General features: G+C 50.1%; 2 protein-coding genes, 1 long non-coding RNA gene and 1 other non-coding gene across 9 annotated transcripts; all 4 read right to left on the bottom strand.

Moving 5' to 3' along the window:
* Nucleotides 1-424: 424 nt before the first annotated feature.
* LOC129214658 (GTP-binding protein Rhes-like) lies at nt 425-1,903 on the bottom strand. Its single transcript, XM_054846661.1, has one exon. The coding sequence runs from the start codon at nt 1,629-1,631 to the stop codon at nt 1,005-1,007; it is 627 nt and encodes a 208-aa protein (XP_054702636.1). The 5' UTR covers nt 1,632-1,903; the 3' UTR covers nt 425-1,004.
* A 21,063-nt stretch (nt 1,904-22,966) lies between these two features.
* SEC14L1 (SEC14 like lipid binding 1) lies at nt 22,967-66,497 on the bottom strand. 5 transcript variants are annotated; one of them, XM_054846427.1, is made up of 17 exons: nt 66,377-66,497; nt 64,612-64,709; nt 40,751-40,900; nt 40,532-40,663; nt 38,366-38,494; nt 37,884-38,118; nt 37,068-37,177; nt 36,114-36,303; nt 33,141-33,229; nt 32,128-32,198; nt 30,363-30,534; nt 29,914-30,048; nt 28,035-28,169; nt 27,324-27,575; nt 26,352-26,530; nt 25,681-25,782; nt 22,967-23,539 (listed from the first exon to the last, which is right to left on the bottom strand). In XM_054846427.1, the coding sequence occupies exons 2-17, from the start codon at nt 64,672-64,674 to the stop codon at nt 23,524-23,526; spliced, it is 2,160 nt and encodes a 719-aa protein (XP_054702402.1). In that variant the 5' UTR covers nt 64,675-64,709; nt 66,377-66,497; the 3' UTR covers nt 22,967-23,523. The 5 variants fall into 5 exon arrangements, with proteins under 5 accessions (XP_054702402.1, XP_054702403.1, XP_054702404.1 ...); XM_054846428.1 differs by lacking the exon at nt 66,377-66,497 and adding an exon at nt 65,855-66,003; XM_054846429.1 differs by lacking the exon at nt 66,377-66,497 and adding an exon at nt 41,012-41,054 and having other exon boundaries at nt 64,612-64,710.
* Nucleotides 66,498-68,758: 2,261 nt separating this feature from the next.
* LOC129214811 (uncharacterized) lies at nt 68,759-86,839 on the bottom strand. 2 transcript variants are annotated; one of them, XR_008579818.1, is made up of 3 exons: nt 86,378-86,594; nt 83,591-83,737; nt 68,759-68,985 (listed from the first exon to the last, which is right to left on the bottom strand). It is a non-coding gene; the product is annotated as an uncharacterized LOC129214811 (long non-coding RNA). The 2 variants fall into 2 exon arrangements; XR_008579817.1 differs by lacking the exon at nt 68,759-68,985 and adding an exon at nt 86,788-86,839 and having other exon boundaries at nt 83,489-83,737; nt 86,378-86,468.
* Nucleotides 86,132-86,311, bottom strand: LOC129214855 (small Cajal body-specific RNA 16). The gene has a single exon (XR_008579834.1). It is a non-coding gene; the product is annotated as a small Cajal body-specific RNA 16 (non-coding RNA).
* Nucleotides 86,840-139,302: the final 52,463 nt, after the last annotated feature.

Genomic DNA, 139,302 nt, shown 5'->3' with positions numbered 1-139,302 from the left:
GTGTTTATGCTTTTTATTTCGGTGGATCAGCTGTCCTTTAATGGCTGCTGTTCTCTTCTGTACTTGGAAGCGAGAAGAGCTGGTTTATTTTTAGTTACTCATGCTTGGTAAAAACTTTAGTGGCTAAATTGTCGGGAAAATCATAACACCAAATGTCCTGCCACTGCCAGGGGAGGCTGGAGAGGCTCCACCGGTGCCAGGATGCTCCAGATAAGGGTGGAGCATGGAGGAGGGAAAGTAAACGCAGTGATAAGGGGTCTGAACATAAAACACTGATCTCAGGCACTGCAGCATTTGAAGTACAGGAGAAAGCAAGCCAGCCGTTTTCCAGCTCCACTTTGCAACAACATGTTTATTGGGTATGCCTTAAAGAAACAAACCGAACCACAAAAAGAAAAGCGAAAACCGAAGAGATGCATAGACCTCCCTATCGCATGCTCTACGCCAAGGTACAAAATCAAAACTGCTTTGGACGCTGGGTCTGTCGCTGTAACCGCAGCCGCGCCAGGAGGGTGTACGTGCACGTGCTTGGGGTGAGGTGATACAGGACCCGAACGAGACCTGGGAGAGCGGCACCAGCGAGCGCGATGCGGCTGCACAGGTGCCCACATCTGCCTTCTGATGCATGCGGCCAGACACCCGTTGTTTGTCCCCCTTGCCTAGCACGCGAGGAGCTGCCTGCCTGCCTGCCTGCCAGCTCACGATGGCACAGACGCACCGTGCCAGCTGACCGGCGGCGGTTTCCCAGGTACACCTCCTGCCTTTTTAGGAACTTGCCCTCTCCTCGCACCCTTCCAGCATCCAGCATCCCTTCCAAGTCCCTCCTCCTCGTCATCTCCCAACTCTCACCGCTCCCGGCAGGCTGGGTGGGGAAGGGGAGGGAAGGGGTGGGAGGCAGCGGGGTTGGTTTTGGCCGAGGCAGCACCTCTCCCCACCCAGCCCACCTGAGTTTCCAGCCGGTGCCGCTGCTGCCGGCACCTTCCTCCCGGCCCCGGGCGGCCGGCTCAGCACACCGAGCAGCTGTTGGTCTTGTTCATGGGAGGCCTCAGCGCCTGCTCCTTGGGCAACGTCTCCCTCCTCTTGCAGAGCGCCGGGCTGAGCCGGCTGGGCAGGTTGGCTTGCTGCAGCAGCTCCCTGAAGACCTCCAGGACGTTCTCGTTGTCCTTGGCCGACGTCTCCACGAAACGGCTGTTCCAGTCCAGCTCCACCAGCGACAGGGCGTCCTCCGCCGGCACCTGCCGCTCGCTGCCGCTCTCCGCCTTGTTGCCAACCACCACGATGGGAGGGAACTTGTCTTCCTTCACCTCCAGGATCTCCTCCCGCAGGCTCTTCACGCTCTCGAAGGACTCGGCGTTGTCTACAGCATAGACCAGGGCGAAAGCATCGCTGTTCTGGATCGAGAGCTTCCTCATGGCCGGGAAGGAGTAGCTGCCGCTGGTGTCCAGGATTTCCACCTTGACCGTGGCCCCGCTCACCTCGTACTCCTTGCTGTGCAGCTCCTCCACCGTGCGCCGGTGCTTGGGCTCGAAGGTGTCCATCAGGAAGCGGCGGATGAGGGCTGTCTTGCCCACGCCGGCGGCGCCCAAGAAGACCAACCGCACGTGGTTCTTCTCCTTCACCACCAGGGACATGGCTGGGCACAGAGGGGACAGGATGCTCCGCAGCTGGTGCTCACCCCACGTGTGTCCCTGGGTGGCCGCAGCCCCGGCGTCTGTCCGTCCTCCCCTGCACGGGCTCGGCGCTGCCAGCAAAGTTTGGTGCCACCTCTCTGCAGACTTCTCCCGGCTGTTCTGCTGCGGACGTTACAGTCCCCAAGTCCAGCTCATCTTTTATCCTGGTTCCTCTCTGCCATGTGGCACCGGGCTGTCCAATCTCCGTGGGTTGAGGGTGCTGAAGGAGGGAGGAGAGCGGGGTGCTCCGGGCCAATCCGCAGAGCTCAGTCCTGGAAAGCCACTCCAGCCCTGGAGAGCACCGCGCTACGTTGCACATTGCACTTGCATTGCCTGCCACTGCCGGTAGCGCCGGGGAGCCGGCAGCATCGCAGCCGTCACGCTGCGTGAGCCATCCTGCCCTTTTGTCCTCCCTGGAAATTAACTTGGCATGGGCTTGCGGGCAGCAGGGGAGCTCGGTGGGGGCCCCCTGCCCGTTGGGTGGCTCATGGCCGGACATGGCAGGGGCTGGCCGGTGTCACCCGCAGCGTTTCTTGCACTTATCTGGGGCTGGGAGCTTGTTTGCAGAGAGGGTTGCTGCGAATGTGCCCAACTCTTCTGTGAGCGTATGAAATATTTGACCTGAGGGGAAAAACTAGATCTCTCTCTGAAACCCATGTGTCATAACCTCCACATTCGGCTGTCAGTTATTCTGTGATTTTATGAAATAACCTGAGGGGAAACAAAACCTCCCTGAAAACAATCCATCGTGATCTCCACGAGCAGATGCCGAGCAGTCGTGGGTAGGAACGCTGGCCGTGACCCAGAACGGTTGGTTGATTTATCGGGCGGAGATGTGTGTTGGTCTCCGTCTCCGCGTGGATGGGCATCGCCTCTGGAAGCGGGTTTGCTCGTAGAGGCGCAGGTTGCCCCGTCTGGGTGTGTTGCCTCAGCAATCACCTCCCCTGTTTCATGCTAGAGTTGTTTCAGAAGCTGATTTATGCAAATACAAGGGGAACTTGCTCAAAAGTTTAAATAAGGTTTTTATCCTAAATTTGTACATGTGTGGTTTTTTTTCCTAGCTTTGGAGTGTTTTTTTGTAGTTTTAATGCAGTTGATTTTCTTTTCATAGCAAAGGACTAGTTTCAGCGTTTCCTTCTGGCTGAATTTATTCTGTTGATTTCAAAAGCCCTTTTCATAAGAATTATTCCTGCCTCTTAATTCCCCAATTATCATTATATTTTAGCCACGTTAAGAGCTTTCCCTACCTGATCTTATTGTCAGGAGAGCCAAGAGATTGCCTCGGGGTGAGCAGAGTCCTGTCCTTGGCTCAGCCTGCGCTGGGGAAGGGGAAGGCTGGGTCCCTGACCGGACTGGTGTCCAAAAATACCCGGTACCCCATGGCCCCCTGAGGGGTTTTGGTGATGCACCTTCACTCGCCAACACGAAGCTCTTCCTGGAGAGACGTACTGCGCCATGAGGAGAGCCCAGAGGCGATGCCAAGGACTGAGCCGCAGGAGTTAGAAGGAGCTGAGGATGCAGAAGATGTGATGGTATGGCCGAAGGACCTCGGTGGGCCAAAAACCAGGAGAAGGGGTGGATGAGCAGAGGGTGCCGGGTTTAGGTGAATGAAGCAGTGATCATGTTTTGGTGCCTGGTGTGCCATCACCATCAGTGGAAATGAAGAACCGAAGATGGCGAGGAGGCAGGGCATGATGAGTAATCTCACCCCAGTTTTGGAAGCTGTTTAAAGCCAAACCCCATTTTTTTTTTAATTAGAAAATAATTTGGTTAATGCTTCTTTGTGCTTAGACATAGTGACAGGGTTTTCAAGAGAGGAGATGAAAGGGGTTTCCTGTGGTTCCTCCCAGCTCGCTATGGTGAAGCTCCGCAGGGCTCAGCCAGCTCTCGGGAGGTGCTGGGGTCCTGTGCGATGCCCTCACCACTGCTCACTTTCCCAGGATTTCATTCCAAAGGGCCTCAAAACATGGATCTGTTCAACCTCACAACACCCAGCGTCTCTCTTACAGGTGCAGAGGTGAAGGAGGAACCCGTGGCAGGAGGGAACAGGGACCCCGGTCTCCAAACACCCCATCCTGGCTCTAAACCATCCCCGCTACTGCCGGCACCGGCAGGGAAGGAGCCGCGAGTCAATGGACACGCTGGCGAACACCGAGCAGCACCGCCAGCCATGGAGGGTTTCCCAAATCGTGGCCGGGGAGGTGACCCCGGTGCCGTGGGAGCCAGCACCAGGTCGCATCGCGACCGCTGCCTGCAGTTTATTTCTGCAGAGGGCAGATGTGTCCTGCGTGGGCTGGCCAGGGTGAAGAGCCAGCCCCGGCTGTGTCAGACAAAAGAAATGTGTTGCAGATAAGAAGCTCCTCTGCCTTGGCGCTCAGTCAGACACAGCCCGTCTGTACATCCCCCACGATTTTTCACATCAGTTGCCTCCCCTTAGTTTTCACATCTGTGCTGCTATGGTTACCGAGAGCCTGAAAGGTTTTAAATCTCCCTCAGAGCAATGGAGGATTTCAGGGATAATCTTGTTAAGAGATGAGCAATGAATATTTCCAAAGGCCTTTTGCACGAGTATCTCGCTCTGTATTAGCTTATGTCCACTGACAGCGGGGAAAGCAAAGCGTGGGGGGCCTGCGTGCGAGACAGGGAAGAAACCAGAGAAGGATGAATGCAGTGACTTGTTTTCCACTACAGCCTTTTCTGACCAGAATGATGTGCCTCAATACTGTATTTTTCCAGGAGGAAACACTTGGCCAGCCAGCTCGGGTCACATGTTATACAGTGTTTCCCCCAGGGAGAGACTCACGGGACCTTTATGGGCACTTGGAGATGGGGATGCTCATGGACGAGTCCTACAGAAAAGCCCTGCATCCTGCACGCCGTGCGTCGGGCTGTGGGGACCCACTGAGATGGCGAGCGGAGCCGAGATAGCTCTTGGCTTCAGCAGGGCTGTGGGAGCGGCCAGGATCCGGCCCCTGCGGATTTAGTAACTCAGGTGGAGTGTTGGATCCTGCACCGAGGGCACGTGCTGCACCCATGGGGACTGGAGCGTGGCGGGGGCAAAGCCTCTGCCGGTGCTGAGCCAGAGCGTGCACCCATGGGAGAGGGGACCGTGATGCCCTGAGGAGGGAGGGAGGGTGGCAGCAACCTGCCTGCGACGGAGCGGGGAGGGAGAACGGCCCTGGGCTGCTGGCAGGGAGGAGGGCAGGCAGCGGGAGGAAGGATGAAGGGACACAGCGGTGATGGGCAGGAGCTGGGATGGGCCACGAGCCACCGCGGGGGGGGGGGGGGGGGGGGGGGGGTTGGGGCAGGGGGAGCCCCACACCCGGCGTTCACAGGCATGTCTGGAGCAAGGGGCGTTTGGAGACGTGCGACAAGAGGGTTCTCGGTCATCCTTACCCCGGAGCCAACCCTCTTGCAGGGCCAACAGCCACGGAGCGGTGGGGTACCCCGGGGAGAGGTGAGGGACGGTCCCCAAGGTCCCAGCGGTGCTGGGGCTCGGGCAGAGTGCTGAGCTGAGCTTGAAACACCAGCCAGCCCCCGCCTGAGCGCAGCCCCCATGGGCTGGGCAGCTTTCAGTAGTCAGGGGAGGGCAGTTTGGGGCAGAACGCTGGAAAATGGGGTGTAGGCTGCTGCTTCCCACCACGTGCTGACGGGAGAGCCGGGGAGCAGCAGCAGATGCAGGGACCAGGGGAGGTGCAGGGGCGAGGGCAGAGGAGGGAGCTGGACCCCCCCCGCTCCTGGAAAAAGCCAGCAGCACTTAGTATGGGAGAAACTCCGGGCTCTGCACAAGAAACACGCTCCCCCCCACTGCCGTTTGCAGCCCGGGACGTGGGACACCGTGTGTGGCTCCTGAACCAGCCCACGCAGCTGCCCGGGGGCGGGGGGGGGACAGAGCTTCTGTGCTGGAGGGGCGTGAGCTGAGCTCCCCCAAAAAAGGTCCTAACTTCAGCCAAGTTTTGCAGCATCTTTTACAGACATTCATTGTTATTTCACTAGCAAGCCTTATGTTTGGTGCCTTAAAGTGATTGCGCGAGGGGGAACCCAAAAAAGCACGCGAACCTTTCCCACCGGGCGCGTGCTCCCCAGCTCCGCTGCCGGACACGGCTGCGCTGCAGTGCTGAGGCGCTCCTCAGTAAGACAATTTGCAGACTTCAGGAACAGCCCATGCCGCATCGGGATGCGTTTTCAGGGAGCTCCTATCTCAGTGCTCAGCTGTCACGGTTCAGAGGGGACGGTGGACGCTGAGGAAGCCGAGAGCAATGTTCTCCAGCACCACGGTGGCGCAGGCAGTGCTGGGCACCGCTCCAGTCCCAGACGCAGCGCCCCAGTAACCTGCGCTGCCCGGCGAGCAGATCAGCCCAGCGCGGTCACACGCGGGGTGAAGTGCTTTCCTAGCTGACGAGAGCGGCGTGCCTTGCCCATTGCTCGCAGGCAGCGAAGCATCGTTATAAATGTGGTGGCGAATACTTTGCAGTGCCGTGAGGCATTTCCGAGTCTGGGCCAACTGCTGGGAGCTGATACATCGCCGACTCCTGCAACGGGGTGCCCGGTGCCCCAGCACCCCATGCCTTTGCACCCCGTAACAGGACACGGAGGCAGCGAAGGCAGCCTGTGCCCACAGGATGCTTCCACCCCCCGGCCACCCGCTTGTGCCTCTGCCTCCTGTTTCCGGCCATGGTTAAATTCATGGTGTACGTGAGGGCGGCTGTGTTTTCAGCAGGGCTTTCTGCTGTTTCAGCTGAGAGGGTGAGAAGGAAGCAGTCAGTAATGAGAAACACCGGCAAGAGCATCCCCATGGAGCAACGTGTCCCCAGCTGCCGCCCATCACCGCAGGCAACGGCCGGGCAACTGCCTGGCAGGGTGAAGCATCACTTCTCCCACCCGGAATGGGCCCTGGGTGGGAGACCAGGCAAAAACCTGGGCGAAGGGAGAGAGCTGGCGGAGAGCTGCCTGTCTGCCCCGCTGCCTGCATCAGGGGTCGGCCAGGCAGGTCCTCACCCCGGCGTGGGGACACCCAGCCGCGCAGGAGAAGGTTAAACCTGCCTCTCCCGGAGATTAAATCCAAATGGCCTTTGGTTTAGCGACAGGTGAGAGGGGAAATCTGACCCGCTACAGCTTCCGCCCCCACTTTAAAGGGGAGCCGCAGCCCTCCCTGATGCATAGATGGATCAGCCGTACGTGGTGCTCCGTGCCGCCTGTCTGGAACAGCGTGTCGCCGGACGGATCCTGTTCCCGGCGCTGGTGGGGCCGCCGTGGGCTACGTGCCACCCCAAGCAGGGAAAGCCTGCGGCTCGGCCCCGTTTTGGGGGGTACACGGAGAGGGTCACGCCAACCCCAGGTCCTGCCCCGCTGCCTCCCTGCTGCCTGGTGACCCCCCAGTGCCAGACAGCATTGATGGCTTAATTAAAGGCTGTAATTGCAAGGCAGCACGAGGCAGGAGTCGGTTGCAAGAGGCCAGGGCTGAGGTTCGCCCATAGCCCCAACCAGGGAGAGGGCAGGAGAGCGGAGCTGGACTGGGGGTCCCCCGGCACGGGTGGAGGAGGGCCTGGAGGAGATCCCTGCCGGCGTCACCAGCCGCCTCGGGGGAACCCAGGGCATCCTCGCAGCATGTCCTCATCCAGGGGGGCTGATCCAGCCCGCCGCCAGGCTCCTGGAAACCAATGTCACACGTGCAGCCGTGGGCGAGGGTGCTCAGCCCTGGCGTCACGGCCGCGGCAGCTGGTTTTGGGCACGGGGGGCAAAGGGAACCTGACCCTGGCACTGGCGCTCCCCAGCTCATCCCTCCTCCAGATGACCGACCTCATCCAAAAGAGGTCATCTTGGGTTTGAAACCCCACCTTGACCCAAGCCCCATTTCCTGCCGCAGCCCCTGTACCCGCCCCCGCCAAGGAACCCGTGGCAGCGCCGGCGCTGCGGGGGGGGCAGGCAGGGAGCCCACGAACAGCCTGTACTAGACAACCCCGGGTAATAAAATCTAGTCTCCCTGTAAACAAATGTCTTGCTGAGGACTAAAGGGATTTAGTGCAGCTGTTCTCTGGCTTGGAGGAGTTTCTATAGCTTCTCTTATCTTGCCCTGGCCGGGATTATTAGCTGGAGCGAAAAGCTCTCCTCTCTTTGGGCCACCGACACGGCTTTTCCTCGGGTGACATGGGGTGACGCGCTCTGCGGCAGCGCTCTCAGGTCATCAGGAGATGAAATGTGTGATGCCGGGGTCTCAGCCGCGTGTCCCTGCAGCCCCAGGGTGCTGTGCGGGAGCAGGGGTCCAGCCCGCGCCCTTCCCCGGCAGGCTGTGGTGGTCCCGGTGGTCCTGGCTCTGCCCGGCTTCACCCACTGCAGTGGCACCGAGGAGGGGAGCCCAGCCCCGGCACGTGCCTGAACCGCTCTAGACAACGAGCACGTGGCTTCGTATTAGCGCTGACCCCCTTTGAGGGCCAATAAAGGCGGCAGCTGGTCAGCGGACGGGGTGTTAGAAGGTACGCTGAGCCGCTGGTTCCCCCCATGCTGCTCCGAGCGGGGCTGAGCCTCCTGCACGTGGGGCTGAGCCTTGGCCCTCCTGCACGTGGGGCTGAGCCTTCTGCACACACGGCTGCGGCCGCGGAGGCAATGGGCAGGCTGGGGACGGGCAGGATGCCGTGGCCATCCCCGTGCACGCTCCCTCCATTCACCCTGGCCACCACCAAAAATCAGTCCGGGCAGCGGTGGGAGGCTCTCGGCTGCCTGGGTGATGCTATTGTGAGCGTGAAAGCCCCAGATCAAGACTGGTCTTGCTGTCCTGGGTTTGGGGCGCAGGTGGGAAGGGCAAGGAGGGGGCCAGGAGCAGACGGGGGGGGACAGGGATGCTGACAGAGCAGTGGGGCTGAATGGGCAAGAGGGGTCAAAACAAATGGTACAAAGTGTCCTGGCGTTCACCGGGGCAGGACTTGCGGGGGCGTATCTGGCAGGGCATCTCTGGATGACTGATGCATGTCCTAGCATGCACAGATAAGGTATTTCCAGGAGAAAAAACGGCAGAATCAGGTAAGGATTCCCCTGAAATACAGCACAGGGTCCTGCCATCATCCAAGAAAGTTAAATGTGAAGAGAGGAGCTACTCTGAAGCTGAGAGAAAGCCTGTCGCCTCCGAGGAACGACTGAAGGGCTGTGGGGAGCTGGGGCTGGATGTATGGCTTCCCGTGGCAGTGTCAGAGGGGAGATGGGATCTTCAGCGGATCCACAGCATTAGCACAAGGTCGGGTGCAGCAGGGTCTGACGCTGGCAGGGGATGCTCGAGACCCCAGACTCGGGAGACAGGAGCACAGAGGGGGGGTTCACAGGCACCCTGCCAGCTTGCCGTGCGGCCGGACCGACCCCCCCGACCCCCACGCCTGTCTTGAGCCATCCAGCTCGGGCTGGGGCCGCGGCCCCACTCTGCCAGGCTGTCACCGAGGCTGCCGGGGACGCTGCAGACATCGTCACGTCTCGCCTCAGATCCCAAGCAGCCAGGCTGCTGCTCCTGTCCCCGAGCGGCGTTTGCAGCCGTGCCTCCCCTGACCCGTGTCTTAATGCGAGCAAGCGCCCTGCATCATGCCCCGGTGCAAAGGCAGGCAGACGTGACGCTCTCGTCCTGAAAAACCAACCACTTTTTTTTTTTCTTTTTTCTTTGCAGAGTGCATGAAAATGTCACGTTGTAAACATCCCCCAGTGATGCCGCCTGCCCGCGGGAACCTGCCTGTCACTGCCCGTGAACGCCGGCTCCCCGCTGACCGCATGGCCTTGACTCCTTGGGCTTTCATGCCACAGTCCTCTACCCTTTCCCCAGTGACCCCTTGTCCTTAAATAACAAAATAAACCTTTACATCATGGAGCAGAAGTGACCTCAGTGTTGTCCCAGCTCTGAGCTGATTTTTTTGCTGCAGCCATGTTTATGGTTAAACTGCGGCTTCCTTTTCAAGGCATGTGCAAAGGATGGATCCATCAGAAAGCAAGGCTGAAAAAAAAAATAAATATGAGGTTTTCATTCATTTTACAAGAGAGCTTGATGTTCCCCCGGACGTGCCAGGGTCCCACGGTGTGGGCTGCGTGTCCTCTGCCCTGGTGTCCTGCCAGCTGGGGGACTGGCGACCCGTGGTGGCAGCTGCAACCTTCAGCTGTTGGGTCTCGGCATTTTGGACTGGCTGCCCCCAAAACCTCTCCTCCTGCCCCTTTTGGGTTCGGAGGAGGAAATCTCCACCCAGTCCCCATGCCGTCCCCACTCCCCGGCCACCCTCTCGCCAAAGCCGGCGTCACCCTAAGAGCTCCTGACAGCGCTGCTTGAGCAACCGCTGCCTCCGCTCTGCAGACTGTGCCGGGGGCTCCAGCGCAACCGCAGCCTGTCAGGACATTTCATTTTTAAAACATATTTTCTGTCGATGAGTATCAGCCCCAACCGTCCCCGTTCGGCCTGGGGACACCGTCCCGCTGAGCTCGGCATGCCCAGCTCCGTGTTTCTCCCCGAACTTCTGGCGTCCACCCAGCCCTTGAGCTCTCTTGCTTTCCTCCAGTTGGTCTTGTTTCGAAGGAAGCAAAGCGGTGTCGGTGAGCCATGGAATGGCACCTCCCCCTCGCTGCCCGCGGTTGGAATCTGCTGTCGTGGGGCTCTGCCCGGCCCCAAAGGACGAGTCTCGCCGTGCCTCTGGCTTGCAGAACGCCCTGGCCGCCTGTAAACCAGCTGCGAAGAAGAAAAGACCCCTCTCGGGGTGGGTAACGGGGTGGTCCCTGGCGTGGGCAGAGGCGCTGGGGACAGTCCCCGGCGGGACAGGCTGAGCCAGGGGGAGGGATGCTCTGGGAGTAAAAGAGGAAGAACACAAAAGCACGTTTGCAAGAGGGGAGCGGAGGGCAGGGGACGTTGCATGAGCTGACCTGGGGGTTTGGTGGGCAAAGGGGGGGCTCGGGGCTCCCCTCCTCCGCAGGGCCAGAGGGCATGGCTACGAGCCGTGGCGTCTCCTGGCATCAGAGCCGCTCCCGAGTGCCGGAGCAGAGCTCGGTGTCTCTTCGGTGGCTTTGAAGATGGGGGACGACGTGCACTTCAGTTCCATCAGCCTCCTCTGGCGTCGGCGCGAAGCAGAGATGAGCTGGCAGCGGTAAGATACCCCGTGCAGCTGCTTTATGCTCAAAATCAGGTCTCGTTTTTATCAAGGCCAGCGTAACTCCAGTGGCACCGGGAGGCGAGGGGATGCTGACATACCTCCAGGATCTGAAGACCTCTTCACAACTCCCAGACGGGGCCACGCTCGCCCTGTGGGTCAGCCAGGACCTCCCGCAGCAACCGACTGGCTTCATTTTCCTTGTGCGATGACCTGTGCATGAGCTCATGTGTTTCTCTCCTCTCCCTTCCAACAACGTTCGAAACAATTGTCCGTATTTAACCAGAGCTGATGGATGTGGCTTGTTGTGCTGATGCTGGCCAAGTTCCTTCTCGTTTCCCAGCAGGAACGTGGGAAGGAGAAAAAGTCCCAGCCTTCAATCCACAGCTCCAGTTCCTCGGCTCCATCCCTCTGGCCAAGTGCTGCAGGCCACAGTGTTGCTAAAAAAAAAAAAAAAAAAAAAAAAAAAAACCCCAAAAGTCCAAAACCTCTGCAGGAGCAGCTGCAAGGGGAAGAGAAGTGAGGTTTGTTGTTTTTTTTTTTACCAGGTAAACTGAGTCAAGGAAAGCAAAGCACTGCTGTGTTCCCTGCTCACAGAGCAGTTTCTTTAAAGCTGAAAATAAAAGTGCAAAGCTGCAAATTGCCAACTGTCCACCTGGGGCTGCAGCAGAGACACGTCCACGGGGGCCGGAGGCCAGGCAGGGCTGCAGCCTGCTCCCTTGCACAGCGCTGCTCACCCTGCATGGGGTCTTCTCCAGCCAAGAAAGCACCCAAACGCCTCTGAGGTGCCCCCAAATGCCATGCATTGCTGTGTGAGAGTGCGCAGAGGTGTCCTGCAAAGGCGCTTTGTCCTCCCGCAGAGCTGCTCACTGACACCTTGGTGCTCAGACCCATCTTACTTGAGCTGTGACCGCTGACAGGTCCAAGTTAATCTGTGCAATTAATTATCCACCAAACCCACATCCCTTCCCTGCCTTCTAGCAAGCTCCAGAGGGGGCACAGGGGGTCCCGAGCTGACCCGCTGCAGCAAAGCAGGGACAGTGGCACTTTGCAGGCAGTAGCATTGCTGGGCTCTGCAGCACCCCTCCTTTGGTGCTTGACAAAAGCACGAGCCTTTGCCATCACCAGAGGACCAAATAGCCAGAAGAGAGCGATCCTCTTAACCCACACTTTAAAACTTTCTTTAAAAGTGGTGAGACTGGGACCAGTCCTGCCTGAGCTCAGGGAGGGGGGCTGTTGGGCTGCTGCAGGCTCAGGGGTAAGAGACAAGCGGGTTTATTTAACCAGCTCTTGCTCTGCATCCCGCCCCAGGGCACGGCAGGACAGGGCACGTGTGGCATCGCCTCGCCCTGCGGGGCAGCGGAGGGTGACGGCTGGAGCAGCGCTGCGCTGGTGCCCCCGGCCTCATCCGCACCCGGCACCGGGGGGGAAACCTGCCCCGGCTCTGAGAGGCGAACGCTGGGCAACGTGGGCTGCGGCGCGGGGTGCCGGTCCTGCAGGCTGGCTCACGCTGGTGAAGCCCTTTCCTGCGACGGACGGGGAGAAGGAGCCCCATGAGCACAGGAACCTGCAGCCGCCGCAGGCAGAAACACCCCACAGCTTCATTTCCAGAAGCCCTGCCGACTCTGCCCTTCCTGCCTGCCCGGTGCAAGGAGAGCAGCAGCTCCCGTACCCTGCCGTTGCCCCGGGCCGTGCCTCCCTAGAAGCCGGGAGGTGGGCAGGCAGCGTCCCACCGCACTGCTGGGTCTAACGGCCCGAGTCTTGCCTTTGGACTCGGGAGCACCTCCCAGGGACTGAGGCTGTTTCCAGACAAGGTCACGGCATGTCCCCGCCACCACGGCCACCTCCACGGAGATCCCTGGCCCCTTTGGAGTCACCCGAGCGACCAGCCCAGCCCAGCCCACACTCGTTTGTTTGAGAAGAACCATCCAGATCGAGCCCTTCCTTCAAGGATGCTGTTTCTTGTCACTCTGTCATTCCACGAAACGCTAAGGCAGAGCCGTGAAGCATAAATGACACGTTCTGGCAGCTGACATCTCCAGGAAGAGTTTAGCATGAAGACAAAATAACCCTACGGTGAGTTAATGTTCCCGAGCTGCCGTCCTAGGAAGCCCAGGACGCTCGTGATGCCCAAACAGGAGAAAACAAAGGCGAGGGTTTGTCCTAGATCCGTATGACAAGCGCCAGCGGTGCAGGGCGACCTGACACGGCCAGATGTGTTTGGCATTTCTCTGGCCATGCTGCCTCATAAATTGGACTTGCTGCCGCTGCGTCACGCTCCAGGTGGCACGGTACATGTGCCCCGGTACGTGTGCCCCCGTGTCAGGGGGGCGTGGTTGCACGGTGAGCCTCGGACAAGTGCTGGCATCTGCTCCTGCCCTCAGGTGGACTCAGATAGAAGGGTCTTTCACGTGCCATGTTCACCTGTGAATGAGGGGAGTGGCGTTTGCACACGCACGGCTCTGTTTGTGCATAGCGTTTGCAAAACAAAAATAGTGTTTGCAAAGCGCCAGCGCTGAGCAACGGCAGGGTAAAGCACGCTGCTGAGAAGGGGCTGCAGGGATGTCCTCCTGCAAGCTCCTCGCCACTTCTAGCTGCTGCCAGCTCCACCGTGGCTTGTTTAAAGCCCACTCCCTCCCTCCCCCCCACCCCATATTTATTTTTATACATGGGGCACGATACAGGCACTTCGCAAAGCTCGTGTTTGAAGACATGGCTTCTGTCCTCTCCTGTCCAGCACAGCTGAGGCAGCTTGGGATGAAGCACTGGCCAGGGCTGCTCTGCCCCGGGCAGGATGCGGCTCCGCGGCCGACGCGCTTTGCTGCGTGAGCCCCTGGAGCCCGCGCTTTAGAGGGCAATGGGAAACCTCCTTGCAAAGCGCCTGGCAAAGAGGGGCTGCAGGAGGTTAGGCAAAGCTCTTGCATTGTCAGGGGGCTTGAATGTGCCACCGAGCACCCCGCTACAGCCTGGCACTTGTTCAGCTTCAGTGTCCCCCTGCCCTCAGCCAGGCGCTTGCTCCAGAGCTGAAAATGCTTTTTTTTTTTTTTTTTTGGCAGCACTTTCCATGGAGCTGCAAAGTGCAGACAGCTGAAATTTATGACTTTGCCCTCCCTGAACCAGGAGACCGAAACTGGTGGGATGAAGGCAGCAGCTCTGCTCTTTGCTCTGCCTTCGCCTGCCAGGCTTGAGCTCTCCAGGTCCCTGCTTGCAAGCATCTCCCCCCCAACCTCTTCCAGTGAGTGCTGACCCCAGCAGCATCTCCCGCCCGCTGCGGGGGCTCGCGGGGGCTGCCAGCATCGCAGGAGCTGGCAGCTTGTGACGTTGGTGGCCTGACTCAGAGCCCCGAGGCCCTGCCTGCTCCGTCCCCATCCGTCCCTGCCTGCCCGGGATCTCCACGCTCTCCTGGCTCTCTGGGGGGAGGTTGGCACGTACGTGCCAGACGTCACTCCAGGTCCCCAGAGTCTCGCTCCATCCCCGACGGGCTCCCTGAACTGGTTTCTTAACCCGGCGGCTCCCCCCCGGGGTGGGTAGGGCTGCTGTTTGGGCTGGGCTGGAGGAGCGGGTGCTGCATCTCCCGGCCGGTCCCCAAGAGCCCTGGGGCGGCTGCGGGCACCGCCAGGTCCCCGACGTGCCACGAAGCTGTAGCAGCCTTCCAAGAACCCGGTGCTGTGTGTTATCCACTGACCTACTTCTCGCCCATTCTCCCAGACCCTTGCTAATTAACCCTCCTCCTCCTCCTCCTCCTCCTGCAGCTCCACATCGGGTCCTGTGCCAGGCTCCCTGCACGTCCCAGCAGCCGGTCCCCATCCCACGTCGGCCCCCGCAGCAGAGCCCTGCTCCTCCAGCGCCCCAGGAGGGGTCCAGCACCGGCCCCAGGGATGCTATTTCGGATCCACCCCGCAGGCCTGACGCGTGCCCACCAGCACTACTCTGTCCCCAGCCCACAGCGAGGGGGATCTCGGAGGGCGAAGGAATGCAAACACAGAATGGCATTGCAGCCTTCCAGCCTGAACACGTTTGTTCTTCTATTTTAGGAGGCAAAGATCCAGCAGTGCCGGTGGCACGCTCTCTGGGTTCCCTCCCCGACGCGTCCCCAGCAGGAGCATGTCCCCGGGGGGTTGGCCCATGTTTCAGTGGGGTTTGGGATATCTGCTTGCACAGGGTGGTGACACTTCTCCAGGTCCCTCAGGGGAAGGGTCTGGAGACGTGACTGCTGGGGGGGGGTGGGTCCTGCAGGACAACTGCCACAGTGCCGGTCTGGTGCATCTGCCTTCACACCAGTGCTCCCCATGGCCACACTGGTCCCAGCGTGGGCCAGGTCCGCATGGCACCCGCTGCTCTCCCTGGCTGCCGGTGGCGGGGTCGCCATCCAGGCTGTGCCCGTGGGCTGGGATGCGCCGGCTCCAACCTGCCGCTGCTCTGCAGGAGTCCTGGGCAGCAGCACAGCTGCCACTTGGTGAGATCCTGCCTCGTCCCACGCGGGGAGGAAGGCTGCTGCTCAGCTCTGGAGAGGTCCCCTTGTCCCAGGGGATGGGATTTGCCATTCCTCTTCCTTCTCAGTTCTTTGCAGTTCCTTTCAGCAGCATCTAGGGCTCAGGACAGAGCCGGAGGGGCAAGCAGAGAATGGGCGTACTGCTCTCTGCCACACAGCAGAGCATTAAATATCTGCAAAGAGAATTGCTCACTGCAGCTGCTGCAGGCCAGCGGGCACTGGGGAGCTCTGCACAGCCCAAACCCTGAGCTGTGGGGAGGAGGAGGATGGTGCAAACCCAAGCTGGAGCTCCTGGCCTGCCCGAGGAGCAATGCTGGCTCCTGTGCTCCTCGGACGCTGAGGGTCCCGCGGGGCCCCGGGTGGCTGCAGCAGGGCGGTGGGACAGGGCTGGCAGCTCTGCCTGCTGCCTGCAGGGTTGTCCTGCCCAGGGCAGCTCTGCCCGCTGCCTGCGGCACACTGGGTTGCTGTAGGGTTATCATGGAGCGTTACTGGCTGGGCTGGAGGGGCTCGGTGTCCCTGCCCAGGGATGCTGGCAGTGGGGTGACATCTTCCCGCCAGTGCCAGGCAGCTGTCCCCACTCCGACCCTCCCCAGGGAGAGCTCACACAATCCTTTCCTGCTTCTTTTCTTGTTAAATTCTTGTGAAGGACAAATAAACAACCATGTCTGTGGCTGCCCAGAGCTGGCTCAGGGCATCAATGTTGTCATGCGAGTGTGTCCTACTTCATCTTCAGGAACGAAGGGGAGGGCAGGCAGGCAGCTCCTTGGCGAGACTGCTGCGGGGGGGCTGATGAAATGGGCTGATGGAGAGATGGGCCCTTCCCTTGCTCAGGAAAACAGGGGTTTGTTAGGGAAAACGCTGTGGAGGTGGCTGCCCTGCGGGGACCCCACCTGCAGCTGGCCCCTAGGAGCTTTCATCCCCCCGCTGCCCCGTGTCTTGTAAGAAAAAAAAAATATCTTCTGGCTGCTTTGCTTGGGTCTGGTGTGGGGTGGCGATGGGTGCTGTGGTCCCGCAGGGCCACCCACCCCAGCTGTGTCGGCTCCACGTGGGGTGCTGAGCCCAGGGTGGGCAGCGTGGGGTCAGGCTGATGCTGGTGGCCAAGCAGCATCACCACAGCCCGGTCTAGAAACCTCATCCTCACGTGTCCCTGGCCCTCCTGGGCAGCCCTCGTCCCCCCATGCCAGCGAGCTGCTGGCTTTCACGTGCAAACTGCAGCAAGGCGGGGGCTACACCGCACAGCCGGGACGGAAGGCAGCCCAGCGATGCTCTGCTGGCACAAGTCGTGATGGGAGAAGGTTTCTGGGAGCTGTTATGAAACAGATCCATCACCCACCGATGAGGGAGTTCAGGGAAATGCACTGGAGCAAGAGCAATCAATTAACCGTCTGTATTTACAGCAGCGCGTGTCCTCTGCCGCCGCGGCAGATGGGCTCTGAAGTTTGAGCGGGGCCACGGTCAGAGAAGCCGGCGCTGTTTGGCCGCTGCAGCCGGACAGAGGGGATGGCAGAAGCTTCAAGGGGGGGGCTGCACTGAGCTGCCCATCGCTCCCCAGGACTGGTAAAGCCCCCGGCCAGGACCTGGCAGTGCTGGTGCCAGCCATGGGGAGAGGAGCAAGTCCTGCCTCCCTGCTCTGGCAAACTCATTTTGGACCTGAGAGTCCTCCAGCCCCTTTGCTGTTATTTTAACAGCTCCAACAAAAGGCAGTATATTATAAGAATACAAACAATTATGCAAAGGCAAAAATACTTGAGAAAAATTTGGTTTTGCTGTTCCTTTAAGGCTTTTTTTTTGGGGACAACTTGCACGCACAAGCTAATGAAGTGGAGCACGGCTGCAGCAGCATGGCTGCGCAGGTCTGTCGCATCCTTGCCTTAGGAAGGGCAGGACTAAACCAAGACTGCAACCCAGTGTGGTACCGTACTGTGTGGGCACACCCCCACGGCCCCCACGGATGTGTGTGGGGAGCCAGAGGAGCCCGAAAGGGAGAGGGGCCAGTGCCTCCCTGCTCCCACCCATGAGCACATCTGTGCGTGGCTGCTGCTGGGCACATTGGCGTTGGGAGCCCCCAGTCCTGCCAGGGTGGGGGGGTGAGTGTCCATCCCCAAAGTACTTGGTGCATTTTGGAGAGGAGAGTCGGTGCCTCCCCCACCCCCGCGATGGGTTGCAAAGGGTGCAGCCCTTTCCCACAGGGTCCTTCCAAGCCGAGCTCCCCCCCCACCAGATGCAGAAGCGATGGGGAAGGAGTCCCAGCAGGTCAATGCTACGGGGTGGAGCGATGCCGAGAGGAAGGTGCACAGCCCAGGCAGCACCCAGGAGCCCAGGAGGCAGCTCCCCCCTGGGATGGGGTGGTTGAGGCTCTTTTCAGCCAAGTCTGGGCTGAATCCATCCATTTCAAACCAGGACACTGTTTGCTGCCTGCCCCAGTCTTGCACCGGAGCGGACAGGAGCACATCCAAACTGCCCGTCCTCATGCCAGCGATGTCTGCTCCTGCCACGGGGCTGAGAATAACCAGACACCCAGCCCCGATCGGAGGCTGCTTTATTGCCGATAACGATGTGTCACCAGGCAGCACCAGCCGAGGGGCACGCGGTTCAGCAGCCACACTCAACCAGAATGACTTGGCACGGGCCGGTCATCCTCTGCTAAACAGCTTTGCTTGCTATAAAGCATAGAAATTAATTTATTGGAAAGAGTGCTAATTAACGTCTTCAGGGCTGATCCTGACGTGTGTACAGTTATTTATTTTAATGCTTAAAAAGGGGGTGTCCTGGGACCCAGCTGTCCCCTGCCTGACCCTCCTCTTTCTTCCCTCCTGCTTTCTGCCCCTTTTCTGATCAGCCCAAGGAGGACAAGGAGGGATAAGGACCACGCGGTCGTGTTATTATTGGGACTACCAAAATGCACGTGCCAAAGAGAGCCCCGCTGGCAGCATCTCCCAGTCCTCGGCTGCCTGGTCTTTATTCATTCACAACCCCCTTCATGCATTTATCTCTGTGCTTTCTTTACCATGGGAATGGGCAAAAGCCTGGATTTCCCTATTTATGTCACATTCCAGTTTGCAGAATCCAGCCCGCTGGAGGTGCTGGCTCCCATGGAGGATGGCAGGGGGGTAAGTGACTGAAGGAGGCATCGAGGGGTGCCCCGGGAGGGGCCCAGCACCTTGCTGGGGGGACGTGTTGCGGGTGTGAATGCACACGAGCACAGAGAGGCTCAGAGGAGGGATTTTTTTTTTTATGCTTTTACCTTGTTCTTGCCCTTTTCAACTTGTGGCTGCTGCTGGAGCCAGAGCGGGTGGCCCTGGAGAGCTGCGAAGGGTCTATGATGGCTCCTGCTGGGGACCCCATTCCCTGCCCAGCACTCACCTGTGTCCCCGAAGCCCCAGGTGAAGCGATGCTCAGGGACATGAAGTTTTGCTACAAACACGGTGTGGTGGCCCTGGCCGATACCCACCCTGGGTTGGTTTATGATGCTCCTGTGAGGAGCAATGTTGTGTTTTCAGTTCCCATCTTTTTCACTCTGCTGTTCCTCCTCTTTCCATCCCCCTTTCCCTGGTGTGCGTAATTAAACTTCAACGGTTGGTTCCAGCCCATTGCAGTTCATGGACCAATTCTTACTGTGGCTACAGCAATAAGCAGAATATTTTTCCACTTCTACAAGCCTTCTCCCACTAGTTCCTTGAGGGTTTTCTCCAGTGCTGACTGACTTTCTCAGTGCTCTTGTGAAATGATGACCGTTTTGGAAGATCCCTAGGAGCAGAAGAGCAAAACAAAAGACACGCTGATGCTTGCAGGCCACTCGAGCATCCCTTCATCGCAGGCCAGGTGGTTCGGGGCTTGTGCAGGGCACAGCACGCTGGGTGAGGATGGGGCTGTGATGTCCCAGCCCTGCGCGTCCGGGGACCAGCGAGGCGGCTGCTCCCCGCGAAACGTTCTCCCTGTGCCTGAGGGGGTTACACGGGGGACGCCTGCCCTGTTTTCAGCCCTCCCAGTATGGACCAGTGCCTTAGGGTTGCTGGTGGGGCAGCAGAGCGCGGAGCGGACCGCGGTGCAGGACAGACCCAGCCCCACGCCGAGCCCCGGGCAGCCGGGACACGAGTCACCGTGGGCCGTGCGTGGGCCGCTGGCACCATCTAGTGGGGTTTGTGCCAGGGACCGGCTGTGCTGCAGCACCCCGAGTTCTGTGCCCCCCACCCCCCGGGACAGCAGCACAGCCCCCCCAGCCCGCCCTGCCCCACTCGTGGGTTTCTCCCCCGGCCCTTTGCCCCCCGGCACGTGGGTTTGCTGTGCCGGGGCTCGGGCTGGTCGGGTTTGTGCCCCCATCAGTGCTGGACGGGGTTTTTCGGGGTACGGAGGCTCCGTGCAAACCTGGGCTCCCCCAGGCACCAGCTCAGCATCACGCTCGGGCTCAGCTCATCACCCTGCTCCTCCCCTGCAGCCCTGGGGACCGGTAACCCCAACGGCGGGGTCCGAGGGTCAGGGTGGGACAGCAGGCCGGGGGGTGATATCCTGCTGGGCCACGGACACCATACGGTGCTGGGTCTCGGATCCGGCACGCGAGAGCCGCCTGCCCCGGGCTGGGCCACGGCTCTTCCCGCACACAGCTCGGTTGTGGGGCTGCGCTGGGTCCCATCCTGCACTTGGCCTTCAACAACCAGTTGGATGTTTCCTGCGCAAAAATGCAATTAGGAGAAGCGAGTAGGTGTATACCTGGGCTATAGGTGAAACAGCAGGTGGCTGCCCCGTGCATTTTTGGTGCTCAGTAGTGGCAGGATGAACTGTATACGACACATTAACTCCTTTTCCTTTCTCCCTCTTCTTCCCTTTTCCTTTTCTTAACAATTTAAAACACAACCCCGAGGTGTGGGGCAGTGCTGGGTCACAGCAGCATCCCAAGCCTGACCTTCCTTGGGGTTCTTTGGAGCCAGGACTGCCCTCAGGCTGCACAGCCCAGGGAAGGAGCAGCATGGTTCGATTGCCCCATTCAGGTCACCCCCCCAGCAAGGGAAGGATCCATGAAAAGCGTGAGATTTATTTATTTGTTTATAGGGCCAGGAGGAGGGTTGGGGGAAGCTCTGCCTCTCCCCAGTGTCCTCGGGGACTTTTCTGGTCTGTGCAGCAGGTCAGCGTTAGCCCCTGTTTCCGCAGCCCCCACATGTGCAGGGAAAGGGCTGAATCAGACCCGACACCAGCCGCAGAACGGGGGTCCCTTCCTGCTCCCCTCATGCCTGCTGAGTGCCACGGCTTAGCATTGCGGGATGAATTCAGCAGCGGTCATAGGGGAGGGAATAAAAGCAAAACAACAACAAACTAGAAAATCCTGACCTTTTTTTTCCCAGCATCCAAACTCCTTACAACAGCATGAGTTAGCAAAATAAAAGAAGTTCTCTCCTCCCCCTTCCCAAAAAAAAAAAAAAAAGATATGGCAATTTTATTTTTTTTTTTAGAGCCTGAGTTATGCTGGATATTCATGACCTTTGAAGGACAGCCAAAACCTAACACTTCAGGGTTTTTCTCTCTCCCAGAGGCATTAAGCAGTTTTCCCAGTTGCTACGCACTGCACCGGCCTTACACCTTCCTCCAAAGCTGCCGGCACCGTGCGGCCCCCAGGAGCTCGGAGCAAAGCAGCCGGGGTGCAGGAGGGTGCCCGGCTGGCCCTGGCACGCACCGGGTACATGCAGCTCAGCTCCGACAGGGAAGCGATGGCTCTGCATGCATCCTGCACCATCTGGGCACTAGCAGGGATCAAAGTCTTTCTTCCATCTTCATTGTAACTCGTCTGTACACCAAGCAGCAGAATTAGCCCACCCGCAAAGCAACAGGAAGAGCACACGGTCCTGGCTGCTCCCGTGGGCAACAGTGCCGGACAGAGTCAGCGCCAGTCCCTGCTCCAGCACGAGGGATGCACGGGGAGACTTTGAGATGGCAGTTCAGGATAATTTGCCTTGGGTCACTGAGAATTTACAGGCTCGTTTGCAAGCTAGATTTACAAATGAGAAAGGAGAAGGGGGTCTCGCACCTGGAGAACAGGGAGCCCTCGGCTTTGGGGGGAGCAGGGAGGGCTGGCAGGGGAGGCAGGTGGAAAAGGGCAGGTGAAATTTCTTCCAGGAATTTTGCTTTGTCTCAAAAAAATCCACCCCAAAGCCCCAAAACTAAAATACACTGTTCAACTGGATGAATGCTTCTCTACGGGGAGCTGCATGGCAGAGCAGCCTCTGCCCACACCGTTATCACCTGCTCAGCTCAAACAAGGGCTGAGGCTCTCAGTTTTAACTGCCATCGCAAGAGGAGCGGTAGCTGGGAAAGGCAGCTTTCCACTGCCTGCCCGGGCACAGCCCAGCTCAACAGCCAAAGCTGCCTTCTCCTACCATCTCTTTTCAAGGGCTTTTGTATTTAGTAACATCCAGAGCAGCAGTAAGTCGGTCCATTATAATTACGCACTGGCATAAAAACATTGGCCACATGTTAAAACTTGAAGTAGGTCAGGCAGCCATCTGGTCTCGCACAGACCTCCACGACCATAGTTAAAGATTCTCATTTTAGAAACTTTACAGCTTGGATAAAATCTGAAAGACCAACCATAAATGGATGTTTCAGCCACTGCTCCAGTTCCACAGGGTTAGAAAAACCACAGCCTGACATTTATCAGCTCCTGTTTTAAAAATAGCTAAAGCTTTGTCTACTTCTACTAAAAAAAAAAATAATTCCAATTCCCCAAATGTGATTGTCTCCACCTCCCACCCAAGAAGGCATCAGCCCATCTCCTCCACACCGTACTGCTGGCTCACCCCTGGAAGCAGGAGGCAGCAATCCCACTGTATGGGCAGCTCTACAGATCAGTGTGTTTATTCTTAAACAAGAAAAAAAATTATTGTGCCTTTATATTATTAAATTTCAGTCAAAAAACCCCAACCCTCACAACAGCTGCATCCACCATAGCCATCATGCCAGGGAGCAGAGCAGCTCTCACCATGCTCACCCAGGCAAGGCCTGCAGAGCTCGGGGACTGGGAAGACTGGGAGGACTGGGATTTAGGGGCAGTTCATTGCTCAGGTAAGCTGTGCCTGCACTCAGACCAGGGTTTTCCCAGGATACTACGTGCTCAGCCAAGGGATACAGTGCAACATTTATTCTGCCAGATAAGCAGGTGGAAAAGAAAACAGTTCAGGTGGCCAGCCACACACCAGCGAGAGAGACATTTATCTGTCCCCATGCTGTGCGAAGCTTGCCCGAGCAAGCCTGTTGGACAATACACACACTTCCCTCCACCAGGGAGGCTGCTGCGATCAGCTGAACTGCTGAGGTCAGAACTCCCTTTCAAACTGTGATAAAGGAGTATAAAGTCATCGTATAATCCATAAAAGCAACCGTTTTCTTTTTAGGGCTACCTGAAGACTTTTTCAGCCCAGTATTTTGTTCCTTTTGTGTATTTGCAGACTAGTAAAGAAACCTGTGTGTGTGTACCGGGGGGAAAAAAAATAGGATTTCGTTATGTGACAGAGGCCGTTTTCCCTAAACCCACGTTTCCTTACACCTTGTACCTGCTGGGGTTTGTACTCACCCAGACCGCTTTGCTGGAACTTCTCCACATGGCAGAGCTGAAACACCTCCTGCACCCCACATAACAGCTCTGGCAGACTTGGAATTCCTCAGATAAAATAACCTGGAAGCCTTGAATCAGGTAAATGAAATAAAGATGCTGATCCTTTTTTCCAAACAGTTCACATTTATTGATAACGATAAAAAAATCTTTTAAAGACTATCTGTATTTTATTACCAAGAATGAGGTATTATGTATACAAAACATTTACAGAATTTGATATGCAGTTCATAAGTACAGACAGGAAAGTGCAGGAGGACACTGAGAATAGGAAAAAAAAGCCAACAGAAGAGTCATTGGCTGAGAGGAGGAAGAGCAGCAATAATATCACACAAAGGAAGACCAGGGTATGGGAAATTAATTAGTCAGACTGCAGTGATCAGGTCATATTGCCACAGCACTTTGCTTAGAGGAGGATTAACTATTGTTTTTCTGGAATTTTATCTCCCCAGCTGTTTGTGCTGTCATGTGCTTTGAGCTCTAGAAGATGTGTAAGGTTAACAGCAGGAAAACCCCTAAGTGCCACTTTTGAGCCAGCTCAAGTGAAAAAAACAAAATATGGATCTTCAGACTTGAAAAGTGACTGCAACTCAAAAAGGTCTACAAAGCCAGACACCTCTGGACAGATGTGGAGTGTTGAATGAAGCAGTTTCTTTACAGTTGTCAGCAAAATCGCCATCTGAGAGAGAGAGAGAGAAAGAAAAAAGGGGACCATCTTCAACCCTTACAGCCTGGTAAATGGAAAGCGGTGTTTGCAGAGAGCCCCGAGTGTCATTAAGCTAAGCTCACTGTGCTCCTGCTGCACCAGCTCCCTGCGCCCGGGATTACCGGTCGTGTCAAGAATCAAACCACCTCTTCAGCAAGCTGTGTCCCTCCTCGGCAGACAGCTCATATGAGCAGCCCGAGAGCCACAGCGCGTGGCTGTCTGCTGGGCAGATGCTGCGTGGGGAGCTGCTCGACACCAAAGCGGTGGCCTGTCTCACACAACAGCACATTTTTGCAGCCTAAATGCCAGTCTAACCTCCATCTTCAATTCCTAAGTCCAAAAAAGACAAAATTGGCTAGCTTGGTTCAGTTTAAGGAGAGTGGCCCCTCAACTCCTCTAAATCTGTTACTAAAATACTTGTCAGCTGTCTGCCATGTTCCACAGCCAGAACTGGCCCGCAGGAGGAGGTGCTCCTAGTTGGAGGTTATACTAACCTACCTCGCACAAGCTTTGCGTCATAAAAAAGATTTATACTGAGTTCAGAACCAGCTTTCCTCAGGCAGGGCATCCAGTATCTTAAGTGAGTCCTGCTTTGAAAGTGTGAGACCTCCACCAGCTCCTCTGCCACTTACCCACAGCAGGAAGAACCCTTCCCAAGACTGAAGAGAGCCTGTCCAGCTTTCCAGCAGGGACTGCAGCCAGCGCAGTAGCTCCTTCTGCCTGGATGGCTAGTTTAGCTCTAAGAGGGCAAGGAAAAACCAAGCAGGGTCTAACTATGCAAATCCCGCTGCACTTCAGGCTGAAATCTTCTCTGCTCCACTGCCAGCCTGGTCTGTGGTTGTCTGCTGACAGCCCTTTGCTCGGCACTTGAGTCTGTTGTGCCTTTTGCTGTGTGTGGGAGAGGGCTCGAAGATGAAGACTGCCTGAACGGACTTTAAGAAAAAGAGTTCAAGTAGGATTGCTTGGGCCTGGGTAGAATAGGGACGAAATCCAAACTGGCAGTTCACCACTGGCAGTAGCAATAGTGAAAATGGTCAAGCAGGCACTGCTAGAGCATCTTCTGCTGCATCACTTCCAGTGGAGGTCCCTGTGCTCCCTGTCTACACTAAAGCTTCCGCTGCTCAGAACTAAAGCACGCTATTTTTGACACGCACAGGGAAGGATAGGAGGCAAGAGGGATTGAAAAGTGCACAGGAAGGATAAGCCATACCTCCTTCAGACTGATTTAAGAAGCAAGCTTAAGCTCTGCATAAATTCCTGATAAGAACAGAGTCTCAGTAAAATCAATTCACATGGAGTGTACTAAGGAAGTGGAATGAAGCTTCAGCACAGAGCTGGGAACAAATCCTCAGGCCAATTCTGGATCAGTCCAGCATGACACAGTGAGGGAGAGCCTGCTCTCTGCCTCTCTCTCCGCAGTGCTTCAAGCACAAATCCAAGGAAAGAATGAATTGCTTTAACCCATCAAGACCCAGAGCTCAAATTCCCCAAAAAATGTGCTCATACAAAAGTTATTAGTGTTTACAGCCTGGCCACAGCTCTGTGGGCATGCTTTGAAAAAAAATGGACTCACAAAGTCAAGTATCCAGCAACTGCTTTTCTTTGTCTCGGACATCACTTAGAGGCAATGGGAGAACAGTTTGCAGCACTGGAAGATCACAGGGGATTTCTTAAGATGGCAAGGAATGTCCTGACAGGAGACTTGCAGTTGATCTCTAATGAACTACAGAGAATTTTTGGTAGGGTTTTCTGGTTTTTGCTATTGAACATTTACACAGTTAAAAAAAATTATTCTTAACTGATGCACTGGTTATTTTCCCTTTCAATGAGAGCCCTTGTGTTTAGAGTTAGGATTTGTGCAAGCATGCTTGCAAAAATATTTATGGCTGAGTTAGGAAAAAGGGTTAAAGTTAAGAGACAAGCTGTTGGATCTAACAAGGACCAAAACCACTAAGTTTAAAATTCAAACAGCTACTTTACTATCTATAAAAGGCTTTTGTGGGGTGGGGTTTTTTTTGCTCAATTGCCAGTTGAATATGCTGTATTGCAGTCAGCTGCCACAGGCGAGGGTCCAGCCATCTCATCCATTTGCTTTTCGTCTGTTGTGGCACTACCTGGAAATCATGGAGCTGGAATGGGACTGGCTAGAAGAGGTGGTGGCAGCACTGAGCTGGGAGAATCCACTGTGGCTTGATTCAAGACTGGTCATAGATCCCCTGCAACAGAAAATAAAGTGGCCTTAAGCTTCAGAACGCACAAAGATTTTGATTTCTGCTATGTACCTATATTGTATTTGTACGCTGAATAAAAAGCAATTAACAGTTTTGTGCAGATACGCAAAAGCTTTTCTGCCTCACCACATAAGGTAATGAGGACAGCGAACACCTTGCAAAAACAAATGCCGTTCCAAGAGACTGAGAACTAGTTTCAGTCAGGTGTATCACCTGGCAGGCAACTGAACTGACTCAATTCCATGTTGAGTTGCACCCGTTTCTACATGACAACCTGCCAAGCCCAACAGCTCACACAACACTTTCAAAGCAGAGCAAAGTGACCAGTGATGATGACAATGAGATAACTAATTAACCCCTTTTATATCATAGTTGCCCCCAGTGCCAGTACTGGTTGAATTTTTTTTTGTTTGGGTGTTTTTTGAGGCCTAAGAAAACACAAGTCCTCACAATTTACTTGTATTTAAGTGAACTGGACACTGGCTTGATCATCTAAACTGACTATCAGAAAGGCTTGACATTGGCTGACCTTCATGAACCTTGGCCAGACGTACCTGAAATCTTCAGATCCTATTACTTCTGTATAGTACATCACTTTACATTTGTGAGAGGAGACCTGTAGAGATGCTAATACATCATCCACACGAGGCAGGTTGGTTGCAGCACAGGCAGGCATGCTATGAAATTTCCACTGGAGAATATAGAAGCCAGGCCACCTGGTCACATGTGATCCCTGGAAGCAGCCGCAGCAAAAATGGAAAATTAACTTTAACACAAAAAGATTTGTAGGCTTAAAATTTCTTTTCCAAGCTTAGAAGAACTGCCTACGTGCCCAGATTTTTTTCCCCAATGCCAATAGTTCAGCTCCTCTGCCAACTGGCAGTGCTAGTGAACTCTCCCCACACAGCATGCTTATAAAAGACAGAACGCCAGCTGATCCTCCTGCTTTTTGACAGTGTGAAGGGGTTAGGATTTAAATATAATGAAAAGACAAAGTTCTTGTTTAAAACAATATCCATTTTTTTTTCCATTTATTTTCATTAACAGCTGTCCTTTGAGACTGAAAAGAGCAGTCAAGACTCCTGCCTCACAGAAAGTGCAGTTCAAGAGGTCACTGCCCATATTTCCAGTTTAACACTTTAAGTAGCTGACTTAAGGAGCTCCTTTTTCAAAAGCTGTTTGACTAATTTCAAATCAAAAGGAATAGCAGTGGCAGAGTGTGATTGTAAACATGCTGCATGTAATATCAAACTTGGTAATTAAAGGATAGGTTGCAAATGCCATTGAAAAAACACTCCAGGAACCCTGGCCATAGGGACCTCCTCCCCTCACAGCGGATCCCGTGTAAATACTATCCCCATTCCCTGCAGCATGCAGCTAGGAACATAAGCTGAAATGTCGGCCAAAAGCAAGCAGACAGTCCGGAGCTGAATCACCACTCAGTCATCAATAACAGTTGCGAATTAGAACATCTAGTTTTGGAGCTAACCTCCATCTGCTCCCACACAAGGATTCAGCAGCCTTACCTGCACGCTCTCTCCTTCTTTGCAGATAAGAGGAGACTCCACCATACTGTAATCACGCCCCAACTGCCAGACTTTGTCTATCAACTGGACGTTGTTCCCACCAGGAGATGTAATACTGTGAGCTCCCAGAGAGTCCTTTTTAGGAGGCTGCGGGGCTCTTTTGGAATGAAAGATGTTAAAAACGATGTCACCCTTGCACACGTCAAAATCCCATGTGATCACAGAGGAGGCATCCACAATCTGAATGAGAACCTGAGACAGAAAAGTCCTATTAGACAACAGCAATTTTCTCACTAAAGAAACTCCTACCAGAAAAGAAGATAAAGAACAGACCTTTTTGTGCTGGGCTTAGTTTTGACTATTAAAAAGGCATTGTAGATACAAATTCTCTCCTGATGGAGCATCTTTATTTTAACATGTGACTTTCAGAAGCTCTCGAGTAGCTTTGAGAATATTGTTTGTCTTTGCTCAGAAGGACATGGCTTTGAATAGAATGAAAAACAGTGATATTCTCTAAAGGTCAACAAGATGATACCAGGAATGATCACAAGCTTCAACTACTAAAGCATCATTATGCACCAGAACTACAGAAGAACAAGGTGGAAGCATGGCAACTAAATAATCGAGTTCTAAACTATTTTCAGTCCAAGAAATCAGAGTCCAGAGCAGAGGGTTGAGAAGAAAGAAGAGAAGGGTAGGCTGCAACCGTACCTCATGCGGAGCTCCTTTGAAGACACTTGCAGACTGGTAGATTGTTTCAGTCCATAGCTTTATGTCTTCATTTTCCAACTCTTCTGCTGTCCGGTAGAGGGACTTAGGAACCAGCCCACCCTCTGGTACTTCACACTAAAAGCACAAACAGCCATTAAAAAGTATCCCCTCTGGACATCCACACCCTGTCACACGCTCTGCCTGCTAGCTTCAGAAACAAAAACTCACATTCAGCAAGTACCCTTGAGATACGAACAGAGTTTGAAAGTAATTTTATACCTTGTACATCATACATATATAAATTTATTTTACAATGATCTGGTTTGGGTGAGTTTGCAGAACTAGACACCAGAGGAACAGATCTTGTATATACACAGCCAACACAGAAAATGACTGTGCAGGTGCTACAGTTATCACTCATACTGCCCTATACTGAAGAAAGATGTGAGCCACTTAAGAAGCCTGAGGAAAGTGGCTATAGCGACTCAGTCTAAAAAATACAGCTTACAGAGACCTGAAAGAACTGGGATAGCTAAATTTAAGGATGAAGGATGGTGGGGAGATACAATAAGTTTCCAAACAGGTAAAAGGATATCATAGTCAGGAAGGTAACAGTTTTCAAGTTACAACTGTCTTGACAGCTCAGTACTGGAACCCATTACACAACTTCCCTAAATAAGCTCCTTTTTTATGAAATCTCTAATAATGAAGTTACACAACTACCTGATCATGAATATGTTCCATAGGAGTGTCTGGGGCAGTAGAAGTGTTTGATAACTGAATTACAACAGAGAATTGAAAGAACTTCTTTGAGAAGTCGTTTTTGTTCAAATATCCAGAAGTAAAGAGGAACAGAAAGAGACTTTATTATTGTCTGTGACCTGCAGGAAGTATTGTAGCAATTTGCTTTCTGGTAACACTGGCTTTTGATTACTCAAGCAGTGGATTCTGCCAGCTTCTCAAGCTCCAAATTAGATAGCACAAACTCTCTCCCCACTGAAAGCTACTGCTGCAGCAAAAAGCAGCCCACTGGAGATAAACACATGCTCTACTCTGCCATGTCTAACAGTACTTTATTATAATTTGAGACTGTATTTGAACAGACATAGATGAATTTTCAAGAATGGTACAGAAATTAATCTAGAAAGTGTATATTGACTTAAAAAGGAAGCCTGAAATTATATTTTAACACAGCTGAGTTCAGAAAAAAAATATCATGTTTCACTGTGATGGAGGCTCCAGAAAATGCCTGAGTCACACTCCTACACCTCAGTCACACCAGCGAGCCTGTGTTGTCGAAACCATTACAGAGAAAACAAACCTTACAGCATGACTGAGATGTTAAAATTACAGATTCAATGGACACTCATAGTCTAGGCAGAAAACAGCTATTAAGGCATACGACAAGGGACTAAGAAATTGCAGTAAAACAATTTTGTTTGTTGCGGTCAATGTGCATATCACGCTAGGAGACCTGTCTGTCTGTTAAGCCCTGCTGGCAGATGTGCCGTGTATTTCCTTGGGCTCCACATGGTATCAGTTCTTTCAGGTGACTCAGACTCTTCCGATTAGCTGATGGTGACAGCTCTTGCTCAGTGCTCTGCTACCACATCTGCTTGAACTTGACAGCTAACACAGACTATGGCTTTTAACCACGCCTGGCTACTTTGAGAAGTTATTTGATATTCATGGTAAAGAAGTATTGTATTTCTCTTTTTAGAGTGGATCCAGAAGAAAACACTAAGCCTGGAATCCTACATCATAGGATTCCAAACTACACTAGCAATCATTCTGTACTTCTAGGCTTCTTTGTTTAGAGGAGTAGGGGAATAAAAAAACCCACAAATAAGTTGCTATATGCACTAGTTTATATTCATACCATGCACTCTCCACCAAGAAAATCAGGGATAATTTCTTTATCAATGTAATCCAGCAGTCCCCCAGGACCCTGGTAGTCATTTCCAGCATAAATGAGGAATTTCTTTCTAGTGTTGTCATCAATGAATGGACTAACCTACAAAGAAAAACAGAATACATCAGGCTCACACATTTTCCTCGAGTCTATTTTGAAGAAATCAGTTTGATCGCATTAAGCATTACCATCCTTGTTACACAAAGTTCACGCTACAAAGAAGCTAAATTAACCGACTATGTAAGCAAGTTCTTAGGTAGTGGGTTTTTTAATCCATTCCAGGAATCCTGTAAAAGAGATGTTTCCAAATGGTAACATTTCCTGCTTATAAAGCCTGATCTCTAAAGTGCTTTTACAGACTACAAGTATTTAGCAGCACACAGAGAGCTGAGGAATACCTTGAATTACAAACATACCAGCGTCCAAAGAACCGGGAATACTCGAGGTGCTCGTAGGATAAGAAGACGACCCAAAGTCTCGGGATAATTAGCTTCGACCACCTCAATAATTCTTAGCAATGCTTTGACACCAGGTCTCCATAAATGCCGCATGTTCAAGCCTTCTAGGTCTACTAGACAGGTCCAAGAGCTGGATTTGAGAAAGACAAAAAAAGAAAAAGAAAAATCTCAATGGCATCAAAGTTCTCCTTGTGCAAGTGTGCAATGTCCTAAAATGGGTGGACCCCACGGCATGTTTTGATTTCTTCTATTTTACCTCCTTGCTTTGGGCTACCTGTAGACACTGGAATTTAAGATCCTTAGAATGGAAATGTCTTAGAGTGGGCCAAGCACAGTTACAGAGTATGTGCAATGACTGCTTTGCACATCGTGTGCATCCTCCCACAGACGTTTCAGACTCTGGGTGAAGGTTAATATGAAGCCAAAAAAGATCCTGTCAACAGCCAGCTCTAACATTAAACCACTGCTTTTACTGGGAAATCAATTAAGTGGCCACACTGCTGCTATGAAGCAATGTAACATTCATGGTGTGGACTTTCTACTAATCCAGTCCAGTAACAGTGCCATTACACATCCAAGCTCATTCTGTTGTCAGCTCTCAGGGAGGGAAGCTTTTTCTGTAGGAAGAGATATGTTCTTAATAATAAATACTGAGCTTCAGCACATGCTGTAGTTACTTTCCAAGTTCAGGTCTCGCCCTGGGCATGAATTCAAGATTTACAGCTGTGCTGCACCAGCTAGCATCCATGAAATTATGCATAAGGCTTCTATGAAACAGCAAACACTTCTTTGTTTCACTTTAAATGTTTAACATGTAGTCCTTTAGGATTACTTCTACAAATGAAGATCCAGTAGGTAGCACAATTTTATAGTTACACACAGGAAACCTATCTCTTGGATTTGACCTCCCACTGAAAGCTAGGACAGCAAGTTCCCTAACAGGGAAAAGATAAGCAGAGATACCATGCATCCCTGAACCCTTACAGCTTAAGGGAAGAAGTCAGAAATTGAAAAGAGTCCAAGAAACACTATTTCTTTTCAGGGCCAGTTCTGCATTCATTCCACACCCTGAAATCCATTTTGCAGTTAACACTTTCATAAGTGATCCCTATAAAGACAGGATAGCAAACCATTGTTGGCTAAACTTTACATGAAGTCACTAGACCCCAGGTTTCACAGCAGCCTCGTGACCTTACCTCAGGAGTTGCATAACCACATATAATAAATGGAGAATGCAAACAAGAACTGAGTGTAACGAGCCTTGGTATGGACTATGGATGAACAAGCGGCATGAAAACAATACCTGAAGCAACTGGACAGGTTATCCATGATATTATCGTGGCCTGATTTTTTTGGCAGCCTGTACCAACATCTGTCTATAAAATCTCCCAGAAACAGAGATGGGAGTTGAGTTGCATTGCTTTGCAGACATCAACAGTGAGTCGAAGCAGAACATCCCCCATGTAGAAACATTATGAGCATGACACCAAGAGCACCGGAGCATGTGCTGTGCTTTCCTCAGGCTTGACCATGCAGACTGACTCTAGCAGTAATTGCAGCAGGTCTCAGTTAACCGTAACCGTGCTCGAGACACACGTAGCCTACCCTTCACTTGTTCCCATTAATAAACTGAGCTCAGCAGCATCACATTGCCTCGTGCTCCCCCACGCTCACTGTGAAAACAGGTAATTCCCAAAAAGCAGATCCACTTGTTGTATTTTACCTTATTGGCCTGCCAAATACTTTCGTGTTCTCCTCACATCGCCTCAGTCCTTCTTCGTTTATAGAAAGAACCTGTACGAGACATGTCATTTAGAGAAGACAGTCTAAAACTCAGTATATGGAATAAAGAAAAAAAGTTTGTATCTGAAGGCTAATTAAAACTACAAGTCAAACTAGCATAAGCTTTCTTCCAAAGAATGAACTAGAAATCACTACATTTACCTCATTGGCTGTTCTCGTAAAAAAATAAATATGCCTTTCCATAAAAAGCAGTAAAATGTAAACAAGATCCTCTGGAAAACTGAGACCCAGGAGCGATACAGACAAGAAGTCTTCCCGCGCTTCTGCCTCTTTAAGCACTAATTTCCTATTTACTCAAAAATTAAAGCCCCTTTTTAAGTCATCGAAAGTAACCTTGAAACAGAGCTAGGACAAACAAAATTCAGTATGTGCCTGGAAATGGCACTGAAAGAGGAAAAAGTAAAATCCAGCCCCTGCTTCTCGTGGTTACTATGACCATAATTGTCATTACTAGGAATAAAAAAAAAATGGAATTCCGCCAGCTTTCTGCTTGGAAACTGAGCAGCTCCATAATAACACAGTCTGAGTGATGCCTTTAGAGAAGGCAAAATTACAGGCAAGTACTTTTTCTTTAAAAATAATTTTTCCTTGTTCTTGGAATACAGGCTTGACAACATCTGAGCATGGCATTTTCTCTTCTGTACAAATGCAGAGACTTAAGTTTGAAGCACTGCACAAACTGCAGCAGAATCTGTGAAAATGCTAACCAATAACTATAGGAGCTGCCAAGAACTACGCCTTTCCGCCATCAGTTTGCAGTTGGAAAGAATGCAGAAGATCAACTACCAGGAGCTTTCAGATGTATTCAAACCAAAAACAGACGGCCAGAGAGTACATCAAAATATCCAATGTGATGAATGTTCTGGCAGAGGAGGAAATTTCTAAATGAAAATATCACATTGTTAGCAACTTGCTGGCTCCAAAAATACTTACGTATCGAAGCAAGGCCTCTTCCCCAAGAGCGCGCACTAAGCCTTTAGTATCCATCTGTCCCAACCTCAGCACATACAGCGGGCGACCATCTGAAAAACGAGAACAAATATATCCCTTATTTTTACAGCGCTAGACAATTTGAGTGAGCTAGTTTTATGCTAGAAATTCAAATGGAAACAAGCCACAGTCAGTTCAAACTGTGGTACAGCTAGAAGAGGGAAAACTTGGAGCAGGTGGCAATATAAACTTTACCATGTCCAACACCACCAAAAGATTGTCTGTAATGAACCGCATAGTTCCCCTATCTGCAAGGAAAGTTCAAAGGACTTCAACGAGTACATTGGTATGTACAAGATCTTTGCGTACACAATTAAAGACACAGGACTATAATTAACTTCCAGGACAGCTAAGATAAACTAATGGACTAGTTTTTCCTGTAACTGAAGAGTTGTGATGAAGGCTGTAAGCTTTCTATCATAGATGATGCAATACTGCTCTGGATTGGTGACAGCAACCTTTTTGGAAAAGTGGCTACGCTGAGTTCTGCAATTAATGAAACAAAGCGTTAACCCAGAGACTGGCTTTCTGCAGCATTTGCTGGAGTCACACCTTTCAGCTATGTCATTACATATTATGCGGAACTGGCACACAGCCTCCCTTATGCAGGTTAAGCCTGGGGAGAACAGACTCTGTTCCAGAGATCAGCTTCGGATGGACCCTCTGCATGCAAAGCCTTGCCATTTCACAGTCATCTTCCTGCATACTGAGGCATCCTGATACTGTCCAGGATACAAAGGCGTTAAGTAAGCTTAACAACTGCATTGGCTGAATTTGAGAATCAAAGCTTGCATTTTTGGCTCTTCATAACAGGACCTAGTTGTCTGAAACAGCTTCCATCTTCCTCCCAACGCTGTGATGCGTTTTTTAAGCTTTGCTCCATCTATTCTGGTACACAAGCTAAATAATCACCAACTTATAAAGCTGAATACACTAGGACACAAAATAGAGGAGAGAAGCTTTCTACATAAAAATATCCCTGAAGTCCTGTTGTCTGTTTACACTTTCCAACAACTGCAAGAAGAGGTATCAAATTATCATTAAGTCCTTAGGGACACAAAGGAAGAAACTGCCAAGATATGCTATTAAAAAAACCCCAAAACCCCACACCACAACTGCAGAGTCAAGGCAAGTTCTTTACTTAGTGAAGACACTACCCCCATGAAATTTCACACTATTTTGTATTTTATCAGGTGCTCTAAAAGAAAATGTTATTTTAACATCAGCACACAGTTATCTCGGAATGTACTGTTTAACTTTTGAAACACTAAACAAAAAGTGCTATTAAAGTCATAGCAGGTCTCCCTCCCTCACAGATGCACACGCATCCAAAACCAGACTAATAGTTTACACATGAAGGAAAGTCTCTACTGTGCTGTATTATCACTATTAGAGCTTTCTGATTTAAAAACATTTGACTGAAGCATTCCTGTCAAAATAAAAACCACTCAGATGTATAGAAAACTGTGCTAATTACAAGCAAAGTAACTCTTATTCTTTTGTGCTAATAGCTCATTTAGACAACGCACTTCATAATCACTGCTGCCTTTAGTGCTAAAAGCTATGCAGAATTCAGCTAGCTTAAGTTTGGCACATTTAGCACATGTAGGAGGAAAGGAGCAATACTAGAAGAGAGGGTTTAAAAAAAGAACCTAGCACTAAAATTTTAAATTATAGAGAATTGCTCAGTTTTGAAATTCTGTTTCCATTATTGACAAACCCATGCTTTACTTGTGGGCGTGCTGCAAAAGAGACCAAAGGAACTGGAGGGGAAGGGAGTGGGGCATGACGTTCACCACAGAACTGAAGAATTTCTCAGAAAAACATTAAACCACACTTTGATGCATTCTGTACCTTTCTACTCACTGGCAGGACCCAGGTACATGCTATGAGAGAGGAAGTCTTTGCAAAGTAAGGACAAGGAACTGACAGAAAGGGAGAACTTATTCACAGGTTTTTTTCCCCTATGATCTTTACAAGCATATTCTTATTTTCCATTTTCTCAGTTTGAGATCTGCCAAACCCAAAGCAGCGGGGGAGAGCCACTCAAGCTCTTCAGCTCTACAGCGATTAAACTTCTGCTGTGTCCTCCCTGTCTCCTGGCCACTACTGCTGACAGCTTCCTGTCCTGCTTCACATGCTTCTTCTAACAGGAAGAGCTAGCAGAAACAATGGTGCCTAGTGAGGAAAAATTCTAAATCAGAACACAGATCGCTCACAGTAAGAGATCATTTCCTTATCTAAAGAATCCAGCTTGCCTCAAGCAACAAATTCCAAAACATTTAATTTCTGGGTATGTATTAGCAACAAGATCAGTGTGCGATAAAGCAAGCAGAGGGGTAGGGGAGCGTGTCAGATGCAGTCGTCCATGTTTTAAAGATCTGACCGTGGCTCGCCATACAAAGGGAATTCAGCCAAAGCTTCTTCCCTTCTTAAATAAACCTACTCTATTTGATGTTTTTGCAACATCCCACTTCTCATTAAGCTGATTGTAATGCCAAATAAGTATTCATTTATGCCATCAGCAGACTTATACAACATCAGAAATAAGTTGATTAGAAATATACACTTATTTACAAACATCTTTTAATCACTGAAAGAGAATACACAGCATTTGCATAACACCCTTCTAAGCGTCTCAGAGCACTACAGAAGTGCAATTAATAACTTTAAGCTACTGGCAAAGCAGAGCTCTTTAGAGACTTAAATATGTCACTATTAGTCAAAAAGATTAGGACCTAGGAGTCTGCCTCCACCAACTAAGTTGCTGGCAACATCAATTTAAATGCATTTAGTACATAGCTGAGAAGTTCTAACCATCTTTCCAGTCACCTCTAGTTAACAGAAGGACAGCTATCACCTTTAATTCAGAACATAAAAAAAAAGGCTGTTCAATATCCACCCTATAGAGCATACCTTTGTCATGGTGATGCCAGCCTCCTGCATAGTAATCTTGGAGTACTTGAGGAGGGTTCCAGGTGTCTAGAATATAGTCTACCTGGTGCTGCTTACGCCACGTCAGAGACTGGCAAAGGATCTCTCTTGCTTTATCAATGTTGAAGTCCCGGGCACGCAGGAATCTTAAGATGTGCTCATCCTTTGGGATCTATTAAAAAAAAAAACCAGACTCAATTTTGTATGCAAGGTTTGAAACAAGAACAAAAGAACAGAACAGAAACAACAGAAGCTGAAAAACGTGCAGCCCTGCACCAACGCAAGAGAATGGTATGTAACACTGGAACTTAACTCAAGCAAATCAGTCTTTGCAACAAAAACCATGAGCCCTGTCAGGTACCACCGCTACCTTCATATGTGGGATATAAAAGTTTTATGAACTCTCATGTAATCGTTTACATCTGTATGACCACACTAAGTCAGTCCAATTGAAATAAATCTAGAGACAAAACACAGACTGTATTTCCTTGCTAACTAGAAGGAAGCTGAGACATACATGCAAATCACAAGCCGCTGGAAAACCCCGAGCCTTGCTATCAAGATTTAACTGGCCACATTGCTTCCCTTTCGGTACTGCCCTTCAGTAGATTTGAGAATACGATGTTTGGCCAAAACAAACAAATATGAAAATAAGGTTATTCTAGAACAGGGCAGACTTCTAAAACTGATGTTATTCCCCTGTGCTGGTTTATTGACATTCTGAGAGGCAGTCACGCTAATCATTTAAGCACGTCAGTTGGACAGTCACAGTGAACTTCTATTGCCACTGTACAGACTTAATTTATGTACTCTGATCACACAGGGCCATTTAACAGGAACAGTTAGCCATAGGAGGTGTGACCTGATGTTTCATCAGGTTCACTTTGCATATCACACATTCTGAGATAGAGCCACAAGAGACCAACAGTAACTTACTTTGCCCTTGTGTGTTTCCTGGAGCCACTGTCTCAGTCGAATGAGGCAGCTCTCCTGCATTGGCGTCAAGTCACCCAGGTACCGCTTGATGTAGTCTGCGTCTAGCTTGTCTAAAAGAAGATGTACATGTGATTAGTCTTGAACTGACCTAGTCAAAGAAGCAAATGATCCTATATGTTGATATCTGAGGCAGAGAAGCAGCTGCTCTGTGTTCTGGGCAGTCAGAATTGAATAAAGTTTCTCTGAATCAATGAAAAGATGAGCAAGGCAACATACACAGTCATTGTAATGGTAAACCAAGATGATTAATTCTCCTTCTGCAACTAAGAAAGGAGTAAAAACAGACATTTGTAAAAGCATTTTGCCAGTATATTCAGATTTGTCAATCCACAGCACCATAGGGCTTGCTGCTTCTGGAAATATTTTTGAAGCTTTGATTTTCCCAAATCCCCTTATTAACAGGGGAAGGAAAATACAACAGAAGACTCTGTCCAGGGAAGCTTCAGCCCTTTCCTCCTCTATAATTATACCCATCCCTGAATTTCAGGGCAAGAAGTAGGCTATCCATTTTCAACCTCATGAACAGCAAAGTGAAGAGTTTTTCTACTCGTATCTGATCATTTACTAAAAAGATCAGCTTGTAACAGCTATCCAAGCTATCCCACATGTTACTGCTTAGCAAGCCTGCACTTTAACACTGTATGTTATCAAACAAAGAGCCAATGTGAAGATTTTCAGCTGCCCAGGAGAAGCAGCACAGTGCTGAGAGCCTCTACAGCACAAAGAATCCCACTAAAACAAGTCAGACCACCATACCATCAGGCGTTCCTGCTGTGGGCTCCGAGGGGCTGCTTGAGGTGTTGAGGATCTCCTTATTGTTCAAGCCCTCCTTTGTGGCAGAGTCTGGTATATTAATAGCAGGTGAAACTGGTCGTCTTGTGTGGGATGTGCTGCTCTCCAATTTGCATGCAACAGGAGGAGTCCAACGAGGAACAAAAGTTATTCCTTCTTCCTCCAGCTGCTTCAGGTAGTATTCTATTATTTCTTTTCCCTTCAAAAAGGAAGATTTACTTCAGCTACTAAAACCACATTTAGACACAGAAAGGATTGGGCTGAAAACCCATTAAGCAGCCAGACCTCTCTAAAGATTCCACTTAAAAATACAGACCTACACATTAGCCCCAGGCTAATGAGTAAACAGTCCAGCTTTTGGAGCAGAGCAGCCTGTTACTTAGCAGCAGCTGCATTGTCTTTTGGTAACTTAGAGCCAGGCACCTCCTTCACGACTGCAAGCTCACCTTTTTAATATTGCTGGTGTACTGCTTCATGGCAATTTTTTCCACTGTGCTTTCAAAACCAAAAAAAGATTTTATATCCAGACTTGCTGACTGTTCAAAACAGGTCCAGTCTTCATTCTCAGGATGAACCTATTAGTTAAAAGGAGGTCAAACAGTTTAGCTACCCATTCAGTATTTTTTTCCTCACAATACTTGGAATGGCTGTTTCTTGTTTTACAGGTTCACATAGTCAAAAACATTCAAGTGGAATTTGTAGTCTTTTGCTTCATTTGCAAAACATGGTTTGGAAAAGGTAACGCTAAAGGACAAAAAGCTGAGAAGCCCTCCTATAGTCTCATGGCTAGCACAGCTTTCTTAACAAGAAAGGAGAGCTTAGAGAAATACCAGTGCACCAGCCAAGAACCAAAGGACTAGCACATTAATACAATTAACACTATCTCATTCTAGATATGGGCAGTGACCATAGTGTATCTGTGGAACAGGGTCAAATACTTCAGTGAACTTGCTGCTGCAACTTAGACAGAAACCAAGGCTAGCCAGCTTGAAGACTGCAGCAAGTACTGTGTGAGCGTTTCCAAGCACTGCAGTCTAGACATATTTGCAACACACATACTGCAATAGATTGCTCCCTTGTTGACCTACAAAGTACCTTAGAATTTTGTAGACTGGAAGCTATTTGACTTTGTTCACCTAGGATAATGCGACCGAAAGAAGTGTAAGCTTCTCAGTCGGTTGACAGCTGAATAAGCTGTCTTAGAGCACTCTCAACTTCTTAGCTTATATCTTAGTTTGCTGAGAGATGATCCTGAAACAGAGACTAGTCTGAAGGAAAGCTGTTTTCTAAACTTTCTTCAACTAAAAAGACTTTTCTAAATGAATTTCCAGGCTGGGCTCTGAATTCATAGTTATACAAACACCACAGAAGGCTGGACTTCTGAGCATTCAATTGTCCTGATGCCTTAAGGCTCCCTTCCCTCTCACAACTTGCTAAAATTGACTGGGAACAGCATCAACACTTTATAACGGGACAACTACAAAAAAAATAACGTTTCTTTTCATTTGCTGCTTCTGCATTAGGGAACGGGGGTACAAGAATAGCTTGTACAGCCTAAATAAGTACAAATCATAACACCACCACCACCACATAAAAACTTTCTGTCCTTTCTTAAATTCAATTATAAAGTAACTTTAATAGGAAAGAACTTTTAGAAACAATTTATTCTTGAATTAATATTCTGGTTTTGTATTTACCTACAAATGTCTTGATTGAATAGAGAAAGGGCAAGGAGAAGTGTTTGTTTTGTACATATTTACCACATGCACTTCTCTGTATAGCATTTCCCCTGTTTAAACAGAGCTTTCACAGAAGAATTGCAAGTAGAAAAGTATTTCTAAATGTGCCTTGGAAATAATTGCAGAAATAACAACTTTAAAAGACCCTCAGATAAGAGTGTCAAGTGGGTTTGACATCCAGTGACCTTTTCATCATGGTTCTGTATACAACAGAAAGTGTTATGAACTGCCCATAAAGAATGCTACAGTAAAAATAAGTCTGTTACATTTGCTAGCTTTGATTTGACCCTTAATATCTATTTGAAGTTTTACTGCTATACATGTCTGCTGGATGAGCCTATGAGCATTGGCTAACCCATTCAGAAAAAAGTGACCAGAGCATAGCAGTAGGCATGCCACCAGATTCCTTTGTATCAGAAAACGTCTGCACTGAAGACCGAGAACAGCCATGACAGAAAGAATTAGGCTAAAACATAACTGACTTGATGAACATTTGTCTGAGCTGAGCAGAAGGCAAATAAGCTATGTTGAACTTTCCTTTAACAGTTCTGTCAGGGTATCATCAGCCTCCCCAAGCCCCACACTGCTATTACAGACCACAGATTTGCCTAAACAGAGCTGTCAAACACAGCAAATTATGCTGTGTTCTATTCTCTGAGAAGACGCTCAAGCAAGAGGGTGCCAAACTCATTTCAGTGCTTCAAGCAAGTGTGTTACATTTAACACCAACAACAATTATCACTCATGGTGGTGTGCTGGTTATTTTTTCTTGCAAGACAAAAGCGAAGAACAACCCAACTTCTGTTTATGAGTCCTGAAATCCAAACACTGACTTAAGTCCATCTGTAGCACCACCAAGAGCCTGTTACTCACTGTGTAACAGCAGTGTTCGTTAATAATGACTCTATTAGAGAAGGTTTCATTGTAGGCTTCTATATGCAAAGTTCTTTCTCGTCTGTTCAAAGAATTCTTCTGGACAAAGTAGACATAATCCACTCCTGCAATCTGAGGGAGATGACAGATTCTGTTAAGATACAATATTCATGTGAAAGGATATCCAGAAGTATAAACAGGCACTTCAAACCTGATCACCTTTTTCAACAGCCGTGGTGCATCTATATCCAGCTTACAGCGCCGTTCAATCACATGGATAGCTTCATCCTCACTCTTGTATTCGTTTACAGTGTCACTGGCTACAAACATAGGGATCAGAGGACACGTAGGAAACCTTCTTTCATATGCCTGTAAAGATCGAAAGAGAAGAAAAACTACCATCACAATTAATTCCTGAGGGTGTGCACAGGGTTCCTTCGTTGACATCACCAGCATTTGGAGGCACAATGCCCTTCATACCTTTTGTAAAAGGGATTGAGTCTTCCTGGAGGCCACATTATACCTGAAAAAAGTCACAGTGCATTCCAAACAATCCATTTATTAATACATTCCTAATATAGCCCTTTCCAGGTAAAACAATTTTTAAAACAACACACAAAACCAATCCATTGCTCCCCTCCCTCCAAAAAGGAAATTGTTCATTATGTACAATGACAATCCCCTTGTCAGCAGTAACAGGAAAACAAGACCCTCTAGTTCTAAAATACCACAAGACAAAACAATTATGTGTTGGATTAAAAAACCCACATGCTAATTATCGGTGTTTCACCAAGCTGTCTAGAGGGTTTTCCATACAGCTCCCAAAGGTCTAATAAAAACATTTTAAAGTCTGTTTCTTAAGCTAATAGAGCTCTCAAGCTCCTTATGCACGCGATATTCACAATGATTTCACTGCACAATTTATCAGCTTACAATTTTGTCCAACAACATGCAGTAAGTCTTTCCAATGCAACGAGGCCATTTCATACTTCTGAAAATTTAAACTTTGCAATAATGCAGAGCTAGCAATAGCTTTGATTCTGGTTAAAGAGTACTGTCATCTAAATAAGTTCATCTCAAATATTTGACGCACAGAGAAGATGGTATGCAGACACACTCGGAAAGGGTAGTTAAGAATCTGGGATCAGTAAAACAGGTAAGAGAAAAATGGGAGTTTTAGTAAACTCCCATTTAGTTTTTCCCCCATTAGTAAACTTGTTGACTTTTGGTTTTAGAATCACTGGGGCTGGAGAATATAACCCAACTGTTTTATTTTTTTCCTTTTCTTTCATAGTCACTAGTGTATCTCCACTTCTCTTTGGCTTTTTCCCCTCATGTGGTAGCAGTAAAGTAACTAATTCTTTAGCTTTCTTTCCACATTCTGAATTCTTTAATTTTTGCTATTATCAGAACCTAGCTGGCTTTGATGAACACGTAGAATTTCCAAGGTGCCCTAGTGCAGAAGAAAACTTCAGTAACATAAACAAAGTAAATCTGAGAGCAGAACATGAAACAATTCTTTAAAAGAGCTAAAATATCCACTCGGTCCTTTTAAATAATTTTAACTGCTCTGAATATAGCTGGGTCACAGCACAGGAACAGCACCAACAGGGAGAGGGTGTGGAAGAAAATAAGCAGCAGCTGCAGAAAGTATGCAATGGTGGCACTGGAAAAGTGCACATCTCTTAATTCCCCCTTTTTAAGAATAAAAATACTTAGTTTGAACGCAGCGTTACTATGGTGACAGTGGTGCAATGCACTAAAACAGTGTCAGCTTTTTTCCCCCCTCGTGAATGTTTTTAAACCATTTTTGCAGCATGATTGTCCTCAGTTCATAAAGCTCCTCTGTAACATACCAGAAGTACCACCAGTGAGTGGGTACACATGCTCCTTTTTTCAAACTTTTCATCTGTGCACAGCTGGCTTTGTTTAAATTAAGAATAGAAATAATTTCTGGGTTCAGAGATGTGTGCACAATAGAAGTGACAGAGCATTACTGTTGTAACACAATAGCAAGCAGTGGGGAAAAAACCTTTCACAGCTTCAAGAGAAAGGGAGGATGGGTCCTATTAGTATGGTACAAGTAGCTTCTTATTTCTTTTATCAGGCTCTTGTTCTGGACAGAAGGCTGGACATTTTACAGTCATTCAAGAATATCTCAGCCCTTTCACTGAATAAGTCTCAGCATTCTTTCTAAATTAATCCCTATTTTAACTATAGGGACTGTACTTAAATGTTTTCCTAAGTCAAAAGGAGAAAAGATTTCCAGAAGCAGCAGAATTGAGCAGTACTTCTGGGTTTAAGATTGCTTCATTTAATACTTTTATTTTGAGGACCTTATGTTAAAACAAATATTTTAGAGAGACTGGAGAGAAGGGGAAGTAGATATCTAACATTTTTCTCACTACCTTAAAAGTATTTTTTACTTTTGGATCACAATGAATTTTCCCCATCTGAGTAGCCTCCTCTATGCCAAGCCTTTGCAAGTCTCCTTCATTGCACATACTGATGCATTTCTCATATTAGTTCTCAAAATGCTTCCCATTTGCCCTGTGAACACTTGCAAATTACAGCATTACCTGTTCAGAAGTGCTTATTGAACTGCGAGCAAAAACACACCCAAGAAGAATTTGTTGTTCTGAATGGGAAGACTGAATTGAATGCATTCAATTTGGACGAGAACAAAATAATTATCTGCCAAAAGTTGGCAAGCTCAATGCTTACAGCAACAAAGCACTTGAAGGTTTCAAAGAGATTAACAGCAACACAGGATTCTTTCTCCCTAAAGAACATGCACACAGAGCACTGAAAACTGTTCACAGCCAATTTTATTGGGCTTTTAAATTAGGCTGGTTTTTTTTCTTTATGTACCATTGCCAATATGGTCTTGTAATGCATCATTTCTCAGCACAGCCTTGTTTGAAGAAAGAAGTGATTATAGTAAACCATAGCCACATCAAAATATTCAGTCTGATTTAAGCATAACTCTCTCTTCCACATGTGCAAACGGTTCTCTCTCACCCTGCAGAGCCTATTAAAGACTACAGGACACAAAGATCTTGCTTCACCATGGACCAACACAGCCCCAGAAGAAAACCTGTAATTTGTGGTACAACACAGTAAGAGACATGAGCCAAAGCAGCATATGCATCACCAAGACTGGAGCTATTAAAAGAGCATAAGATTAAAGAAAGATCAAACACTGCTTTTTCTTTTCTAATAATCAAATTGAATGGATTTTGCTGTGTTATTGAGGTGTTTTGAACCAGAAATTGTCTCAAGTCCAGCTTTGCAGACAGGAAAGAACTGAACTGTATTATCCAATATTCCTTTAGCAGTCCGATAAAGCAGAGTATATAACAAAATGCTACACATTTTCCCTGTAAGATAGGTCTCTTTACAAATAAAATCATTAGATATTACACACTCTTCTGTCAGGATTTCAGTTTTACTGTATAGATACAATCACAAAAGACAATTAGTTCCTCAAAAGCAGAGCAGCTGCAGTAATCCTGATGGACTCAATCCAAGATTGAAATGCTGTTGCTGTAGGGCTAAATGCATCTAAGAAGGATGCTGCAAGGATGTTACTTAATTTTACCATTTTCTTCTGTCACAGTTAAAAAATACGGTGTGTGGAGATTCTGGTACATAATGCAGGTAAAAGATGCAGGCGTGCTCATCCTCAAAGCCTCTACAATTGGCACTGGGCTTGACATGAAAGGTTGCATCGCCTCTTTGGCTGAGAGACATCTGTGTACACACCTTTCAAAAAAAATTATTTTAAGCCTGCAATTCTTTTGTTCCCTAATAATGTACTTTTACAATTTCCCACCAGCCTCTGGAACATTTGTGTACTCCAATATATTAGAAGCTGGCATTGTGCATCAAGAAAAACACAGTATGGTGAAGCAGCTTGAACTTCAAATTTAATGGGCTCATTATATAAACCCTTAACTTCCTTAATGCATGTTAACAGTAAGAACACTGACAAGAGTAATTTCAAACAAAATAGCACCGTATCAAAGCGTCTTTTCTAACTGCTTCCCTTAGCAACTCATGTTCAGAATAGTCAAAATAAAAGGATGTATTTTACTTTTATCTTTGCTAGTATTTCAGCTGTCTTTAAAGACGTGAAAGCAATTCAAAAGTGAGAGTATTTTAAACTCACTGCAGTCATTTTTCATACCCCAGGGAATTATACTTGCTGCTGCCCTTAGATTTTGGAATTTAATATCAGCAATAATGGGATCCTTTCAAAATACCACCTTTAGAACAGCATTTAGGTATGACCCCAACCCAGTTCTCAGGAGGACCAAAGACTCTGTTCTGGCTTTTTGCTTCTCAAACCATACCTAGGCTAATAAAATACCTTGATAATAGGTATGTGCTCAGTCCTCAGTAGAGAAAGTCAGTCATTTATGCAAATAAGTTACTCAGCTTCTCTGGCCAGATTAATATATTCCCAGTCTCCTGCCTTAAAGGATAGGGATTGTTCAATATTTCCATTAGATGATTCAAAATTAATTTCTATGCTTACAAGAAGAAAAAAGATCTGATAAAACTTGCAAGCAATCTTACACTGTGGTGTTACTCTTATTTTAGCTAAATCCTCCAAATAGAACTTCTGACCTGCCAAAATAAGTAGGAATTTTAGTCCCCATTCAGAAAATTAAGCATAGAGTGCTTTCTTAATAGCTTATTTGCATGAAACAAGCTGTGAAGATGGGGGGGGGGGGTATGTTTTCCGTTCAAAAAAATCACTAGAACAGCAGCGTTCTAAGAGTGGCACAACATTCTCCAAGGACACCTCAGGAGATTCATCCTGCAATCGAACCTAGTCTGCTGCATTTTGTGTGTACCACAGAAACTTTAATTTCTGTTTGCAATACCTGACCATGTTTGGGTACTAATCTGCAGGTGCATACAACATTCACTATGCTTTCCTATCCATCTGAGTATGTGGAATTTCAGAATTATTCCTGAACGAACAAGAAACAAGAAGGGTCACTCAAGCAGGATGCTGCCCTAATTTGACAGGCTGCATCATTCCCACAGCATGATCATTCCTGCATATCACTATCCCCTTCACTATCCCCTTCCTCCCGCTGCATTAGAGCGCTGTAGATCAATAGGAAAAACATTGACTCATGGGAGGCCAACCAAGAGGTTTCAAATTCTTGGCAGCTGCATTTGGAAAGAAATAATACTGGATTAACTCGCAAGTCAGCAAATACCTTCTCACCCCCCCATATATTGCTGTTCATAGGCTCTTTACAATACCTACATATGTTTAAAAATCATTATACTTCTACAAAGAAGGGTGTATCTCAGTGCCAGTGTATCTTATGGATGTTAGTTCACGTGTTAGTAACCAGATCAAGGGCATGTATGTGGAAGAAAGCAGATGAGTAAAGAGGATATACCTCAAAAAGCTCTGGAAATAGTTTTTTGGTAAGGTAGCATTCCCAGGCACCAGGAAAGGGGAAGTGAACTGGACTGCAGCTTGGGAAACAAAAAAACATCTTTAATATACAGGTAGTCAGCTTTTTGGAAAGGAACATTTCTGTGAAGCCAGTTCTGGAAGGATGAACGGTCCTCTAAAAGAATACCTTCACTGCTACAAACCAAACCCTGCCACCATGCAAGCAGCACAGCTAAACTTTGCTTTTTTTGCAGTGAACTTCCCCCATCAGTATGGCTCTCCACAGCAGCCCTTGTTCAAAGTAGGCTTAAGTGGGTTTTTTTCTTCCACTGTGTTTTCACTTCATTAAGTGTTCTCCTTTACAAAGAGAGGTTATTTTCTTATTGCTGGGAAACAAAAGCTGCTTGGCAGTAACTCAGTAGTAAGAACTCTCTGTCTCTGGAAAAGACAAAGAAGGGTTTAGTTACACAAGACTACAAATGAGGCTTATGGACACTACACATAGCCCACCCAGCATGAGACGCAGATTCAGACCTATGAACAAATGGCTGTATATCATCTGAAACACAAACATTTTCTATATACACATTTCTGGTCCTTGACAACTATGAAGTAGTTTAACCAACCTTATTTTTCACTTCTCCGTAAAGCTTGGCCCAGTCTATGCCATCAAGATATGACTAGTCAGATTTTCAAAGTACTGGAATGATGACCCACTGCACAACTGGTATTTGTAAAAGTGGGTATTAGATGCAAGACGACCTTCCCTACTACTTTTCTTAACAGAGTAGAAAACACTATGACTTTATTTTAAAAGGGAAAAAATGAGAGCTTAAGCTTTCCATTGCAATTTCTACTTTAAAAAGTGTTTAAAAAATAAAATTAGAACTAGAACACAATATGCTCCTTCAAAGCTTTTCCAGCAAGATTCACCAATGGTTAACCTGCTGGCTATCACAGCAAGATCAACAAAAGAAATGTTTGCGTAACGACCTATCACTCAACTGGATTTAAGTGATGAGAAAATACATCAGAAAATACCTTGTGTGGAAGCCCTTTGTCGAATTAAAAATTATAATTCTTCACCTGAATGAAAGCTACTTCAAAGATTTTAAAAATCAAGACAAATTAAGCAGGCAGCGAGTGTCCATTAAAAGGAAGGCTCTGTGTTCCATCTTGTTTTGTTAAAAAAGAAACCAAATCCCAATGCCCCACATTTGAATATACCTTCATTTTAATATATTAACTTTGTAAGGGGAAAAACTCTTCCACTCCATATATGAAGAGCAGAATTTCACTGAAGACAGGAAAACCCAGCCTTTACAAACTGAGCTATACTTGAGAAGGGCGTGAATAGCAGAGAAGAACTGGCAGAACATTCAATCTGACAGCCCTGCAGATGGCTCTGAGGGGACAGCTGCATCGTGCGGTGGGATGGATTCGAGTGAATCTCTTAAAACAAAAACTGAGTGACATTCACCTGGCAAACGTGAGCAGCCCCTTACCCTAAACTACAGGCAAAAAACCCGTACAACTCTCCTTTCTCCCCATCACTTTACCACATTGGCAACTGCATCCTGGTCTTGTTTTACTTTATCTCTCTTCTATCTTCCCTCCATTACAGTCCAGAAACATTTTACCCTGTTGGGACACGAGTCACTCAGGAACAGGATACACTGTCTTCACCCTTCCTTTCCTGGTACAAGATGCAGTTTGGCCTCTTAAGTATTAATGATGACTATTAAGTATATCCAAGATAAAATAAATAACCATTCTATAAGTTACACAGAAAAATCAATAGGACAAGTCAATATAAGACAAGCATTCTCCTTCATTTTAGAGGCTAAAAAGTTCTTGTTTGGTACACAAGTGTACAAAATGTTATTGACCTAGGACCTTCTGATTAGTGTATTTAGAATGTAAGCTTATAACATTGGGAACAAGCAGCGCCTGTACAGTTCACATACAGTCTACCAAAGCAAAGCATTGTCAAGTAATTGCCCAAAATGGCCCAACTGCTTCTACTTTGCAGAAATACATCCCAGCTTTAAAGTTTCAAAGTGATGGAGTTAGTCTAAAATTTTCATAAAGGGGGCTGTTAAAGTTTCATATAATTGTGCATGAAATCTTTGAACTACAATGGCTTTTTAGGTTTTGAAGTTTTAATTTTTTTGTGTTTTTTTTTTTTTTAGTATAGACCACACAAATACACATTATACAATTTATTTGACAAGTACTAACAAGAATCTACTCTGCACAGATTCTGTTAATGAATTCTAAATGAAGGCTAATTAATTTCTCAGCAAGAGAAGCAAGCTTGAAAAACACCTCTCAGATATTCTCCAATGTGGTGAACAGAGCTTTCAGGTAGATTATCTGGGAAGTAAAATTGTCAGTGGTTCAAGAACTTATTGCAGCATGATATTCAGATTCTTATAATGCCATATTTATGATATTGCACTGAAGTGGCGCTCAAATTTATAGCCCAGGTCTACATCTCCTATATTCAGATGATCAAGGGCCCAACTGATTCAAGAGATACTTAACACACTGAATCAGCCCTGACCATATAGACATCACTGGAACCTGCACAGGTCTCAAAGTATTCCCTGTGCTTCCAACACCCACAGGTGTTAACCTCAGCTCTAAGGAGCCCGTACAATCCTACAAACACTGAAGATCAATACAGAAACTAGTTCATTAACAAGATCAAGTGAAGCCCTGTTGATGTTAAGAGTAAGAAATGCTAAGGTGCATTGCTGTTTACAGTATCCTTGTCCCTAGAAAAGCATTTGAAGCCAGTCAAGCCAGTAAATTGAACTTTCTCACCTCCTCTCTCATTTTGTTGAATGGAAATGAAATTCCTGAAAAAATCTCCAGGAAACCAGGAGCTGAGGGAAATGAAATCAACTATAAGCAGAGGTGGACAAGAAAGCATTTATTTCCCTGGCATTCACCAAAGCCATTAAATTCTTGCCACTGACAGCTCCTCTGTCACTCAAGAGTTCTCTGCATGGAAAAGTTTGTATTAGGTGTACAGAAGAACATAATCCCTACTCCTCCTCATCGTCTTTTGATGCTCATACTTGTTTAAAGACGTTCTCTTGATTTAATCAGGTTTCATTGAAAAGGATTTCAGACCCTACGCTGCAGTGAATAACCCACTTATACCTAGCAAATGTCCACACAGAAGGAGGAAGGGAGGATAAGAGAGATTTATTCCAATACATTTAAATTCACCCCTTAGCTTAACTATATAAAGCCTTAGATTTCAACACTCTGTATGAAGAGGATCCATTTCTGTTCATTTTCACATTTAGCTGTATTAGAAGCCCGTAGTACTTCAAAGTTAAGTAAATATCCAGTTATGTTTCTTGTATATTTCAAATATACCCTGCTCCTAGATGGTATGAACAGAGCTAATGAAAATCTGTTAGCAATCTTGTGGGTGTCACCACAGAATAAACAATACCTATTTCTTCTACCAAATAGGTTAGCAGGCCTGCCACATGCAAAGCAGGCACGCAATTTGCTGCTGAAATCCTAGAAACACACCGAGAAAGCTTCTGACCTTCACATCCCTTCTGCAAATTCCTGAAACAGAAAGCATCTGAAAGCAGGGAGGACATTGCCCACAACCATTACAAAATAACCCAGTATACAGACTAAACTCAAATTCAATAGCTACTTTGTAATGTTGTATGAAGAGCTTTGATTCAATACGTTAAAAAATCTCTCTGGAGTCAGGAAACAGTACAGAAGCTATTTCTGTGCTTTAGCTCAAGTGAGTTACTCTAGCTGAACCCATAAAAATGTAGAGACAATTTTTTGTTTGCTTCTGGATCAGCATCACTGCAACCAGCACTTACCACCCAAAACATATACAGGAGGTACACAGGGGAAGCAAAACCACCTTTCAGAACAGAGACCCTGTGGCTTTTGACAAGGAACAAAGCTCCATTACACGTAACAGGAAGTATCACGCAGCTCTGTAGACACGGCCCAAGCTACTTCACGTTTAATCTCTCTCAAGTCTTCTGCAGTGTAAAAGGAACAGCATCATGTTAAGTTTCAGGCCTAACAATAAACACCCCCAGCCACAAAAATCATGAAACAGCACTGAAATTGTATTATAAATGAAACTATTCTCAATAGCTTGCAGTTAGAGTGCTGCTTAGACAACAAATCACACACACATTGGGTTTCTGACAACAGGACCTTTTTCATGTGTTAACACTGCTACAAAGCACTTTCAAGTGAATGTAATAGCACTAACACACAAATACCGGCATTTCTGTTCATCTCTCTAGTTCAGGCAGCATTTCCATGGTTACAGCGTTGATCACTATTGGCTTTAAGTACATTCCAAATATAGACCAAATGCATAGCTTGGCATTTTAAACAGCCCCAATAGCTACCCTGCAGGCTAGTTCTTGTAAACTAGCTCTGAGTCCCTAGGAGGTGTAACGCACAACTATGCTATAGTGCTGCCTGAAAACTTAGCGTACTGTGCATTGCATCATCCAGGTCGTTTGTAAATGCAGTTGCTGCAACCGGACGGATCTTCAAGCGATCTCATCACAGCATCCGCACCATATTCCAAAACTTTGGCACCCATCTTAAAAATAGGTTTGTCTTGCTTGTGCTTAAACTTCTTTCCTTTGAGGCCACCATGCAGGGATAGCATCAAGAGTCCTACTGAAATCAAAGTAGCCTTACTGCACAAACATCACCCCAAGTCACATGCACTTTGGGATATTATTGTAGCTGTCGATCACTGTTTGCAACAAGTACACCTCTAGGTAGCTGCTGCAGAGAATGCTTTGGAGAAATTCATGTTAAGTATGCATTGACTAGATAGGATTATGCACATTAGTATCACTTTCATTAACAGGATTTAGAACTAATGATCTTCTATAGCTATTAAAAGTTATAGAAGACATCAAACCCAAACTCCAGAAGATAGTAACAATTTCAGAAAAAAATCCCTTTTCCTTGTAGTAATTTAAAAAGTTTACACATGTTTCGGAGTTTTAGTTCACATTCTCTGTGAACTGTATGTGAACCAAGGAAGCGCTCATTTTTCTACTAGCATACAAACCAGACATCAAAAGGATTCCACAGGCAGGTTATCAAAAGGATGCTCCATTTAGATAGCACCTACAACTCAGTATCACTAAAACTCTAAGCTTAGCCAAGGAAATACTTGATAATACATATTCATAAAGCATTCTTGACAAATTTGCGTTATACTAAAAAACCCATAACATATTTGCTTAAAACTGCCTCAAACCAATATAGGGGATAGAAGAAAAGGTAAAAAGCAGGAGCAAGGAGTTATTGGGGGACAGGAAGGACTGAAGAAAAATTCCTCTGTGTTAGAGCATAAATGTGTAGGCCACAGAGCTGGTGCAGCTCAGCTTCCAGGGTTTTCAAGCATGAATAAAGTTATATTTTAATTTTTCGTTAAAATAATTTAGACCTTATAAATAAAGCAGGAGATTCAAAACAGGCTATGAAGCAATCTTCCAGATAAGTGGAATTTTACCAGTAATTCACTAGTGAGTTATGCAATTGTGGTAACCAACTTACCAGACTGAGCAAAGAGCCTCTGCCTTCCTGCGCCGGAAGAAACAGCCAGACACAGAAACCCCTATTCTCATGAGGGATGTGACTGGTCAAGCCACCCACGTAGGCTCTTTCTATACAGATCACTACTGTATCCCCCCTCAGTGTACCCTTCCTGCATGGATACTACTCAATAGCCGGGTGCTTTCAGAGAAGTGGTCACATATAGAAGCTTTACTAGCAAAATTATAGCGCCCTGTGTTGCATATAGCCGCACGTAATGAAACTGGAAGGGGACTGACTCTTTACCACCTAAGAACCATCAGAACCATTCTGCTGCATGCAGAGACACAATCTTCTTCCAGATAAAAAGTAAACTCTTCAGTGATTTAATGCAACTTTAATCAAGCTTTTAGGGGTGAAGGTATAGTGATACAGCAGGCAAAAGAGTTTGGGGATAAAGAATCTGACCTGAAGACAAGGGCTAACATTCCATGTTTTATCTGTAAAAGATGATCTTTAATAACCACAGGCATGCCTCAACAGTACTTTAATTGGAAGAGTGGTTTCTTTAAAAGAGATACAAGTCATCTGTGGTTTGCTTAAATAAATTTGCACAGCCGGAACTGTGTAATACTTGATTCTCTGTGTGCGAGCCTGAACATCCATCTTCAGAGAACAAAATGAATCAGTAGGGTGGGATTTGAGGAGAAAGCGGATAGCCAGTGTAAGAGTTTAAGAGTTACACCTGCTTGCCCCCCAGACACTCACAAGAGGATCACTAATTCTTTTTTCTCCCTTCAAGAAGTCCAGAGAGCCCAAAAGAGCCCAGGGCATAGTGCCACTCCACTAAAGAGTGAGCAAGGCAGGCAGCCTCTGCACAATCTTGAGACATGAATCTCTAAAACGAGAAGCTAAAGTAGAGAAGTTGGGCAAGTACCGCTCCTTCCTCAAGGAAAAAACATTAAGGACTGAAAACCCAAACCCAAACATGCTGAAGGCAAATAAAATAATTTAAATCTTCCATTCCTCTGGAGTAAGCTGGGAAAGCCGGATCACTCAGGTTAGGCTAGCTTGGGACTGGAAGACCAGTATCAGCTTGCTGCTTAGAAAAAACCCAACTGGCATTGCCCTGGTCTAGGTTGAACATCAAGGACAGACTTCATAGCCATGCTGCTGTAAGTTGCTCTTCAGTATACACAGACCTTTGCTGACTTAGTGTGGGCAATAGCAATATCGGACTTACTTGCAATTTCACTTTAACTTGTTTATATTAAATGCATGTGCAAAACTATTCTACAGAGAAAACAAGCATTTGCTCTGCCCATGTTCCAAGCAAGACAGATGGAAATCAGTTCTGGCCCTGAAGCCACATAGCTCTGAGCACACCACTTTCTTTGACAGAACGTGCCCTGCAATCAGAGTCAACTTTAGTAGTTTCTAGGATGGGAAACTTGGCTTCTGACCCTAATTGCACAGGACATGACTGTTTCAGCTCAAGGTTAAAGTACTATGGAGAAGGGGCTGACCTCCAAAAGAGCATCACAGTAAATGCTGGCAACAGGCCAGTGAAAGCTTAAATGCTTGGAGACAGACATGTGATTACTGGGGAATGTGAGCTATTCTCAACAAGCACTTCCTATTTCTCTAAAAACTGCAATGTATCAACCCTTACACAACACAGGAACATATCTTTCTTTGAATTTTTTAAGATACACATATCAAAATGACTGTAAACCATTAAGCTTGTCTTACTGTTGCTTTTAAATAACCATTACTTGTCTTACAGCAGCTGAACAATGACAACTATGTTCTGCATTGCTAACGGGCATCTCACAAACACATAGGATACTGTCGCACTGAAAGCGGAATTTGGTACTTAGCTTCCCCATTCCTCTCCAGTTAATAAAATGGCATGTCTGGTTCCTCTGCAGTCAGTTTTACTTTAAAATTCAGCTTTAATCCTACTGTGTCCACTGAGGATCTATTTTTGGAACAGTCAAATATTCCTTACCACTCTATTGTTCCATGCTTAAGTCTCACTTTTATGAGTCCTACAACTGGTATTCGTCACTTTTTTGGTCTTAGAATCACAGACAGACATTTTCAATAAGCAGGTCTGTTAAAACATGTTTAACATCTGGAATATGTTAGGGTATTTTAAATAAAATTATTACAGCGTAGACAAAATCTAATTTATGAGTGGAGGAGGAAAAGACGACTACAGCATTGCTACAGTATAGGTTCAGAATTCCTCATTAAACCATTGTCTGAAAGGTTAAAGACTTGTACTACCACAAAGAACAGTCTCCTGATCTCCCACCGCATGAAGGTTCAGTGAAACAGGTTTGACTTCATTGTCTCAGACTGCACCCACCAGGTTTTAATTTGGCCCAGAGGCAATTAGCCTCTAAGCACTGCACGAGTGATTTCACTCTACCAAGAGTATAATCAGTACAGTAAAGACAGCTTTGCCAAAAGAGCATAATTCAAGATAAGTAGTATGGCTCAACTGTAAAGGTCTCGGTTTGGCTTTCGGACCAGCAAAATATCAGCTTCCAGGTAGAGAGTAGTTACACTCTATTTAGCAAACCATTTACAATTTATTAAGTACATCAATTAAATCTTGACCATTCACTAATGTCAATGGACTGTCATCAAAATGTGGCACATAAGGGTCTGGAGGCTGCAGACAATTTACCTCTTAAGCTAGAAAGTTGAATGTAACATTTTTTAAAAAAGTCTTAACCTTACATACATGTCTGCTGTATCAGGAGATGCCTCAAAAAGGTTAGAAATTGATGGTGGAAGATCAACAGTACAAGACAACAGTGGTTCCTCATATGGAATCATGAACTATTAAACAGTCCAAGACTCATCACTATGAAAAAGAATAATTTAAAGTCTGAGGGAAATGCCTTAGAGATCCAACAGGGCAAGCAGCACGAGGAATGTGAACAGGGTTTTATTGCCTCTTTCAACAGAAGGAGCAGGTGGTGTGAAGCTGAGTGAGCAGGAGCCAGGTTTAGATAAAGGACACAACTCTTGACACAGCATGTCATGAAGCACAAACTCCTGCTGGAGGGCGTCATGATAGAGTTCACTTGGCTCCAGAAAGGAATTGGGCAGAAAACACAACACGTGCGGTGCTATTATAGACAACCGGCACATTCTGGACCAGAAGGGCTGTCAAGACACATTGCTGTAGGATGAAAGAGTATCCCGAGAGAGTGTTACCATATGTTTATCTCATTCTTCTCCTATTCCCTAGAGGCAGTTACTGCCCTTGGCCACTGCCAGATACACAGCACACTAGCTAGACAGGCCTTATAGTACAATTCAGTACTGTGGTTCTCATCAAGAGACAGAATACAATCCTTTTCCCCACATCCAAACACATCATTAAGATAACAATAACCAGGTAATATCACTGCTAGATGCATCACTGACATGTTAAGGTGACTTCTGGCCCCCAAATCTGCTCCCCAATAAAATACGAATAGAAAGACACCACCTAGCTTCAAAAGATAAGCCAATTAAAAAAGAACAGTCAAGACTCCTTTGATTCTTTTCTAAAAAGCAATTAAAATCATAGATTATAGACCATCGGTTCTTTGTTCTTTACCCTCCTTTACAGCAAAGGACAGCAAACAAAAGCAAGAATCAGTTTAGTCAACACAGAACAAACAAGTTCAAGTGAAATTGCTTTAAATCCTGTCATTACAACATCAGTGGCTGCACCATGCAGACCATGAAACACTTCAATAGAAATAAGTAATTTCATAGAGCCATGAATTCAGTAATGAAGAATTTATCCACAGGCCAATGAATTGTGCAGCAAAGAGTTTTGCAAATTAAGTAGTATAATTTACACACTGAATAAAAAAAGTCAGAAAAATGTCCTCTGGAAAGGATTCTGCTGACTGATGTTCCTGAACTGGACTTAATGTCTATGACATTCACATTTTACACTAAATGGAGACACAATGCACCCAAGAAAGGAAGTGCTCTCATCAGGAAACTAACTGTTCCCCTTCTGTTGTGGCATAAACAAATATAAATGATACATTGCCATCCTGACCATCACCAGAGAAATATTCATTTTAGCAAAATGAGATCTATTATTATCAAAGCAATATGATATAATATTACAGCAGCAGTAGGCAAGGCAGAAAGTTATCACTCTCAAAGAGGCTGAGACATTAAAAGGTCTGCAATGTAGTTTTCAAACTGTTACGCAGATTGATCTGCATATATTCCAAAAAAGACCTATCCTCAAGTTTTGATAATATAAATAACAAATAATCCAAAATGTACATAACCCTACAGATTTAGATATTTAACTTCATGAAACTATGACAGTGTCTGCAAAGGCTAATTTAGGAGAATCCAAACATATATAATGAAGAATTAAAACCATTTAAATAAAAATTCATTTTTAATACAAAAGGGTAGCTTATCTTTGCTCCCTCCCACGATCCCTCCGCTGTCACCAGAGTTAGAGCTGTTAGGTTCCGCCAGTCCTGTGATATTTTTATTTTCAAATTTACCGATATACAGTCCCCAAACCTTATTATCATAAAGTAAAACCCAAGAGGAATCCAAGATAGAAAATGTTCAAATCTGAAATTTCATACATGAATACAAAGCAAGAAAGCCAACCAGTCAGCTCACATGCTGCCCCATTAGATCACACAAAATATCTTTTTTTTTTTTTAATTTTCATTTTTCTAAGGTAAGGACAGATTTGCCTTTATGCCAAAGCAACTCACAGAATCTACAACTCCAAGCCGTTAAGCACATTTTGCAAATACTTTGCACTGCTAAAGAATACCAAAGCCTGAAGACTGATGAATCAAGTTTCTAATGGCCCCTTCATTTACTGTTACAGCAACAAGCTTGGGCATTTTTCGAACTGCAGATCCCTAATTATTTTCCTACAGAATCAAAGGCTCCCGCAGTGCAACATGTATTGACAAATGCCCTGCTGATTTGCTCACTCTTCCTTGTGGCCAGCTGCCATCAGCTCACTGACAGTGCAGGGGGACGAGGACATGTCTCCATGGGGGTTGCCTGTGACCCTGCTGAGGATATCAGGCTGACAAGGTATTTATTCTCCTCTTTTTTTTGCCAAGACAGCTTTTGACCAGCCTGTTTCCCTAAACTGGCTTGCTGATGAACGTGTCTTTGCAGGAAGCCAACAGGAGCAAGCTGGGACACCAACTTAGTTATAATGGGAAACCATATATTCGGTTATTTTCTCTGACACTTAAAGAGCGAGCCCATGAACCACAAGCTGAAAACCTCTGAACTGGGCGGAAATCAGTATTACTTGGGCAAAAGCAATGCAGAGAATAGCCAGGACCTCAGGACCTGATCTCAAATTTTGATGGCTCATTGCTTGCTTATACTCTTGGCAACACTGCCCCACACCGCTGCAGAGCCCAGATGATGCCAGCCACAGGTTCTCCAACCATATTGCCACCGGTACCTTCCACCAGCGGAAGTTCTTGGCACAACTCTCACCTCAAACATCACTGGCCGATGGCAAGTGAAACAAGCTGTGTGCGAACTGACTGTGAGAAAGCCGAATTACTAGATTACCTGCAACAGGCCCTACTTAACATTTTTCCTGAGCTGCTAACCTGACCCGTCTTAACTGTATCACAACAACGAGATAAAGAGTTAATAATTCAGCTTAACAGCCTAGTGCTTCATTTAAAATACATACACAGTAATTTTAAACTACATGAAAAATGGGAAGACAAATTCACTTGGGAGAAAAGAAAATAGACTATTTAAGACTAACCTGTAATTAATTTTAACTTGAGCTAATTAACAGATTTCCTTGCAAATTCTCAGAAGATTCATTCTATATTCAGAATGCAACAGTTTTAAGATCACATCGCCGCCCTCCTTCCAGAAACATATTGAATTCAAACTAAGTGCAAAGCAAAACCAATCTTGGTTAGGAAAATCACAATGAATACCCCTCAATTCTGTGTTCCAAAATCTGGACTCTAATTGAATGTGCTTTACGGAAAGTCTTCAGGGGTTGCTTCCAATCCCTCAGGCTCTCCTTTGACTCCCTCTTTCACAGTGTGCTTGTTTCCTAAAAGCACAGCAGCTCCAGTATTCTGCTGTAAGAGCTCCACGGGAACAGGAGGTGCAGATTGCTCATGCTGGAGGTGCACGTAACTGGCCATACCACACGGAAACACCTCATTCTACGTCTGCAGCTGACGCCTCTGATCTCTAAGCAACCTCTGGTTCCTCATTGGACATGTTTTTAGAATTTAAAAAAAATACACCATATCTTTCCCACAGGGTTTTGAAGGCTTTTACACATGCTTCTTAATGGCTAACCACACTAAATTACAAGCATTAAGTTATACCTTTTCCAAATCATAACTGTAGTATCACAGGTGTCTGGGTCTCTGCAGAATGTGTTAACCACTTCCTTTCTGCCAGGATCCCACGTGTTTAATTTTGAGATTTTTAATTCAAAGGCAACATCACTTGGCTGATCAACAGAACCTAGAGCAGCACTTCGCACCAGTCTCAGAGCTAAAACACCTGCAAAGGGTGAAAAGCTTGGAGTGCTTTCAGAACAAAGCAACAAGAACTGTTTTGATACATACTTTTCTTCTATTGACACCTTTCAGAGTTTGACAGTAGTGGTGGCTTAGCTTTTAAAGTGTAAAAGACTTGTTAAAACACTGACTAAAAGCATTTGGTGAATCAGAGAACTGCAGCTGTCAGCTACAGTCAGGTCATGTGTTTGCCCATAAAAAACAGGAAACAGCTAGCCATGGAAATATCTAAGCACATCATGAAGTAACACGCAAATTGCACAGTAAGCAGGCAGCTAAGTCAATATTTTTCCCTAGTGCTCAACGTAACTCTTACGTTTGTTAACTATGGCTCATTCCAAACAACTGTAAGAACAAATGAGTTTTTGGCCAAGGTGTGCTAACACAAGAGACCATCAACAACAACATAAAACAGCAGTTAAACTGCAGACACTTATTTGAAAATAAGAAAATCCACCAAGGCACTGTTTTACCGATCCATTTCCAACTGTAAATAAGCCTGAATTTTCAACAAAGACAGGAAGCAAAGCAGATGAGAGTCTGGGAGTCACAAAAGGGAAGGGAAAACCACGGAGCAGTTTCAGGAATGCACACTCAGTTTGCTCCCTTCCCCGGGCTTTAACTATCCAAGACAAATCCTCAAGAAAGCGCACCGCACTGCGGGAATAAATTACTCCTGTATACTTTTAAAGCCTACTTTGTGCTTCCTTTTTTCTCATCCGCCTGTCAGCCCCTCTTCACATGAAGTGTGGAATGCATTTTTTCCAAGAAAAAGAAAATGAGAGTAGAAGGAATAAAAATTGTAGAGATTTATGAGCAGGTGTGGCACTTAACTTGATACATAGTTATTTTTTTTAAATGACATTTTAAAGTAATAACCTTTAAAATGAAAAGATGATATACTGCCTGATCAGGAAACTCATTACAATCTAGATCAAGGGATTATACTTTGATTTGTCAATCTGAAAAAAACAGATAAATTTTTTCTAATCTACTCCATCATTGAAGCGTATTTATGCCATCTACAATGTTATTACTTTCCTGTAATTTAGGGATACTTTAATTCATGGAGTTTTACCTTAAAAACTGAGGTTCTTTCAGATCTATAAAACCAAAGAAAGCCAGTCAGCCTGTCATCCAAAAGCAGCAAATTTGAAACATTACAGTATAATCAAAAGGGCACTAGATGTTATTGAGAAAGATTCATGCTTTAGATACTTTAGATATTCTATCAGAACAAAGGGAAAACATGAGACCAATTTTTTTTTTTTTTTAAAAAAGGATTTTGATGAGCATACAGTTTAGAAGGAAGTGGTTTTCGGCCTCAAGGCAGTGCAAGATTAATTGCTATTTTTATTTTAAAATAGAAATTAAATGCATTATTTCCACAACTGCAAGCTCCTGACATTGATGACTAGTTTACCTACAGAGTTCTCTTCACTGTTTGGCACCAGTGGAAGCTGACAAATGCCAGGAACTTCAGAGTCGAAACATTATTTTAGGTATTCAAAAGACTGCAAAATACCTTTGAAAGTCAGTCTTTTGTCACAGGCAGATTCAAAAATCTTAGTTTTCACAAAGCCACAAGTTCTTAAAATCTACATTAATTTGACTACACGTGCAGGACTGGTTTAGAGCACACTTGCTGTGTTCAGCCACGTTACTATTCATATTTATTTCTGAAACCAAGCAATTTGTGGCCGTAAATAAGACATTTTCTAAATGGCCTGAAGAGCAATACATTTCCCACAGAGCTTCCAGAAACTAAAAAATCCCTCTAATCAATGGTTCAATTCAATGTGGTTTTTTCAAAAATCTTACTTATATTCCATTTGCATAAATTCCATCCTTGGAATGCCATAGTAGTTGATTATTCATTATTTAAATTTACTTTGGAAATTAAACTCAAGGGGAATTATCTAATGCATGTCAGACTGAAAATGAATGTGAATCTCCAAAGTCAATTTTAGCCTCGTGTGTTAAGAAAGCTTCAAGTTCTTAACTGCCTTTTAACATTAAGAACTACTTATTCAGCACAGACCCTATATTACTTTAAATGCAAACCTCTTTAAAGCAAATATCAAAAATTGAATCTATAATCTTTAAAAGTTTTATAAAAGCAGCTTCTCAGTTTTTCTCCAATATATTTAACCTTGGTAACTTGACAAGTGAGTCTAAGTAAACAGCCATTTTTCCACATTTCGACTGCTTCCAGCATTACACAAGCTTCAACACGAACAGAAGGAAAAATGAGGCGAGATTCTATTCAGTCTGATGAACAGCTGTGCAAGTTTTTTTTAAATATGTATATGCATACATACACTATAAGTTTTCAAGAAGTTGATTATGACAGATACACCACAGAGCAGCCAAAAGTCATCACATCAGCACTGGTAACTATTTGGTGAAATCTTATTACCTGTGTTAGGCACATCAGGCTAAAACATGATAATTTCTAGCCTGTGATTCTAGAATCTTTTCAAGTTCAGGAGACAGTTTCATTAAAAGATTTGCATCCTGTTCTTACTGTTTTCAAAGCAACTTAGATATTATCTGGAACCACACAATTCACCAGGAAAAAGGAAATCTTCAGGGGAACTAGCTTATATTAGATTTGACATAGCTTGCCTTTAATGATAGAGGCAGGCAAGAGGCACGCAGCAATGGATCTCCCAACTCCCCACCAACCACGGTACTTCACCAGTTCTCTCGCAACCTGGAGAGATAAGGGGTTGTGCCTTGAAGTATATTGTCACAGAAGGACATCAGGGTTCAACAGAAAATTTTTGGATTTCAGTGGAGGAGCATAAGAGAAACTTATTTTCAACATCAATTCAACTTAGAAAAATAATTTTCACTGCGTCTGTTTTAAAAGTCTTTATATCATAATTGTCTGCAAAACACTTGTCAATCTTGGTTTAGATCAAAGTGGAATTAAATCCAGGTTTTTGTCTTAATATAGCTGCACTCACCCTTCATAGAATCATGTAATGGTTTGGGTTGGAAGGGACCTTAAAGATCATCTAGTTCCAACCCCCCTGCCATGGGCAGGGACACCCTCCACTAGACCACGTTGCCCAAAGCCTCATCCAACCTGGCCTTAAACACTTCCAGGGATGGGGCATCCACAACCTCTCTGGGCAACCTGTGCCAGTGCCTTGCCACTCTAACAGTAAAGAATTTCTTTCTAACATCTAATCTAAATCGACCCTCCTTCAGCTTAAACCCATTACCCCTTGTCCTGTCACTGCACTCCCTCATAAACAGTCCCTCACCAGCTTTCCTGTAGGCCCCTGCAGGTACTGGAGGGCTGCAATTAGATCTCCCCAGAGCCTTCTTTTCTCCAGGCTGAACAATCCCAACTCTCTCTGCCTGTCCTCATAGGAGAGGTGCTCCAGCCCTCTGATCAGCTTCGTGGCCTCCTCTGGACTCTCTCCAACAGCTCCATGTCTCTCCTGTACTGGGGCCCCCAGAGCTGGATGCAGTACTCCAGGTGGGGTCTCACCAGAGCCGAGTAGAGGGGCAGGATCACCTCCCTCGACCTTCTCGTCACACATCTTTTGATGCGGCCCAGGACACGGTTGGCTTTCTGGGCTGCAAGCGCACACTGCCGGCTCATGTTGAGCTTCTCATCAATCAATACCCCTAAGTCCTTCTCCTCGGGGCTGCTTTCAATCCATTCCTCGCCCAGTCTATAGCTGTGCTTGGGATTGCACCGACCCACGTGCAGAACCTTCATAGAGACACCAAAGTTCTTTCAAGACACCCTAGAGCAGCATGAATGGAATGCTGATTGTACTTTATTCTCCCTCAAGTACCTCTTTGAACAAGTGGGCAAATAGGAAGTTTGTAGTGTAAGTGACCCATTCTGCAACTGGCATTCACTTGGGTGCTTGCAGAGAAATCAGCATAAAATTCTTCTTTTCTATCTGAAAGCTAAATATTAGTTTGACTTAATGAGTTCCAATTTGTAGTTGGAACACCTATCATCCAGGAAATCTTTAGAGTCCACACAGGCTTCGCTGACACTGGTGATCTTCATTACTACTCTCTAGAATGAATTAGCTCTTCAGTTCCATGAAACTCTCAGGGAAGGGAGGACAATTTTCCAAATAAAATTTTTAAAAGTACTCAGCACCTTAAGACAAAGATGAGATCCCTTGCAACAAGATTCAAGCTAGAAACAGTGATTTTTGTTAGACGACTCAGCATAAAGAACACTGCTGCCACATTGACCAAAGGTTTCTTCCAGAGGCTTTTTACTGACAGCTGATTGTCTGTGACATGTGGGTTTAAATCTCTGTTTGAGGACACATTCTCTCAAAGGTTGGGTGCAAATAGAAGAGAGGGACAGAGAAAAATCAAACAAAAAATCATATTGTTAAAGTTATTTGTTGGGTGCTTTAAATTCAAGCTTGGTATATACCAGGATGTGTTCCTCATTTTAGAAGAGCTGCTGGCACTGTGCAAACAACATTATAGCACTTTTTTTTGGTGAGAAAATGCAACGTAGTATTTCCACTTTAGTAAGCACAGAATTTGACATGAATATTCCTTCCAGAAATACTTCATCAACATATGCAATCACTATTCATCCAAGGGAAAACAGTAACAAAAAGCATCAAACTATCATATACTGTTTATATTCTTTAAAAAATTTGGCTCACAGAGGCACTCCTCTACATACTTCAGAAAACGCACGACAGTTTTGATATATCACCACCAGGAATTTTACAAGTTTTAAAAACCAGTAACAGAAGCAACATGGCAGGAGAAGGATGTTCATCCAGTGATCACATTCTGAACAAGTTCAAATGATAACTTGCTGCCCTGACAGACAAAATAAATCATACATATTATCACTAACCTAAACTTTAGTCTCAGAAAGCATCCTGTTCAGCTGATTCTTTTTATAAACATTCTCCTCCTCTTAGTTCACTGTTTTAATTTTTCAGCTATTGTTTTCTCCCAGTTGCATATGTAGCATAGCCTCTTTCTTTCCAAATGAGGAAAAAACCTTTCACGTAAGAGAAGACTTGATATTTGTTAAAGATTATTCTTCAAATGTTATACCCAAGTTACAGAACAGTTTGAGAACAAAGTTAATATTAATAGTCAGAAGTGTTTCTAACTACGCCCAGTAAAGCACTGTGGAAAATCCTGATGTCAGCATTTTAACTCAAAATATCCTCAAAGAAGTAACTTCAAAGAATTTTTGCCTTCAGTTCAACAGCACGATAAAGACTCCTCAGTTCAGCAAACAGCTAGAGATTTTTGTCCAAGAAACTCATTTCTGTTGACTGACCTAAGAACAAGAACCTGTATACTTCACTGAAGGCCAAAGTTATACACACAATCAAATTTAAATTAGAAACCATCAGAAGCCTAGCTGTCAGAGTGTAGTAGGTCCTAAAAGACCTTCAACATATCAGTCAGACTCTTCACCACTCATGAAAATAACCATGCTCTGCCTTGAAGTGTTTGCAAGAGCAAGACCTGCATGTGTAATACTGGAGGCAGCTTTAGGAATAAGATAAAAAGAAATTGAAGTATTCCCCTCAGAGTGATCTAATACTTTTTTGCCCTGTGACTGCAAAGGATCACTTCTGTAAGGAACTCTGCACTCCAAACCATGTGATCTATCTAAATATTTACACTATGAACACTATTAAAACTCTCCTCTGGAGCCATTGAACATAGTATTTTCAGCAAGCGAAACAAAACAATTAATATTTAGATTATTTAGTTTTAACTGTTTTTATCAGGTAGAAGCTGCCCTGACTGCTCTCCTCAACTGCTCTTTGTAACTCATGAGAGCCACACAGCTGCAGTTTTGGCTGAATATATTTAAAAATATCAAATGCCTACTTCCTTTCTGTTTTCTAAAGGAAAAAAGGGAGGGAAAGGGGGAGAGAGAGAAAGAAGGAACCTAATTAGGGTTTTCTTTTTTTTTTAATTACTATTTGCAACACTGGCACACAAATTAGCAGCCATGGACCCAAGAAGCTTTTTGTTCATCTCTCTGGCCTCCACAGCAATTTTTTTTTTCCTCCCCCCAAAGTACTACCCATGTTTAGAATGCTTTCTCCTCTTTTGTTCAGACTTATCCTTGCTTTCATGGTTTTCTCTGTGCTCTCTAGCCCTGTAAACTCAATACCAACGAAGACACAACCACAACAATCTATTAATCAACGTACTTAACACTTTCTCCCATGCTAGAATAGATTGCTCCCAGTAACCAACTGGGAAGTATGCTTCAAGCCAATTTTTGCTCTAACTTTAAAATAAATCTATGAACTATATCTAAACTTTGGGAGAAAAAGAACACATTATGTAAAAAAAATACACTGGGTAAAAAAGAAACCATCAAAACACATATATCTCAAATTTTGTGTATCGTTTCAGATTTGTGTGTCCTACAGCACCTATCAAACAGAACCCAGTAACTACTCAGCAATACAAGGAAGTAAATTACAGCAAAGATTAATACTTACAGCCATAATTAACTCAAAAGGGTGTTTATACACCCGTACGGGGGATTGATACTTCTGCACCATAGCTGCAGTTGATCTGCAGTCAGATCAACTCAAACCTGAAAAAGAAATTTTTAAAACCATCTGTCAAACGTAGGAAGCCATTTTCAACCTGCTCTTACAATTATTCTGTGCATGATAGCATGCCAGCAATTCTACAGGAAATTCTTCACGATTCCTTGATGACTTTTTTTTTTAAGAAGACGCAATGGGGCCTTGAAAAACTACGTGTATTTTAGTCAGAAATGACTTATTTCTTCCAAAGATGAGACAAAATTAGCACATTTTCAGACCAGTTTTAGTAACAAATCTTCAACACACTTTATGACTCTTCATCAGGATGGTGAGACTTCCTGTGCTGCTGCTGAGAACCAAACATTGACACATACCAGCTAAAGGCAGAAAAGCACTGCCCGGTTCCCCAGCACAGTAAGTGGGCTGCCTTGCTTATAGGTCAGGCAGAATTAGGAGTATTTAAAACAAAAAAAAAAACCCCACACACAAAAAGGGAGGTTAAAAATATATCAAGTGTTAAAACCTCTTGTTTTCAGAAAGAAAAAAATGGATCACTACAGTACACTGATATAAGGCATTCCTTCGTCATTTCCAAGTCAAATTAATTAAGACTTTTGAGAGAGAAACTTAAGAGATAGCTGGGGAGAAAAACTTAGAGAAACTACAAGCATTCCAATATACGGCCAGAAAAAAAAAAATCACTAGCAAAACAGACAGGAGCTATTCCAACGGCTTTTGTGTCTGCTTTCCTCAGCAAAGTGTTCGACCCGAACTCTCTTGAATGCAATTACATTTATTGAAAAAAATACTGGCACTAACACTTGCAGATGAAACCACGGGCTGCTAGCCAAACTCATTTCAGCAAGAAATGGTTTTATTACAATAAGTTAGCTTTACTTTTTTTTAATGTGTTCTCACGTTATCTACAGTGCTTCTGGAAAGCCTTAACTCCAGCTCCGGAGCCCGGCAGATGGGCAGCGCGGCTTCTCAGATACGAGAAGCAGCCAACAATAAATTCAAGAGTCACAAGAAAGTTCACCCGGCATTCTATTCAAGAGAGGAATTTACCCATGACTACTCCGCATTTTAAAAAAAAACACCTGAATCAGCAAAAAACCCGTAAACCCTCTATAATCCTCACACAACAACAACAACAAAAAAAAAAAGAGTTACACAACAAAAACTCAACGTTTCTTTCCACCGCTGGCCAGGGCAGCGTTGCCTTCGCTCCGCCGTGCCCCTTCCAGGCCGGGACGCTCCGGGGAGGGGGACGGGACCCGGCGGACACCTGTGACAGCCTCGCCGCGGGCTGCTCCGCGCTGGGAGAGCCCCACGCTGCCCCTGAGGGGCTCCGGACGGGGCCGCCCGCTCCGGGGAGGGGGGGACGAGAGCCCAGCGGCCGCGGCGGCACCGTGACCCGCCCCAGGGCCATTAACCCGCCCCACCGGCACCACATAGGGAGCGCCGTCTGCTCCTCAGGGCTCACCGCGGGGGCCCGGCCCGCCGCCGCTAGCGCTGAGGGGAGCCGGCGGAGAGCGGGCAGGGGGCGGACGGCGGGAAACTTGCCGCGGGGGACGGCAGCGGCGGCGGCGGCGGTGGGGCTGAGGGGAAGGGACGCCGGGGGGAAGGGAAGGGGGGGGGGAAAGGAACACGAGCGGCGGAGTACGGGTAGGAGAACGCAAGGGGCAGGCACCCGCGCGGCGACCCTTACCGCCTCCCGTCACGACGGCCGGCCGGACTCTGGCCTCATGCCGGCGCGGGGCAGCGCTGCCGCCGGTTCCGGCGGGGGAGGAGGGAGCGGCGGCGAGGGAGAGTGGGCGGGCGCCGCCGCCTGTTGTTACTAGTGACAGGGCGGGGGCGGGGCTTGGCCCCCGGCCAGGGGCTGCGCATGCGCGGTCGCCCCTCGGGGAAGCGGGGGAGAGCTGCGGGAGTCTTCTCCCCGCGCCTGCGCACTGTCACCGGCTGGGGGGAGGTGCATGCGCAGTGCGTGAGGCGGAGTGCTGGCGGCAGCGAGGGGGCAGAGCTGCTCTCACACCCGCAGGCACACGGACAGAGGCGGTACCCAGGGCTGGGGCATCCTCTGTGGGCACCTCCCTTTGCCTCAGTCTCCCTGAGTACCGCTTTTGTCCTAAACCCTTCATTGCTGCCCTCAGCGTGAGGGTTTGGCATACACGTCCCTCCTGGAGGCGAGGCCGTGGCCCAGCCTGGGCCCGTTGGCTCCTCAGGGGCTCTGCGTGGGTGCCATGTACGACCAGAAGCAGGAGGCGAGGTTAGGTAGCGATGCTGGGTCTGAGGCATCCCAGCTGGACACCAAGCGTGATGGAGGGGTGTGAGGGCCCAGAGTAACGGCCACAGCTGTCGTGGCATCACTGGGTGCTTCAGGGAGACGGTGCCAGGCCAGGGAGAGCAAGCACGGGGCAGAAACTGCCCACAGGCCTGGCTGGGACATGGCTTATCTTTCCTGAACGGGCAAAGAACTGCAGCCTAGGATCACAGATGGTATCTCCTGAGACAAAGTACTGTATTGTTTCATTAGTAGTAAGCAGTCACCCTGTTTAGGCTAATCACCTGAGGAGGTGCAGAAGGAGGTGTGCAGGCTGGGGCACTGGCACCTGCCGGGAGCTCTGCCCCACAGCAGGAACTCTGCACCCGCTGTGGGAGCGCAGGGCCCAGCCCAGACCTGCCTCCGTCACCGCTGGAGCATCTCTCCGCCTCTCTTCTGCCTCTATCTTTAGCCAGCAGTCACCCAGTCTGGGGTGCTTTGCAGTTTGGGATGTCTGAAAGAGTTCTTTTCTGTCTTAGACTGGGTCTAGCATGGCTTAACTATGATGTACTAAACGCAAGAAATACAATTGTTTTGTACAGTACCAATGTAGCATAAACTGTCTTAAAATAAGGACTTGAAAATTAAGGGCCCGTGCCTCTGTTCCCTTCAATGACTCTATTAAGGCAATTCTTTTACCCAGAACATGTTTTATTACTGGGCTACTCAGAAAATAAATCTTTCTACTAAAATTTAGGGTTATTATCCTGTTCCTTTTGGTGCAATTCTTTCTCTAAGAAGACTGAATTTGTGGTTACTATTAACGAGTGATTCAGCTACAGTTCTTTCCCTCACAAACCATGTGTCTTTTAAAGTTAAGTCAAGAATAGTCTGTTGTCTAATCTGAAACTTGTAACAAGAAGTTGTTTAATGTGTTGAGAAATTGTTTCTTTAAATCTGGTTTCTGTTGTGGCACTTCGCCAGTTGCCTTCATGTAGCTGAAGTCAACTAGATAATCTAGTAACTCTGTAATTAGATTTAGTTATCTGATTTATATTCTCTGCCATTATGCCTGTAACATCCTCCTTCTGCTCTGAAAGCCTGAGATATAATCCTACCAGCATAGCAGGGCGAGGAATTTACGCCCACTCAGATTCCTCTTTGTTCGTAACATTTCTCTCTTTAGATTCTGGGAAGTGTTTTAATTCTTCTTGACTGCCACTATTCTACTTAAAGAAATGGCCATATAACCAAAAAAGCTTTATTTGGACTTTCAAAGGTATTCAGAGTTTATTGATAAAGTGAAAGCATTAAAGTCCATAATTTAATGTCTATATCAATTGTGGTAGGTGTCTCACCTGTTTTCAGCAGAAACAATAATCTTAAGAAGATGGATACAGAAGAAGAAAGTAGTATGTTTTTAAATTTTTCTATTACTGTTTATATTCCTGTTACATCTTCTCCTACGGAAGCTCCAGCAGTGCATCGTTAGAAGGAATATAAATGAATAAATGGGTGGGTGAAATGTTTAAGGAATGCTGTGAGGCATGCTGGAGACTGAAGGCCAGAGGACACAGCCTGAAAGCGCAAACCGTACAATATTTCCAGAAAATTAGGAATGCAGCCTGCTAGATATGAAGGGAAATTGGGCCTTTGGGAGGTTACGCAAGGTCAGTCACTCCCCACCGCCTGAACACTTTTCCTGGATTGCATTCCTTCACGTTAGGAACTTTGGTTACACAACTCAAAGCCCCCGTCACTTACCTTGTTTCAGGCAATATTGCCATGGAAATGAATGGGAACTATTGGTAGTCAATCCTTTATTATTAATATTAACTAACTTAAAGTGCAATTGCCCGGGAGCAGCGTGGAGCTGATGTATACAAGAAAAGATTCAAAATGCCTCCAGGCCTTGCTGTAATTCAGTGTGAGCCCCTGGAATTTCAGCAGGCAGGGACTTGCTCTGGTTTCTTTTGCTTGTATCCCAGAGAGTGAATAAAAGTGAAGCGGTTCTGGCTTCTTACTGTCCAGCAGGTCTCGTCTTCACAGCTTTTGTACTAAAAAGGGGAGATGATTGTTAGAATGTCTCAAGAGAGAACATGCATTCAACCAAGGTCTCGCTGCTCAGCCATATGTTTATTAAAAGTATGTGAAAGAGGGATGAGATTTTGAGTTCAGATATACTGAAGTTCTGTAAGAGCCGTCCCTAATAAATCAGTCCCATCTGAATCAGTGGAATTTTTTACATACCACTGGCTATGTTGAAATAAATGCCTGCTTCCTACACCTTTAAAACCAAGAAGAAGTTCCCAAATGACAACATTTCCAGCTAAAATAAGCATGATGACTGACAAACAGCTAACGGGAGGGTTGTGCCCTGGGGCTATACGATTCTGGTTTACACACAGTTCTTATTAAACGCATTATAGGTACTTAACTAGGTGTCACAATTTTTCCTTTCCCTTGTCAGCCTAGGGAGCCAGTATCCGGTGGTGCTGGATATGAGGTGGTCTGAATTCCTTCTTAAAACCAAAGCGACTCTGACGCCCAAGTTGAGTCCTCCAGACCCATACCTGAACGTGCTCATCTGTAACAGCTTACACATTTTTTATATGTGGCCCGTAATGGGGAAGTGGTACACAGGAGGAGAAGTCTCTCTGTGTATCTCTGGAGATCTTAAAGCCCTTTGTAATGGCAGGGAACATACTAACAACCTCAATGCGCAGAGATAAATGTCGAGTCTCGCTGACCGCGATATGAAAAGGCATGCCATAAGTCAGTATGAGAGAGCAGACCAGAGCTCTTCACTCCCAGGGGGATCCCCAGATCCCCACACACTGCTGCCTTTTAGCTCAGCAGTAGTTTTCCATCATTGACGAGATTGGGAACAGGGTCAAGTAACTCCAGACCAGCCTATGTTCGGTGATGTTAATGTCCAAAACATAGAAGGCATTGAACTCTTGTGCTGAGATTTTTATTCAGGATTAAACCGGCCTTAGGTTGCTGCAGCCCAGTGCAGTAGAAGTGAAGTTGTATTAACTTGATACCATTATTTGATTTATCTGAACTTTCCCATGTCTCACAGTGTAAAAAAGCCTTAAATGACCTTGTAGACTGGAGGCCTTTATGTTTTGATGCCACAAATAGTCAGAAACATGTTTTTTCCTTTCTTCTGAAGTGACTGACAGGAAAATTGAATTGTAGGCTGGGAGCTGGCCAGAGACACCAGCTGCCAGCGCTTGGACTCCGGCAGCTGACATCAGAGCACAGGCACCACTGACATAGCAAAGGTTACACAGGCGAACGTTAGCAAATAGGACCAAGTCCTGATTCATAAAATACGTGAATTGGGATGAGTATGTGGAAAGGATCCCAGCCCTTATTCACATCCTCTCATTGTAAAGCCCGTAACCATACGAGGCTTCCTGCAGCGAATTCGGCGTCACCGCTTGCAAGCAGCGCAGTGCTAAAGCAAAAGCGAGCAGGTGGTGCAGGGGGGGCTGCTGGTACAGAAATAATTAAAGCGTGAGGAGCTAGCGGAGTGTATATGCTGGGTGAAGCATCAAATCCAACACTCGTTCCAATACCATTGGATATATGTAACACCCAAGAGGTCGATAGCATGGCCTTCTTGGGAAGTGTGAGGAAGGGGAGATACCATTTTGGGTCCCCACAAGACGATTTTAGCCCTCAGACATCAGAAGGTGGCAAATTCCCAAAGGGAACTTCCCATACACACCTTTTTTCTGGTATAAAGGGAAAAAGTTATCATCCAAGTGATAACTTATTTGCTGGGGTATTTTATTGTTGCTGAAGATGTCACGCTCATAATACCAGGAGCTGGGGTTGCAAGTGAGGAAGGGTTTACTGGGCTGTTGGGAACGCCCAGCTTTTCCAATTCCCTTTGGAAGCACTCGCTGTGCCTCTGTGCTGCTGCCTGGGAGCCGCCCGGACCTGCTCACTGCAAACAGCCCATTACCAGTCGTCTCTTTAAGTGACTTAAAGGTCTGCCTGGATCTGATCCCTTCGTTAATAATGCTTTTCAATCCTCAGAAAAATATCAGGCTCAGCCAAGAGGCATAGCAAATGCAAGGATGAATACATTTCCTGTAAAAATAAAAACAAAGGCTGTTTGCTATCCCTCTTTTTAATGAGTCTGACAGTACAAATACTCTCATCTACTTCAAGCATTGAATCAAGCTGTTGGGTCGCTCAGCAGGTATAGACTTTGTCCCAATTTGCCTGTAATTTGTTGATAATTTTTTTTTCCTGAATACCAGAATAGCAATAAAAAACAATTACTTATTATTGAAAGTATTTCACAAATCCAGCTCCTCTTAAAAGTGCGCACTGACCCCACCGGTGCTGGGTTTGCAAACTCTGCACCCTTTCACCGGAGCTCCCTCAGGACAAGCCTCTGCCAGCATCACGCTGCCTGTACCTCTATAGCTCATTCCCGTGCCTGAAGGAAAATGAGGTATATCATTACGAGGCACTTGCACACCAAAATAATTACCAGTATAGCTATTGCAGGGTTTATTTCTTAAATCACACTGTCTGTGGATCAGGCCTGTGCTGGCAGCCTTCATCCAAGGTTCTCCTAGAAAACACTTGAGAAACATAAGTCTCACGGCGCTGTTTGCAGGCCCTAGAAATGCTGCTTATCTTCTCTGATCAGCAGAATTCTTTTCCATGAATTCCGGTCCTGTTCCAAGGCAATCTCATTATTTGCTATACACGCTCGATCCGTTTGCTAATTTCTTTTTCCTCATCACAGGGGAGGAACCTTCCTGTGCTCCACAGGTGTGTTTGTGTTTGGGAGATTAAAGAAAGCGAGCAAGACGCATAAAAAAAATGTCACCGACTTGCAGCGGCGGCAGCCTGAATGGAGAGCGCAATTTAGAGACAGATGTTCCTTCCAATTGAATTGTCTGTGTCAGTGATTCCAGCGAGTTCAACGCTCCTGAAAAGTGTGAGACGGAGGGCATTGCTGAGCGGAAGGCTGGCTCCATCCAGGGAGCTGCCACGCTGCAGGCAGCAGCTCTGCTGATTCTGACATGGCTGCAGCATTAATCTGTCTCGGCCTCGAAAACCACTGGCTGACTCTCCGTCCTGGAATTAATTTGGCTAATGTACCGCATGATGGAAAGCCAGGTTTGCAATCTCTTTGCTAGGCAAGACTGAACGGAGATTGATAGCCTAAGTGAACTGGTAGCAGAGCTCCACTGAAGGGATACCCACTGAGAGTTTGGCTCCATCTCTCTAGGGACAAGAGATGATATATTTAACACCTCCAGGCTCTTGTAGCTGTCAGCACGGGGCAGGGGGAGCCTGAGCTGAGAAGGAAGACGTGGAGTTGCCTTTCAAGCCAAGCACTGGCTCTGCAACCCCTGTGCAAGCGGGATGTGTAGGAGTTTTTTCTGAGGGCAGCTTCCAAAGAGCAATCTCAAAATAACTTGGTCTAACGAAGGGGATGATCTCCAGCACAGGAAGCCTATTTGCAGTTGTGATTTCAAGCTGATAGGTACATACTAACGTGGGACCACTGAGTGTTTCAAATTAGCTAATGACCAGCTGTTCTGTTCAATTTGCTTTTGGTCATAACCAGCCCGAGTCTCAATTAAACAAGAGCCTGATGATGAAAAGAACCGAGATGCCCCAGTACGACTCCCTGGACAGAGACTGGAAACAAGCCCAATGGTTCCTCAGTGCCCCTTCCCCGACACCCTGCGTGCACCTGGGCCTTTGCTGCACAAGAAAGGAGGGGGGTCCTGAGCCCCCAGAGGAAGCAAGAGGTCAGACGGACGGGAGGCGGCAGTGGTGGGAGTCGAGGCAGCTCCAGCCGAGCAGAGCAGGACCCCCAGCCTCCAGAGCAGCAGAGGACAAATCTGCCCAGCAGGTTCACCCCGAGATGACATCCTGCTCGGGAAGCAGAAGAGGGTGCAAGACAGACAGGATGACACGAGAGGGAGATCACTGCTCCACCAGAGCTCCAGCTAAAGTCATTTTGCATCTCAATCAGTAGGAAAGGACTTTTTGAGGGGGGCTGAGCACCCCTTTACCACCACTCTGTGAGATGCAAGCTCTGTACTGGGTGAGCAACTGTGCGCCTTCCCTGCCCGTCGCTGCCGTGCCCACATCCAGCAGCACACAGAGAACTGCAGGTGATTGCAAAAAAACCCATTAGTACATGGAGGTAAGCCACATCAACACAGCCCTGCTCAAACTAACCCAGAAGGAGGTTTTAAATGTAGGCAAGCTAACTGCCAAAAATAAACCCCAGCCCAGCCTGGCTGCTGCGCTGTGCCATGGGAACAATATTGTGCATATGATCAGATTCAGCAGGACACAAGCAGCCTAAGGGGCTTTTTACATTTGGCTTGAAAAGGCTAAAAATAGCACCCCAAACCACATTCCGTTTTTGCATTGCCATCTCCTCCGCCTGTTCCTATTCACTGGCACTTTTTACATGCAAAGCAGGATTTGGGATCCAAGGCCCGGTAATTAGACTCCAGCCCGGCAGCTGCAAGTGGAACAGCTGGAGGTGTTATTTTTACGGGTTATTAATTGACTCCATGAAAAAAAACCTGAGCCCAGCAAACAGAGAGAGCCAGCGAGCTGCAGTCCACAGCCACATGACAAGGTCTTAATGACAGAAAAAGATAAAAGAGAGAGACCAGTATCCTAAAGCCGATTAGTTATAGCAATTTCTCCAAAGCTAAATATAGAAAAAAAATCCTCCCCCATCTTCAGCTCCGTTGGCGGAGATGAGAAAGCACAAGGAAGGAGATAGAGAGAAATTTCATTTTTCACTTAACCCCCTCGTGGGCTGCAGAAACTGCTGCTTTGGTAACAGTCCCGACACTTCAAACCAGATTCCTGCGGCAGCTACACCCTGACCACCCCTTTCCTCAGCACTAACGACTGCAGCTGCATCTGCTCCAGCCACGAAGCCCAGGCTCGGGGGTGCTGAGCAGCATCACTGCGGCAGGCAGGGGAGCGAAGCGGGGAAGGTGCCGGTGCCAGCACGGCCAGGCCAGCACGGTCCCCAGCGCCTCTCAGCCGGGCACCGGTGGGTGAATCTGCAGAGCCTCTGCTTCCCGGCACTGCCTGCCTCCTTCAAAGGGGCTGAACCACCCACGCTGCCCAAAACCAAAGCAGGAGAGAGCCAGGAGACCTCCTGCCTCCAATTTTCCTTCTTCCCTGCCTTTCCTACAGCTGGGGACAGGAGAGGCTTGGGGACAGATGAAGCCAGGAGAGAAGCCCTGCATCAGTGGCCAGGGTAAGGAAAAGCTCAGGGTGCTGGCAGCAGGAGGGAACAGGACCCGGGCCATTGCCTCAGCACAACCTACGGCACATCTCCTTAGACCTCAGGCGAATAAATAACAGGCGACTCCAGCAGAGATGCTGAGAGGCCGGGAAACCGGCAGAGCATTTCAGATTTATGGGAAATTAATTTAGCCCTTGTCTGGATGCTGACAACCCTGTCCCCAAGATAGCCCATATTGCTGGCCCAGGCTGTGGCCTCTTTGTTCAAGCCCTAGGTTTAACTTCCGAAAATAAATCACCGTCACACAGTGGAGGTGAAGCAGCACCTCTCCCAGCGGAGAGGACAGCCAGGTTCACCACACCTGGGCATCGTCTGTGCTGGCAGCCAAAGCGGAGGGAGAGGCAGCGGAAAGGCTGCTCCTGCTTTGCGTCAGCCTTGCCAATATCTCGCCAAAACTCAGCGGAGTCCTTGGCAGGAGGCAGAGCAGCCCTGTGTTCCACGGCTCTGGCACAGGGATTTCTTCCCACTTTCATCACCCATGCAGCAAGAGGAGCACCGGACCCCTCCCAGATGTCTTTTCCCAATGTTCAGCCATAAGCAAGCCACACAGACAACAGTTAGAAGAGGGGGACATTTCTCTCCGCCCTCCACCCTTGACACTAGCCACCCTTCCTGGGGGGTTTAGGGTATCTTCAGTCCCTCCCATGCCCCCAGCTGCACAGGCTCCATCTCTGGAGGTGGCTGAGGAAAACCCACGTTTTCTAATCTCACCCTTTGGAGACCACTCCTCTGAGGTGCAACCAGTTCCCTTAGACATACCTCCAACGTGAGCGTGCACTCCTGAATCCAAGCCCACCCCCGTCTGCCTTCCGTGCCAGCCTGGCAGTGCTGGGATTGTCCTTTTGTAGAAAAGCTCCTCTTGGAAAGCCAGCTCTGCCATGTGCTGGGAACTGGGAAGAGCCGCCAGAGATCCTGCTGGGTGCCAGCACATCATTCTGGAGGACAGGGTTGTTGGTTAGTCCCTTATTTTCTGCTGCTTTGCCTCAGCCACAGTCTGCCTGTTCCACATGCAGCGCCCAGGGTGCACAACCCTCCTCAAGCCACCTCAAAGCCACGGGGTTTCCAAAACACGTCAGGTTTTGTGCTGTTATGGGGCCTATCCCTGGGCTGGAGGTCCCCATGAGACCATCAGCTTTGTGCAGAGACAAAGGTAGAAGTGGCAGTGGGACAGGGATGTCATGTCCCCCCAGCCCCAGAACAGGGTTCCCTTGGAGGGCAGGGCTGGGTACCCAACTGCAGGGCTCCACGGTCACATCGCCCTTCCCCTCGCCCATTCATTCAGCGCAAGCAGGCGATGCTCCATGTCTGACAACGCGGGAGCAGCCGTAGTTTTGCACAGGCCCTATGTCCCCGTGGTGGCTGCGTGGAGCCCCCCTACACTACCTTCAGCCTGGGCAGGTGGGCTACAACCATGCTGCCACGGGAAGGGAATTCAGCATCAGCTGCGCGACCCGACTCGGGCTTGGGGAGATGCTTGTTGCTCGTGCATCCACAGGTCTGGCAGCACCACATCTCCCCAGGCTTTTTTCCCTAGTAAGATTCAGTACGTGCCATCTGTGCTACCATCACACCTCTCCACAAGATCCAAAGTCGTGGTTGCACGGGGATAGACATCGCTTTGGGGACAGCGGAAGGGAAGGAAGCTTCTTCGAGGGGTGTCAGAACCGCAGGTGAGCTCGCTGGAGAGCAGAGAGCTGCAGGCAGCCCCCGGGGCTGCAAAGGTCTTTGGCCTCCACAGCACGGGATGGGGATTTGAGAGCAAAGCACATCAAGCGAGCTGAAGGAGAGCGGTATTTTTCTTCCCAGCTGCTATATCCTTGCCCACACAGCCAGTGGGATGACTCCGTGCAGCTAACGATGAGACGTGATTAGTAAACAAATGATGCATTTGCACCAGGAAGAAAAAAAAAAAAAAAAAAGAGAGGAAGAGAGGAGAAAAGCAAGGAAACAAACCCTATTTCGGGATAGTAGCACGCAGCAGTGAGCGCTTTAAAAATCTGCTGAGGAAGGCATTTGCACAGCACATGGTTTGAGCAGATCAATGAAGCTGCAAAGCGGCCTGCTCCTGGCAGGCACACAAATCCACTTTCTAATGAAATTTACAGCAAGTGGAATTTAGGTCACTACTCGGAAGCATTCAGTTTATTCCAGGCAACTTCTTAAATATTTAAGAAATAGCTGTCAAATTAAGCCTGCTCACCTCTGGCTGGAAGGTCCAACTTAGAGCCATGGCAGATTTCTTAGCTACAGATTAAAGAAAAAATATAATTTTAAGCTTTCTTTGATTGCTCCCTCCTTCCATCATCTCAGCACAGTTCCCCCCCCGTGCGGTCTTGGCATTGGGAAGAACTAAGGGCCCAAGTGATGCTCAGGCTGTACCCAGCCCACCCTCCCAAACCTGGGCTCTCCCTCCAGCAGGAAACACAGGACTTTATCTGCTGCTAAAGGAAGACCAATCCTACAGCCAGACCTAAAAATGGCTCTCAAGGGAGCAGCTGAAAGCAGCCTCTTAGCAGAGGTGAGCCTTTGCTAAAGGCTGAGCGATGCCGAGTGGAAGGATCTGGGCTGGACCGGTGGTGGTTAGCACTATTCCCAGATGTCACGCTCTAAGAGAGCTGCCGGAGAGCCTTAATGGGTGGTGGAGAGGGAGGAAAGGTGGAAACCAGGCAGTTCTCCAGCTGTTTGCCCAGCAGAAGTGGCCACAGCCCCAAATCTCCATGCTCTCAATTCCTGTACAAATCAGAGCTAAAGTTTTCCATTTCCTCTTCCGACAATGCAAAGTTCAACGCTTTGCATAACACGCTGACAGCATTAACCGATTCCTGTCCCAGCTTAAGGTCCCGCCTGCCAGGCAGAGACCTCAGAGCTCTTCCAGCCTAAGCACAAACCAGGAGCAGGGGCAGGGAGAGCAGAATGCGGCCTCAGGGCATGGCCAGGCTCCTGGCTGGTTCTCGAGTACCAACATGATGGAGGAGCGAGGTGGCCTCATGGCTACGGGGACTGACGGCTTAGTGCAAGGGGAGAAGCCATCTTCGCAGCAAGGCACATGCTGGGACGTGCTCTGGAGGTCAAAGCAGTTTTCCCCATTGCTCACCGACCTGCCCTACCTTGGCAGCCGCCTGCCCACCCCTGGCCTCCATTCGCTGCAGCCAGAACACCTCCCCTTCCATGTGGGACCTGCTCCCCCTTGGTGGGGTCCGGCTTTCCGCGCAGCCCAGCCCCAGAGCTGAGGGTTTGGCCTGTCTGCAGTTTAGGTAAAACATGGGCACATATACAAACACCTCTGCCTCCTTCCTCATTTTTTTTTTTTTTGACTAATTTGGTGCTTGCACACATAAATATCCATTTCATGCTCAGCCGATGGAGGATTTTCTTGGCTGGGTTATGACCCTGGCTGCTGCTCTGCAGCTGGCTTTGCACCAGGATCCGGCACTGGAGGACACGGCTGGTCCCCGTCCTACCTTCCTCTGTCTCTCCTGGGACCGGCATGCCCAGGCTGGGACCAGCACACCGGGATGCTGCACGCAGCACAGCACCATCCGCCGTGGCCCTGGCAGTCCTTTCCCCCTGCCCTGCCAGACAGTACCAGGGCACAGCAAAGGCTGCGCACGGAGAGGGACGAGGAGAGACCAGAGGTGCAGAGAAAATACCATCCCTGCACAGCTCACGCCTCACTTTCCTCTCCCCCCAGCCTCCTCCAGATGGCTCAGCTGCAGCCCCGGCTCCGCTCAGCCCTCGTGCTGCAAGCGCCTCTGCGTTTGCCCCGGAGTTAATTCCCCCCGGTGCCCGTTCAGCCGGTCGCAGTGTTGGCACCACCACCCTTGGATGGAGAATCTCACAGGAGGGCTCGGGGTGCTGGCGGTCCCGCTGGCCTCCCTGCCCCGGAGCTGGGACCCGTCCCTTGCATCTCCCTGCGGAGATGAGAGGGGTCGGACATTATTCCGCCCCACGGGCACGGGAAAGGCGCTTTCATCCATCCGCTACTCCCGGGCGCCCGCAGGGTTTCACGCTCCGCACCCCTCTCTGCTGCAGCCGGCTGCAGGAAGCAGCAGGTCCTTTTTCCCCTCCATCCCAAGGGGCTGCCCTCGCTCAGGGAACAGGGCACATTTTAAATCCAGAACATCGTGCATGGACCAGTTAAAAATTAAACAACCCAGGTGAAAGCACAAAACAGATTCCACCAAAATCAAGGGAGCCCAGCAGAGCGGGGTGCCTCGCTGCAGGTTTTACTTTCACACATTTTTTATGATCCCTTGGCCAGGTCCAGGTTTTCTATTCCACAGGAAATTCCAACACTGAAAAACCCAAATCAGGCCAAATTCAGAGGGTTTGGGGTTTTCCTTTTGAATATATTCTAAAGAAAAAGGAAGAAGCTGTAATTTTAGAGCACTGGATTTGGGATGAAGGGCTGTAAGAAGAAACACTCACAGCATCAGGATGTCCCAAGCTTGCTGTACCCAGGCAGCATCCCTCAGCCTGGGGACACACGGGAAGTGGCCAGACCGGGGCTCTGTGACCTGGATCCATTATTTAAGAGCAGCCCCCTCATCATGTCAATAAAAACAACCCCCTTAAACCTTGTCTGGAAGAGAGAATAATTACTCAGCCTAGAAGACTAACTTGATGTGGAAAATCAGAGGCGGCGGCTGGCTCTGGCTTGTCCTCCAGGCCTTGTGCTGGCTGGCGAGGAGAGAACGGCTCACCCCCTCATTCCAGCTGGGCCTCCAGTTCTGAAGACATTTCCAAGTGCGGCATTTGGAAAGCACAGAGGACCCGCAGCGTCCACTCCAGCCACGCAAAAGCCATCAGCCTCACGCTTAGCTTTGCCGAGAGGAGCCTGACAGCCCATGCCACCTTCCCTAAGACTGATTTTCCTCTTTTTCCATTTAGCAGATCCTGATTAGCTCCCACCAGTCCGAAAAGACAAGGGATGTGGCTGCTCTGGCCCAGCAGGTTATACAGACTTTATCAAGCACGAACCTCCTTATCAGGCCACGCTGGAGAGCTGCGTGTGGCACAATCTGTTATCACCCTTGTCTGCAAGCACAGCAGAGAGGGCACTGACTGCTTTGACTGCACCTGCAACCAGAGCTCTCCAACTGAGAGAGGTTTTGGTTTTGTTTTTTTTTTTTTTTCTTTTCTGTTAGGGAAAAAAAGAGTTATTGTAGAGAATTTGCATCCTGGTCTAAGAGTCCTGATCTGGAGTTTTACCTCTTTCAATAGAAGTTTGACATCCAAATGGGTTGAAAAAACCAAGTAATTCCCTGTGGATGACCCTCACGGACAGCAATGGTATCGCATCCCTGCATGGGCTGGGACACTTTCCTGCCAGGGAAAAGGAATCAGCTGCATGTCAGAAAGGGCAGTATTTCCTGAAACTCAAGTGCCCTGACTCTGCCATCCTGCGTTCAGTGCACACATACCCATTTTTGCGATGAAGATCTGGCTGCCGTCACTGCAGAGCTGCCCGCTGTCCTGGGCAGTGCTGCTGGGCAGCTTCAGTGGGCACCAGATGCTGGCAGAGCTCGGGGCTGATCTTCAGCAGTGAGATCTCCAGGGCCTTGAGTCCAGCAGGATTTTCTCTTGCAGTAAGAACTACTGAGAAGTCATTAGAAAACCCAGTTCTGTGGTTAGAAGCACGAGAGATGATTGCAAGAGCATCTGTGCTCGGTGCCCTGGGTTTACGTTGCAGGAGAGCTGAGGACGGATCTCAATCTCCCCCACAAAACCACAATTGGTAGAACTCTTCCCAAAAAGCCACGGGACGCGCAGAGCATGACCTCACCAGTCAGAAATGGAGGAACGGAGGAAGCTGTGCACAGGCAGCAGGCTAGGACAAGCAGAGCCACTGAGCCTGTAGCTCCCCGACCCGCAGAGCTGACAGAAGGGCTTGATGCTGCCAAAAGGCAGAGGGCCGCCTCACCCAGCGCCCACCGGGACCTTCTCTGAGCCAGCCTAGCTTTAATCCAGCAACAATAAAATGCTTTTCTGCCAGGTGAGGGAGTTGCACCAGTACAAAGAGCCAGCCCGAGCTGAGCACAGCGAGCACTGCAGCTCCCTGTGGCGCTGGGCTGCTGGAGCAACTCCCGTCCCACGTCCTCAGAGCGGCCGGAGGAACCGCGTTAGGGCACAGGGTGAAACCAGCAGAGAAGTCACATGCGCTGGGAAACGGGGACCCAAGAGGGTAAGGGAAGAGCAGTGGGGAGCTGAGCTGCCTGGGGCTGGAAGAACAGGTCAGATGCTGCAGCAGGGCAGCCCACCCACCCGTGCAAAGGATTAGAGCTGCTCCCGTCCACGGAACCGTTTCCAAGCAGGCTGACAGAGCCAGAGATGGATCAGAAGCTGCAGAGACCCAGGGGCCACGCGGGGAGCAAAGGCACCACGCTGCCCCAGGGCAGGGTAAAGCAGTGCTTGGAGGGCCACCAGGTCTGTGACCTGCCAAAGAGCAATGTTCCCTCCAGCAAGTAACGGCCTTGCTCCAACAAAGCACGCTTCCTCTCGGCTCGCTGTCAGCATGGGGAGCATGTCCAAGCAGATAACTCATTGCTCTGGAGACTCCTGCCCTCATGAGATGAGCTATTCTTACCCACTCAGGAAGGAACGGCTTGCAAACGGCACAAACAAGTGCGTGGCTCCACCTTATCGCAGCTTGCAGGGTGCAAACGGCGGACAAGGCTCCTCCAAAAAATTACTCACGCTTTGACGGTGGGGTTGTGTTTGTAAAAACACAGAGCCACAGTGGTGGCCAAAGCGCTTTGCACACAACCTCCTTCACAGCTCGGGAAGAAAAATAAATGACGTGTGTTTGGAGAGCTGGGGCAAAGCACTGCTCCAGGGGCCAGACTGCAGCTCACACACAGACACCCACCATCCCCTCTCCTGGGTCCCTCTGCAACTCACGCAGGGCTGGCAGCCACCCTCACATCGCCCAGCGCCCTGCCCAGCACCGACCTGCTGGGGACACGTGAAATCCTCGGAGAAGACAAGCTGTTTGACATTGCCCACCTGCCCACGGGCAAGAGAGAGCAGCGAGGGAGAGGGGGACAAGCACCTTGTTGACCACAGGGTTAAAACCAATTTCCCTTCTGGGAGAGCCTGGACCTAACCACAGTAGGGATTAATTCTGCCCAATTAGTGGGCAAAATTAGTAAACCAGTACAAGCTTCAAAACATATGCATGTGACACCAACACTGACTGGCTAGGGTGTTTGCCTACTCTGTCTTGGCAATAAATTCTCAGTTCCTATTTAAGAGGCTCACAGCAGCTTCAAGTTGTAGGAAAACCAAATGGGCCGCTGATAAGCAAACCTGGGTGCACCCGTCTTCCCGGGGCCACACGAGGCTTGGGAGCAGGCAAGCAGGGACAGGGGATGCATCACCCTTCTCCAGACAGGCACAAGCTGCTTTTACAATGCAATCTGAGTCATTTCAGCTGATAAACAAGTAAGATTCTTAAGCATAATGTGCAAGTTACACTGCCCCAAATATCCGACTGACCCACTTCCCCCAGGTCGGTTGTGCTTTCCTCAAACGAAGGCTGTTTGCAGTCTCTAACCCACTTTGCACGTGGGTTAAGCAGAGACCGCGGCACACCGAGCTGGCAGAGGCTGCGTCCTGCCTGGACCTGTCAGCCCAAAGAGGCTTTTACGGTAACGGTGCTTCTACTGCAACTAATGACCTCAGCCGCTGGACTGTTTTCACAGCAAGACCCTGGGAGAGGTGCTGGGACAGGCCGGGGACCACACTTGGCAGTAGCACGACACAGCATCCCCCAGCTGGGGAAAAGCACGTTTTTGTTAAATGCAATCAGTGACCAGCTCCTTGCTGACCCATTCTGAATTAAAACCTTCAAAGAGAACATCGACATTATTTTTGCGGAAGCGACAAGGTCAAAAAGATGTAAAATTTCCTTGAAAGCAAAGCAAAGGCAGAAAAGTTGTTGCAGGAATGCCCTTCCTCCAGGCACTGCCTCAACCTCCTCTCCCCACTCACGCTCCTCTCAGCCCACGAGCACCACGCCATTGCTCTCCAGCCGGCCTCTGCCCCGGCACCCAACCAGCTGCGGCAGGAGCAGTGACCAGCAGACACCATCCTGCAGCCAAGAACTGCTTGGATATAAAGATCGAGCTCCAAAATGTCTACAGACCCGCTCCGGTCCCAGCAGCCGGAGAGGAGCGTACGCTCCTCCGCATCTCAAGCCACAGCAATCACGTACTCACGGAGATGCCCATCTCTCCTTCGGGCACTCCTCAGGCACTGAGAGTGCTGGAGCAGAGCCAGCACTACAGGGTTTGGTTCTGCGCAGGAATTTATTCTTAACGGGACACTTCGAGGCAAAATTCAGCGACGAAGAAATCCTGTACTCAGCCAAGGAGCCAGCATGGGCACCACGAGCCGAGCAGCTTCTGCAGCACATCCTGAGCAGCAAGCACAGGGAACACGCACAACCCAGCGAGGAGCACGGGGTTCATGGCATTTCACAGCACACTGGCCTCAGGCTTGGCTTGGGAGTTGCAGATCGAGTGGAAATTCCCTTTGTCTACGAAAGGAAATCTAGGAGCCAGGCTCTTTGCAGCACAAGTGAAAAGTTACTACTTGCTGTTAGCAAGGGTACATTTTACTACCCAGGTGGAAGGAACAAGTCACCTCTTCCAGGTACCAGCCACCACTAACTGTATCAACCCCCCTGGGCACACACGCACATTGCTTATGAATAATTCCACTGGCCAGGGCTGAGCACCATCACATGGAGTGCCCAGCGCCCCGGCTAACGGTTGTGTAATGTGCAAACAGTCTGGGCTGCTGCCAACGCGCAGACTGGGGATCTTCAACGGGAACGTATCCCGTAACGGCCTCGCTGCCCGCACATCCGGTTAAAGCAAGAAAACCTCGTTTTTCCAGTTTCGGGGAAATTCAACCATTCCGCAGAGCTTCACACCCTCTAGTGGAGATGGGAGCTTGGCACACCGAGGAGATGCTCTTGAATCCTTCAGCACTGCTGAACCCAAGGTTGAATTACCCCTACAGATCCCCAGAGCACCATGTCTAGAGAGCGCTGCACAGCTCTGGCGTGACTGCCCCGGGCACAACCCACAAATGCCAGTGTAGAAGTAGTTTTATGCACCTACTTGCCTGTATGCAAACTTCCAGCACATTAAAAATCTTTCTATCTTGCTCATGCACAATAGCAAGTATTAAATATGAAGACAGGAAGAAAGTCAACTTTGAGAACCAGATTTTATTCATGTTTACCATCTAGTCAGGCAAAACTACTTTCTATAACCTACCAAAACCACACAGGTATAACCAAACTGCAAGGGCAGTGCTCTCACCATCCCGTAGAACGATCTCCTGGTCCCACCACCCGAAAAGGAACGTTCAGTTGCAGCAAGCATGCTGCAGGAAAGCTGGGCACAGGCGTCAGAGCTGCTCAGTGTGTGCCCAAGGCCGTCACAAAGAGGTCTTGATCCAGGGCCCTCCTGCAAACGGTTACATTACATGTTAACTGAAATAAGAAAATGCTTTGTTGTTTAAAGGTTAGTTGACAAGAAAATCCTCCATGTGGCAAATAACCTTGTTTCTAAAATTAAGATTCTTCAAGCTTAGAGGATACTTTATAAATTTGGGATTTAAAGGATCAATAGAGCTCATTTTCCAGGTGCAACTAAGATTAGGATACTTGCAATGACCCTGTCTAGGGCTCCATATGCTTTATTCTGACAGCCCATGTGGCCAAAAATATCAATTTGTAACCCAAGGAAGAGCGACATTAGCAAAAGGAAAGAGAAATGCTTGCTCAATTAATAAAAAAGGATGTCAGCCTGCAGCAGCACACAAGTGAAACATCTTCTAAGTGCAGCCTGAGACTGTCAGACAGCTCTGCCCAGGCCAGTTCAGCGTTACAAATTCAAAGCATGTGACTTTTGACTTTTCAGCTGGTGATGGGAGCACAGCTTTGCTCGGCGCAGGAGACAACACCCAGTCAGGGCGTTAGCCAGAAACCCAGCTAAAGCGAGACACTGCTGGCCTACACAGACCCATCCTCTCTGGATCAGCATCAACCAAAGCATCGAAGATAAGCTGCGCCACACCCCCAGCTCTCCTTAAAATCCTTCCCTGTAGTATTTCTACCACAAAAACTTCCCACAGCGCATTAGCACCCTTTTGGCACCATCTCCTGCCCAGCTGGGGAGAGCTACTCTCACGCCTGTGGTGTTATGGTACAATAAGGCTGCCAGATCAAGCCAGGCACGCTCCTGATCACACCACGCATGGGAACGTGACCGCATTTCTGCCAAAACAGCCGTAACGCACAGCCTAGAGCTTTTGTTGGCTGCCACTGGCAGCAGCAGGTCAGATGCGTGGCCAGCAGAAAGCCTGCCAGCACGGCGTTAACCTCCCAGAGCGGTCCGAGCATATCGGAGCTGGCAAAGTGAGCTTGTACTGGAGCAGTGTCGTGTCACAGGGACGCAGCGCTCAGGTCTGGCACCAGAAGGCCCCATGCCAGAGAAATGCCTTCATTTCTGCTGAGGAGGCACAGTATGAACAGAGTTTCTTCAAAAATATAATTCATACTGTTGTGGTTACCCTGGCAGCATCAGCTAGGTGAGAGGTACAGTGGAAATATTAACCACCTGATGAACAAATAGGTGCGACATGAAGAATTAAACAGCGAGCTTATGAAACCATCAGGCTCCCAAATTAACACCCCACTAAAATTATCAGAGACAGTTCACACATCTGGTTAAAACAGGATGAAACCGGACAGAGCAACAGCATATTAGAGCTCCCGAGACGGACACATCAATCATGTCCTTCTAGCTCGGGTGCTGCTGGTGTGCAGCGCCCCTGGTTTTAAGATGGAAATACGGCATCTGACAGCTCCTGCACAGCCAGCGCGAGCGCTGCAGTCTGTACAGCACAGCGCAGCTCCCCTGCAAAACAAGGCTGCTGCGGTGGGGAGGAAAGGGGGCCAGAAAAGTCGGTTCTCCCTCCCCTGAACTACACAGTCTTTCCTCTCCCTCCCAACCTGTGATGCTGTTAGCTCTTCCCACAACCTCATTAGCATGCTAGAAAGTTACCTATTTTTCTCCCCTTTGTTTTTGCTGCTTTAATGGGTTAAACCAGCTCACAGAGGGGCCTGACAAATCCCAGTGCCAGGTCAAGGTGAGCAAAGGAAGCATTTCGGGGGCAGGGAGGGTATCCCATTTCAGTAGCAATGAAATATTAATTAATTTTATCCCAAACTGCACTGAGAGAGCTTGCCGATCACCAGCAGATCAGCTGCAGCCACGAGCAAAACAGTCTGATGGCAAAGCTGGTTTAAGCTTCCTCCCACCATCTGACAGCTCCTCAGCTGCATAAGAGGAACCATCTGGGGTGACCTCGCTGTGAGCCTGATCCCCCAACCGACACCAAAGAGGAAAAGCACTCTGGTGCCAGGTTCACAGCGCAGGCCTTCCCCATCCCTTCCCCATGCTTGCGAGAGCAAGGGCTCGCCTGAGCTGTGACCCCAGCTGAACTCCCCAGCTGTAAGAGAAAAACCAAACAGTAAAGGAAATCACAGATGTAACAAGAAAGCGAAGTACACAGGTTCCCGCAAAGCCTTACAATTCGGTCAAGTAAAGAAACCGCCCCATCAGTATTCCCTACTATGCAGGGAACTGAGTTTTGGAATTCAAATAATACCAGTGATAAATCAGGTGAAAAAAATATATGAGCAATGTATCTAAGTTCTGCTTTCCATGCCTGTAAAACTTGCCTGCAAAGGAAGGGTAGTATCAGGTTAATTTTGCCAGATGATTTTCAAAAGAAGATTCAGTATGCATTAAAGAAACTAATCTAAAAGCTGTTTTTCCTTGGCTTGGGGAGCCTGTTGTATGCAGTATCATACATGACCATCAAAAGGCTGCATGAATGCTCACACCTGTTACTGCACAGGATGAACCCCAGCACGGAGCCCGCCTGGGAGTTGATCTGGGGCACGGGTGAGGCTGGCTGGTACGAGGCTGGGCCTGTTGGCCCCACCACCCAGCAGCCCTTCCCCAGCCCCGCGCTCGCGGACCCCCGGAGCCCCCTGCCCGGCAGAGATGCCCGGGGCTCGCCCGGTTCTCACGCACCTCGCAAAGGGAAGCGCCGAGGGCCCCCGTAACCGCCCGCCGTCACCATTCAGGGCTGGGGCCTCTCTGGGGCTGAGCCAGGCAGGAAATCCTGTGACACACAAAATTCGGGGAAATTTCATAAGAAACCCGACTAGTCCCGCTCCAGCCGCCCCCGCCGCTGCTCGCACACCCTGCCCAGGCCACGCAGCACCCGCTGCACGGCTCGCCCCTGCGCCCCTTGGGCCCAACTCAGCGCTCCCCCTGCCCCCCCAGCACCCCCCGCCCTGTGCGGGCTCCAACAGCCCCCCAGCTCTCCTGCCGCCCCCCTACAATACCCCCAGCCCCCCACGCCCCCCTGCACCCCACGCCCTGTCTCCCCCACACCCCACTGCCCCTCAGCCCCCAGCGCCCCCGGCCCAGCCGCCCACCACGAGGCCCCGCGCGGCCGGAAGCGGAAAGGCCGGAAGTACTCTGCGAGGCGCTCTGGCCTTCGGTTCGTCTCGGTGGGCTTCCGGCCTCCCGCGGGCCTCCAAGCACCGCCTTAAAGGGCCAGCGACCTCCCGAGGAGGCCTGGCCGGCGTCGCTATGGCAACCGGCGGGGCCCGAGCCAGGCCTTGCTGGCCCCGGGGGCTGGTAGCCGGGTGGCGAGTGCCCCGGCGGTAGGGCAGCGTCAGCCCGGGGCGCTGGGCCTTGGCCGCTGCCGTTCGCGGTGACGCTCCGCGCTCCCGGTGTCGCCCCGGGTGTCGGGGGACGGGGCTCGGGCTCCTCCATAAAAGTGCCGGGACCAGAGCCGAGAACCGGGCCCCGTCCGGCTCGGGGAGCAGGCCCTGCTGTGGGGCCGTGCGGGGTTTGGCGTTAGGTTCCCCCAAAAGGCAAAAATCTCTGCGGCGGGGGGCCCGGCCTGCACCGGCCTCAACACGGGTAAATGGGAATTTAGATCCGGTTTTTCTGTTGGTGGTTTTGGTTGAATTGTGCTTCACTTTCAGCGGCGCTGGCAGCTCCATCCTGGCTAAGTGAGGGAGGCTTCTGAGCGTGAATAAAGGTATCTCACTCGTGTAATTTAGTCACAGATTTCCCTCCAAGACATTTCAGTATAGATAGCCCAACAGAAGAAAAACGCTACAATGCGCATGCAATAGCTTTCTGCCTGATGGCTCATTAAAAAGTGAATAAGCACTTAGTTTTATTTCTGCAATAACACATTTTAGCAGACCTTTTATAAAATATATATACAGATCTAAATCATACGTGCAAAACCTGGACAAAAAAGAGCAGGTGGTGAAGCCAAGCACCGCACCACTAGCCAACACTCGCTTTCAGGTTGCCCATAAAACCTTAGCGTGGCTTCTCGGCACAGGACGTTCAGGGATGCCACGGGGACAACTCAGTTGTGCCACCAGCCTGTCCCCACGCCGCGTGAGGGCAGATCGCCCTGCGGCTGAGCAGGTAATTCAATACGATTCAATTCAATATGGGTAATACCCGTTAGTCGGTGCGCAGCCCGTGCCGTGCCACCTGCGCGCTGCTCGGAGCCTGAACTGAATATTAAACTGTTCATTTCCTTGTGATTTTTCTTCTAGTGCTTGTAAATATACAGGCGGAGTGTTTTATAAATGCCGAGGAACGTCTGTTCAGTCCCTGTGAAATCAGAGGTCGTCATCCCCATTTTGCACATGCAGAATTCTGATAGAAAGAGATGAATGAAAACATAAATATCCACAGATTGGAGGAGCTCACTTTGCAAAACCTGTTTCTGTGTTTCTCAGGGTACAAAGCCCTTTCCTTCTCCCCCCCGACCAGTGGTCACAAGCTGGGGGATGTTCACCTCTCTCCCAGCATACCCCAGGTTTTCATGGGTTGCTGGTTTAATGCCGGATATGGTAACACTCAGTAGGGTTTTTTTCTTATTATCAGAGTGAAATCCTTTAATGGTGCCAGAAGGCACCCAGAGCGTGGTGGAAGAGCCCTGCCGTGTCCCCCTCCCCTCACACATCCTCTTTTGTCTCTCCTCTTCCTCGTGGCGCAGCTGAAAGGAGCCACGGGACCCCGCAGCTGCCCAGCACTGACCGATCGGCTTCCACACACCCCCACGCTTTCGTTTTTCCTCTGTGTAATACTGCCAGGGCTGCAGCCAGCTTTAAATGTTACGTATCTCATTTGTACAGCTGAACCTGAGCCGTCTGGCTGATGGCAGGGACAGCCCTGAAAACAAACTCATCCTTTTTTTTTTTATTCCTTTTGATAAAAGAAAACATGACCTCTCTGAGATTTACACACTAGATCAAGCATAAACCCGAATGATCTCCCTCTCCTTTTTTTTTCCGGGGAGCAGATAATAGGTAGATCTATCCATCCGTCTGCTTTGTTACATGTTTCCCAGCTTGGCAGCATTTCTGTTGCTATTAAACCATGCTCATCCCCCTTGACATTTAAAGGGCCGTTACATGATTACTGTCACAGTCTCGTACGTGGATCCTTAAACCAATTCTCTCTTCCTCTTCCCTCTGATGATGGATTTGCTCGTTTATGCCATAGTAATTTGTTTTTCTGTTGCTGCGCTCCAGCAAAATGCTTTCGCTGTCAAATGTGGTTTTCTGTAGAGCCCTTCTCCGTGGTGCCACGTTACAACCGAGCAGCTCCCGGCAAATTGGAGCTGCTCTGTCTTTCAACCACGTTAGCAAAACAGCATACACCTTCGGGAGCCTGATCGCCCCGGGGTTGGATCCTCCTCTGTTCGTAGTCACTGCCACAGCGGTGTGAAATGAGAGCAGGGAGTTGAGGCTTTCTGCCTCTTTGGAGCTGCTTTTCCACCTCTTTTTGGGTGGGAAGTGCCGTCAGCTCGAGGGGTTGCAGCTCATCCATCAGGGCAGCACACACGTGGGGAGAAAGTGCAAACCAAAGGGTTTGCTGCCACCAGAGCTCTTCCAGATGATCTGCAAAGGGGAGGAACATTTCAGGGCACCAAGTCCTGAGAGTACTTTAAAGTCCCTTTTGGCCTCTCCCGTGTTCTTCTGTTGGCGAGATGGGAAGCGCTGAGGGTGGTAGCCAGCTCCGCAGTTTTGCCAGGACAATGGTCTCTCAGAGATCCAGGCCTTGAGTTAAATGGGTAAAAGCACTTACCAGAGTGTGAAACAAAGCTGAGCCCCTGTCCCATGCTTCAGTTTGTACTTGGGGTATCTCTGATGTGAAAACCTGGCTCTGTCCGTGCTCCCACCACACACAAACTCCTGCCTTTCCTAGGGCTGCTCACCCTGAGGGACTTCATTGACCCGTGCGAGCAGGACCATCGATGCACTCCGGTTCCTGCCAACCCAGGAAGGGGCTGGGAGCGGGGCTGCCCTCGCCCATCTCGCACTTGGGAAACGTGGCCAGCAGAGATGAAAATGCAAGTGTGCCCCTTGGATGGAGAGCGTCAGGGCCGGTTGCGTGGCCGGTCATGTCCCCTGGACACCTGAGCCCAAGGCACTTGAGGAGTGCCCGTCCGTCCCACCCCGGGGCTGCAGCACTACTGAGCTGAAAGGCTGGGGACCTATGGCTTAACCTGAAAAACAAAGTGAAAATTTCCTACTCCACAGAACTCCGTTGTTTCAAGAAACATTCTCGACCAAATCCAGCTGTGCTGGGGAAAGAGGTTTTCCCTCTCAGGCACTTGTCACTGTCCCCAGCTGGAGGTTTCTCTGCCAGCGGGGCAGCCTGTGTGCACAATTCAGGCGGAGCCAGCTGGGCTGGTGTCCGTCTGCTCCTGAGATGACAAAACTGGGAGCTGGTGACCCGACGAGGAGCGCCGTGGTGGCCAGGCATGCTGCTGATGGCGGCACGTCCACGCTGCTGCCTCCTACCTATCGAGGGCTTTTTGGAAGAATAACTCATTGTGGCAAAATTTCTTCCAGATGCAGTATCGTATGGCTGTGCTTCCCTCATATTAGCTGTACCAGGTATTAGTTATCCTCCAGCAGACAGCGTCAAGCCACCAAGCAGTATATCATGGAGCTTGGCTAACTTCTCAAACAGCGACTAACTGCCCAGCCCCGAGCCCTCTCTGTTGCCTGGTGGCTCAGGATTGCATACATGAAGTAACGTCTGCAGAACAGCCGTCTCAGACCTCTTCGTGTTGCCAAAACAAACCCAAAGTGGGACGGTGAGTCCTCCCCAAACTGCCCGACCGGCACATCTGCAAGGGTAGCAGCATCCAGCTGTGACCAGCTGTGGGATGCTAACTCCTTCCACCAGCACAGCTGGATCTCGGAGATGATGTTCCTTGGCTGTATGCCTGCAGTGCAGGACTCCACACCAGCAGTTGTTCATAGGAGGGCTGCAAAGGTGATGAGGGGACTGGAGCATCTCTCTTACGAGGAAAGGCTGAGAGAGCTGGGGCTGTTTAGTCTGGAGAAGACTGAGAGGGGATCTGATCAATGCTTATAAATAACGAAAGGATGGGTGTCAAGAGGAAGGGGCCAGACTCTTTTCAGTGGTGGCCAGCGACAGGACAAGGGACAACGGGCACAAACTGGAACATGGGAAGTTCCACCTGAATATGAGGAAAAACTTCTTCACTCTGAGGGTGACCGAGCCCTGGGACAGGCTGCCCAGAGAGGCTGTGGAGTCTCCTTCTCTGGAGAGATTCCAAACCTGCCTGGACACAACCAGCTCTAGGTGATCCTGCTCTAGCAGGGGGGTTGGACTAGATGATCTCCAGAGGTCCCTTCCAACCCCTACCAGTCTGGGATCCTGTGATTCTGTGTTTCCTGTGGTCCTCCCATGAAAACTGTGTGACAAGGACAGCTCTATGGGCTGGCAGCGAGGTGCTGCAAACACTGGGGGTAATTACCATCTTTAACCACATCGGACCCCTGTCTGAGCAGGAGGACACCTGGGCAGTGCGGAGCCGGGGGTCAGCTGGGGCCGGCCCTAAAGGGACCGCAGCAATCCCTTTTATTCCGTGCTCAGGTAGCCGTGCTCTAAAATGCCTCTGAAATACTTCAGAGCACTTGGTCCTTTCCCACCCAGGAGCTCCCCGTACCCTTGCGAGCGAGGTCAAGTCATGACAGCAAACGCAGGCGGAGGCACACCCGGAGCTCCAGCTGCTGAAATTATCCCAAGGAAATTCCTCTGTATTGCGTTCTAGGGACCAGCGCTGACACTTCTTGCTCTGCAAAACCCACAGCCCTAAAAGTCCCCCATCCCCAGCCAGGCACTGGCACCGCTCACAGAGCCCCCCGTGCCCCCGGCCGCCTCCCCACCGCCCCACCGAGCTGTTCTGCACGGCTGCAGCCACACGGGAGACACGCTCCCAACGCAGGCGCCTCGGATGAGCTGGTGCCCTTTGCAATCTCCTTCTGTCGCATTCCTACAGAGTTTGGCCAATTTACATAACAAACACGCAATATAAATGTCAAAATTGGCCACATCCATATCTTATTTTCACTTCAGGCTCTAATTGCATCATCCTGACTCTAACTTGACTTTGCAAATAGCTGGAGCCTGGCGTGCCGGGGACGTCGCCTTCCCGGATCCCCAGGGCTGCGCTGCGAGAGCCCAACATCCATCTTACTTACGGCCACCTGAGAGCTCCTGCCTCGCCTGCAGATGGAATTAGTGGCTCTGCCACAGCTGCCCGGCACAAACGGACCCAGGGAGGAGAGAAAAATAGGTCTTGAGCCAGGAGCCGGACCTGCATGGCAGCCCGGGGAGGCAGATGGCCTCTTCTGCATCCAAGGGGGAAACCGAGGCAGAAACAGCCGGGGTCTGGCTCTCTGTTGCAGAGTCACTCTGCAGATCTGGGTTCCCGGCGCCACCCTTCTCACTTTGGTTTGCACAATTTGTGATGAAGTGCTGTGAGAAGGGATGCTCTCGGGGTGTTTTTGCAGATGCAGGGTGAGGGGTGAGGAGAAACGGCTCCAAATCCTGGTCTCTTCCAGACTTATCCCTGCACTCCATTCCTGCCCCTGCTGAGCTGTGGATAAACCCTATACAAACCCTATACAAACCCTATACAAACCCTATATAAACCCTATATAAACCCTATACAAACCCTATACAAACCCTATATAAACCCTATACAAACCCTATACAAACCCTATACAAACCCTATACGAACCCTATATAAACCCTATATAAACCCTATACAAACCCTATACAAACCCTATACAAACCCTATATAAACCCTATACAAACCCTATACAAACCCTATATAAACCCTATACAAACCCTATACAAACCCTATATAAACCCTATACAAACCCTATACAAACCCTATACAAACCCTATACAAACCCTATACAAACCCTATACAAACCCTATACAAACCCTATATAAACCCTATACAAACCCTATACAAACCCTATACAAACCCACCTGCTGCTCTCCGTGACAGCCCCACTGACTGCATCTGTTGCCTCCTGCGGGGCGCATTTTGGGCTTGTATCTAAACATTTCAGAATCCCTAAAGCACCACTCTTCATTTAATTCTGCAAATGCAAATGCAGATTTGCAGGGAACCATTTGATTCACGGGTTCACCCTTTATTTTGGCAGATAGCATCAGTTAAACGCCTGCTTATTTCTGCTTTGTGAGAACAATATAAACCACTTAAGTACACATACAAGATAGACTGATCCATAAGTGCTTATGAGCTGTTTGATTTACCGGGGCGTCTTTATCTTTGCTGAGTATCTTACAAAGTCATTTATTATTTAGCAGTAAATTAAAGCAGAGGGTCTGTGATTTTCAACAACAGAAATTAATATCCCAGCACTCTTTTGTACCATATATATCTATAATTTACAGCACTGGAATCGGCCGCATAGAGCTGCGAGACGATCCGTTTCCCCTTCTCCCTTGTTACCTCCTGATTACTGCTGCACAGGGGGAAATAAAAAATGGCCTCGCAGGAGAGATGCTCAAGTCGGTGAAGGATAGTTTTAAATTAAAAGTCCAGTTTTTGTGGCTCTCGTGAGATCCCCTTCGCTTCCCACTGCCCTCCCATGTACGTTACTTATGGATAATATATTGAACGCACTGTAATCTCGCCTTGAGACCGTTGATTTTTAACCTCACTGGTTCTATGCTCAGGGTTAAATAATAATAATAATAATAATGTTTCCACCTGCAGTCCTCTCAAACACATGCTGCGGGGTGCTTTACCCCCCCGTTGGCAGTGGAGGGGTGGCCCTGGTGCCCGCAGAGCTGGAGCAAGCAATGGCTATCCGGAGCCACGAGTGACATCGAGGACAGAGCTCTTCCCTCTGCAGCTCCATGGACTCATAAAGTCTGTGGGTGATTTTAGGAACGAGGGTGTCGCATTGGAGGAAAATACATCCTTTGAGCTGGCAACCCCTTCCTTTGGGTCTGGGCCAGCTCGCCGCCAGCAGCCTGGTGCCACGTTCAAGAGCGATAACATGGCCAGAAAGTTTTATGGGCTGTGTTGGGCTCCGGCTGACACAAAGAAGCTAATAATTTATAGCAATCTCGTGTACTACAAAGGCAAAACATGTCCCTCTTGGATGTAGCTCGGCAAGCCGCAGGGATAAATCAGCTCCAGCAGGGAGCAAATATGAGAAAAACAGAAAAATGACCCCAAACTTTCCGCTTGGCTTCTCTGGAAGGACGAGAGCAAAGGGGCCCTCAGACGCCCTCCCGGCACGGGTCGTGCCCCAGCCGGGCTGTACAGGTGCCCGGGCTGTGCCGGGGTTTCTGAGCTCTGCCTGCAGGCACCGCGGCGTGAGCTGCTGCTTGGGGGGCTGCCTGGACACCCATCACCTGCCCCGTCTCCTTCCATCGCCCTTTGCTCGTGCCCACGTGAGCCCCCATCCTTCTGGAGCCCCCCCAAGCTGCAGAGTAACGAGGTTTGGCACCCCAGAGGTTGGGGGGACGGGGGCTGCACCCCGGGAGCCGTGCCGTGGTGGCAGGGAGCATTTACCAGCCGCTCCTTATCCTCATCTGTGAAGGCATCTATACAGCAAGGACCTCGTGTCTGGAGCCTCCATGGGGGCAGGATTTGTGCTTTTGGCCAACAAATCCACCTTCTGGAATAACCCCGGGAAACTCAGCGCTCCCCTAGATGCTGCTGGCCGGGAACGGCACCCGTGGGCGCTCCAGACGCTTTCCCCCTCTGTAACCACCACCCCACATAGCCATCTCCATGGTGGAGCACCACAAACCAACCTCCCGGCACCTACCAGAGCAGTTTCACCACACCAGCGACTGGGGTGTCACCACGCCAGGACCGCGGCCGCTCTTGCCGCGATGCTGCACAGCGTTCTGCCGCAAGAGCCGGACTCCCCGGCAGCATCGGATGGGATGTGACACCCCATCACCTTATTTTCACCGTACTCGCTTGCCGCGGTTCCCCAGGCAGCCGGCCGGCTGGACCGCTGCCGAATTATACGGGCACCTTTCAATTACTTAGCTAAATTAAGAGAGTCATTTGTCTTGCAGCAAACCAGATAAAAAGGAGGAAAGACATCAGGAAATTCAGGCTTTAACAAGTCACGCTTTCCCTCCTCTCTTCTTCTCAATATGGAGAGATTTCCAAGGAGAAACCGTTGCGGTATTATTTGTCTTTGTTTTTGGGAAGAAAAGCAACCTGATTAAAAGCAAACATAAAGCAAGAGCTGTGGGGTCCCAGAGGCTCCCTTGAAGGAGTTCAAAGGGAAAAAAGGAATAAAAATCTAGAAGCGTTAGAGCAAGACATTTAAGCTTTGAAGATCGCATCGGTTAAGGATGAATTAAAACACACAATAATTAGCACTGAAAGCTGCAGTACCTGAAGAGATGGGGAAAACTGGTTTCTTCGTGCTCAAGTCCTTCCAGGGATGCTCGTGCCAGGCTGGGTTTGTGGTCCAGGCGCTCGCATCATCGCCCGGCATCACCTGCGCGTCGCGGCTGAGCCAGGCCGGGCTGCGATAAGGGTTATCGGAGGGAAACGCGCTGCCGCCTGCATTGCTCGGGAAGGCAGCCTGCCCTCGGACCCCCTGCCCCGAGCGGGGATGGGCACAGCAGCTCTGCGCTCCCCCCGGGGCCCGCACTCAGCCCCGAGATGATGTGACCTGGAGGTGGAGATAAGGTGGGAGAACAAAACTCCTCCATGAGCGTTGGGAGGCACCTGCAGCTTATCTCCTGTGCGCCTGCCAGTGGAAGATTACAGGCTTTTATTTTCTGCTTCCCAGTGACAAGGGGAAAAAAAAAAAAAAAGAGAAATAGGGAAAATAAACCCATGCTGCATGCAAAACATGAGCCTCAAATAAATATCACGGCTATGTTATCCCATTAAAAAAGCATTTAGCTTCAAGCTTTGAACACCTTGGGCCTTACGATGCTGGGCTCTGACTGCCATGAGCAATGGGAATATCCGTCTGCCAGCTGCTGCTGGCTCCCGCCTCCCTGGCAAACCATTTCCCCTTCTCTTAGCGCAGAATTTTTTTTTAGCAGAGCCACTTGGCTTCAGACCTGCCCGGGAGTAAGTGTGCTTGAAAATCAGCAAATTAGGTAAGGTCAGGGGGCACGGAGGGGCGTCCCAGCTCTTTCACCTTCCCCTTTGGCGTCGGGTCCTCGCTCTGCTCCTCCTGCCGTGGAGGTGGGAACGGGGCTTCCGAGCTGCTGATTTCTATCCTAGTTCTGCAGAAAAGGGATGGCTGGACCATTGTGCTCTGGTAGTCCTCCGAGGGCGGTGAATCGACCGAATCTCCAGCAGATGAATGGGAAGGAACCGCTTTCCTGCGTGTACACACACAACAGGGGAAGTGATAAAGATGTTCAGTGGGAAGAAAAAAATACTCCAGGCAGATTCCTATCTAATAATGTGTTCCCATACAAGCGATTCTCAGCAGCGTGGAGGCCAAGTTGGGCTCTGTGGCACTTTGAGAGGGAAGTTCAGAACTGTGGAGATTAAACAAGCCATAAACCTGTGTTTGCACTGCAACAAAATGAACCAGGTTTGAGTTTTTTTGGTGGAGGAGGGAAAATTAGTCCAGGCACCAAGGGTCAGCTCCAGCCCCAAGAGCCCCTCCGCCGGCGAGCAGTGCTGAGGGCGGGCTGTGCTGGGTGGCTGCACCGGTCGGGTTTTGCAGACTGGATTTGCGGGTGCGGAGCAGCATCATCCATTGTCCTCAGTGGAGCAACAAGACCGGGCAGCATCTCACCCATCTCCATCATCAAGAGAAATTCATCACTGTGGAGCTGGGCACATCCAAGCCCCTCCAGCCTCAAAATCCTCCGCTCTTCACAGCTGCCTCTCCCGCTTCCTCTTTTTTCCCCCTTTTGCAGCACAGAGCTCAACTCGAGCAGACCGAGGCTGACCCAGGCTAGCCCCTCCTGCCCAAACTTTTCATTCCTTTAGATGAAAAAGGGAAAGAGCTGAGAAACCCTCACGCCTAATGCCTCCAGCAGCATGGTTCAAACCCCATCCTTGCTCAGGACGGCAGCCGCGCTCCTGGCTGCTGGAGGAGCGGGGAGAAAGGTGACAGAGCAGGTAACCTGCAGCCAGCAAAGCTTTGCTGTTATATTCCAAAAGCGCTGGAGCAAACATTTTCACCCGGGACTATTTCATGACTGCTGCGTGCCTCAGATTAGCAAACGCGTTGCTCCTTTTTCCCTTAGCACGAGGGAGGACGAGGCTTCTTTTTTTTTTTTTATTCCTCCCCTATAGTCTTAGGATAAAAGGATCAAATCAGAGGGGAATGGAGGTCAAGGCCATGCACTCCCTCCATGTCCCCCATCTGCAGAGCCAAGGTGGTGGCAGGGACACTATTTGCAAGGTCCCTGCCTTGTGTGTGCAGCACTGGGGTGGCTTTTCCCGAGTGGGTGACATCCCACCAGGGATGGGGACCTGCAGGAAAGGCTGCACCCCGCTTTTTGGCTCCTGAGCGGCCACTCCACCGCCAGCTCCAAGTGTCCCCATTGCCACTAGATGTCAGTGAAGACTGGAGCTGGGGCTTTGTTTGGGAAGGGCTGATCCTGACAGCAGTGCTGGGGAAGTAAAAGCGGGGTCCTTGGGTATGGGCATCCCCCTCTAACCCTCCCTGCAAGGCTTGGGGGCACCTAATGTGACCTGCCACCTCTAGGTATAGGTTTGGAGGATTCCCCCGCATCTCCCGAGGGGCCTTCGGCCCCTCGGGAGATGCGGGGGAAACCTCCAAACCCTGTGGCCAAGGGTATCAGGAGTCCCAATTCTTCATCCTCAGCGCTAAGCAGACAGCATCCTTCAGCTAAAAGAGGCGACTGCTCCTCGTTAGGCGATAAGCGGCGTGTGAAAACAGCAAGGGAAAGAAACCAGGCAATTTCTTTGAAGGATGTGCTACAAGCAGTTTGGTAGCGTGCAAGGAAGGGTGGGATGCAGGGAGCTGGGGGGACTGTCCTGCAAGTTGGCGTGGGGCGAGCTGTGGGGTCAGCTGTACCCCGAGTCTGGGCTCTGCGCTGTCCCCAAATCTCTGTTACTGGCAATAACGCATCAGCTATTTAACATCCCCCTAAATGCATCCACCCCTTCCCAAATCAACCGTTTAACATCCTCCTAAAAGCATCCTCCCCTTCCCGACTCTTGCCAGATCCTTTGCTTTACCGTTGCAACGGGTTTTGCCCCGAGCACGAAGGGCTATTTTGGCTTTCTCGTTGGGGATGGACCATGTCTCAGCCCTGAGCCAAGCCAGGATGCTCATGGGGTGAGCGGGGCAGAGGGCAGCCCCCGACCCGGCTCCTCCGATCGAGCTGAACCTGCATCCTCCATCTCCGGAGAACCAGACCGGGAGCTTTGCTGCTTCCCCCCAACTGCAACATCCACATGGGAGTAGCTCCCCTCTCCAGCAAGCTGGGCTCACTTACAGCATCAAAACATCACAAATAAATAACAAATGTCTTGTTTTCATGCAAAATGAGGAATAGGGACGTTAGTGAGCCGAGCGGAGCAATTTGATTTTGCACTTAGTGAATTACAACACCTTGGCTTCAACCTCCCGATGAGAAGTGGTTTCCACCACCAGTGGATGATCATTTAGGCAGAGTTTGAAATAATTCCCCAGCTTCCCCCACCAAACCCCATCAAGACCAGCCCTGTTCCCCGCAAATATCCCCCCAAATTACCATTTTCTAGTAAAAAAAGTGCTTTACATCACATTCTTAACTACCTCTAGCTGTGGGCTGAAGGTTCAGGAGGGTAAAAACCCCATTCTCCTGCCAACCTTCCTCAAGGCACATCTGGGGGCTCCCTTTGTCCTCCCCGTTTCCAGTCCCGACACCCACCTGCTATGTGCCTCACCTCTCAAATACAAGTGCGATTTCCAATCCCATTTCTATTCTTATAAATGTTTTCCAAGACTCAGAGGGCTGCAGAGGAACAGTCCCTGCTCTGCAGGGCCCACACCCAGAATTCCACCCGAAGGTCATCACCGATTAAAAGATATCTGATTTTCACTATGAAAGAATATGGGATTTGGGGGAGGGTTTGGGGGGGTGGTTTTTTTTTCTTTTGGTTTGATTTTTTGGGTTATTTTAAAATGCTCTGTTTGCTGAAGGCATTCTTGTAGAAACAGATTGCCTTGCACCCACCAGGGCTGGATGGAGATTAGTTTGATGGGCTGGAATAATCTACGCTGACCTGGGGCAGAGCAAGGTGGGATGCTCCACCAGATTTCCCAAGATTTTAGCCAGCATGCGCAGGGACGTGAGGGTCTCGGTGCGGGGCTGAGCGGCTCTGCAGTCCGGGCTATCAGGGAAAAGCCAGCACCGAGCAGCTTTGCCACGTCCACGGCAAGCCCGGAGGTGCTCACGGAGATGCTGCGAATACTGAGAGGGATTTGCAGTGTATTAAACCCCCGGAGATGCCTTTTGGAGCCACAGGGACCAGGGGAGGCTCTAAAGTGACACATTTGGCCGAGCCCTGGCTGACGAATTTCAGGGTGGCCCCGTGGCACGTGTGGGGTGCCACCGGTGCCACCCCCGGGCAGCCGCCCTGCCGGCAGCAGTCAGAGCAGCCCCGATATCGCTGCCTGAATAACGCATAAAGCACGCACGGAACAATAGCTTAATCTTCAGCAGCTCCATCAGTCCGGCTCCTGGGCTCGAGTCGCACCCGCTGTTGGGAAGGGGTGACAAAATCCCAGCCGCCACCACCAAACCCTGGGAAGGCTGGGGGCTGCCTCTGAGTTAATTGCATGCAAGAAAACAGCTATTAGGCTTTCTGAAGCCTTCTGAAGAGAATTAAAAGGGAATTAAGTTGCTCACTTCAGCTTAGTCAGTACAAATAAACCTTCAGCTGTTGGATTAGCAATGCCAGAGCAGGAGCAGTGGCTGCTGGAATTTCTTTCTGGGTTTTTTTTTTTTTTTTTGGATTCTTGTCATTCAGGGCAACGGCATGTCAAACCGGCCTGGGTTTTTTCCAAGAAACCTCTGCCTTTGCGGCCCTGATGCTATTGCTTTCATTCCTCACGGAAATAAAGGCAGAAGCAAAAAAACCCCAACCTGCACGCAGTTTGCTCTGCACAGTTGAACCCCCGCTGCACCCGACAAGAGAGATGTGCCCGAGCGGAGAATAAACTGCCAAATAACCCCTGCCTGCAGACGGCCTTGAAAGTAAGGATTAGATTGGCTTAATGACCAAATCTCTGTCGATGGCACCAAAGCACGGCGTGAGAGAGCAGCGACTCCCCGAGCACCATTGCACGCCCGGTGTGGGTTTGTGACCGGAGAGCATTTGCCAACAGCCCGGCCGGACCGATGGGCAGCGCAGACGAAGCAGGCAGGACCGGCACAAGGGCGGCTGGGGGGGCCGACCCTTCACTGGGGTAACTGGATAAAAGTGAGGAGCCCTCATTTCTTCACCCAGTAACTCCAGGTACGAGCCAGCTAGCTTGTGCCTCAGTTTCCTCACCTGCAAAGTCACACTTCTCTCTCTTCTACAGGGCATGATTGGATATCAACTTGCAAATCTGCCTATTTTTATATATATATGTATATACACACACGCGCATATATATATACACACACACACGCACGCATATGTTATTTAGAGTGGGAGAAAGAGGAATTTCTGGCTAAGATGCAGGACGCCCCCCCACCTACAGGCATGCAAAGGGGGTCACAGCATCGCAGCCTCCAGCCGCGTTTGCTGAGTGAAGCCCAAGCAGAAGCAGGACACGGAGCCAGGGAAGCGGCTGGGCTCGGGCAGAGGTCGGGTGCCGGATCCAGGTGGGGTCCGGCGAGTCCCAGGGGGTTTCCATCGGCTGGGCTGGAAGCAGATGTTTTGTGGCGTGTGGACAGATGTGCTAACAGCACCTTACGTCTCCCTCGCTGCCTGCTGCGTTTCTGCTCCGCTTGTGCGCAGGCAGCAAAATGCCGGACGCCAACTGGGGCCTCTTTAGCTGGGATTTTGATGGTTTCCCTGAGAGGGGGGTTCATGAGGTTCGAAGCGTTAAGCAGAGCCTTGAACCCCGTCAGGTTAGTAGAGCTGCAGTGCCCGGGGGGTCCCTGTAGATCAGGTTTACGCCTCTCCAGCTTCACCACGGAGCCGAACACTGCACCCAAAACAGGAACCATCACCTTAGCCCTGCCACTAGTCAGCTCCCCACTGCCAAACGAGGATCTTGGGCCAAAACTACGTGTGTTTGGGAGGGTGAAGGGGTGGGCTGCAGCAGGACAGGGAGAGCAGGAGAGCAACATGCCTGAGCATCCCAGCTGAGCGGTGCCTTGTCGCCTCATCCCCTGCAAGACAGGTCTTCCCAAGGGAGAAGGATCTCGTGCACACCAGGGTGGGCTCTTACACCTTTGGGGCCGGGGAGGTGGCACCTCTGAGGGGTCTTGGGGGTGCCCAGGGGTCCTGGCTGCCATCCCAGCTGCCAGGGCACAGAGCAGGGGAACCTCACCAGAGAGCATCACCCGCGGCGGGGTTTGCACCGATGGAGCTGCAGGTTCCGTACCCCGTGCGAGCGAGCAGCCCGCCCAGCGGGCAGCGGCCGTTTGCCTGCGCACGCCGCAAATCCTCGCTGCCTGTGAATCAGCAAGGTACCGGGAACGTGGGCGCAGCTGAGCAAATACGATTGCTACGTGCAGTTATTAATTGGATAAATCTCATATATTGTGGTGCTTGCAGAGCTCTTTCCGGGAGGCTGCAGTGGCTGAGAGGTTATTTCTCCTGGCCTAGCTGCCCCGGGAGCACCCTGGGTTGCCCGGTGGCCTCTGTCTTGCTCTAGCCAGGTACTTGGGGAATAAAGTCCCTCCGTGCCCACGTCCGTGTGTGTGCACATAATGGCTTTTGGCAGAGAGAGGGCATGAGGGGACTTACCTGAGGGCACAGGATACCCACAGCCCCTGCTCACAGTGGTTTTGCAGCCCTGAACGCAGACGCTGTCCCCCTCAACATCCGGGGTCCCCCAGTCCCAAAGGGCTATTATTCCAGCCACTTTTGGCACTGCTCCCTAACACCCCTGTTTGCCTGCGATGTTTTCCTGAGCTCCAGTCCAAAGGAGATATTCAAAGACATCTGGGGCAAACACATTTGGAAAAGGCACAAGTAAACACTTATGTCCCCGAGCATTTGCTCTGGATTAGGCAGCCGGCACCAGCTCTGCCCGTGCCCCCCCCCGCTCTTCCGTCTGCCCCCCCTCTGCATCTCTCCCGCTGCTGAGAGCCCCTCGTGCCCTGAAAAGGAGGGCAGCAGGCTGAGAGCTGGCTGCACCAGGGAAAAACCCCTGCAAAAGGTTCACGTGGCAGGTAAAACCCTCCGCCGCAGCCTGGGCTGGATGCTGGCACTGCCCGAGTGCCCCACAGCATCTCGGGGGGCGGCGAGGGGAGCGCTGCTGCTGGTTTTCCAGGCCATAAGGGGACATCGGACAGTGGAAGAGTCAAGAGCAACACTCAAATGAAGCAGAAAGGAGAGAGATGCCAAGCCTGGCTCGCCAGAAAGGTCACGCACGCGGCATCTCGATGCGCAGATAATGATCCGCACGGGTCAGTGCTCCCCATCCCGACCCCGCGTCCTGATGGCAAATAAAACCACTTGTGCTATTAGCACTGCGTTGGTCAAGCTGAGAGCAAAGCTATCAACCAATTTTCCTCTTACGGAGCCTGGAGATGAGGGGAGGGATGAGTAATTTCAACCCCGGCACAGGCAGGGAGAGGTCTGGCAGAGGGCGAGGGTGGCAGAGCAAAGGGGGAGGCAGTTTTCCCTTGGAACATCTTTACTGGCACCAAAAAGCGCCGTGATTGCTGCGGATAACACCCAGGGAAGGCAGCGCAGGCAGCCCCGGGGTTGGGATTGCCCCGGGTCCAGGCCAGGGGCTGGCTGGCTGCAGCAGGAGCATCCCCCAGGGCTTTACCAGAGGGATTCCCACTGGGGAGAAGAGGATTCACACCACAGCTCCCCTCTTACCAAGCCTTTCCACGTTTCTTATTTTCCGAACGCCGCTTTCTTGCATGCAAATAACACCCTCCACCTCCACGCTGTCACCGCGGAGGGTGGACACGTCAAACGCTTGGGGACAAATCCCAGAGCTGCCACTTGCTACAGCACAAGGAAGCAGCTGACCCAGCTCGGCTGCAGGGCTTCACCCCGACACCCCGGGATAAAACACTCCTGCACCCCCCCAAAAAACCAGCGGGAACCGACCCGCCGCAATGCGAGTGCGGACAACAGCGGCTGGAAAGGCTTCGCTGCCGCCACCGCGACGCCGAGCCCGGGTCCCTCTCCCGGTGATGCTATTCAGCCTGACAACGTCTTTTTGATGAAATTCTGCGGCTTCCAGGGTGCTGCGCTGCCTGGCATGTAATACTTAGGCTGTTAACGGGGTGTTTCGTCGCCGCCTTCCCCTCCTCCGTGCTGCTCGCCTCTGGGCGATATCAAGGACTACGCGTGCTCCCTTCCCTGCCCGGATCCACGTAGTCGGTGGTTGGTTTTTCCTTTCCTGAGCTGTAAGACGGGGTAGCAGGGCCCTCGAGGAGGCTCGGCACTATCTTGGGTTTATTCAAGGGTGGCAACAGACCAAAATCGCTTCGTGCGAGCGCTCTGGGCTGGACAGTGCAGGAAAAAAGGACAAGCCAGGGCTGGTGGGGGGTTCCCGCCTTCTCCTGTGTGACATCCCCGTGGGTCCAGCCAGCCCCAGTGACACAGCCCTGCGCGGGTTCTGCCTTGGCTTCGTGCGCAAAGCAAGCCACGAGCTCCCTTCACCTTCAGACGCGTGTTGCCATCGCTGCTGGGGCTGCGCAGAGCGTGCAAAGCCCCCGAGCTACCTGGCACACATCTCGTCCCCCCAGAGCCCAGCAGCATCCCCCAAGGAAAGAACCAAATCCCCCCCAGGCTGGAGAAATTCATGCTCCGTAAACCCCCCCCCAGCTGCTGTGACGGCTCCTGTGGGCGCTGGCGGGGGGGGGGCTACCTGGGCAAGATGCACTTAAACACCAACAGGACCAAAGGATGGCGGCAGATGGGATGGGGACCGCACCGGATTGTTCCCCACCACCCTCGCTGGCCGCAGGGACAGGCAGACCTGGGCCAGGAACGTCCCCTCCATCTTCCCCGGCAAACGCACGGAGGCGGCTGCGGAGCTGCCTGACAAGTGATGCATTTGGCCCTGGCCTAAAAATGTCACTCGATGTTCTCCTTCCCTGTGACAAACGTGCTGGGGTTTGATGCTAATAAAACTGGGGGCAGGAACTCGACAAAAACTCTGAATACAGACATGGCAGCTGAACGGCCCCCTCCCAAAAAAAAGTTTAACCCTTGATCATCCTCTGTTTTGATATATCATTTATACATTTTTTTAAGATAGAGAAAATATAAATTCCTTCATTTTAAGCAGCTGCCGTGTGGCCCAGGCCAATAGAGAGGGCAGACGCAGTTCAGCAGCCCTGGGGATGGGGGACGGGACCGGCTGCTCCGCCGGAACAAGCAGCATCCGACCCCGCCGCAAGCACCAACCTGCTGCACCCAGCCCGGAGCCGGTGCTGAGCCTCATCTTGCTAATAAAATAATTCAACATGATCGCCTGCCCTACTCGGATCACAGCCAATATCCATCACAAACCTCACCCACCAAGAGATTTATTTGTTAATGAGAGGGGAAGGAAAAAAAGCCCGTGCGAGGTTCAATTCTGCTCCGAGCGATGCTGGGCTGCTGCTGCAAAACCCGTCCCTGGAGCTCGTGTGGGTTTGGACCAGGGGAACCGGGATCAGAGGGCACCTGGACCCGTCCCAGGAAGGCTCGGTCTCCTGCTGAACTGGGGATGGTGGATTGTTCTGGGATGACAGAGCACTGAGGGGTTAAAAGAGGCCCGTTAGGCAATATCTCGGTGCCTGCCCTCCAGCTCTAATTAACGGGTTTGCACCCTCATTACCCGACCGGTGGCTACAGCCCGGCCGCTCCTAAGGAAAACCAATGAGAAAGCAGAACGAGAAAAATGTCCATAATATATCTTCGCTAATAAAAGACATGACAAGGATAATAAATGCAACCTTTCCTCAGCTGCCCTTCCTCTTCCAGAAACCTACTCTAAAGCACCAGGTGATTTTTTTTTCCTCCTTTTCCATACCGAGCGCATTCGGCTGCCTGGCACAGCAGTTGTTTTCCCAGCTTGGTGCAAAGCATCTGGGTCTGACCTCGGGGGCCGGATCCTCGTGAAGGGTGGAAATTTGTGAGCCCGTGGGGCAGACGGCTGCTGCGCCTCACTGAGCCATCCAGGCTAAAAAAGGAACTGCTCCCATCACTGTTTTGGGGGGATTTAGAAGGGTTTGTGTGTTTTCAAGTGGCATCCTCTGGACTTGACTCCAGATACTTTAAATTTTGATATCGTGTATTAATTCTTCCCAGATGTTATCAAGGTAACGGGTGAGATCCAGAAGCACGGTCCCACATCCCTAGGCTGCAATGGGAAGTAAAGGATTTTGCCGTGGAGGGGGAAATATCTGTGTTCGTACACAAACAATGTGGAAAAAAAAAAGTTTTGTTTGTACACGAGGAAAATCCCGCGTTTCTGCCCCTCAGAGGGTGGGTAAACCCAGGACTGACCAGAGGCGCGGGCCAGCATCCCGGGGGAACCACTGCCCACGACAGGCAACGAAATCCCCCAGATGGCAAACCCCTCACCTTTGGCTGAGTTTCCCATGCTTTAATCAAGAAATACAGGGCATTTTGGTGTAAATCAGTCGATTTGAGAACAATTTACAGATGGAGCAAGGGGCCAAATGCCCGCAGTAACAGCGGCAACCTCCTCTCGCCAGCCCCGCTTCTCACGCAGCCCCTTTTCCACGACCACCCTGGGCTTTCCCCCCGTGCCTGCGTCGCACGGACACATCCCTCCGCTCACCCCAGCACGCTTTAGGCCACAGCAAACCGTACACTAAATAGATCTGAAAAATCAATCCCGATCTTCTTTTCCTTTCTCAGGAAGCTCTGCAGGCAAACCCCGCTCGGCGGGAGGAGGGCAGCCTGGCAAACCCAGAGAGATGCTGCAGCCGCGGGTCCCCGGCTCCTCTCATCCCCCAGCCTCCACCTCGCCGTTAAAGCTGAGGCCAAAGACAAAAACCTACCTGAGACCATTTTTCTTTCTTATTTTCCATCTTTCACATTCTTCGCACAGCCCTTATGTCTGGCGATACGCTAACACTGCCACCAAATTGAAGTTGGAAGATTAGAGCAATCAAATCCATTTCCACAGGATACATTTAACTGGACAGGTTTTGCTTTAAACCTAAGTTCCCTGCTGGGGATTCATTACTAAAGTCCATCCGCTTCCCATTTGTTTCTAATGGGAGGGAAGATGAGTTTTGAATAATTAAAAGCCAGCTCCTCTCCGCCTGCCCGCCGCCGGACGGAGCAGAGGTTGTGCCGCTGCTCTGCTCGCTCGCCTCTGCCCCAGGGTCCAAGCCCAGCACTATGTAGTAACCCTGCAAAACCCTGAAACAGCTATTTACTAACCCCACAAAACCCCTAAAAACCCGTTTACTAACCCTACAAACCACCTCTCAGCTCTTATTTGTAGGACACGTGTAAGATCCTGGCTGGGACGCGAGCTCCCAGGATGGGCGCTGGGCTTTGCAAAGGCAGCACGTGAAGCCACGCGCCACGTGAAATCAGTGCTTTTTTTTAAAAAAAAAAAAAAAAATCCCCGTGAAAAGGAGCCGGGGAACTGATGTTTTCCAGCTCAAAGCTCTCCCACGTTCTGGTCTGTAGTTGCCTGAGCTGCCCAAGCACGTCTGATGGCAATCGCTTTCCTTTGCGAGGGCAGTGGGGGAAAGTGGTGACAAATTCCTCCAGTTAATTAAAAAGCCCCACGCCAACAATGTAGCAGAGCTTTTGAAGTAATTTATGAGCGTTTATTCATTTTGTCCCAGCACAATCTCTGTGGAAATGTAAAATTCAGCTACTGTATGATTTTCTCTTTGCATTGACTGGAAGGAGAAAGAACGAATAGATTCTGTTAAATTAATTATCAGCATTGATTTCTTGTCTTTTTTATATTTTTATCCCGAGACAGAGCCCTCGGTAACTTTGAAGAATCTCTAGCAGTCAGGCTTGGAAAATTGATCTAGCGGTTTCTGTGAAGCAGCATTTCCAAGCTCCCCTTCCTCAAAATACACTCTAAATGTTAATTTGCATGCTCAAAAGGAACCGGGTGATTTGTCATTATATTTGCCTCCTCTCCCCTCTCCCAGATGTAGCTACTCGTTCCCTTCTTAATTGATTTTCATATTTAGATTCAGTTCTAGGGAAAGTAATTTGGGGACTGAATCAGAGAGAGAATTAATAGCTGACAACAAGCGGGAACTTCGATGGGACTTCATTAGGCCATCCGAGTGCCCAAACTGGTCCTCTCTTCCTCCAGCAGTTTAATTTTCTTGATCTATTATAAATCATTATATTGAAAAATAGCTACTAAATAGAGACTCCTCACTGCTTTTGCAAAGCAGAGGCGAAAGCTGCCAGAAAAGGGAGAAGGAATTATTTGCAAACATTCGCTGGAATAAAAGCCCTGGAGGATCTTTCCCGGCTCCATCAGTCGTTGCCGGCGGCAGCTCGGGTGTGCAGGATCCGTGCGTCACCGCAGCCTGGGACGGACCCAGCGCACGGGGGAACGTCGCTGGCAAAGGCAGGTCTGGTGCACGTCCCCACCCGGGCATCGCGGATCCGCCCTGGGACGTGTCCGCACCTGCGGCTGCATACAGCGGGACCCGCACCGGGGACGGGAGAGGAGCCCGAGGAGGTGCCGTGACTTGCCCCGAAGAGATCCCGTGTCCTGAAGGCACCCAGGGAAGCACAGCCACAGGATCCAGTGCGGAAATCTCCCGGGACCTTTGCACTCCAGGCCCTTCTCAGCTGGCACCCAAAGCTTGCAGCACCCTCCACCGGTGGGGGACACGGGGCGGTGCTTGTGTCCCCTCCCTGCTCAGGGACCTCGGAGCGCACGGGATGCTCCTTGGCCACACAGACGGGAGCTTTGCTTGGAAGAAGCCTGAAGCCCCGAGCTGGCGAGTCCTCCTGCCCCGGGGCTGCTCCGAGTGTCCCAGGGCTGCTCTGAGTGTCCCAGGGCTGCCACAGCACAGACAAGCCTTTGGGAGCCTCTGTCATCCCAGAGCGCTCATTAACATCACTTAATTAACAGCCACAAGGATACCAGGCAGTGTAGCGGGGCTCCAGCTGACGGGAATTACCCAACACCAAAAGTTCACTGCGTTGACCTGCCCAGGGAGCTGCGATTCCACCTCAACTCCTGTTTCACTCGTTGCACTTTCAGCACCTGAACTTGTTAAAACACCGTCCATCTTTTAAGAAAGAAATGTTTTTCTTTCTGTCAGTACATTTTATTTCCAACACTAGCTGGCTAGAGAAAGCAGTTTCTTCCTCTCTCCTACTGTTCTAAACACAGTTAATTCTTTTATAAATTAACTTGCACAATGTCACAGTACATTACCTCACCTTGGAATATTTTTATTCTGAACTTTGCATGGCTGATAAATGGAACAATGGTTGGATTTTCTCTGGGGATGTTTTACCCGTAAAGTAACTTATTAAAATACAGCTGACTGCAGAAGAAATAGCACTTTTGCAAGAGGGTCCAGGTTATCCAGTGAAACACAGATAATGAATAATGGTTTATGGCCAAACTGGTAATTCAGCAGCTATTATATGGACTGGCCCTGTGGTTTCCGTTAATCGTTGGAAATTGCCAGGCAAGGTGCCATGGACCACCGGCTAGCTCAAAAGCAGGGGTCCCCAGGAGGGGAACGGCACAAGGTCACCTCGAGGGGTGACAACTCGGGCTAGTCCTGCCAGCGACGATGTCCCTGCCCACCCTGTGGCCAGGGAGCTGCACCCGCTTCTGCGGCCGTTGTGGTTTATTCCAGCATTTTCCCCCGGCTGTGAAATGCTGCTTTATTTATAGGAGGGGCCATGAGGTAGAGCAAGGCAGTTTTGCTTCCACGTGCGTTTGTTTTCTGCTGTGTGAGGGGCAGGATGGGGCAGCAGCATCTCGCCCGGCATCGCCAGCTGCTCCATCGGATCTGGGGGTGCGCGTCCCTTGGGGTACCCCATCCCTGCCAGCCAAGGGATGGGGATTCCAGCCCTGCTGGCTGTCCCTGCTGAGTGGGGAAGGGCTTTTCCCCCTTCCAAAGGTTCAAGGGCGCTGGGCACGTTTCTCCAGTTACTACCCACATTTGCAAAGGCTCCCCCTCCTTTCTCCATCGCCTACAGCCGGCTCCAACCCTGTTAGGTGTTGCCATCAGCCAGCAAACACCTCCTGCCCTTCAGGTCCCCCTGCCCACGCCATGGCATGGGGAGGTGGCTGCTCATGATGCCCCATCCCTGCTCCTGTTTTAGCCACCAGCAGCCTGCACACACTAAAGGACAGTTTCAGCAGCCAAGAAGAGAGAAGGCAGCTCCCACCAGCACCAAGAAGCAGACATAACCCCTGACGGTCCCATCTCTCCACGTTTCTAGAGACAGACACGTGCCACGTACCTCAGAGCACCGGGGACATCACTGGCTCCGGAGAGGAGGTACCAGGGTGCCTCCAGCAGCATTGCAGCCCCTCTGCAAAGTGGGGCTGGGGGAAGCCGTGGGGCAGGGGGGGAAGCCGTGGGGCAGGCAGCCCTGCCCAGCTGGACCTGCCCTTAGCTGCCCACAAGCAGCACCTGCCTTTAGCCTCCTCCCTCCCCAAAACAGAAAGGAGACGCAAACCCTCTTTTTGCCCTTCCCTCCCTTTTATAGCACCCTGAGCCAGAGGCACCATTAACCCTTCCCTGCCCGCAGGCCCCTGGCTGCAGACCAGCTGCCCCCCTGGCCAGGCAGCAAGGGGACGGCGTGGGGACAGACGGCACCTCTGTGCTGGTCCTGGCCCATCTCTTCCCTTTGCACCCCCCGAGCTGCCTGGGGTATTGCTTGGCTGCCACCGGCAGCGATCAGAAAAAGCAGGCTCATCTTCCCAAGCGAGGTTAATCTGGAGAATGGGTGACAGAGGGGGAAATGGAGCAGTTTGGAGGGTCAAGGGGTCCTGGGGGGAAGGAAGGAGTCGGGGGCAGGGAAGGAAGGTGCCATGTGCCTTCGGGTGGAAGAGGAGAGCAGTGTGGGATCACTCTGCCTGGCCGGCATGATGTCATCCAACAGGCAAACTGCGTTGTGTCGGGAGGCTTGGGCTGGCCCTGGCCCGGGTGACACCCCGGGGTGCTGCCGGGACTGCCGCGGGCTCTGTTGGGTAACGCTAAGTGACCGCTTCAGTGCCGTGCCTCAGTTTCCCAGCTTGTACCCCAAGGCTAACCTCAGTTATCAGCAGTGACATGTCACACGTCCAAAGCACAGCGAGAATCTCTGCAGAGAGCTGTAAAACCAAGTCGAACACTTCTTCTTCATATCTCTTGGGAAGCTGCGACGGTAATTAGCTCTGACAGCAGGACCGCGGTCTGGCTCACAAGCACCGGGCACTGCTCGCTTAGAGCCGGCTCCCCGGTCCTGCCTCATGCCGGAGCATCCCGATTTCATCCACAGCGGGGCTTGTAAAATCCAGAGGTTCGTGCGCACGGACTCTGCTCAGTGTTTAACTGGGTTTAAAATAGCTTCTCTGTACCGCCTGCAGCTGAGCCTGGCCGGGTCATCTGGGATGGCAGGCAGCGAGCAGGATGGTCAGAGGCTGGCAGGGGGCAGCTGCCGGAGGGATTTAATGAAAACCTCCCTTTGCGTTAGCCACCCTTGTGCCAGCCCCTGCACACCCCATTATCGGCAGCGCGAGGGGCTGCGGCTTGCAAGGCCTGGCTTAATCTGCCCCAGACAGCATCCGACGACCATCCCGTTACTTATTATCAGACAACTTTGCTTACAGCTCCCTGAGACCCTTCCTCCTCTCTTTAATAAATTCCTCCTCTTCCTCCAGCGGCAAACCTGCCCGTGCCGGCAGGAGCCCCTGAGGCCGGGCTGCAGGAGCTGCTGGGGCAGAGAGGTTCCCGGGAAGCGGGGCGGCAGCCGCCGCTTTTCCAAATCCCCTCTTAATTACAAACGATGAACACTTGAAAATCTGACCCGAGGTGGCTGTTGTTGAGTCATCCTCTGTTTAATTGTTTGCAAATATTACACTGTCTTGCAGTGTGGGCTGTAAATTGCTAGCAAATAAAGTGTGGAAGCTGCTTTACCGCTAATATATTGCTTCTTGGGAAAGTTTTGGATTAAATGAGTCTTTCTGCTGAGATAACAGCCCCTTGCCTGGGGATCAGGCTCCGGCGAGGGGTGCAGGGGGATGTGGAGGGCTGGGCTGGGGGATGCTGCCCTCTCACCGGACCGTGGGGGGGTGAAACACGGAGGCATCCAGTCCAACTGCTGTGACAACGCTCGTGCCACTTGCTGAGAGCCTCAGAAGTGCCAAGCACTATTTATCAATATTTCCCAATACCCCCTAAGGTGAGTCTTTCTCAAGATTTCAACATGAGGGTTCGTTAAGTGACTTCAAGTGAAAAAGGAAAAAAAAAAAAAATCCGCTATTCAGCAGTACAGATTTCCCCAGAGGCTTCTGTTATTATCGACTTCCCAGTTATGAGTGATTTATCCTTGATGTTCCTAGCTTGGCATACGCTCTGCAAATTATTGCTCCCGTTGTGAATCCAGCCCATCCCGACGCCCAGGCAGAGGGGATGCAGCCACCGTGGGTGCCAGCATCCCTCTGCCTTCCCCGGTGGTCCCCAGGGGTCTGGGCTGTCCTGCTGCCCGGGCCTGAGGTGGGGGCATCACCCCTTCCTGATGTCTCTTAAGCTCCGGTCATGGCCAGCCCTAGGCGATTAAAAATTGTTGATGGAAATTTTGAGTTTGGGGTGAAACTTGGAGGTCTCTGCTGTGGGTTGTCAAAGCCTTTGGGGCATCTTGGCTGGCGCCATGTGGATCTTCTCGGCCACATTTGGTGATGACCCAAGTCAGGCAGGACTTCTGCCAGCAACTGGCCCTGTTAGGAAGGTCTCCAAGAACAAGATGGTTGAAACTGCCCCCAGATTTAACCAAAATTTAACCCAAATTAAATTCATTTATTAATTCCCATCTCTGGGCTCCACGGACATCTGTCCGTCACCAAAATACATCTGTCCCAGCAGCAGTTGTCTGGGAATCTGAGGAAAGGTGATGAAAAGCAGAAAATACCGGCAATGCTGCTGAGGCACCTGGCTGCAGGAGGAGCAGAGCACCTTCCAAAAATAGATGGTGGGCAAGCAAAGGAAGAAAAAAGTGTCTCCCCTCCCTGTCTTGAGCATTCAGTGTGGTTTCCAGGCACACAATTAGATGAATTAGAGGGTTACAGAGAGGTGTGGGGCTGAGCTGCTGCAGGGGGAAAGTCCCGCCGGGGATTTGGCCCCGCACCGGCTGGTGGCAGCTCAGGACTGCAGCAGGATCTCCACTCACGTTAAAACGACAAATTTCCAACCTGTGGCAGGCGTGAAATGATGACTTGGATGTGGTTGGTCCATGACTAACAGGAAATAAGGTTTCACATCGTTTCTAGATCATTCTCATGGCCACGCTGAAAGGAAATGGTATTCTTTGAAGCAAAGCATCTCCCCACAAGACAATCAAGGTTATTTCAAGGTTTTATAACTTCCTGTTGGCCATCAGAAAACAAGAGACAAAATCGACAGCAGCCTCAATCAAACATACCCCAAACTACTGTGTCCCTCTGATTTCCTAGAAAAGGCAAATTAAGGTTAAGAAGTGCTGCTGCTTTTTCCAAATCTTCCTCCTTAACTCCAAGATGAAGGATTATTAATTGATGAAGAAGCCTCTTTCTATGAAGGCACTTACTCTACTTTGCAAAGAGATAGAAACTATAATTAGCAGGGTTTTTTTCTTTTGGCGTGTGCAACCTGCAAAGGCTCAGCAATCCTCGGAGGCTGCCGCGCTGGGGGATGGATCCTTTGTAGGTGTTGAGCAGGGGTCAGTTCTTCAGGCGTTTCAGCAGCAGCTGGTAGCACAAACGAGGATTTTTCGGAATCAGCCGGTGCGTTGAGCTACATTTCTACTGAAAGCATCACCTTTAGGCAGAAGGAGATGTGTCCACGGTCTGTCAGTCCCGCTGTCCCCATCACTGATGGCTTTTAAAAGTCCTGCAGGTTGCTCCTCCGCCCCATGTGCCTCAGACACCTCACCACGACTCGGGTTTGCAAAGGAAAACCACAGTTCCTATGAAACATAGGTGGGAAATGAGATTTATGTTTGTATCAAGGACGACGGATTAGAAAGACGGTGGTTGTTTTCTCGGGGTGCCCAGCTGGGGTGTTCCTTGCCTGGGCTCACCCAACATCTCCTGCAGACTGGTCCTTCCGGCCAGGCACCCACCGCGCTCTTTATTTGGAAAACACTAGCCATCTCTTAGAAAAAGCCTGAGGCAGCCAGAAAGCCATTTCCTCTACCAGAAATACCTGGAAGAGAGCAAAAGAAGTGGGGAGGAAGGAAGCTATAAAGCAGAGGAAGCTGTAAGGCGTTCAAAACCTTGGTACGGCATCGCTCAGGAGCTGGAAAGGAATAAAAGAGTGTCTGGTCTTTGTTCACCCCTGGAGCCGCGGCTCTGGCAAAAATGAGCAAGAACAATAAAACTTCCACCAGTCCTAGGTTTTCCTTGATGAATGTTAAGGATTTTCTCAACAAGAACTCTGAATAGTGTGAAAATAATAATGGAAAATATTTTTGTTGTCTCCAGGGAGGAAGATGCACATAAAGTGTTTTTTCCTGGCTGGGTCATGCTGGCAGCAGTCCTGGGTGCAAATAGCTGCTGCACGGATTTCAGGAGTCACCCTTGGAGAAACACTGGAAGGAAACATGTCCTTCCCTCCTTCCCTCTCTCCTTCAGCTAATTTTGTATTTCTCTTTCTGGTTGTGCTGCAGAGAGTAATGAACGTGGGTGATTTGCCATCAGATAAATTGCATGCCATTAGCTGCCTGTTTAGAGACCATATTTCCTCTTTGTGATGAGAGCTCAATATCTTTCCAATGAGTTATTACTTGGAGATCTTCTAGACCTGGACTTTAAGTACCGAGCAATTACTGCGTCGTAATTCCAGGGCTGCTTGCCTCCCTGCTAGACGCAGTCTCTTAAGCCTCGTCATGTTGACTGGAGGAAGCTTTTTTAGTTTCAAAAGAATGGCTTAATGGCAGCTCTTTCAAGCAGCTCCCCTTTCGCTTCTCCTTTTCCATCCAGCCTTTTCAGCCGCCCACCGCAGTCAATGCTGGGTGGTGAAGGAGGGGGTTGCTGGGGCTCCAGGGTTGCACCTTGCAACAGGACTGTATTGGAAATAACAGAAAAACGCCCAAAATCTTGTACCGACACAGGCATTAAACCGTGGCACTGCTGCCCTGTTATGCCCAAGCTCTCCCGGGGGGGCTGGCACAGCCACACGTCGCAGCCCAGCATCTCCCGGGGATGCAGCCCATCGCTAATCCTGCTCCTACCCCGTCTGCTTGGTACCTCCATCACCGCCTGCTCCAGGGGCAAACTCCTTCCTGCTCTAGGGCAATCTTTCCTATGTGCAAAGTAGGAAGAAAAATCCTTCCTCCCCCTGGGAAAAGCCCTTTGCCTTGGGACGTAAGTCCGGAGCCCTGTTTGCATCTTTAATACAAGCAATTTTTGCCCTCCAAGCAACTAGTCAAGGTCGGAGCTCAGCATGACAGCAGCAGAGGTTTGAACAGTGGTTTTGCCTTTAAATCTTATTAGAGGAGCATCAGCTTGGTCTGACCTTCTCTATACCTCCAGGGGGTAGTGGGTGATGTTGGAGTCCCCATTTGGAGCTGTTTGAACACAAGGTTCCCAAGATATGCTCATTTTCACCTCTTAAAAAAGGAATTACAAAAGTAATGGGTGCTTCTGCAAGCTTTGCATGGAGCTGGAGTTGAGCTCAGTTCTCGTCTGACATGGTCGGGGTGTGGGTTGGAGGGAAGTGCTGCAGTTGTGAGAAACAGGTGCTCTAAAACCAAAGGGAAAAACCTCCAATTTTTGCAAACAGGCTGAGCCGGCCCTTGTGCTCCCCAGGTGTCAAAGCACAGGCAGTAACGCTGCTTCCCTCAGGGGCTGGAGGCCGAGGGGAGACGATGTACCTGGAAGCATCATCTCTTTTAGCGAGCGCCAGCAGCTCCTCTGCCTGCGAACCTGTGCAATCGCTGCCAGAGATTTACTCCCCGAAAGCACATTTCTTTTTTATTAAAGAATACAGCAACAACAAGCATAAAACTCAGGGCTAAAGCCGGTAATGCAGAGTTCGTGGTGCCCGGGGCATCTCATGCATTTTTAAACATCTCAACCTGCAGAAGTGGAAAACAAGACAGCGGAGTGCCCCGGGGCTGTCCCACCGCCCTCTCAGCTCCTGCTCCCAGCACCTCCGCTTCCTCCCAGCCCCGGGACAGCCGGGCTCCGGGCTGAGTCCTCAGCAGCCTGGGCGGTGGGATGGAACGGGGTGCACTGGGATGGGATGCAGCAGGATGGGATCAGTGAGATGGGATCAACGGGATGGGATGCAGCAGGATTGGATCAGCAGGATGGGACGCAGTGAGATGGGATGTAGTGAGATGGGATGTAGCAGGATGGGATCCAGCAGGATGGGATCAGCAGGGTGCGATGCCGTGGGATAGGGTCAGTGCGATGGGATGCAGTGGCGTGGGATACAGTAGGATGGGATCAGTGGGATGGGATGTAGAGGGATGGGATGTAGAGGGATGGGATGTAGAGGGATGGGATGCAGCAGGATTGGATCAGCAGGATGGGATCAGTGGGATGGGATGCAGTGGGATGGGATGTAGCAGGATGGGATCCAGCAGGATGGGATCAGCAGGGTGCGATGCCGTGGGATAGGGTCAGTGCGATGGGATGCAGTGGCGTGGGATACAGTAGGATGGGATCAGTGGGATGGGATGTAGAGGGATGGGATGTAGAGGGATGGGATGTAGAGGGATGGGATGCAGCAGGATTGGATCAGCAGGATGGGATCAGTGGGATGGGATGCAGTGGGATGGGATGTAGCAGGATGGGATCCAGCAGGATGGGATCAGCAGGGTAAGATGCAATGGGATAGGGTCAGAGGGATGGGATGCAGCAGGATGGGATCAGAGGGATGGGATGCAGCGGGACACAACACAGCAGAGCAGGGATGCAGGGGACAGGACACAGCAAGCCGTGATGCAGCAACGAGGCCGAGCACCTGCGGGTGCCTCCCCAGCCCTTCAGGAGCGGGGCCCAGCTCTCGCAGCAGCCCTGAGCACTAATTCTCAGCAAACGTGTTTATTCACAAATGACAAATTTCTATTCATGACAGAATAGCATTCCTGATGAGCAATTAAACACCTAAGTAGGGCTCAGGTGGGTGGGTGGGTGGATGGATGGAGAGTACCACAAACTCCTGGTTTACGGGGGCACACGCTCTCTTACAGCAGAAATGGTAAAACAGAGCTAGCCAGGAAGCTTGCTGCATTTCCCTTTTTTTTAATGGCTCATCTTAGTTCTGACATCGCTCCACCTTCAGGCCTTGGAAAGTCTCCCGATACAAAGGCATCGCGTGCCTGACGGGCTCGGTGGGGCGACCCTGGCTGCTCTTGGCTGCAAAGCTGCTTGTTGCAATTGGAATCTCTTTCTATTCTTCCCATTGCTTTATTCCCACTGTCAGATGCAGGAGAAGCACCCCATCCTGGGACAAGCCAGGCGAGGTGTCCCATGCCACGGTCAGATTTGTCTCTCCCTTTTCCTCCTCCCCAAAAAATTAGAATTATTCTTTGCAGCATCGGGGGGGCGGTTTGAATGACCAAGTAATGGAACAAACCTACAGGATATATTTCAGCCTCCCAAAATGCTGACGTTGAAATGTATCCAGGAGAACAGGCTCATACTGGGAGTATTTGAAATAGATCAAATAATGATTGCTTTGCAAAGCTAGATTTTTAAGTCTCAGGCCTCAGGCAGGTAGAGTTCAAGTGCGTTTCGATGGCGTATTAATAGTGTATTAATGAAGCCCGCGTACGCCACTTGCCATCTTCAAAGGCACTCTTGTTTTTGAAATGTAATTGTCCACTGAGAAATGACAAAACAAACAGCAATTACACTGGAAAAGGGATTTTAAAAAAATTATGCCAGTGGGACTGGAGCTCATAAAACAGCGTTAGTGATATATACACATTAAACTGTTGCCAATTGCTGGAGAATTGAATGCACAGAAGTGCCTTGTTTTCATGTTTTCTTGCTTTTCCTTTTTTTATTATTACATTTTTGCAGTCTGAGCAATGCCCAGGGATGAAGGCAGACGGTACGTCTGCAGCCAGACCCACGAGGAGCTCCCACAACATCCCCAGGTTGAGATGGGGACCGGGGCTGGTCCTCTGGCATCCCTGAGCTCACAGGAGTCACGGTCCCTGGAAACGCCAAAGAATTCCTCCGCACCCAAGGTGCCGCAGCGCCAGGAGCTCCCGTCCAGCATCGCTGCCCTTTAGGAGCGCAGCTACAGGACGTGCCCTGAAAACTGCTCCAGCCTCAAAAAAAGATGAGAGCTTACTCACCCAGAGGACATTTTTATTAGCAGGATGCTAATAATTTGATATTTTTATTAGGGCGGCATTGTCCTTCTTTATGTGCCATCTGCAGAATTCTTTTCCACCAGATAATATAACCCGTGCCGGACCTGGTGTGCAGAAAACTGTTGATAACAACATGGGGCCATTTATTTTGTGTGGTATTGTTAAAGTGAAAACACCAGCCAGGCAGCGGTGGCCAATTACTGTCAGCTCCTACCTGCAAATAGGGAAAAATTCTCCTTCCTAGGAAGGAGAAAGAGAAGTTACGGACTGGACTCGGTGCTGCGGCAAGGCAAATAATAATAATAATTTCTCTGTCTGGAAAGATTAGGGGCTGAAGTGTTCCCTGCCTGCTCTGCCATGTTGGGTTTCCACCTTTATTTTCAGAGCATTTCTAGTTTCAGACCAGCTTCTCTTACCTTAAGTACACTTTTCTATTAAAAAGAGAGAAGTGTATTGTTGCGACCTAACCCACTGTAATTTAAGTAGCTTGTATAAAGGTGGTAAGCAGCACATGGTTGCTGTCAGCTCTGTAAAGAAGCTCTAAAACCACCGAAGCGTTAGAAGTCTCTGGCTGAAGGGCTGGATCCAGCACCCGCCAGCATCGCTGCCCTCCAAAAGCGCAGGCAAAATAAATACCGCTCAGCGTCGACGTTTCCCACTAGTTTAATCATTGCAAAACTGAGGAATTCAGGATGAGAAAACATGGAAAAGCTCACTTTCTTTTTCCTGCCTGTGAATAAATCCTAAGTAATATATTAATTTTAAAACCATAAAGTATACAAAAATTGGGAACAAAACACTTGGCTCCCTCATTGCAGATAGTACTTATCTTGTTTAGGAAATCAGTTTTAAATGCATGCTCAGATAAGCTTATTTTTTTCATCTGTAGCTAGCACGTTTAAAATGGTTTTATTTAACTAATAAAAACCATTTTTGATGCTGGTTTTTCAGCGTATTAAATTGAAAACTAATTTCCATCTGAATGGACCATGGCACACGTTGTGAGTCCAAAATTAATAATCATCTCATAAAAAAGAAATGCATCATTCCCTGTATTATAACATAACAAAATGCAAACACGAAGAATTCCCATAAATATATATTAAGCTACATAATTGCTTAAGTAACCTCACATATGTGAAGTGGTTTCTTCTGCTTAGCAAAAAAAGGAGTTGTAAAAGCAGTAAACCTGCAGGTTAGTCGTTACCAACCAAGAAGAATCGAGTTAAGAAAATAAATAAAATGTACAATTAGAAACAAGATTAAAGCTGATCATTTAAACCAAGCTTTCTGCTTTGCTAATTTAAATAATGATTAAAATGTGTGGCTGAAATCAATCGTCTCCACAGTCTTCAGCTTTAAAGGGAAAGGCTGGGGAAGCATGGGGGCAGCCCTGGCGTGCTGGGGGGTGCAGTGGGATGTGGTGGGACATGGTGGGATGGTGGCAGGGGATCTGCTGAGTCTCACCCCTCCTGGGGCTGTCGGGCTGGTGCTGAGCTCTCGTGGATTAAAAAAACCCTAAATTACAAGTGCCAAGAGCTGCTCAGGGTTGTTAAATCCTTCCCAGCCCCAGCTCCATCGAACGCCGCGCGCTTGGAAAGATGCTCGTTGCGCAGTTGTTCCTGACTGCACAGGTCAAGGAGAGAAGATGGGGATTTGGGGGAGCCAGGGGTATTGGAAGAGAGGTGGTTTGCTAGTTGATGCTCCATTTTGATGCACATCCCGTGATGTTCAGGAAATGATGAGTGGCCCAGAGCCATGAAGCGAGGAGGTGAGGTTCCACCACCTGGCAGCCACCGAATCCCTCCCCTCCCAAGTTTTATATGGGTAGGATATGCAAGTTTTATAGGAAAGCGTTAACAGGGATCCTCCCAGGCAGGGGTCCTACAAGCTGCATGGGGTGAGAAGGGGCAGCAGATGCGTGCCAGCCCCATGGCAGTGTCCCATCTGCTGACCCATCCCACCTTGATGGGAGATGGGAACCACCTTGCTGCTGCCATCGCTGTGAGAATGCTGCAGGGAGCCCGGGGATGTGCTGTGTTTGCAGAGCCCCGGAGCAGCACCCATGCCAATACCACCCCATCATGCGTGACCATGCCACCACCCATGGGTTTCGCACTGCTGCGGAGCAACAGGCGCTTCATATCCCTCCATGCTGGGCACCCATGGTCCTTCACGCTGCTCTCGAGGAAGCATAGTTTTTTTGGAGTGGATGGGGAGATGTCTGGGGAGATGATTTTGGATTCTAGCAGGGCCTGGGGCAGCCCAGGGGACATGCAGGGACATGGCGGTGCAGCTTCCCAATGGCTATGGCAGCATCCTGGGAAGATACTCAGGAAAAAAATACAATTCCTTCCTGGCATCTCTCACTCTGGCTCACTTCCAAAGCACACCCCCACTCCCGAGCAAACCAGACCATCTTTCTTTCATATGAAAGAGAGAGGCTCAGCAAGATGTAGCAATAATCTGTCGTTTTCTATTCCACTGCTCAGCGAGGAGCCTCTGGGGATGGCGGGGAAGGAAAGGGACCTCAAAATAGCGGCAGACTTTCTGTGCAGCTGGAGAAGCTTTCCGGAACAAAGGAAAACCTGGAATAGAGCAAACGTTCCTCTTCCCTATTCCTATCCCAAAGAAAGGGCTTGGGTGCAAGCGGCATGAAACACCTCATGTTTTCTCTTGGTTGGGAACAGCTAGCAGCACCTGCTTGGAAGAGGTGGGAGGCTTCAAAGGGGCATCTACCATCATCAACCAGCTGTGACACCCCAGGGCTGGGACTCCCCAGCACATCTGCTTTGGAAGGTGGGTTCAGTTCTGCTCCCCTACCAACATGTTGCCCAGCCTCGTGTCTTGGCATCAGTTGCTCCATCCATGGAACAGGCACCTCTCGCCTCACCAGGGGACGGCTGTGCAATGCCCTCCTGATGCCCGGCCAGCGTGGCCCCCGTGGTCCCACCGGCACTTTGAACCCTCCGGCAGCTGGTGGTTTTGGATTGAGACCAAAAGGGGAATTGGCAGAGTGCTGGGTCTGAAGGAGAGGCAATCCAAGAGCACGTTGCCCAGGGGCTCCCTCCGAGCCCTTGCCAGAAGGAAATGCTAAAAATGCCACCATGTCCTCTGGGAGGAGCACCCGCACGCCAAGAGCCAGGTTGGCTCCGGGTGGGACCACACCGAGCTGCGCCTGTGCAGTCCCCATTGTCAGCCCCTGCCATGCCTCCAAAATGAGACCTGAGCATCCGAGCTTCATATCCTTCCTCAAACACTGCAGGCCTTCATCCCCTCTCCCCATCATCCTCCTGCCCCCCCCCAAAGAGAGAGGACATACCTCGAGCCAGCATGGGGGAAGCTGCCCTGTAGCCAGGGCTGTGGGAGCTGCTCGTTGCTGGGGATGGGACGACGGAAGGACCAGGACAGTGCAATTCCTTCTGCTGGAGCATGCGAGCAGAGATTTGGTCTCTGGGAGGGGGGAGAGGCACCTTTACACCACCCAACCTTGAGAAGGGCTCAGACCCAGGAGGGTGCAGACCCCACAGCCAGTTCCCTGCCCCAGGAGCAGGCAGCAGGGACCGAGCTGCCACGACTTTTGGTGCCTGCCTGACTCAAGATCTGGCCACATCCCAGCTCAGTAATTTCCGAGTTCCTACCACTGCCTTGTTAAACCAAACTAGGCGTAAGCTGAAAGCAAGCCATGGCAAGGAAAGTGTTTGCAAAGCACCAGCACCAGATGTCCCAGGTCCCGGGTGAGCCTTGTCCACCATAAAAAGCACCAGCTCGAAGCTTTCTTTGTCTCGCCAAAAAACAAGCGCTAAGGCTAAGCACGGGTCTCACGCTGCCAAGGGGTATAAATTGGCACCTATTAGCCATCCTCAAAATAACTCTAACTTGTTTGACATAATGAGGTGATTAAATCAGCATAAGAAATTCTGCTTCTTGAAGCCAACAGGACACGGCGAGATAAATTGCGTTTCAAATCTCAGCATAATTAGGGAAAGGATGGAGTGCGGTTTGGGGAGGGGGACGTCTGCATGGGCTTCATTGGTGCCATGCCAGCAGCACTGGGCTGCGGTGAACAGCGGGTCTGCATTGGCCCACAGGCTGGGTAAACACAGAAATTGCCTAATATGCCTGATTTCACCCATTTTTCATCCCCCCAAACCCATTGTGGCATGTAAGAACGCTGCTGCAATGGGTGCCAGCTGTAGTCAGTGACTCGCCACCACCTCCCACACCCACTGCCCACATGTTTTCCTGCCACCAAACTCTTCCTGCAGAAACTCGGTGTGTTAAACCTGGCGTTAACACAGACAGACTCCCCCGGGCCGGCCTCTGTTAGCGGAGAGCGTTTCGGCAAAGGATTTGCTTTTGCTTCACCAAACAGGGGAAAACAAACAAGAAGGATGCTGCACGGCGCGTAGGTCTGGCAGTAAACGAAGGCAGTTTGCCGTGTTGTTGAGGGGCACCCGAGCAGTGTCTTGGGTTGGTGTCCTCAGCTGCTGGAGCAGGCGAGCATCTCCACGCCACGATGCAGGAGAGGATCAGCCCAGCACGAACACATGGGTGAGAGCTCCAAAAATCAGCCTTCTGCCAACACCAGCCGACCCAGGAGCTCCCCAAGATCCCAGGGGAGCTTCCAGACCCCCAACCCTGCTTTGGGAGACCTTCGGGGTCTCCACATCAGCACGGATCTGCAGAGCTCCACCAAGCCATCCGCCTCCATCCCCCCGTGCAGGCGTTTCCACCAGATTTTCAATGACCTTCAGAGGGTTCTCTGCTTGGCCGGCTCTTGTCTCCAACGATTTGGTGCCTCTCTGGTTCCTGTCATGCAAATGGAGGGATGGTAAATCTTTGGCCAGCAGTAATTCATGTCTAGATATCACAGGGACTGAAGATAATGAAGGTTTTTGAAATCCTATAGTCCCTAAACACTTTCAGGTGCTGCCTTTGCCTTTCTATCTTCATACTTCAAGGACAAATCATTCCTTACAATCTGTGTTCCCGGACCCTTTCGCCTGAACTCTGGAGAAGGATTTCAGTTAGGTCTAGCACAACGTATGGTCATTTGTCATAAAATTATTTTTGTCCATTTATCTCCATTCTGCCTTTTCAAGTCCTTTTCTTGTGTGCTACTTCGGCCAAATTCCCAATTCCCTGAATTTATTATCACTATAAAATGGTTGCCTGCTCCACAGCATGACCTAGACGCGCACCCCACTGCGATGCTTTAGAGGCCTTCGTCTGTTCCTATGGCAACTGGAAAAAGAGGCAAGCACTGCAGCCAGCGCGGGGACGGATCCTGCACGGATGCTGACACCCCCCCTCCCGGCTGGGAGGCTGCGAGGAGGCCAGAAGAACATGGCGGGGGATACGCAATGCTGGGACGAGCGGGGCAGGAACATCTCCCTGGTGTTTTCTGCTCCCTGGTCACCTCGTAGCGGCTCTGTGCTGGCTCCGTGCGCGGCCAGGAGGACACGAGATGCTGGATGGTGCTTGGCGCTTTGCTTGCCGGAGAGGGGCACAGCGTGCTGTGGAGCTGGGGTGGGATGGAGACAACGGGCGCTCGGTGGGACAAGGATTTAACCCCAGGGACGTGGATGTCAGCCCCAGGACCCACAGTGCTGCCCACCCACCAAAGCCCACCCGCTGCCTGAGGGAGCGCAGCTGGGGCTGCGCGGGGACCTCACGCCCCACGGTGACATCCAGCCGGTGACACAAACCCCGGTGTCCTGCTGGGCTGGCTGTGCTCTGCGTTCTTACGCTCTTTGTCCTCCAAGTAACATACCTCGCACAAACCCGCTGCCTCTAAACCGGCCCTCTTTGCCCCAAAAAGCTGCTTCTGCAAAATCTACCGCCTTTAACCTGTTGATAGACATTAACGCCTTTACTTTCATTTACTGATATTATTCTCTTTTAATTCTTTATTAATCAATTCCCGCATCAGCCACTCCATCAGTTTGCCCGGGATCAAAGTGGAGCTGACAGGCCTGTAATTATCCAGGTCATCTCATTTATCCTTTTTAAACGTTGGCAGGGATCTCACCTGGGAAATCAGCAGAGCAGATTCAGCTCTTGCTTTTGACACAGACACGGTTCTGGTTTTCCTCCTGTGATGGGTCCCTGCCCTCAGGCTGGGGATCCCGCGGGTGTTGCCTGACCAGCACCTCGCGCACAGCCACGGCACCGTCCCTGTCTCCCATAGCGTCCCAGCTTTCATTAAAAACTGGGAAAACAGCATGGAAGAGCCCCTCATCCTCCCCGTAGCGCAGGGACTGGCTCCTCTGCTGCTTGCAGAGCATGAGCTGAGCTCCAGGTGTGACGGCTCTCAGATGTCACCACAACATAGAGTGTGTTTCCTCAGCATCCCCTCAGCAGCAGGATGCTTCTCCCTCATTTCCCAGTTTGAAAACAAATGTTCAAAACTAAAGCAAATAAAACTAGAGCAGGCTCTGGCCTTGCCCCAGGGGGAAAACTGGATTATTTTCTTCTGGGAAGAATCCAACAGGGCTACAGATTTCCCCACCCTGGGTGCTCGCTGCAGTTCCTGTCCCGATGTCCCCACGCGGGTTGGGGTGACAGCGCATGGCTGGTCTTTGGCCCAGGTGGAACTTCCCCCGATCAATCGAAATGCTGTGAAGCTGCAGCAACCTCAAAGAAAATGAGAAAAAGAGCATTTGCAGGCGGCAAACATTCATATTAGGGCTCCTTCAGCAGATAACTTATAGCCACCTATAAAAGCTACGTGCAGCGTGTCTTCCGAGGCCAGGCTGCTTTTAACACCCATCCAAAGACACTGAAAAAAAGCGAAGGCGTATGAATAAAAGAAGCAGCGCTACAGAGATGCACCCTGGCTGCATCGCAGGGGAGGCAGCGCGTTTACACACACCTATCGCCTTTGATCCGGCACTCCTCGTTGCTGGTTTTACACTTACAAAGGATCCTGCTTATCCAGGCAGCCCCTTGAGCGACCGGCCAAGCCCCGAGGGCTGCTGCTGCAGACGGTCCAAAGCACTCGAGGGATGGATGGGAAACAGCTTCTCCTCCACAGCCGCGCGGTCGTGACACGCTGGCAGGAGAGACGGGCAGAAAAGCCTTCGGTCGCTGCCATCTGGCAGCCGGAGCCCAGGGAGCTGGGGCTGGAGGTGAAGGAGAAAATAGCTTTTCTGTTTACGCGCTTGTAGGAAGGAGGAGGAGGTTAAATTTGGACTAAGAGCTGGTTTGCAAGCCTGGCAGGGAGTGCAGAGCCACGTTTGTGACCTCTGCTCGCCACTGCAAGAGCTTCTGTCTGAAGGCAGATGAAAATATGGGATTTTTTTGGTGCTAGGATGCGCTGGGAACCAGAGCAGACATCACCAGGCTGCATCCAAGGTTGATCAAAACCCTTCTGGGAAGCAGCTTTATACCAAAGGATTTGTGTGGGATTGCTGTTCAGCAGCAGAAGGGTTTGTTATGAGCAAAGGCACCGCGGGGAGGATACCAGGGGATGAAAAACCACTGCATTTTAATGCCCAAGGCTGGCTGGGGCTCAGGGGCATTTCCCTCTAGCTGCTGCTTCGTAATCCTGGCTTGCGCTTCCCAGCGGGTCACAGGCTGGGGCCAAGAGCACGCGGCAGAAGGGCAGTCTGCTGCGTGGAGGACGTGGTCCGATCGCACGGGGTGCTGCGCAGGGCTGGGCACCGCGGGGACGGCTCAGCGCTGCTGCAAAGGAGGAGATGGCAGCAAATGCCCTGGCAGCGTTTGCCAGCCGGGAAAGCGTGCAAAAAGGTAACACCCTCCAAGCAAGTGTTTCCTGCGAGTTGCAAAGCAAGCGTTGCTGCAAGGCCCGCACAGAGGAAGCTCAGCGCTGCTCCAAAGAGGCTGAAACTTGGGCCGAGGAGTCGACTTGCCTTCCTTCCCTCCACCTGAAGGCGCGTTTGCAGGGTGCTTGGGCATGGGAAGGGACCCTTGCTCCAGGGCAGCCTGGGGGACATCACGGGGGCTGCTCCCATCCAACACATGGAGCTCCAGACGAGCGGACGCAGGGAGCCCACACTAGGCTGGCAGGCGAGCGGCACCGCTCCAGCACTGTCAGCAACCTGCATCAAAGCAACACCGACGTTCCCCAGCAAGATTTCTGAACATGAATTTTCTGCCTATGCCCCCGCTACTTCATTTTCTCATCTCTGCTGGCTGCGAGCTGCTCCGCTCCTTTGACCTTGGGCTCCTCTTCCCATTTACCGCCTGCCCCGTCCTTTGACCACAGAGGTGGGACGCGCCTCTCTCTTCGGCTACACAAGGGCATGGCTGGAGGCAGCACGGACACCGGAGATGAAGGAGACCCACCGCGTCCCTCTGCCCCTCACGGCCACGGCAGAGCCATCAGCGGTGCCACCAGCCAACCTCACGCTGCAATTTGGAGAACCACCACCGACACGGAAAGGACGAACACTGAGAGCTCTCTGAGCGCGGCGGGCAGCATTTCCATGTGTCCCTATTTCTGGCACGATAAACCCCGGCACATTAATAAGGAGGGAGCCCATTGCTGTCTGAAAGGCTTCTAAAAAGCTTTGTTCGATACACGCGTGGTTGTTAAAAAGCCCAGCATTGATTCTCCTTGCACATCCCCACCAGCCCATCCCTCCCCGACCTCCCAAACCCGCCGCTTCTCCATCACTAGGTTCCCTTTGTACGGCAGCATTTTATATAATGCACTCAATATGATGAAGCTATGCACTAGGACTCAAAGGAATGTCTTTTGAGCACACCTAAAGCTGCTTGTTAACCAGAAGGGAGATACAAAGAGCACAAACTACTTACTGGGATCTTACGGCTCATGCGTGCCACTTGTGCGCAGCCCCATCGCTACCCGGCAAACTTCTCAGGAATTCAATAGCGCCGAGGATTTAGTATCTGCGGGGATGAAGCTGTGAAAAATAAATGGGCTTTGTTTGGTAGCTTCCTGCCACTTGTGGAAAACAAAGTGGTTTCAAATGCTGGGACTTTAAAATGGGGTATTTTATAATAAAAAAAAAAAAAATTGAAGGAGATTTCCAGCCGACTTCTGAGCAGTGAGATGAGCTTGTTTGGGAAGAGTTGAGGAAGGAGCTGGAGGCTTTAGAAATCTTCGTCCCTTCTTCCCTCCCGTGACAGCATTAGGGCAAACTGAAAGAGCCTTCAGCCTCACGGCGTCTTCATCGCACTGCCTCGCTTCTCAGGGCTGCGCTGAGCTTGGATGGGATATCACCGCCGGGGTGAGATGTCTTGCAGGAGCAGAGGTGTGTGTGCCACGGGGTGAGCATCAGCCCCGCTCGCCCCACGCCAAGGGACGGGACAGGAGGACGAGCCTGCGACCCGCGGCAGCCAGGCTGCAAAGCAAAAGCTGCTCACCTGGGGAAATACAGCCCAGCAGCTGGAGGAAGCGTTTCCCTTATTTACAGCAACTTCCCAGGACCTCGGGTCTGAATTGAAAGCGTTTGCTTGCTTTTTGAGAAGCTATTTAGTCCTCTACAGAGAAACGCACAGTATCTCCATAAATTTCAGAAATGTCCAGAGGGCAGCAGGATCAGAGGAAATGCCCTGACCACGAATCCATCAATCTCTTCAGGAAAGAATCAATTTTTATGTGCTTGTAGCTGTGGGGATTATTGTTGACCTTGTGAAATCATAAATAGAAGGTACTTTTGGCACAGACCCTGCTTTCATCTGGCTTATTTTTCTCTTCCTCTCTCCCCCACCTCCCCGTTTTTGGAAGGTAGCTGCCTACTTTTCAGGCAGCCTGCCTAGAGCATCCTCATTTGGAAATATCCATGCATCTTTTTTTCTGCTAAAGGCAGAAGGGCCCCTTGATGCTCCTGGGCTCCATCTCCTGCCGGAGGAACGCACCCAGCCGGGGCTCGGGTTAGCATCAGCAGGGCACGGCCAAGGTGAGCAAGCGCGGTGCACGGAGCCGCTGCAGCCTGTGGGATGCGTCCAAAGTCCTTAGCACACTCATTTAACAAATTCCTACAGCTATGCTTTTTTTCACCATGCGCCCACGGGCGTCACGTTCCCAGGTCAAACTGTGCTGCTTTAGTTGTAGAGGGTGAAATACAGTGTATATGTCTGTAACAAATGAGCTCAGAGTTTAAGTCATTGCACTCTTAAAGACACCCGCAACGTCACATTTTGCTCTGAATACGCCCTCAGCCCCCTTTTATGGGCTCCTGAAATGCCTGCATGCACGGGCGCACTTCTGCAGGAGCACAAACCCCCAAGAAACCATTTGGAAACAGGATCTGGAATCTAAAGGTTTATGCAACAATCTTCCCGCTGCTCTCCCACCCCCCAAGCCTTCCCCCAGGGGAGCTGCGTGTTTCATCCCACCGCGGCGCAGGTAGGTATTACACCAAAAGTGCCTGAGCAAAACTCCAGGACGAAAACCCCTCCTTGTCTTTGGCTTTACCAGTGCCACCCTGAGCAGCAGCACGGGATGCTCTAAGAGCTGGGCCAGCCTTGGATGGGTGCCTGGTACCCCCGGGCTACGTTAGCCAGACACGGAGACTACCCACCTCGTTCCTTGGGCCGTTTTCTTTGCCTGGCCAGCTAGGAAAACTGTAGGGATGGTTTCATATTTGGTAGATTACAAAGCTGTTAAGCTTTGAGAAGGACACGAATGAAGAACTATTACAAATTGAAAATGTTCTTTTTTTTCCCCCCAACGCCTTAGGAGCAACCCTACCAGCTCGCTTCACGCCGGCTCTCACTGGGAGCAAAGCCCCCGTTGTCAGCACCACGACGCAAGGAGCAGCCAGGCAGCGCGGCATCCTTCCCTCCGACGGACCTGGTTTGCCTCGTCATTAATCATCCATCTAAGGAAGCAGCAAATATTTTTCTGCATTCTGCTTCAGTGGAAAAAAAAAAAAAAGAAAAGAAATTTTAACAGAAGGTCTGATATCCAAAACCAGCAGCTAAACCAGACCTCTTGCCTCTTCCCAGCTGTGGATTTGGAGAGACACCCCCCTGCCATGAGCATCGCCTGTCACCCCATTTCTGGCTCCTGATTTTTTTTGGTGATCAGAAGGCGAGTGCTGCTCACACTTCCCTCGAGCGGGCCCTGACATGGGGTGTCCTGCCCCAAGGGCCATGGGGAAGGAGGGTCAGGAGGCTCCTGGAGAGAAGATCTCCCAGCACTTCCCTTTTGCCTCTTGGCAGGCAGAAGCAGGCAGCGCTGTGAGCATCTTCCTTCGGCTCCCTGCCACGGCTGCAAGCCAGTATCACCTGGGACGGACACTTACCCTGCCTGCACCTGATGTTTCTTTCTCTCCCCCGCACCCCCCAATAAACCAGCAAACCATTCCTCCATTCCTCCACCCAGCTTTTGGCCCCCAGCACCTTTGCAGACCCCGTCCCAAGCTCAGCGCTTTCTGCAAGGCAGTGACACGCTATTCCCTGAGCCACACTCGTCAGAAAAATAGAGCTCAGTCCTCCACAGGTTTTAAAGAAAATGAGAGCAGGGTCTGACCCTGGCAAAGGACAGGACCGGTGCTGGGATGCCGGTCCCCAGCAGCCAGGCTGCCCGGCTCACAGGCAAACTGCTCTGCCACTAAATGAAGGCAATGTGGTGCCCCAGCAGAATATGATGAAATGAATAAATAAAATGCAAGGCAGCCAGCACGAGCAGCACTTTAATCAGGTCAGATGAAAAATTAAGTTTAAAAAAAAAAATCCCAGATTTAAATCTAGTTTCTCCCATCAATGGTTCATGAGTGGCTCAGCTCCGGAGAATGAAGCAAGAAGAGAGGACGAGGGCTCTGGTGAGCCCGAAGAGACCCAGGTCTGGGTCCTGCTCCCCTCTGCTCAGCACAGGACCAGATCCTGGTGCACATCCTGAGGGATGTTCAGTGCTGGGCTTTGTCGAAGCAAATCCACCTGCAACCATCACAGCTGGTCCTCTCCCGTGGGGACCACTACCACCCCACAACCAGGATTTATCCCAGAGATGCCCTTTGCCAGGTGCAAACCCAGATCTGGCAGGAGAGGCCCCAAGCAGTATCTCAGGCTCCCCACAGGCACTGGATCGTGCGGATCCAAGAGCCTCCCTCCCTGCTCACCTACCCCGGAGCATCCAAGTACCGGAGCTATTGCAATTGCTCCCGTAGCTCTCCCCACCTCCAGCCCCCGCAGCTGGTAGGACCCCTGGATGATCAGCAAGATTCATTAACGATCATCATTAACTCCTGACCGCTATCAGAAGATGGGGAGCACTGCGGCAAGCCGAGACGGCGGGCAGCACAGGTCCCTCAGCCGATGGTCGGGAGCACAGTAGCAGCCAGCCCTGCTCTTTCTCCAGATGCAGAGCCCAGGGTTGCCTTTTCCTTCTTCTCCAGCACCCAACCAATTAACTAAATAAACAAGGAAACAGCAATTAACCCGGCATTGGCCTCTCCAGCACCCTGCTAGCACTCCTCCCTCAATGAAAGCCAACAGATTTCCCTGCCACTCCAGGCAGCCTGAGGCCATGAAATCAGCCGTAATTCTTCATCCTCTCCCCCCTCCAGCATCCCACCTGCTCTGTGGTTCCCAGCCCCTCCAGCCCGCTGCCCTCACCGTGCCCCCGCGGATGCCTTTGAACTGAAATCAGACCCAAAGAGCTTCGCTTGGCCCAGCGCCGCTCAGCCGCTTGCCCTGGGAAGATTTGCAGATGCAAGTGCCTACAGGATCCTATAGCTCAACCCAGTTACCTGGATGCCTGCCCCATCCCCGGCACACCTCCAGCTCGCCCATCACTAGTGGCATCAGGGCAGACCTGGGGTCTTCAGTTCTTCCCACACATGGAGACACGCTGCAGCCTCTCCCCGGGGGCATCGCAGCCACTTCACTGCTCCGGGATGAGCTGCAAGGCTGGACCAGGTTTCCCACAAAGCAGATCCCACAGGAACGAGGCAAGGCACGGGTTTTGTAAAACTTCTAAGGGGAAAAAAAATAAAATATATATTTTACAGACCCATCTTCTACACAGACAGGCAGCTCTTTGAAAGCCAGAGTGCCTTGTAAAATTTGGGTCAGTTTTGTGAGATTATTTTGAAGGAGTGCAAAATCATTCTGACAACTTCAAACTACTACATTTTGGCTTTTTTTTCCCCCCTGAATAAAGCGCCTTGGAATGACTTTTTCTCTTTATAATCTACTAAAGTTAAATCAAAGTTAAGACCCAAATAAAATGCCCCGAATGATTGGCGACAGAGCTCTCTGAACTCTCCCCGCGGAGCCGGCGGGGAGCGGCCGGGTCTCTCACCCAGACCAGCGCTGCCACGACTGATTAACTGCATCAGTTAAATCATCCTTGTCTCACTGATGCTCCTCATTTAAGCACATTTCCCTCATATTTCCAGCCCTGAGGGACAGAGACCTGGGAGTTGTGTTCCCATCCAGGACCCCCTGATGCCCTGTTTATGGGATGGGAATGAGGAAATATTCGTGTTACGGAAGAGGAGCATCCCCAGCCCCAGCACAGACCTGGTTATTCCCTGTTCTTCATGCAGGCTGCCGGCACTGCCCCCTGCCCCAAGGGACATTCACACTGCCCAATTTTGGCAGAAGCTGCCAAAACCACCATCCCATGTGTGATGAGACCCATTTGGGGACGTGAATCTGGGTGACAGCGCGAGCACCCTGGTACAGGATTCACCTGCTTCAGCGGAGATCTCACCCTGATCAGCATCATCTTCGCTCCTATTTCAGGAGCGACTGACCAGCGTTCCTCGCTGTGACCTTCCCCAAACGTCGCAAGATGAGGCTTTGACAAGTGGAGAGGTGGCAAAGGAGGCAGAAGCCCACCCCGTGGGCAGCAGATCACCCCTCGGAGGGTACGACAGCCCCTCCTGCACGAGGACCTGTTCCCGCAGGGAGGGCACCCAGGCTGGAGCAGGCTGTGCTCCCATGCCAGGGTGCTGGGTGCTCCCAGGGCCACCCGTTCCAGCACCCTCCCCACAGAGCTCATCAGGCTCTGCAGCACGAGGACTGCAGATGGAGCGGGCAGTAATTTCATTTCCCTTGCAAATGAGGCCCCGTTCCTTCCCCATCCCCAGCACCTCATCAGCGGAGCTGTCATCTCCACCCCGCTCCCCAACAGCCTTCGCCGCCTCCTCCACTCACTTCAATTTGTTCACCCAGCCCCAACAAACAGCCGTCTCCGTTCCGCGAGGAGCCCTGGCCATCGCTGTGTTCTTACCGTCTTGTTGCAGACGGTTGATCAGGCAGGTTTGCTTCTTAATGAAGTTATGACAGTTAACTATTAATAATAACAACAACAACTTGCTTTTCTAGCAAACATGGTTCCCTGAGACCGTAGCCTATGCCAATTGGTAAAGGCCATCGCCGTATGGATGTGCTGCTTAGGATGGGATGCTGCACCGGGCTGGTGCCTCGGTGGAAAAGGGGTTTTGTGGATGTGGGAAAAGGGCTGAGGTCTGAGATGTGGATGCGGTGAGCTGGAGAACCCCAACAGGTCCCATCTCAGCATGATGCTCTCCCTGAGCACACACTCCTGCAGCCCCACCGCTCACCCCTGGCAAGGAGTATTTTAGCACCCCATCCTTTGCCCCCCTCTATCAAGGCTTTCCCAACCCCGCTGCACCCTGTGCGGGGTGGGGGTCCAACACCAGCCAGCCCAAATCCATGAGCTTTGCCAACACATTGACTGGTTTGCTATATGTAAACAGCCCTGGGAGCGCTCTTGGTCTCAACAGACTCATTCCCCAGCAAAGGTGCTTTTGAACTACACCGTGCCGTAGCAGAGTAATTAAAAGCAAGCCTGAAATCTTCCCAGGGAACTCAGAGCACAATTAAGCCTGCAGAAAACTCCAGAAAACGAAGACTCGGAGCTCCCGAGTCCCCTCCCAGGCAGGAGATGGGTGCAGGCATTGGGGGGCATGGGGGAGCACCTGCAGGGTCATGCTACCTCCCAGGGTGGCATCTGCCTCAGTTTCCCCACTCTGGTTAACGCACAGTCTCCCACGGTGTTGGTTCGGCTCACAGCAGTCACCAACCTCCCATGGCCGGGATCCTGCACCTCCTCGGCTGGAAATCCTGCAGGGAGCGGAGAAAGAGCCATTTATGGGGGGTGCCGCTGCCCCCTGAGACCTCTCCTCACCCCGACCAAGCCCAGCGCATTGGTGACCCCCCCCAGCCAGGCTCCTCCACACCTCTGTCCTGGCTGCTGAGGGCCCCCCGGGCATTCCCATACAGCCCCGAGGCACCAGGGATGGGCTTCATCTCCCCACCCCAGCCTTCCTCCCTGCAAAGCCGATCGATGCCAGCCCCGCTAGGAAAAGCCAAGACAGCCAGCAGGATCCAGCCCCACTTTCATTAATTTCTCTTGAATAATTAAACCCTGGGAAGTTAATACTTTCTGCTTAAAACCTCAAATTGCAGCGTTTGTAATTACTCTTTTATTGAAGCATTAAAAATTAAAGGGCATCCTGAGTTGCAGTTAATGTGAGAGCTGCGTTTGGCCCCGAGTAAGAGGAAGCCGAGCTCTCAGGCACCAGCCCAGCAGTGTGGGGGCACGGCCTCTCCATCCCTGCCCCTGCCATGGGGAGCAGGTTTTGGGGATCAGCAGCTACAGGAGGAGCAACCCCCCCTAAACCTTTGTTCCCGGCCACAAACCCTGCCCCGCTCAGCCTGGCTCCTGAGACTCAGGATGGGGGGGACCCCTGACAGCCCCACTCTCCCTGCACCACGGGGTGGGCTCGCTGGAGGCCAGGCCAGCTCCAGGCTGCTGTGGCTGGACCCCTGGGAACAGACAACAAGGGCAGAAAGGTGCTTTTAGGACAATAACTGCACGGAATCCTCATCTTCCCCCCCTAGGTCTTGTGTGCGCCCATCCCTTCGCCATCACTTCATCCCATCCTGAGTGGAGACAGTCTTGGAATTCGCAGCGAGGGCATCCGCTGGCCCCACGGGGCTGGGGCATGGCTGGGGTGGGAGGATGTCCTGACATGGGGCGGCTTCCACACCCCCGGAGCAAGGGGGCACAGCCAGAGCACCGCGTCCATCCCGGCAGCTTCACGGCAGACGACAAATGGCTGGAAGTGTCGGTGGGTGGTTCTGTGCACGCAAAACGGCACGCGGGCGGGTTGGGCAATTACCGGCTGGTGGCGAGGTGCTCATCACCCACCTGCTGCCGGCGGGGAGGTGCTGCTGGACGTGGGGGAAAGGCGGGGAGGGGACAGGGTGGGAGAAGGCAGAGCTGCTTCTCCTCTGCCGCGTGTGTCGGGGAGGAGACCCTCAGAGCCTGCCAGCCCACGCGTGCCAGGAGCAAGGCTGGAAGCGCACGGAGGCATCCCGGGATGTTTAAACCACCGCTGCGAGGCACAGTGAGCATGGCCCATGGGAAGGGGGACAAAAGCCACCTCGGCCCCCACTGCGGACACCTCTCTCTTGCAAAGGACAGGCTCAGCCCGGGGGTGACGAGGCCTCCCTTGTTTTCCCAAACTCCTATTTTAGGAAGCAAAACAAACACGAAACCCAAACAGGAGACGTTTTATGGGTTCTGGGTGGGGAGGAAGAGCTGTTCAGCGCTATTCACATCACCTCACTGCTGCCAAGCCAAGAGCATCCCCCGTCCTTCCCGCTGCTCCCGCCGGCCCCTTCTCCCAGTCCTGCTCTTCCCTCCCAGCCTCCGCGACGTTTCTCCCGGGAGATGTGGCTGTGTCACATTTCCACCCTCAGCTGCTTTAATGTTCATGTTTCTGCGCAATTCACAGTCCTGAGTGTTGGCAGGTTGTGTGGCCGAGAGCCCAGAAATATCCATCAGCTCTTTCCCCACCAGCCCGCGCTACTCCAGTTTGGGCTGCGCGGTTCCCCAGTTTGGAGCCGCATTACTCCAGTTTGGCTCTCTGGTAACTCGTTTTGGGGGATGCAGTGTGGGCTCAGCCCTGCTCTGGAGCATCCGACTGTCCCAGCCATCCCGTGCCACATGGACCAGCACCGTCCCCACGACCCGGGGACCAGCCCTGGGCGGGATGGCCACACAGACTCCCAAACTGGTTTCCATGGCAGCCAGTTTTCAACTGTCTCATCAGTCTCCATGGCAATAAGACTTTTTCCTCCCCATCCAAGGTGGTGGGGCATTGCTCAGAGGTTCCCACAGCAGCTCCCCTCCCAGCTTGAGAGCATCCTCCTGGGTCCCCAGCATCCGCCCTAGGTCCCCACAGCAGCTCTGCCCTGTGAGCAGACCAGTACCACCAGTGCAGCTCACTGCACCTGCACGAGCAGCGTCTGCCGGGTACCTGAGCAGCCGGATGGGGCACAGCTTGCTGCAAACTCCACGAGAGACTACTTTCTTCCTTCTGCCCCCCTCTCACCTCCATCCCTGATGGTTTCCTGCCGCTGTCTGTTGTAGCTGGGGCCGCCTGGCAGGTACTTGGCGCTGTCTCAAACCAAAATAAGCAGAGCTGTAAACCATCCCTCTGGTAGGAGAAGGAGACAAGCTTTGTGAAAAATGACGCACAGCAGATGCAGATTAATTTTCTGTTACAGTCCTGTTGAGGATTTCAAGTCACCGATACGGGACTAAAAATACCACTGGGTTCCTCAAGCTTTTATTTTTCCCGTTCAACAACACTTTTATAACAAAAACACCCAACCAAAATAACATCTACAAAACCGGACCGAGCCCCTCGCGGGCGATGGCAGGAGCTGGAGGCGGGCAGGTGCGAAGGCACCGGCTGCGCGCGGGGCGGCCGGAGGAGGATGCAAACAGCATCGCTCTTCCTCTGCGGCAAAACACGCTTGCGTTGGCGATGCCCCACGAGACCTGCGGTGCACAAGTTCTCTGCGGCTTCGGCTAAAGCTGAGCCAAATGTAAGAAGGAGTACGATCCTGTATTTTCTGTGCTCTTACGCTTTGGCAGTAATGATTCTGGGGATTGCTGCACCGAGTTTGTCCTCTCTGGGGCATTTAACGGAGCTTTGCCCGATCTGCTTTGATGCATCCTGGACACTGGGCACCCAACATTTCCTTTGGGACCATGCTGGGATCTAGCCCTCAGGGTGATGTCTCCCCAGGAGTTCCCCTTTCAGCCTCCTAGCCGGTCCTCAGCAGGGCAGGAAAGGACCCGAAGCCAACCCAGCACCAGCAGCATCTTGCCCAGTGCCCGGGCAGGAGGCAGGCGGGGGGGGTTGTGGCTGCCGGGCACGATTCTCACCCTGCGGCCCCAAAAGCAAATTCCCCAAGGTAACAGCAAAGCCGTGCCGCGACGCTCCCACGGGAGACCCCACTAGCAGGAGAGGGGTGCAGATAGGAGGTGTTGGGGGGTGGTGGTGGTGCTGGGTGGGCTTTAGGGAGCAGTGGGGGGAAGCAGGGTGTGTTTGGAGCCGGGGCTGGGCTCAGTCCTGAGCTGCCACCAGGACTCCGAGGGGTCCAGAGCCCATCGGCACCCGTGGAACAACAAATGGGATCAAGAGCGGTGCAGGAGGAAAGGACTGCTCCGTATTCCTGCTGAGACCAACCTGTCACGGGAGGACAATGCTTAATTAATGTGCTCGGGAAAAGAAGAACAAGCAGATGTTTTCATTCAGGCTCTTTTTAGCATTAAACAACAGTGGAGAAGGACAAAAAAAAGTCAATGAAATCTCCCCACAGTTTAGTTTTCTGGTAGGAAAACGCTCAAACAGAAGCACAAGCAGCCAAATTGGCAGTGTTCTTGGAAAAGCACCCTCCACACCCTGGCAGCGGAGGGTGTCACTGCGTCACACAGTGCTGCCCACCCACCTGTCCCCCATCTTGGGGAGCAGCACAACAAGGGGACCAGACCCAATTCGATCCCCCCAGCGTGTGCCCGGGCAGCCACGGTGGCAGCTCTGGTGTCGGGGACACGTAACTCCGCGTCCTCTGCTTTCATAATAGAGTTGAGGGAGATAGTGCGGTTGTTGCTTGCGGGGGGAAAGATGATTAACCACTATAATCCCAATTACAGCTTCTAATTGGGATTAATTTGTTGAGTTAATTAAGCATGGAAATCCATTGCCTCCCAGATTTCTTTTATGAACTTCTTGCTCCCAAGCCCAGTCCCCGCCTTGCCACATCTGGTCACAGCTGGAAGGGCAGAGGGCTGGTCGCTACTGTGTGACAACGCAGGGATTGTGGTGGCACTGCCACCACCGGTGACAGCCGGCCGAGCTCCACTTTAGCACCCAGTCACCGCTCCTCCTTTGACCTAGATGGAGAGATGGTAAGGTGTGGGGACGGGAACCAAGGTGGCTCAAACCTCAACGCCAAACCTGAACGAGCCTTTGTGGAGGGACAGAGATGTTGCAAGAGCCTGGGGACAGCGGTGGCCAAGGGACATCGTAGCAGCTGCATGGGAGCTGACGCACCGAGGGGCCGGTGATGGAGGATCCTTGCAGGTAAAACCAATGCAGTATCTTCCCTAGTTTCCAGGGCAAACCGTGCAAGGAAATCCCAGCGTGCCAGACTTGGTGAGAGGAAAGGACACGGGGCAAAGCACGCCGGGGGGCTCAGTGGGCAGCACAGGTGTAGGATAGGCAACGCCAGGAAAGGGGAGACGCAGCAGTTCGAGTGCCCCGGCTCCGGGCAGCAGCCAGGGCAGCTGGGTGTACCTTCCCCTGAGGAAAGCATTGCTGGAAGGGTGCGGACCGGGCTCTCCCCAGCTGCAACCGCTGCGCAGGAGAGACATGGAGCTGTTGGAGAGGGTCCAGAGGAGGCCACCAAAATGATCGGAGGGCTGGGGCACCTCTCCTATGAGGACAGGCTGAGAGGGTTGGGGTTGTCCAGCCTGGAGAACAGAAGGCTCTGGGGAGACCTTCTCATGGCCTTTCGGTACTTAAAGGGGGCTTAGAAGAACAAAGATGGGGACAGAGTTTTTAGCAGGGCCTGCGGCAATAGGACAAGGGGTGACAGTTTTAAACTAAAAAAGGGTGGATTCAGACTGGATATAAGGAAGAATTTTTCTATGATGAGGGTGGCGAGACACTGGCACAGGATGCCCAGAGAGGTGGTGGATGCCCCGTCCCTGGCAATGTTCATGGTCAGGTCGGACGGGGCTCTGAGCAACCTGATCTGGTTGAAGACGTCGCTGCTCATGGCAGGGGGTTGGACTAGATGGGCTTTAACGGTCCCTTCCACCCCAAACCGTTGTGGGATTCTGTGATTCGTACCTGCCCCAGCACTGCGCGGCCGGGCTCGCCTCGCTCCCCTGAGCCACACGTACGGATCACGCTCCTGCTCCCACGGCCGCGCACGGCCAGACAGCCGGCAGAGCTGCTGGCGCTTCCTATTATTTTTCTCAACGCTCTCTTGCAAATTAATTAATTCAATTAATTGATTAAATAAACAATTCTCCACACTCAACAGTGCTGAGCCAGCTGTGCACCGCATCAAGCTGCGAGAACATCACCCATTTCCAGGCTGACTTGCCGGGTCCCAGTCTCAGTAACCTGAAATTGGGGTAATTTGGGAAGGAATTGGGGCTGGCGAGTGAGGGGTTGCAATGCAACGTTCAGCAAAAAGTTGCACGCACACCTCTGAAACGGCTGCGCTTCCATGCAGGTTGCAAAGTCTTTCCTTATTTCTTAGCGATGCTGTCAGATGCTTTGAATCCTTAGATGAAAGGAACTAAATTAGGGCAGATCGTTATTTCCTGTTTTCTGGTTTATATTTATAAAGAAGCTGATATGCCTGGTAGCTCACTGTAAAATGAAAAGCAAATCTCTGCTGTGTTTCTAACTGGTCTTTACTGGGAGCTGGGTTCCAGAGGGTGAGAGGCGGTGGGAGCCCTCCGAGAGACGGCGAGGAGAGGGGCTGCACCCCTGCCAGCCCCTTTCCTCCCGGTTTCCCAAAGCCAGCAGCCGGGTGCTGGGAATGGCCACATTATTACATATTTTTGCCCTGCTGAAGCCCTTTGCAGGCAACGGTGGCACCTGCACCCAGGAGCCCTGGCTGGGGGTGAAGCCCCGCAGAGGCACCTAACCCCCCCCAAACACTCCCCCCTTCCCCCATCCTCCCAACCTTTAATTTTTTCCCCCTTTCCGGAAGACCTGGATGCCGAGGGCCAGATCCTGGCTCGGCTCCGCTGCTGCCCGGGCTGGGGGACGTCCTGTTCTGGCAGGTTCTGGCAGGAGAAGCTGCATCCTCAGCGGTTCTGCTCTGCTTTGTGGATGGGTCCTGGTATTTCTCTGCCTGCCTGGGGAATAATATCGAATGGGCCCCTCTCTCTCCCGAGAAAATATCGATCCAGAGTTTTAATGGGTTTCTGCTAACGAGCCACAATGAGTGTCACTGGGCATCACTGCTTGAGCTGATAAGAGAGGGAACACTCAGCCCCACAGCTTTGAAAAGGGGATTTCACACCCTCCCTCAAGTCCTTTCTACTGGAAAGAAGAAAAAGAAAGAAGAAAAAAAGAAAAAGAACGGGAAAAAAAAGGCAAAAGATTTCACTGCTCTTTTCACTCACTAAGTCTGAGGACAGATTTTCAATTTGCTAACTTTCTTTATGGCTCTGGCTTTGCCGCAGGGAGGGAGAGATGAGGGAAGGGGACAGGAGCTTAAACGCATTCGTTTATTTTAGGAAGTCTTTCTAAAGGGGGAAAAAAATAAAAAAAAAAAAAGAAAAAAGCGTGACAGCAGGGAGACAGGACTCAATTAAAGTAAGACCTTGAAATACATGAGCCAGTAGTCCGGACCACGGGGCCATTAGACATCCCTGTCAGGCAGCGTGCTTTGCTTACCGGAGGCTGTGTGGCAGCTAGATCCATCACCTGGGGAAATAACCACCGGTGCTTACATCTTCAGCAGCTCCTTGATCTAGCGATAAACCCGTTAGGGGAAATAAATGGGTTGCTTTTGCCTGGACTGTCCACATCGTGGATGCAATTTGCCATTTTACCCGGCTGCTGCTAAGCAGGGCATCAGGAGGGAAAAGCCGCTTAACGATTTCCTAATAAAGCCCCAGATAAGAGTGGAGCAGCCCTATTACCTCCCTCCA

Source organism: Grus americana, chromosome 18, assembly GCF_028858705.1.
Source record: "Grus americana isolate bGruAme1 chromosome 18, bGruAme1.mat, whole genome shotgun sequence".
In the NCBI taxonomy this organism is placed as follows: domain Eukaryota; kingdom Metazoa; phylum Chordata; class Aves; order Gruiformes; family Gruidae; genus Grus; species Grus americana.
Note: the sequence above shows the minus strand (reverse complement) of the source record. Positions and strands in the feature narration are given on the sequence as shown.

Excerpts from the sequence above, each read along its gene's own strand:
- SEC14L1 (XM_054846427.1), bottom strand. The coding sequence starts at position 64,674 with ATGGTGCAGAAGTATCAATCCCCCGTACGGGTGTATAAACACCCTTTT. Across the intron at positions 38,119-38,365 it reads ACACCAGCAATATTAAAAAG|GGAAAAGAAATAATAGAATA; the intron begins GTGAGCTTGCAG and ends TCCTTTTTGAAG. Across the intron at positions 28,170-29,913 it reads TTCTTGGTGGAGAGTGCATG|TGTGAAGTACCAGAGGGTGG; the intron begins GTATGAATATAA and ends TTGTGCTTTTAG.
- LOC129214658 (XM_054846661.1), bottom strand. The coding sequence starts at position 1,631 with ATGTCCCTGGTGGTGAAGGAGAAGAACCACGTGCGGTTGGTCTTCTTG.